At 43.2% G+C, this 144,179-nt stretch overlaps 1 protein-coding gene across 2 annotated transcripts; it reads left to right on the top strand.

Moving 5' to 3' along the window:
- Positions 1-49,165: 49,165 nt before the first annotated feature.
- On the top strand, positions 49,166-98,996 carry LOC126108623 (ankyrin repeat domain-containing protein 65-like). Of its 2 annotated transcripts, none has more exons than XM_049913935.1 (4): positions 49,166-49,273; positions 82,778-82,937; positions 93,146-93,292; positions 98,561-98,996. In XM_049913935.1, the coding sequence occupies exons 2-4, from the start codon at positions 82,843-82,845 to the stop codon at positions 98,946-98,948; spliced, it is 630 nt and encodes a 209-aa protein (XP_049769892.1). In that variant the 5' UTR covers positions 49,166-49,273; positions 82,778-82,842; the 3' UTR covers positions 98,949-98,996. The 2 variants fall into 2 exon arrangements, with proteins under 2 accessions (XP_049769892.1, XP_049769893.1); XM_049913936.1 differs by having other exon boundaries at positions 49,170-49,273; positions 82,762-82,937.
- The last annotated feature ends 45,183 nt before the right edge of the window (positions 98,997-144,179 follow it).

The following is a 144,179-nucleotide window of genomic DNA, read 5'->3' on the forward strand; positions in this document are numbered from 1 at the left end:
AATGCTGCATAAAGCTTCACTCAGAACTGCAGAAGTCTTATCTGTTACACCCCTTTTTTGCCTAATACTAGTGTCGATCGTCAATGAAAGCTGATGGTATTCACATTTGCTACGTAAGTTAAAATCTGAAATGCGATGATTTTTCTATTATATAGTTATTGAGAAGCCACATCAGCCACTGTAATTTACAAGTTAGATAAGTAATTAAAGATAATTGAGGGTCACTGTAGACCTTTTTGATAGTTTTCTCTTTTGTGAATCTTAATTTAAACCTAGATTATAGATGTGATATGGCATAGGTCATCCTTCGATCCATTGTAGAACTTGGAAACCCACTCAGGGAATATTCGTTCACATTTTTGTTGAACACAGTTGGTTTTTATCATCCTGTATTAAAATATTTCCTTTTATCAATAGTGTAATTTGTAAACAATGTTTTGTGAGTAGAATAAAATTTCCAGACAGCCTGCACCGCAAAAGACACGTTTCGAAATTTTTGATGAACAAACGGCACCGCAAACACATGTGGAACCACAAATGTATGTTTCATGACAGTCTGGATCGTGCAGTGAAGCGGCAAGGTTAGCCATAAAAGATACCGAACCAATACCTGACAATGGAAAGCCAGGTCGCGAAGAGTACAGTGCAATGCATTCAGCTACACGTTCACAACCGATGGAAGAAAATTATTGCGTACCACTCCAACGATACTACGTAAGGGTACGCGAAAGTTACAGTGGACAATATCCAATGGATCTACCACAACCGGAAAGAACGACTGGAGAAATGATCAGAAACAAAAGTGGCGAAGAATCGCGAATTTCATATGGAACATTGACGAAATACGACAACGATCATTTCCTCACAGTCAGAAAATTTCAACACTTTCGAGAAGGAAACTCATTACATCCACGAACTTTTATTGATCAGTTCCGAGTAGGATTACCAGAACACTGGACGCTAGCACACAAATTAGACTTTATATGTGCACACATGTCAGGAACAGTCGCAGAAACCATGCAGAATATTGCAGCGACATGCCGATCGTACGAAGATTTCAGAGAGAAGTTTCTCTCACGATATTGGTCCAGCGAAGCACAGAACAGAGTGAAGTACGAATTATTACAGAACCCATATTTTGAAAATTCAGGAGAGAAGAGTCCCGTGAAATTTTTCGAAGTAATGGCAAAAAAAATCAATGCTTAGGTGTACCATACAGTGACGGAGAGTTGATTAAATTATGCGCGATCAAGTTACCATTGAAATACCAGCAATCATCAGCAGGTCGCGGAGGCAATGACGTCGAAGCATTTAAATGTATTCTAAGGGAACTAGAGTTCATATTTTCGGAAGATGACGCAAGAAAAAGACGAAGCGCACGTGAAAACGAAAGCAGAAAGCAGTGGAATCCACAAGACACAGTACGAAGAAACAATAATTACGAATCACGTGATAACTTCGCACCAAGAAACGACAACAGATTTCAACAAAGAAACGGTTATGGATTTAGAAGAGAATATGGCAATAACTATAATTCACCCAGGAACAGCAACAACTATTACAGAGGGAATAACAACAACCGGAACGGGTATTGGAGAACCAATGGACCGACAAATTATCAACAAAGAAACCAATATCAACTATCTGAACAAGAAAAGAGAATACAGATAGAAGAGGTGGAGGTAAGACCACCAAACCCCGATAAACGTTCGAATTGACAGCTAAACGCCCATGCCAAAGAGAATGACGCACCGACCCAGGACAATTGCAGCACCTTGAACAGAGAAGTAAATACGTTATCACGAGAAGAGAAGAAGGAAGAAACAAATCCGCAGGGACCAGATGAAAACGAAGACAGGAAAATAACAATATCGTGTTGGGACGAAATTAATTGGGAGAATACTGACGAGGAAGATGAATTACCAGAGGCATGCACAACGAATGTAGGAGGAAAGGACGAAGTAATGAGTATTGCAGAGCTATTTGAGATGGAAACCAGGGAAAGCGAATTCAATGAGGATAATGCGCAGTCGACAGAAGTTGAAAATAAGTTATTAGTGGGCACACAACCCAACGTATATAATGAAGGAAGTTATGAAGCGATAATTAGAGCATTTAGATGCGATTATGTGGAAGTAGTGACGAAGAAGGAGAAGATAGACGAGGATGAGGGAAAAGTAGAGGATGTTGAAGAAAGCGTAAATGAAGGAAGAAATAGAGAAGAGGAAATAAAAGAGAGAGAAGTAGCAGTCGAAGCTTATCCTACAGAAAGTTCGAATTCACAGGGGAAAGTCCTGAAAAGACTCATGTATGAGTCAGTGGAGGATTCGTTGATGCAAGAAGAAGAAGAACAGAACCAACCCTTTCAAATTCAACCAATTGTGAAGGCCATGGTAAAGGATATCCCAGTCAATATTGTAATTGATAGCGGAAGTGAACTGACCGCGATCTCAGAAAATTTATTCATGCAGTGTAATGCCAATGAGGAATTGCAAGTTCTGAAAACATGTAAGATTAAAGTATGAGGTCCTATTAGAAACAATGCTGCGGAAGTTACGAGACTAACAAGGTTAACCCTTTCGTGTCAAGGTCAAAAGATCGAAGCCAACTTCGTGATTATACCTAAACTAACTGTAGATTTGATTATAGATGCAGATTTTTTAAGTGAGAGACGAGCGATAATATACACTCCTGGAAATGGAAAAAAGAACACATTGACACCGGTGTGTCAGACCCACCATACTTGCTCCGGACACTGCGAGAGGGCTGTACAAGCAATGATCACACGCACGGCACAGCGGACACACCAGGAACCGCGGTGTTGGCCGTCGAATGGCGCTAGCTGAGCAGCATTTGTGCACCGCCGCCGTCAGTGTCAGCCAGTTTGCCGTGGCATACGGAGCTCCATCGCAGTCTTTAACACTGGTAGCATGCCCCGACAGCGTGGACGTGAACCGTATGTGCAGTTGACGGACTTTGAGCGAGGGTGTATAGTGGGCATGCGGGAGGCCGGGTGGACGTACCGCCGAATTGCTCAACACGTGGGGCGTGAGGTCTCCACAGTACATCGATGTTGTCGCCAGTGGTCGGCGGAAGGTGCACGTGCCCGTCGACCTGGGACCGGACCGCAGCGACGCACGGATGCACGCCAAGAACGTAGGATCCTACGCAGTGCCGTAGGGGACTGCACCGCCACTTCCCAGCAAATTAGGGACACTGTTGCTCCTGGGGTATCGGCGAGGACCATTCGCAACCGTCTCCATGAAGCTGGGCTACGGTCCCGCACACCGTTAGGCCGTCTTCCGCTCACGCCCCAACATCGTGCAGCCCGCCTCCAGTGGTGTCGCGACAGGCGTGAATGGAGGGACGAATGGAGACGTGTCGTCTTCAGCGATGAGAGTCGCTTCTGCCTTGGTGCCAATGATGGTCGTATGCGTGTTTGGCGCCGTGCAGGTGAGCGCCACAATCAGGACTGCATACGACCGAGGCACACAGGGCCAACACCCGACATCATGGTGTGGGGAGCGATCTCCTACACTGGCCGTACACCACTGGTGATCGTCGAGGGGACACTGAATAGTGCACGGTACATCCAGACCGTCATCGAACCCATCGTTCTACCATTCCTAGACCGGCAAGGGAACTTGCTGTTCCAACAGGACAATGCACGTCCGCATGTATCCCGTGCCACCCAACGTGCTCTAGAAGGTGTAAGTCAACTACCCTGGCCAGCAAGATCTCCGGATCTGTCCCCCATTGAGCATGTTTGGGACTGGATGAAGCGTCGTCTCACGCGGTCTGCACATCCAGCACGAACGCTGGTCCAACTGAGGCGCCAGGTGGAAATGGCATGGCAAGCCGTTCCACAGGACTACATCCAGCATCTCTACGATCGTCTCCATGTGAGAATAGCAGCCTGCATTGCTGCGAAAGGTGGATATACACTGTACTAGTGCCGACATTGTGCATGCTCTGTTGCCTGTGTCTATGTGCCTGTGGTTCTGTCAGTGTGATCATGTGATGTATCTGACCCCAGGAATGTGTCAATAAAGTTTCCCCTTCTTGGGACAATGAATTCACGGTGTTCTTATTTCAATTTCCAGGAGTGTATATGGGAAAAGGTAGCGTAACATTCGGGAATGTCACACTTCTCTTTGAGCAAAAGCTAAAATTAGAAGAAATAGCAGTCATAAACAAACAATTAAGAATGATGCGAGATAAAGAGGATGAAGAATTAGAATGGTATGCACAAAAGGGGGAATCGCCTCAACTCATGTTAGAAGTCCATAAAGAAATCGACGAAATATTGCAAGAAGTTCAAGGTATTTCGGGACACAGTAAAAGAGAATTAGAGGGTATTTTACGAGATAAAGCAGAGGTATTTTTACCTAAGACTGGCAGTATTAAACACTTTCAGTACAAGTCTGAAGTAAAACAGCACAAACCATTTAGAGTGCCACCCTATACAATCCCATTAAGCTACAGGAATGAAGTATTCCAGGAGATATCTAAAATGTTAGATTATGATATTATTGAACCAGCTGCCTCCACATATAACAGCCCACTCCATATTGTACAAAAACGAGATGGGAGCATCAGGTTAGTGCTTGATTCCAGACAGATCAACGCAATCATTATCACTGAGACAGATCGCCCAGAAAAATTAGAGGAACTGATACAAAACTTCTGGCAAATAGAATTGGCCCCAGAATGTAGAAAATGTACAGCATTTATCGTATTCGGTAGATGTTACCAATTTAAACGATTGTTGATGATGTAATTATAGCAGAACCCTCTTGGGAACATCACAACGACACATTAAATCAGTTTTTACAGATCATGAAAGAGCATGGGGTCACAGTAAATATAACAAAATCCTAATTCGGAAGGCGAGAGGTCAAATTTCTAGGACACCTAATTTCAGAGAAAGGGGTAACGCCCAACCCAGAAAAACTAACAGCAATCAAAGAATTCTGTACTCCATATGATAAGAAAACTCTCAGAGGATTTCTAGGTCTCACTGGATTCTATAAAAAATTTATTTGGATCGACTCTCTCGCAACACCACGCCTATGTGCATCGACTGGAAAAAACACGCCATGGGTATGGGATCAACAGGCCAATGAAGAATTTTTAAAAGTGAAAAACGCACTAACAGCAGCACCTATTTTAGCACATCCTGATCTAACACAAATTTTTGTATGGCCACTGATGGCGCGAAAACAGGAGGACACGAGGCAACCCGGACAGCCGGCAGCGCGGGCGCCGAGTCGCTGGCAGCTGGTCGCGCCGCCTGCGCAGCCCCAGCAGCCTGACAGCCCGGGGAGTGGTCGGGCGGGCTGCTGGCGGCGGCGGCGGCGAGTGCGGAGGGCCTGAGCTGTCGTTCAGCACTGTGTCGAGCAGAGCGTCGCGTCGCACAGTCTGCGAATCCCCAGATGCCAGAGTTGCAGGAGCGACGCGTCTGCATTACATTTTGCGTGAAGCTCAAGAACACCTTTACGGAGACACGCCGAATGATGCAGGAAGCCTACGGTGATGAGTGCTTGAAGCCGTACTCGGTGTTACAGAGGGTTCACAAGGTTTAAAAATGGCCGGGCGGAAGATGACGATAGTTCAGGATGCCCTTCGACGACGCTCGTGTCAGGAACGCCAGCGAAATTGCACGTGCCAGTCGAAGACCGACTGTCCCAGGGAGACTGCAAAAGAATGTAACATTTCAGTCGGATCACGTCACGAAATCCTGACACGGCATCTCGGAATGCATCGTGTCACCGCCAAGTTCGTCCCACTGCTGGTGAGTGAAGACCGGAAAGACCTCTGCCTCACAATCTGCAAAGAGCTTTCGCATCGCGCAGATGAGAACTAGATACTGCTTAAGAGACTCATAAATGCTGATAAGACGTGGGTCTACAGTTATGATGTTGAGACCAAGGGTCAGTCTTGAGAGTGGGTCGGGGAAGGTTCTCCAAGACCAAAAAAGGGCTCGTCAGGTCAGATTAAATGTCAAAGCCGTGCTGAAAGGTTTCTTTGACTTTGAAGGTTTAGTTCATGAAGAATTCGTGCGACAAGAACAAACTGTTGATCGGTGCTACTATCGGGCCGCGTTGCGGCGCCTGTGAGGAAATGCAACATGGAAACGGCCCGAAATGTGGCGAGACAGTTCGTGGCTCTTGCGTCACTACAACGCACCCGTACGTGCATCCCTGTCGGTGCGTGACTGTCGCACGGAAAACGAAATCACTGCGCTGCCGCAACTTCCGCACTCTCCATACGAGGCCCATAGGGACGTTTTTTTATTCCCAGAGTTGAAAACCGCGTTCACAGGATGACGACTGGCAGCGATAGACGAGATAAAAGAAATTTGGCACAGGCGGCTCTTAGCGCGACCCAGCAAGAGGCGTACCGTGTCTGCTCCCGGAAGTGGAAACGGCGTTGGGGGACGGTGTATCAGTTGTGGAGGAGAGTATTTGGAAGGATACCACGCACAATAATTAAAAGAAAAGTTCCGGAATTTGTTGAACAGACCTCGTATGGAGAATTAAAGCTCATTTTACTCCCTGTTTTGAACATCGTTTCGATTTAGTTCTGCAGGACAGCTGTTATTGTATAATAGGAGTAGCGATTTTTTTTGAACAGTTCAGGGTATTCCCACTTTCATCCAACCGTCTTCCAGACGCACCGCAAATCCTGACAGTATTGTTAGTAAACGTATTTCTTCTAACAGTGAAACGAGATGGAACTCTAACGCCAAAATAATGTCCGGCAATCACTAAAATCGTCCCAGGCTCATTTAGCTTTTACATGAAATAATTCGGAGTCCAGACTCTAGCGCGAGGGCTACAAGAGAGGTCTATGGTTTCGGAAATAGCCTCCTAGACTTAAACTTGCAAGATCCCCTCGCTTCTAAACTGATACTGTTATTACTCAGCCGCGAGTCCGTAGAGGGTGGTATGTGTGACGTACAGTGTGACTGGTCAGCATTTCCACCCGGAATCTGCGAGTGTTAGTCGCACCTTCCTTGATCCGCCTCGGTGGGTCCTGTCGTCGGATTTCCTCCTACCTGTGCGCAGTGCAGCTCTCGTAAATGTCGTCCCGTGCAGATTCTTCATTGGCGAATTGGATGTCTCTGTCGGTCGAAGCTAATTACCTGAAATTGCTGTCGATCAACTTTGGGGCATCTACTTACTCGAAATTAACATTCAGAATACCGTAATATCACTTTTATTCCTATTATATCAATAATGAAACACTCGTGACACAAATTACTCGTAACCGAGAGCACGGCTACCATCGAACAAGACAGGCAGAGCTCTTAACGCCGACTGCCGACTGCCGACTTTACTAGTGTCGTCACAGTTCGTGGATTTCCGATCGAGTTCGTACCTACTAAGATATGCATTTGTTAATGAACGGATGTGAATTATAACGAGGCAAAATTATGATAAATAGTGTTAAACATCCAGAGGCTTCTCCTAGGATTCATGTTGTCATAAATGACTTTAATTATTAAGTATAAGTAGACAAAACCGGTGACTTTGGCGCCAAGATGGCGGTACTTCCCGTCACGTGTATTTCCCAGGCTGACGCCTGTCGCTACGGTCCAGCGCCGAGCTCCACCCCACTACGCTTCGTCACCTAGCCAGCCAGCGGCTTCGGACTACAGCACTTCCTAACTATCGTCAATACATCAATAAGAGACAAAAATGTATTAAAACTTGTAAAAATGTCTTCCTCACCTAAGAGGCACCTTGCAAACTTTATTTTTCTCCCTCTTTTTCAAAGAATGTTTCTGAAGACTGACTGCTTTCCAACATTCTTCAGAAAAAACCAATAATACAGAGTTTTGCAACAATACTTAGATACATGAAAAACTTAAGAAATGAAGAATTGATGAACTTCCATCAATTTTTTTAAATTTCACTAAATGGTCTACTAATTCGTAACCTGAAGCTTCCGTTAATAGAGCTGAAATGATGGACGAATACATTGCCAATCCATTGATTTGAAAATAAAAAGAGGTGTACTTCGAGGTATTGGACAATAACGTAACACAGCCAGATACAAGGTTTTTGGATCGTGATAAACTTCTCTTCCTTAATTTAAGGAATGGTGATCAATTCGCCAAATATGCTCGGCATTTCCGTGTAGACGGTGTGGATTCACTGTAGTGAGTTCTTCAATCACTCGGTCTTATATGTACAACTGGAGACTGTATTTTCTTCTCAGCATAAAGAAACGTGGCGAGACGTTATCAAAAGAATGTCTGAGAATGAAACGGACCAAATTCATTCAGAAGCTTTCAAACTATTTTGTCTGAATACCACCATTCCTGCTACACATGTTTCAGTTGAAAGGAGTTTTTTTCTTCTCTTACACTCATAAAAAAGTATTTGAGAAACAGTATGGTCTAGTATCGCTTACCAGTTCTTGCTTGTATCTCAGTTGAGAAACCACCACTGCGAATACTTGAAGTTCGAGACACAGTATAGAAACACAGTATGACTATGTCAACGAAAGATCTAGGGCTTCTATGCAGTCACTTGTTGAGCGGTCTGGTATGGCTTTTGACAACAAAAGGAAAGCCAAAGTTGTAAGTATCACGTTCAAGAAATCGTTCAAGCAGGAGAATCGTACAAACATACCGTCGTTTGATCATCCAACATACTCCCATAAGGACGACATAGTAGTAAACATCCCTGAAAGAGTTAAAAGCAAATAAGGCAGCAGGTGCGAATTGAATCCCAATTCGGTTTGACAAAGAGCAGTCTACAGCATTGGATCCTTGCCTAGCTTGCAGTTATCGCCAATCTCTCGGCCAGCGCGAAGCCCCAAGCGACTGGGAAAAAGCGCAGGTTACTGCTGTATGTAAGAAAGGTAAAAGAAACGATCCGCAAAATTACAGACCTATATCCCTAACATCGGTTTGCTACATAATCAATTCTCAGTTCGAATATAACAAATTTTCTTGCGACTGAGTAGCTTATGTTCACGAATCAGCACAGTTTTGGGTAGCATCGGTCGTGTGAAACTCAGCTTGCCCTTTTCTCACACGATATACTGCGAACTGCGGATGACCAGCACTGGGCAGATCCCATGTTTCTAGATTTCCGGAATGCATTTGGCACAGTGGCCTATTGCACGGTTAAGGAAGGAATAGGCACGTAGAATAGGTTCGTAGATATGAGAGGCGCTTGAGCGCTTCTCAAATGACACAGTCCACTGCGTCGTCCTCGACGGCGAGTGTCCGTCAGTGGCGAGGCTGTCGTCAGGAGTGCCCCAGGGGAGTGTGAGGGGAGCGCTGTCGTTCCCTGGATACGTGAATGACTTGGCGGACGGGGTGGGCAGCAGTCCGCGGTCGTTTGCTGATGATGCTGTGGTGTCCGGTAAGGTGTCGAAGTTGAGTTACTGTAGGAAGGTAGAAGACGACTTGGACAAAATTTCCAGTTGGTGTGATCAGTGGCAGCTAGCCCTAAATGTGAGTTAATGCGGATGAGTAGGAAGAAGAAAACCCGTAATGTTCGGATACAGCATTACTAGTGTCCTGCTTGGCACAGTCAAGTCGTTTAAATATCTGGGCGTAGCGTTGCAAAGCCGTGTGAGGTAGAACGAGCATGTCAGAACTGTGGTAGGGAAGGCGAATGGTCGGCTTCGGTTTATTGGCGGAATTTTAGGAAAGAGTGGTTCACCTGTGAAGGAGACCGCTTGTAGAACACTGGTATGACCTATTCTCGAGTACTGCTCGAGTGTTTGGGATCGATACCAGGTCGGACTGAAGGAAGACATGGAAGCAATTCAGAGGTGGGCTGCTATATTTGTTACTGCTAGGTTCGCACAACACGCAAGTATTGCGGACATGCTTCGGGAACCAATATGGGAATCACTGGAGGTAAGTCAATTTTATTTTCGAGAAACACTATTAAGAAATCTTACAAATTCGGCATTTGCAGCTGACTGCAGAACGATCCAACACACATTGCATTCAAGTACGACGAAGATACGAGAAATTAGGGCTCATACGGAGGGGTGCAGACAGTCAATTTCCCTCGCCCTGTTTGGGAAAGGATGACTATTAGTGGTACAGGGCACCCTCCGCCACGCGCCGTAAGGTGGATTGCTGAGTACCGTACTTTACGGACTACAAGACGCACTTTTTTCTTCGAAAAGCTGCTTTCAAAATTCGGATGTGTCTCATACTGGAAATAAAAATAAAAATGTCCAGTGTTTCATGTAAAATTCCCGCCAGTCTTAAAATGGTCGTACAAAACTATCTCTACCTGGTAACATTCGATTCAGCTGGCAGCAACAGTGCACCGATGCGACGGACGCGAGTTGCGGGGGTTCACAAGCCTGCTCACACTGCCTCCCTCCCGCCCCGAAATCACAAACCCAGAACACACTGTCTGGCCTGGGATGTGTCAAAGCAGTCTACGGTGCCAATCAACTTGAATTGAAAGTGATTTGTGCTATCGGTAAAGTACAACATTATTCGTAATAGCTAGTTTCGTAATGGAAAAAATAAAAGGTATTTATATGGTGAGAGCTATCAATAGCATATCGAGAAGAACATGGAAACAGAAAAGCTGAGCGGCACTTGGGCCGTCCAGCAACAGAAAAAGCCATTCACGATGGGCGGGCTAGTAAAAAAGAGTTGAAATAAATGAAGAAGACTAAATGTGCAAAAGAGGACTGAGTGCAAATTGCCAAAACTAGAAAATGACGTATTGAAATGGATTCAAGAACACAGCCAAAATGGTATGGGCATGGATGTGTGTGATGTCCTTAGGTTAGTTAGGTTTAAGTAGTTCTAAGTTCTGGGGGACTGATGACCTCAGATGTTGTCCCATAGTGCTCAGAGCCTTTTGAACCATTTGAACCATGAAAGGTCCTAACATCGTGACTATAAAAACAAGTGGGCAAAAAAAAATGTGCTACACTGGTGTCCTTTCATGTTGAGCTGACAGTACTAACCTTAATCCAATCATCATTTTCGAGCGCAAAACAATGCCAAACTGTTGTTAAATACAGCCAGGTGTTGTTGTTCAAGTACATGACAAGGGTTGGATGGGCGAGAGTGGTATGAAGTTATGGATTAACAGAGTGTGGGAGACTAGGAAAAATGATTTTTTGAAGAAGTGTTCTTTTCTTGTGCTAGGTTAGTTTACTAGTCATTTGAAAGATTCTGTGGCAGGGTTCAGATGGTTCAAATGGCTCTAAGCACTATGGGACTTAACATCTGAGCTCATCAGTCCTCTAGAATGACAAATTCATTTAAACTATATATGAGAGAGGAGTGGAACGAATGGATATTGGATGAAATCCAACATGAATTCACAGCCAAGGGAGATTTAAAGCGACCTACAATCAAACAAGTGTGCCAGTGGATAAAACAGGCATGGTCTAGAGTGAGAGAAGACATTATTGTTAAATCTTCCAAGAAGTGCGACATAAGAAACAGTCTCTGGCAGTGAAGACCGTCTTATATATGAAGAGGAGAATGATAACGATGAAGAGGAAGAAGAAGAAAGATCAGATGACGATATTCCGGTATTTTAAAAGTCGATTCGGTTTTATACACTAAGAATTTTTCTCAGCACTGCTTTGTAATACAATAATAAAAATGGTAAAAAAATTATTCATTTAAGAAATTGATTAAAAATTAAGGTACATCTTATAGTCCGTTATACAGTTTGAGTCACCTAACATTACCGCTGGATATATTTCGTAAACCACATCAAATACTGACGGATCGATTCCACAGACCGTACGTGAGGAGAGGGGATAGTGTAATTGGTTAATACAAACCATAAAAAATGCACGCAAGTATGTTTTTTAACACAAACCTACTTTTTTTTAATGGAACCCCGTTAGTTTTGTTAGCACATCTGAACATATAAACAAATACGTAATCAGTGCCGTTTGTTGCATTGTAAAATGTTAATTACATTGGCTCATCACAACCAAGTCTTCAGGACAACATGGACAGACAGTCCAATAAAACACTCTTACAAGTATTTTTCAGTAACTGCATAACAAAATAACTGGCAAATAAGACAGCTAAAACAAGAGGAGAACAGAATTTTCATTATTAACTTTCAGTGTAATACACATTTCTTTTCCATCAGTTTTAAATTCACAAATCGACAATATTTAACTGAGAGACCAGTAATTTCTATTCTGGAAATTGAACATTACTGATGTTAATACACACAACATTCCATACTGACATAGAGCCTTGGCAATGCTGCAGGTTAGTCTGTCAGCACAACAAAAATTTCAGAGCAGGATGGACAGACAGACCAATAAAATAAACTGACAAGTTTTCATCAATAACTACGGGGCAGCCTATTTTCTTGTATGATTCGCTAAAAGATGAGCAGAATGTAATGTTCCATATCTACTCACAGTGTATTCCACATTTTTATCATTCCTTTAAAAAAAATATATTTCCCACTTGCAATGTTTAGGGAAACATTCCAAGTGGGAAAAATATATCTAAAAACAAAGATGATGTGACTTACCAAACGAAAGTGCTGGCAGGTCGATAGACACACAAACAAACACAAACATACACACAAAATTCAAGCTTTCGCAACAAACGGTTGCTTCATCAGGAAAGAGGGAAGGAGAGGGAAAGACGAAAGAATGTGGGTTTTAAGGGAGAGGGTAAGGAGTCATTCCAATCCCGGGAGCGGAAAGACGTACCGTAGGGGGGAAAAAGAACAGGTATACACTCGCACACACACACATATCCATAAATTCTCGTCTGCAGAAGGAAAAAAGGCAGACATTGCTTTGATACCGGCGGCATCAGTAATTCGGTGAGTAAATTCGATAAGAGCCAATCATGATGTCCGATTCATTCACATCCTTAGTGCTGGGATATAGGGGCCTCTACATAGCAGAGAGGACGTTTGTGTGTGTTGAAAGCAGGAAGGGTAACATGCGATAGAGGGTGTGCCTCGTTAGGTCCACAACGGAGACTGCATTCATCGTTATTCTGCGCTGTTTTCGTAAACAGGTTCTGTTAGGGCAAGAATTTTCTTGCATACAAGCTGAGACATCAAGAAAAACGAGAATTAAGAATTTCTGGGACATTATACAATTTCCGTGAGGTCGGCTCAGTTCTTATTTCCACATAGTCGTGTGACATGAGTATAAGGTTGAGAATGTTGTTAGATGCACTTGTGACGATCCCCCCGCCTGTGCTTAGACAGTGATCTATTTCCAAACAAGGAGAACGCTCTTACTATTAAGGGTGTTTTCAGAAGCATGTCACGTTTTGGCGTCTGTGCTTTGAAAATAGGTCTTCGCTCCCGTACGATCACAGCATAACACTTTTATAGACCAAGATAGGTTTAATAACATAAATTCTTGTCCTGTTGAGAATGGACTTTCCGATCATGATGCTCAGCTAGTTACAGTATATGACATAGCTCCATTCAGTAATTCAAAACTACCCTCCAAAGTTGTGCATTCAATTAGTGACTCAACAATTAGAAATTTCAGAGAAAATCTTCAGCAGTTAGACTGGGATGTGGTGTACAAATGCTAATTTAAAATATAACTTATTTCATGATACACTTGTAAGAGAATTTGACAACTGTTTCCCCAAGAAAGTAGTTAAATCTAATTATAAGAAAACATGCAAAAAGCTTTGGCTTACAAAAGGAATAAAAATATCTTGTAACCACAAAAGGGAACTGTATCTAACAACAAGAAAGAGTAATGACCCAGAAACAGCCAAATATTATAAAAACTATGGTGCTACATTAAGAAAGGTCATTAAAAACTTCAGAAGCATGTGCATCATGTCTGAGATCAAAACCTCTGAAAAAAAATCAAAACAATTTGGAATATTATTACAAGGAAGACAGGGCAACCAACAGTGCTGGATGTCGGCATCACCATCAAAGTGAATGGAAACTTGATAAACAACAAGCCGGAAGTCGAAAACATTTTGAATAATCATTTTTTAAATGTTGTAGAGATAATAGGATCTAAATGTTCATTAGAAGAAGCAAGGCAGTTAATGGAAAAGTCCTTACCCACACCATCTGATACAATTGAAATTCCATCCACCTCCCCTTCTGAAATTAGGAAGATAATAAAAGCTCACATGGAATTTATCGCATTTCCAGCGGGATAATAAAAGCTGGTCCCCAAGAAATAAGTGGGATTCTTAGCCACATATGTAATAGCTCTCTGAACAGGGTATTTTCCCAGATAGACTGAAGTATGCCATTATTAAACCACTGCATAAAGAAGGGGATACGTCTGATGTCAACAACTACTGCCCAATCTCTCTTCTGACTGCCTTATACAAAATTCTTGAGAAAGTAATGTATTGTAGAGTAACTTCACACCTTTGTAAAAATAAAGTTTTAACAAAATGTCAGTTTAGTTTCCAGAAGGGTTTTTCAACGGAAAATGCTATATATACTTTCACTAATGAAATATTAAGTGCTCTGAGTAACCAGAAGTCACCCGTTGGGATTTTTTGTGATCTATCAAAGGCTTTTGATTGTGTAAATCACAGAATACTTCAAGCTAAGCTTATGTAGTGTGGTATGAATGGGACAGTACTCAAATGGTTTAAATCATACCTAAATGGAAGAGTGCAGAAAGTTGAAATAAGCAGTTCACATAATATGCAAAAAACTGATGATTTCTCAAACTGGAGAACAATCAAGAATGGGGTGCCGCAAGGTTCGGTCTTGCGTCCTCTGCTGTTCTTAATATATATTAATGACTTGCCATTCTATATTCACGAAGATGCAAAGCTGGTACTTATGCTGATGATTCAGTTATAGCTATCACACTCAACAGACAAGAATTAACTGGTGAAATTGTAAACGATGTTTTTCAAAAGATCATTAAGTGGTTCTCTGCAAATGGGCTCTCATTAAACTTTGACAAAACATAGAATATACAGTTCCACACAGTAAATGGAATGACACCATTGATAAACATAGACTTTGATCAGAAATTGGTAGCTAAGGTAGAATATTCAAAATTTCTAGGTGTATGTATTGATGAGGTGTTGAACTGGAAAAAACACACTGAGGATCTGCTAAAACGTTTGAGTTCACCTACTTATGCTATTAGGGTCATTGCAAATTTTGGCGATATATATCTGAGTAAATTAGCTTACCACGACTATTTTCATTCTCTGCTTTCGTATTGCATCATATTCTGGGGTAACTCATCATTGAGTAAAAGTGTGTTCATTGCACAAAAGCGTGTAATCAGAATAATTGCTGGAGCTCATCCAAGATCATCCTGCAGACACCTATTCAAAGAGCTAGAGATCTTCACTGTAGCCTCACAATATATATATTCACTTATGAAATTCGTTATTAACAATCCAAACGAATTCAAAAGTAATAGCAGTGTACATGGCTACAACACTAGGAGAAACCATGATCTTCACTACTCAAAGTTAAATCTATCTTTGGCTCAGAAGGGAGTAAATTATGGTGCCACAAAAGTCTTTGGTCACTTACCTAACAGCATCAAAAGTCTGACAGATAGCCATATCACATTTAAAAGGAAATTAAAAGAATTTCTTAATGGCAACTCCTTCTACTCATTAGATGAAATTTTGGATATAGTAAGTGGATAATTTTCCCAACCCCGACAAAAAAAGAAATTAAAAATATTGAGTGTCATGCAATATTTTGTGTGATGTAATATCTTGTATAGACACCTTTATTAACCTGACAAGTTCCACATCATTATGAAGTATCGTATTCATGATATATGGAACAAGTACTAATCAAATCTAGTCTAATCTAATCTTATCTAAGAAAGCGGTTAAACAGATGAGAGGGATGATAGTACCCTCTGGTGCCGATACTGTGTACTAGCTCAGTTGGGCTCTGGACCTCGTGGCGAACATACTGGACGACGGTAGAGCCTCAAATTGTTGAGATACAGACTGGTGCATGATTTCGACAGTTGCTGATTAGCAATCATGTTTGCAGAGTCTTTTAGTGATTCACGTGTCTGTAGGCTGTGTGACGTGACCCCAAGCATGTCAGAGCGTGTGTTTTGTATCAGTGTAATAAATATACTCCATTCCTCAATAAATTATTCCAAAATAAATAAGGCACACTCCTTCCTCCCTCCACCATCCCAGTGCAAGCTGAGGCCTTCTTCCACGAATCCCTAGGAGAAGGTGGCGGTCGGATGACTTACGTTAGTCCAAGTGTCCTTTCTTTTGCGCAATTTTCTTAGGGTAGCAGAGGTAGCCCAATTGACCTATCTTCCCGCCAAAATTCAAACTTCCCACCAGCTCCTAGGATGAGGTGACAGGTTAGTGGAGGTAGCTCGAGTGACCTATCTTCCCGTGATTTTCTTAGCTTAGTAGATATAACCGTGGTGTGATGAATTATCCTGTTTTAATTTGAACTTTCCGCCATTTTGGTGAGGGAGGGAAGCGTGGCACTTTCCCGCCAAATTTCAAACCTCCCGCCAGGGGTGTGTGGCAAGGGGTGTGGCACTTGCGTCATCAGTGACGTCACGGACCTCATCTGGAGTCTGCATAGTTTAGGGCGACGTCCTCATATGGGGCGACCTACTTTGGGGCGACACCGGCCTTGGGGTGATGTCCGCCTTCGGGTGATGCCCGCCTTGTCACCCTACTGGCAGGATGTTAGAAAAGGAAGTATCAGAAAAATCTGAACCCGATCCAAGAATTTAAATTATTGTTTTGTTATGCGACTGCATTCTTGTGTTTAAAATGTTTATTTATCAAGAAATGATTCCTGGTTTGCCTACTCCTTATCCTTAGATAATACTGTGAATTGCCCCCCTCTCCCACCCAATTCCTCCAGTTTATATCGTGGTTACACCCTTCGATTTCACATTCATAGCGACAAACCGTGAGGTTATTCTCCAGAGCAGATTCTCAGAGCAAAAGAGTATTCACTGAGAAAGTTTGCAGTTTCATATGAATGAAAAATTGGAAGCGTATTCTCCGACGAGAGAGTTTCCTCCCCACTGCCTCCCCACCTCCCTGAGAAGGTTCTCTGTGTGTGTCGTCCGCCGTGTGCCGCACAGAACGCATGCGTAACGTCAGACTTCATCAGCTCGCTCAAACAGGCTAATCATTTAGTGTAAAAAGATGGAACTGGGATCAGTGTGTTCTGGAAGAGTTGCACTACGATCGATTTCACTTTTACGTGGGGCAACGAACTATTAAGACGATTAATGACAATTTAGAAAAATGCGTTTTCTGCGATCTTATCGAATTAACGATATGCGGGAACCTCTTCTGTTACTGAAGTTAGGTGAACACATTATGTGAATGAAATCTTAAAATTACAAGATTTTTCATCTACTCCAAACCGGAACTGTGGCAGAGCTTTCTAACACGAGATAATTTTGACGGAATACGACGCGGAACGATCTGCTTGTGTGTCAAGGATGCAAGCGATCGCTTGTGGGGTTCGTTACGAGAAACAGATCGCTTGGTTTGTAATCAACCAGCTGATACTTTTTCTGATTCGCCTACATTTCTAACGTAACAAGATATTAGATTTATGCTGTGAGAAGACATGATTATGAATATCCAGAAATGTCAGCGGCACAGTTGTTCTGTGTATACCACAGTCTTCTCGTACATCACTTTGAAAAAATGTTTTAATTTTCACTTCGTTTGGAAGGTCATCCCTCTCTTTTATCATGATTTTCTCGAAGGAAATGCGCCAGGCAAGTGATGTTTTTTATTGGGAAACCCGTATAAGCTTCAATAGTTTTTCTCTTCTGTATTTCTTCAGGTTACGTATACCTTCTTACCTTCCAGGCAATATAAACTCTGTCTTTACCGCCAAAATGTCGGTAAAAATTAACCTCTACAGAACTTACTCAGTTCGATGTATGATACAGAGATCACTTCAAAAAACAGAGAATGTTCTCGACTTGTGATAGGCTCCTCTATTTTACTGATATGAAATGCTCTTTGTTTTGAGCGACCTCCCCCACACCTTTACTCAAGCTGAGGACGTTCTCGGACGGTGTGTATCCTCCGACTCGCTTTATTTGTACGAACCTGGGAATGTTCTCCAAAATTTAGAATATAAAGTAGACTCTCCGTCGTATTCATACGACGGAAGGTCGCGATTTTGTAAGTTGCACCAAACCATGATGACACACACTCATTGAGGTAATTCGGCTCAGAAAGTTTTCCCAATGGTTGGCAGCCAATACTGGACTTGCAACAGTCTGTTTCAGAAATTGTTACGTTATTCACTCTGAAGCTGCAAATCGAAATGTATAATTCTATCCCAAATACAGCGACACTACTTGTGACCAAGACTTGGCACCAACACTTCCTTAGGGTCTTTTCAATTAAAGGTACCCAACACTGGATTGTCAATCAGCAAAAACGTCGTGTTACATAGTGCTTCTGTGTTTATTTCTGCTCCTTTTCTCTTTAACCTTCAATCCTTTCACTTTGGGTTGTCGAGATCAACTTCTCTTCCATTTCCCCCACCATCGGCGTCCCTGCAACAGTGCCACTCTCACTCCAGTCTCGCGACTGGAGAATTGAAGTTGACGTCTGAGCGAGATCTCTGCCACGACTGGAGTTTAGCTAGGAATACGACTGAGCAAGTTCTGCCAGCCCGAATTATGCACAACATTTCTCCTGTTTTTTAATTTACGATCTCCCAAGAGCATTTACAATTAATTTTCAAAGTTACTACGATCCCATATCGTGATTAAAGTACTTTAAAGAGAAAGCTTGTAATTCATTTGGAGTTGTGAATAATAACAAGTCCAACACCACATTGCATTCGAGCACTGCAGATGGGGGGCGCCACGAACTTGTAAGTCATTTTCAGCCAGGTATCGCGATACTTTTGACCACATAGTGTATGTGAAGGCATCGTCAAGATCCAAAATGGATGTTCCAGCACCCAGGAAGTGCAGAATTGTGTAAGTCTACGACAGACAGGTAGCAAATATGGTTTCCAGTCATTAAACAATCGAAGCACACAATGAACATCAGCACAGTAGTTACATGTGTAATGAATTTGATCTGAAAAGAAACTGGTTGACGTGGCCAAAGATGAATAACATGTCTATGTTGGACAATCCATGTTCACAGGAAGATCATAGATACATAAAATCAAACATCTTTGGAAGAACTATGTTATCTGTGAATAGGTTTATAATTAAATTCATCTCTGGAAGAACAGTGTTATCTGCGACCGCAAGGTGTAAACAGTATGTTTGCAGAACAAGAATATGATATCATCCGGAAAAGAATACTCACGTTGTATACAAGTTTAAATGAGAAACACGTCCATATGTCATACATACCATGCTATGGAGAACTGCGAAAGTTTGCTATTAAAATATTTTGCGTTGTAACCAATATGTTGCAGACCACTAGAGTGTCAGGCCTATGGCCTGAGTGCCAAAGTTGATAGCGAAATGAATCAACATATTAGTAGCTCAAATTCGTGCAGTCTCTACTAATTCAGCTCTAGGAAGATGAGAACCCAAGATTATGCGACAGTACTGCACTGGTGTTAAGGATGCGAATTACATTGGCACAAGGACGATAAAAACACCCCATTTAATGATACATTAACAGAAAAAAATGAATAAATTCTAGTGTCCGATTTCACTCTCGGCTTTGACCACAGAGTGAGGATTCAGATGCACAGAATTTATTTTCTATTGTCGACATACATTGCCACCGAGGACATGTGATCTCGGGGTGGCGTAGGTTTCTCCATAAAACGTTCTATAAATTTTGAATGCCGCCATATCGTTAGTACAGATAGGTTCCCTTCGTATGTGTTGTGTATTTGGGACAGGTGTTTGGTAGACACCTTACCAATTTGAATTTGATACCTAGAATAAACTATTCTCACAGCTCTGATGCGCAGAATGAGCGGGCATCACGTCACAGAAGCGTCACATCAGCGTGTATTCACACTGTCTCTCACGTCATGTAACGTCAGTTCAGTTAGTCCGTGTCAGAGTGTAGTGTTGAAACTGAGGAACTACGGTTATTAATGGCCAAACCAAACCTCATAACGTATGTTCTTGATCAGTTTTGTTTGTTGAAATACTGAGACGTGAAAAAATATTTCAAAACATCGACATTTCTGTGCTATGGAAAAGAGGGCGTCTGTTCTGTTATTGTCATACCTGAATAATTTTTCGCTTCCAGATATCCCACATTCCTTGCGTTAAAAGATCCAGTGGAAATAATTCTAAACCTTTACAATTTGCCACGAAAACAACATCCAATAATACAATAAAGATTAAGAAGATACAAAAGCACAAGATCAACTACTATAACACGAGCGAGCGCCGCAAAATAGGTTAACTTACGATGATAGCAGACGATGATACCGTCGACACTTCCTGCCGTGACGTGACGTGACGGTCTGTTGATGACTTGTCTGAATGCCGCCATTTCAAATGGATTGCAGAATGTTATGACTTGACATTACGGGACATCACGGCCAAGGTGAACTGGTCTTAAAAAGAGTCATCTTGAGATCATGTGACAATTTCAGCTTAATGTTGACAACATGCGCAGCACGAAATGCACACTCCAGAGATTTTTCTACTCTGTGGCTTTGACCGACGTCATATCTGAATCACAGACGCTGCTTAGAGGAGACATATGAAGGCAATGAGATTTATTCCTAAACCAAAGAATGTATTTCAGAAAAGAAAGATAATACACATACATACAATAACATCCCATTGCAGCTCACGCGATTAATTACATTGTCACAAGTTACATCGGAAAGAAATTGGGGTAAGAGAAAGTAACAACATAAAAAACATACACGCATTAAATAAATTATTATCACAGTTTACACGAGCAAGTGAAAGAACCATAGCTGGCCTTCAAATTCCACTACAATATCACTGGTAGTAAACTCGTAATCTACATCTACATGCCGGCCGTTGTGGCCGAGTGGTTCTAGGCGCTTCATTCCGGAGCCGCGCTGCTTCTACAGTCGCAGATTTGAATCCTGCCTCAGGCATGCATGTGTGTGATGTCCTTAGGTTAGTTACATTTAAATAGTTCTAAGTCTAGGGGAGTGATGACCTCAGATGTTAAGTCCCATAGTTCTTGGAGCACTCTACATCTACATGGGCACTTACAAATCACACTTACGTGCTTGGCGAAGGGTTCATCTACCCACCTTCACAATAATCCTCGATTATTACAATCACGAACAGGGCGCAAAAAAACGAACACCTATATTTTTCCGAGCGAGTTCTGATTTCCTTATTTTATGATGATGATCGTTTCTCCGTATGGAGGTCGGTGTCAAAAAAATATTTTCGCATTTGGAGGAAAAACTTGGTGATCGAAATTTCGTGAGAAGTTTCTAGAACAATGAAAAACGCCTTATTTTTAATTATGTCCGCCCGAAATACTGCATCACGTCTGTGTCACTCGCTCCCCTATTTCTTGATAGTACAAAATGTGCTGCTCTCCTTTGAACATTCTCGATGTAGTCCGTTAATTCTATCTGGTAGGGTCCAACCCCGCACAGCAGCGCTCCAAAAGCGGACAGACAAGCGTAGTGTAGGCAGTCTCTGTAGTCGATCTGTTGCATCTTCAGCCAGCAAAACGCAATCTTTGGTTCGCTTTCCCCCACAACATTTCCTGTGTGTTCTCTCCATTTTATGTTGTTATCTATATCTGGATCCCGCTCCAGCTACTGCCAGTTCTGGGTGCTGACGAGTCCTCTCCATTTGGCTCGGTCCTCCCACCACTTTTCTTCCTCCACATGCTGCCAGGTCACACCTCTCCTTTCCATAGATATTTTCACTCCCGTTTTCCACCGTGTTCTTGGGCGCCCTCTAGGTCTTTTTCCATCCATCTTTAGTTCTTCCATAATTTTGGGGAGTCTCTGCCCACACATCCTCTTAACATGCTCGTACCATCTTAATCTCTTTTTTTCAGATTCTTCTCTCATACATTCTTGTTGAAGGTCCTCTCTGATATCTACGTTCCTTACTCTGCCCATTCTTGTTTTTCCCATAACCACTCTGAGAAATTTCATTTCCCCTGCTTGCAGTCTGCTCCAGACCCTTCCTGTCATTGTCCATGTTACTCCTCCATAAGTAACAATAGGGAAGTAATAACTCTTATACATAAGGGGTTTTGCTTTTTCTGAAACTTCCTTATTCCAAATCAGGTGTTTTATTGTTTGGTAGAAATTGCCTCCCTTCTGTAACCTCCTATTAATTTCGTCGGTTATTCTTCCATCACTAGATATTTCACTCCCTAAATAAGTGAAACTGTCTACCATTTTGAGGGGTTCTTCAATCGAAGTAATACAGCCGTTGATCCCTCGGTCTCTTCCAAATACCATTACTTCACTCTTATCTTTATTTATTTTTAATCCATACCTTTTCATTATTTCCTTCCACACATCGAGTTGTAACTGTACATGTACCTCTTTATCACCCCATATTACCATATCATCTGCAAAAATAATCTTTTTGTCTTTTTCTTTTACTATATCTTTAACTGCCCTACTCATTTCCTCCATCACAACATTAAAAAGTGCAGGAGATGGAACACTTCCTTGCTTGAGTTCTTGTCTTATTTCGAAGTATTCAGAGTTCCCCAATGATGTTCTAATTCCACAATAGTGTCCTTTGTACATTGTCTTCATTACATTAATTTATCCATCTTCTATATCTATTTTCTTCATTTCTTCCCAGAGTCTTTCCCTGGTAAGTGAGTCATATGCCTTTTCTATGTCGATAAAAACCATTATCACCCTTTTGTTATATTCCCAACTTTTTTCCATCAGTTGACAGATAGAAAATATGAGGTCAGTCGTGCTTCTTCCGTTCCTAAACTCATGCTATTCTTCACTCAGCTCCTTTTCTATCTTTTCACATATTCGATTTAGTAAAATTCTTTCAAAAATCTTGGCTGTATGATTCATAGGGGTTATTCCTCCGTAGTTTTTAGAAAGCCTTTATTGCCATTTTTGAAGATGGGAACAATGTCTCCTCTTCTCAAATCGTCAGGTACTGTACTATTTCTCCATACATTTGATAGTACTCTACACAGCCACTGCATTCCCAACAGACCTGGTGCTCTTATCATGTCGTCAGGTTCTGCGGCTTTCCCCCCATTCATCTTCTTCACAGCTATTTCCATTTCTTCCTATATAATTTGTCCTAATTCTGCTTTCCAACTTCTCTCAATTTCTCTATTATTTGCTGTTACCTCGTGTACCTGCTCCTCAGCCCTTAACAGTTTCTTAAAATGTTCTTTCCAGAGGTCTTTTATATTCCCTGGATCTTCAACCACAGTAACTTCCTCTGTTTCCATCTTTACTGGTACTTCATAAGCCTTCCTTTATTTTTCATCATTTTATAGAACATTTTCTTATTGCTCTTCACATCTTCTTCAAAATTTTTTGTAAACTCTTCCCATACCTTTTTCTTTGCTGTTTCCACTATTTCTTTGCACTTCTTCTTTTCCTCTTCATGTCTCATATGGCCCTCGTCATTTTTAGTTTTCCACCACTTTCTCCAAGCTCCATTTTTTCTTCTAATTGCTTGGATTGTGGTATCATCCCACCAACTTGTCTGTCTTGCTTTTTCTTTTCCAAATGTTCTACCACATACTTTTTGTGCTGCTTCGACTAAACTATATTTGAATAAACTCTATTCTTTTTCTACATCACAGAAAACTTCTTTTGGAAATTTTTGTGTGATTAATTCTCTATAATTGTCAGCACGTTTACTCTCCTTCAGTTTCTAATTCCATATCCTCATCACTTTCTACTGTTTTCTATTTTTCACACATTGATCCATTTTCCATTGTCCCACCAGTAATCTATGGTCTCCATCTGCACTCACACTAGAAATTATCTTCACATTTGTTACTCTCTCTCCCCATTCCCTGTCTGCTAGGATATAATAAATTACACTCTTGGTTCTTCTATCCGAACTATATCTGGTGATAACATGACTTTCTCTCTTCATAAACCAGCTGTTTGCTAGTTTCATTCCATTCCTGTGGCACAAATCCAGGAGTCTTTCCCCTTCTTCATTTCTGCCCCCATATCCAAAACATCCCAACACTTGCTCAAAACTCTTTCTGTCTTTGCCTACCTGTGCATTAAAATCTCCCATCACTATATTCACACTGTCTATATGGTTCTCTAACTCATTTTCAAATACCTAGGTATTTAGTTCAATTTACGAACTTTAGATTTGAATGATTTATCGTCTAAATAAAGTTTGACAGAGTCCTTTTCGCACTCATGTGGATGAACTCACATTTTTCATCATTTAGGGTCAACTACCAACTTTTGCACCATATAGAGCAACTGCCAACTTTCGCACCATATAGATATCTATTCTAAATCGTTGTGTAATTTTTTTGATCTTCTGATGACTTTACTAGATGATAAATGACAGCATCATCTGCAACCATCCTAAGAGGGCTGCTCAGATTGTCTACTAACTCGTTTATATAGATAAGGAACAGCATAACCATGGGAAACACTGGAAATGACTGCTGTTTCACTCGATAACTTTCCATTAATTAGTATGAACTGTGAACACTGTGACAGAAATCTTTGCAATAGCGCCGCAACTATTGAGAAATAGTCTACTGCTAAGAAACACAACGTCTCTCTCTCGACCTTGTGTTTCTCGTGGAATATAATGTATCCATACAACTTACAAGAATGCAGCTGACATCTTTCCCAATCTCGTCTATTTCCAAACGTAAACTCCCAATCTCTTTGAAGGTACAAATGCCGGAATATTGGTGGCTGTCTAGTACATCACCCAACTCTATTACCGTTTGTTGATTGAACCAGTCCCCTACATTATCAGCTTACTGGAAACTATTTGCTGGCAGCATGTATGGTCCTATCTTAGATTGGTGTAAACTGCACCATACTCAATTTACTGACATATAAGCTGTGCAGCTAGAATGTATTTTCAGTTGCGATCTCAGACTGAATTTACTTCTGTGTCTCTAGCACACATACACTTTTTGTGTTCAATTACAACATCACATTGGTAGCAGTACTTACATCACATCATGCTCACATCATCTGCAGTCATCTTACTAGTTTGTTTAAATAAAGGGAATTGAAGAAAAACCTAATACGCTTCCTTTCCCGCAAACCTGCCATGCTAGTTGTACAAAACAAGCTACCATCAAAATTTTTCAAATGGCGCTGAGCACTATGGGACTTAACATCTGTGGTCATCAGTCCCCTAGAACTTAGACCTACTTAAACCTAACTAACCTAAGGACATCACACACATCCATGCCTGGGGCAGGATTCGAACCTGCGACCATAGCAGTCGCGCCGATCCGGACTAAGCGCCTAGATCCGCTCGGCCACAACGGCTGGCGACTACGATCTCTCAGAGGATTATACACAACTGTGCACAAGGGTAAGTCAATTATTATCCACAATTTAGTCATAGTTTTGTTTATTTTGGTACTACTGTCGTTTTACATTGATGAAGCATGAGTTGTTTATTTATAGTTATATCTTTACAATTATCAACCTGCTAGGTTAGTTTCGTTAATGCTGCTGCGCTGTTAATCATGGCTGCTCCCTTTCTATTTGCACCAAAGAAGAGTAGTATTGGGACAAAGGGAATACAGCGCCACTCTGCATTGTTGCCATATATATGCAAGATGGCGGCGATGACGTCATCCAAGATAGCAGCGTATAGACTTGGCAACAGCGCATGAAGTCATCCAAGATGTCGGCAATGATGTTATCCAAAATGACGGATTTTTGTGGGAAGTTGGAATTTTGGCGGGAAAGTGAAACGCCTTCCTCCCTGAGAAAAATGTCGGGAAGTTCAAATTCCAACAGGATAATGCATCACACGGCGGTTATCTCCACTAAGCTAAGAAAATCGCGGGAAGACAGCTAACTTGTGCTACCGCCACTAACCAAAGTCATCCGACCGCCACTTCTTCCTATGTACTGGCGCCAAGTTTGAATTTTGGCTGTAAAGAAAGGTCACTTGGGGTTTCTCTACCAACCTAACAAAATTGCAGGAAACAAAGCTCACCTCCACTAACCTAAGTCACCTGACCACCACCTCTTCCTAGGGATTGGTGGGAAATGGACTAAGCCTGCACTGGGATGCTGGAGAGATGAAGGAGTGTACTTTATTTATTTTCGAACAATTTATTTAGGGATGGAGTATATTTGTCAAAGCTATACAGAACACATGCTCTGACATACCACACAGCATACATACTTGCAAACTACTCCTAAATAACTCATGTATAATGATCTACACTTGCACTTGCTAATTGCAAACTGTCAAAATAACGCATTGCACAGCCCACAGACATGCAAACCACTCGTAAATAATGCAGTACATTTACGTCCTGAGAGCCAAACAACTCGTAAATTGTCAAAATAATAATCCATCTAAAATGCTCTGCAAACATGCTTGCTAATCGTCAAGTATCGAAATCATGCACCAGTCTTTATTTAAACATTCACCGACAGCACCACCATCCAGTGTGTTCACCAGGAGGTCCGCACTCCGGCTGACCTAGTACACACTACCACCACCGGAGGGTGCTGTCCGAGATGACAGCCATTGCATCAGCTGATGATGCAAGTACAGTTATCCAATATGGCTTCAAACAGTGTGTTCACCACTAGGTCAGGACCTAGTACTCAGTACCACCACCAGAGAGCGCTGTCATCCTTTTCATGACATAACCCAAGATGGTGGGGGTAAATTGGGGGAAAATGACTCTGCCTGTGCGGGACATGAGTTTTTATTTTGCAAGTTGTGTCTCCGCTATGAGATCTAGACTCCAAGTGAACTGTACACATGAGTGTCACGAGAGGGTGCTGTCATCCCTCCTGTGACGTAATCCGAGATGGTGGTCTGTAGGGGGAATATGGCGCGAAAATGACTCAGCTTGCGCTGGGGAGAGTAAGGAAGGAGTGCACTCTATTTATTTTGGAATATTTTATTTAGGGATGGAGTATATTTATCACACTGACACAAAACACACGCTCTGGCATGCCTTGGGTCACGCCACACAGCCCACTGATCTGTAAACTACTCCTAAACAACGCTCTCCAGACACACAAACAACTCCTAATTTACCAAAATAATTTCAGTACAGACATGCAGACTCCTCCTAAGTAATGCAGCACAGTGATGTGTGGACATGCTCAGTACTCGTAAACTGTCCAAATAATGAACAGGGCAGCTCACAGGCTGGCTCGCAAAGTAATGCAACAGACACACAATCAACGAGCAGACACTGCCCAGTAGAGTGCACAGGAGGTTAGCGGCAATCCCCGCTAGGTGATGCGGCCGTCAGCTGTCAAACTGCACACAGGTGCCCTCAGGCAAGAGGTGGCGACATCCCTTTCATACTTGACACCAGAGAAATTCCTATCCAAGTACGTGTTCACCTTGACACAGGGGCTGACATGACTGGGTGAGAGCGCAGCCGCAATCCGGTGCCGGACACAGGTGAAAGCTGCCTCTATTTCCGAGTATACAGTCACTGTTATACCGACCTAACAGAACTCCAAGGTGCAGCCCCCATACGCGAGACATCTGTGGACGGCACTTGTCTTTACTGCTGATGACAGAACAGCACAGGCTGCTTCCTCCTAATGGAACACATTAGCTGTGTTCAGCTGTGCATACCCGCCCCAGCATGTCTGACACCTCGCCGTGAAACGTTCGCATGGCGACTCGCCATCTAAAACGTTCTCAGTGTCATTCTTACATCACATGGCTTTGTAAAAAATAATAGCCAAGCCAACCTCTCGGGAATTGGAAACGAGAGAAAATTTCTCACTGATGACCTAGGATAGAGAGAATACTAACTGCTGAGACGCTTTCATTTTCCACAGCAGTTGCTAATGAGAACTGCACAGCGTACTCGTTTGAAATTAAAACTGCATCATATTCATCTAATTTTGGTTTGTTAAAGAAAACTGCTAAAAACAAGTGAGGAGAGTTGTTCTCTGAGGAAAGCCGCAGGTCTGCGGCTCTACGTCTGCATTTAAAGTGTATACGGCAAGGCACCTGACGGTGTGTGGCGGAGGGTAGTTTGTGAACCGGTGTCGCTTCCCCCTTTTCCTGTTCCAGTCATGTATGGTTCGCGGGAAGAGAGACTCCCGGTAGGCCTCTACAATCTTATCCCTGTGGTCTTTTCGCGAGATATACCCAGATGTGGACTCTGACCACAATCTATTGGTTATGAACTGTAAATTAAAACTGAAGAAACTGCAAAAAGGTGTGAATTTAAGGAGATGGGACCTAGATAAACTGAAAAAGCCAGAGGTTGTACAGAGTTTCTGTGAGAGAACAATTGACAGTAATGGGGGAGAGAAATACATTACAAGAAGAATGGGTAGCTTTGAGGAATGAAATAGTGAAGGCAGCACAGAATCAAGTAGGTAAAAAGACGAGGGCTAGTAGAAATCCTTGGGTAACAGAAGAAATATTGAATTTAATTGATGAAAGGAGAAAATATAAAAATGCAGTGAGTGAAGCAGGCAAAAAGGAATACAAACGTCTCAAAAATGAGATCGACAGGAAGTGCAAAATGCCTAGAGGACAAATGTAAGGATGTAGAGGCTTAGCTCAGTAGGGGTAAGATAGATACTGCCTACAGGAAAATTAAAGAGACCTCTGGAGCAAAGAGAACCACTTGCATGAATATCAAGAGCTCAGATGGAAACCCATTTCTAAGCAAAGAAGGGAAAGCAGAAAGGTGGAAGTATATAGAGGGTCTATACAGGGGCGATGTTCTTGAGGACAATATTATGGAAATGGAAGAGGATGTAGATGAAGATGAAATGGGAGATAGCATACGGCGTGAAGAGTTCGACAGAGCACTGAAAGACCTAAGACGAAACAAGGCCCCAGGAGTAGACAACATTCCATTAGAACTACTGATGGCCTTGGGAGAGCCAGTCATGACAAAACTCTACCATCTGGTGAGCAAGATGTATGAGACAGGCGAAATTCCCTCAGACTGCGTTAGAAAAAAGTGAAATCATCAACACAGAAAACAATGCTGTACTGCTTCATTTTGTTGTGTGAATGTTGAGGACTCTAATGGCTCGACACATTTACATAATAAAACCGTCATTTTCTTTGTTGCTTAGATACCTTTGGCTCCATGCTGCTATCCACCACCAGATTGATGGTGCCTGACTAAATAAATAGTTGGAATTTCGTTAGTTTTGCTATAATTTTTAACTTCTACGTTTTTATTCACACAATTGTGATTGACATTTTACTGGACACATCGTTTCTGGAATAATTACAGGGCTTGAATTCTCTCCAGTGTCCAGAGTCGCCCTCTCCAGAGCAGGCGAGCCTCCAGCAGAGCTCCGTGGCCACTGGGGCGACACCCGCTGCCACCTGCCGCGGTACCCCCTTTGCCGCTGAGCGCTCAGCCCTGCCAGAGGGAATCCAGGCCTGGCCGCAAAGCTACTCCATCGGGAACAGCTCTCAAGTCTAACTCTGAAACGTGTTCATAAGCCTGCGACTTATCCAGTATTCGCTTTGACTTATTGTCTCGAGAACAGATCGTTCATAAGCTTCAGGAGTTAGATCTCAACTGCAGCTTTCGATGTTAATATCGAAGGACTGGCCTGGACGAAACAGTCGGTCCCTAGACATGCCGTCGTCTGTCGCAGAGCAACAGCAGACCAATAACAAAGCTACGATCATTCTTGAAAATGTCCTCCCCACATGGGGACGAAGTGAAATCCCTTCGACCACGGCATAATAGCCCGGAATATTTCATTAATTATGACAATTACGGGCGTGCAAGTTTACATTTTACAATCAGATTAAAATGTTGGCCTGAATCTTGTTAATCTTTATCTTTAGACTTACAAACGATCACTTTACCAGAACTGTTATTGTAGTTATAGAGCAAAGGAACATAAAACGTAAGACATCTGTCTTTGTGTTACAACAGTTTGAAAACTCACAAGATAACAGCTGTATGAAATCATTTGCTGATTAGAAACCTCTGAAATTACATGATATTTTCACAGATACATTGCGACAGTCACTGTGCATTACAGTGGACATGAACTCTGATGGTAATTACATTTGTTGGCCTATCTGTGCGAATGGAACGTTCGTCTGCTCTGCAACATATTACTATTAAGGTAAGGATGAAACTGTCAAAAACGAAATTTCATTTACCGTGCTTCGAGCGACGTGCAGTACAAGAGGCTGTCTTATTAGTTTTCATAAAAATGTTTCTGCAGCGAGTATGCAAGCGTATCCATAAAAGTCAAGAACGAAATATGAGGAACTGAAGTTAACGACTGATAAATGAGGACAAAGGCTCCAAGTACAACTACGCTTCATTAAGACTGGGAAGGGATGATTATACGCATACCAGAGGAAGCACGTGGTGAGGGCCGTCGGTACAGAGTCGGGCTGAGCACAGCACTGCAGCACGGGGGCGCCTCAGCGAACACTCTGCCCGCTCTCCATCATGTGCGGCTGGAAAGGGGAAAACTTGTGACAAGTGTTACGGTGCCAAGCACTCTCTGCCATGCTCGTCGCAGTGGTTTGTACGTCGATTCAGATGTAGATATGACGGTGAAGACTCGGTGTTAACCAATCTCTCAAGTGTGTCTACGTTGTGACGCCACAGTTGTCTATAGTGGTGTGAGGCGTTCAGCGATCGGCAGAACAGCCTACACAGGGCTTCTGTGGAGTACACGTCTTCCGTCTGCGTATCGTTCCAGATGCTGGTTAGACGGGCAGGAGTTGTCGGCGCCACGTATGTCGTCCCTGCTGGACGACCCAAGTAAACTCATTTGAAAATACGAAGTAATACTATGAGACTCGAATACGTGTAACGCTACTAAAGCATAGGGAACAGTAAAATCTCGGAATCGTCACATATTTCTAACATGTTCAGTAATTTTCTACGTGACTAAACTAATTACAACAATTCACACTACTGTCTTAGACAAAATCATTTGCAGTAGTGTTATCAACGGAATACCGAGGCATACGTAATAAAACGGAATTACGTTTTCTGTGACCAGATTCCGCAACAATATAGTTCCAGCCCGGCTGCGGCTATTGTCTTAGCGCCGACTGAGTACAGAGAAATTCGCCGGAATTCATTACGTCTCCGTGTGTGGGAAAAGCGTCGCAGACATCGACACCTTCCCTGGCAGTAATGCGGTCACGGAGAAAAAGGCGGTGCAGTTTTTCGCCCTGGTATCGGTTTGTTACTCGAGCTCAACTCGGCAACGACACGGACAGCGTCTGACGCAACAATGTCGCCGCCAGCAGCTCCGTTCCCAGCTGTAACGGAATTCTCGGCCCACAGCTGTTTTCGCGGCAGCTTACAAACTCCGCGTCATTTTAATTGTTCGTTCGTCTGATATCGACGAATTACAGACGAGTGAAAGATTTTTTCCTTTCTATTGTCAAATCGCAAGACTGTTCTCTCTGGATAAAGGGAGAGAAGACAACGCCATTTCAGTCTATTCCCGAAACACTGAAACATAGAAACAGAATATTTAAACGAGTTTGTCAAATTGCTTCATCGCTTTGTTTGTAAGGGCGACGTGGCTTGAAATGAAGCAGTACACACAGCGGGAGCTGAATGACGTCGTTAAATATGGTTATATCAGGCGGTTCTTTTTCTTTCTCGTCTCAATATGTAGTTACAAGAGTAACGTAACCTGTGTGGCGTCGTGATGTACGTGCGCGAGCGGTTACGCATAATCTGTCGGAACAAGCAGGTGCTACCAGTTTCTTATGACCAGAAGACAACGTAGCTTCATATGTCACCAGTCTTAACTAAACTAAAACCTGCTAAATATTGCCTCAAGACGCATATGTGGATAACTTCGGCAAAACTTTCCTAGCAGCTGGAAGTTTCGATACTTACATCGAAGCACCGGTCCGAATGAAACAAGAAAGTAGTATGCGTCATTCACAGAACTGCTGTGAATACCAGAGACGCTTTGGTACATAAAGTCAGTATACTAAACAGAAATTAAAGATTTCAGTGGTACACAGTAGTTATAGCATAGCAATTCTGTTCGCACTAATCGCGCCAGTTCCTAGTAGTTTTCTGCTGTGGACTAGTCAAGCACTTGTGAGTGCGGTCACCACATTTGATACGAGCGGCTACTAATTATACATTTCTCCTCTGCCCTCATCAAGGCTACTACGGTACTGTTTAAGTACGTGGCCGGAATGTGTAACATGTCGCAGCAGGTAAAAGTGACTGGACTGAAAATAGCTTGGCAACAGAGATTGCGGCATTCGATTGTCGAGGCTTGTCACCCGGCGTATTCCAAACGAGGGATTACATGAACACCATTTACGCGTTTTGAAAATGTGTTAAAGCTGTAGCAAAATAAAAAAGTACGACCTTAAAATGCTTAAACTTGATAAACGTTGCGAATTGTTGTAGTGATAAGAGTTTAAGGACAAGTTCTGTCGATTGTAAGGGCTTCGTACGTGTGGCGTTGCGAAGTAGGTCGTATTGAACACGACGCCTGTGTCGATGTCATGACGTCACGGGTGTGTACCATGGAACGAGGGCTGCCGCGGTGTGTACGGAATGTACGTAAATTTTCTCAAGCAGGTGTCTACACCTGCATATCGCGCGTCTCCAGGGCTGGCTTGGCGGCGCTGAGTCGGCACTGTATATGAGTGTGGACGAGTGTGCCAGCGCTGCCAACACAGACGTTCAGCTGAGCGGCGACGTGCTTGACACTGACCTTTCGTTTACCTCGAATGAGAGTCCGCACGTTCTGATGTTGCAGGAACCACAGCTGCGCGTGGCCGCCCGGCCGCCACACGGGACGTCGGACGGGTTTGCGCAACTTCGCTGTGAAGACGACGGACGCCTCGCGCGCCGACTCCCCGTGCTTTTGTTCACTGCCAGGTCTCCGTCAGTGGCGGATCTGGGCTGGGAACGCGCCTCCGTTACAGACGCCATTTTGAAGTCTGCGTATCGTACCACCACCTGTCGCAACTCCATGAAACTGTGACGGCTGAAGCTGGAGTATTCCACGATTCTCCACAACATATTCTGCATTTTTTTCAAGCGAAACTGGCGGAGAAAAACAAATGTGCTGCATTACTTACTTAACGCCTCTGGTTAATCCTAAATTACAAATACTGTAATTACTCCGAAAGTACTAACTAGATTTTGAAGAGCGAAATGCTGTAGACTTGGTCTCTTTCAGATCTACGATACTAACAGCAGAAACTACAACAGTCCTATTGCAAAAAGCTAAATTGATGCCGATATCCCTGCGATTAATATAACTGTGAAAAGAGACTATACGTCGTTCACTGAAGCCTTTCTCACAGTGTTTAATTTGGAGGCAAATCGTATTACAGTATCTTAAACGAGTCCAGAAATGTGACTTGTGGTGCTCAGCTGTACCACTGTGTGTCTTGGGATGAATGACCAGTGTGCTACAGGTGGCTTCACACGCTTTATGGCCGACTGTCGACAGCTCCACATGTGAGCGATCCTTCGGTGATTGAAGGCAAAGTGACTCTGGCGCCGGAAGGCTACGGCCTCTGTCATTTAACCACTAACACGTATTATGCACTTTGCTTTCAAATCCTCACGATACAAAAGACAACCAAAAAACCCAAGATCTGCGGAGTACATGACATTCCCTCAGAGTCACTAAGATGCTTGGCTACGCCAGCCAGGATGAAACATTCCTCCCCTGGTGTGCAAGACATACCAGGCAAGCAACCTATCCTCAGACTTCAAGAAGAGTGTAACGATTCCTGTCCCAAGGGAGGCAGGTGGTTACAGATGCGGAGACAGCGGAACTTCACTTACCCGGCCCTCCTTAATTGAGATATGTCGCTCATCTGAATAACTATATATCATTGGATACTGCAGAGGGAACAATCGATGGTGACAAACATTAAATTTAAATACAGCCACTGGCATACAGAGATCCAAGCGCAGTGGCAGTTAACAAGTCAACATCGAGTTGTGTAGTTTCCTCTATTGGCGCATCTGTTGCTAGTGTAGAGGGACATCAAAGAGAAGGGACGTGCTTATGTCCACGGTCAGCAAGATAGTTGTCTTGCAGAGGATGGATAAAGTAGAACTGTTGAACAAAATTGTTGTTTAATTTGTTGTTGGAGCTTCAACGATGTCAGATAGGAAGAGGAAACGGAAAGAAATTGAACACCTTTGTTTCGAAATGGTGAGTCCTTATGGTGATATTACTTCCTTTTGTTCGTCTTCGGCCAATGTAAAAAATTCAGCAGGGACACTTGTGTGGTCCTGATTAGCACAAACACGAATATGTCTAAAATTAAATCCACCAGTTATTTCACTGTATAAAAGCCATTGTACTTCTTCCGTATCTTGGCAAAATTTAAGTGAGAATAACTTACAATTTGTGTGTTGCCATGAAAATAAAGTTAACGTGTTTTAATGTCATTTAACCAGTGTCTTCTAACTGTTTTTTTTTTCATTTCCTGGTTACCCCTGTCCCACCTACATACACACCTGCGCCCACACGACTGCTCTGCAGTTCACACTTGAGTGCCTGGCAGAGGACTCGCCGGACCGCCTATCTGCACTCTGTCTGCACCGTGCCCTTCTCGAACACCACGTGGATGAAACGACCACTTAAATGTGGTGTGTTGTCTCTTAGTTTACCACGGTGATCGTTTCTCCCTGTGTAGGTGGCCGTCAACAAAATATTCTCGCCTATCATATCCGTGTCACTCTGGTCCTATATCGCGATAACACGAAATGAGCTGCCCCTCTCTCAAACTTTTCTGTGTCTTCCGTCAGTCCTATCTGGTAAGGGTCCTACACTGCACAGCAACACTCCAGGAGAGAACGGACGAGTTTCGTGCAGGCATTCTCTTCACAAGACCTGCTGCATCTTGTAAGTGTTCTGCCAATAAACGCCGACTTTAGTTAGCCTTCCCCGCAACATTATCTATGTGACGGTTCTAGTTTAAGTTGTTCGTAATTGTAATCTCTAGGTATTTAGCAGAATTGACGTCCTCCAGATTTGTGAGAGTTATCGTCTTACAGTACTCGTGTGGATCGTGTCAACTGCCGCTTCTCGCATCAGACAGATATTTTGTACTTTGCAGCCTCGTGTGGCGAGAGTTTCAAATTGAAACCTTTTCTTTATCGTAACTTCACACAAACGCATTTTTTCCGATAGCGTGAGAGGTGTTGAATTCTTGGGCAGCATTTATACACTTGCTTTGGTGCTGCACACGGCTCGTGCGCTGTGCGTTGGACACCCCTGATGTAAATTAACGACAACAGTGGGCGCTGTAACACATTCTTGGGTAACGCCAGGTAGGACACCTGTTTTAGTCGATGACGTCTCGTCATTCACTGCGAAATGTTCCCCCTGCGGGTCCGGGGTAAGAATAGGCCCGAGGTATTCCTGCCTGTCGTACGAGGCGACTAAAAGGAGTTTCAACCGTTTCGGCCTTCCATGTGATGGTCCCCCTTGGGGTTTGACCTCCATTTTTCTAAATTTCTACAGAAGTACGAGCCTTTTGGGGAAGGACACCTTACGTGGTGTACCACTGGTCCTAAGTGCACTCAGACCTTGGCACTCAGCATTGCACCGGCGTTGTAACCATACCCCCTATTACTCAAATTGGGCCTAAACGCCTTTTGGGTTGTCCAAGTTACGCCCATAGTGCGTCTCCATCTGCACCAGCGATCATGATGGACTTTCCATGGCACCAGAAATCCAGCACGGTAGCCAGCCCGTTGTGGTGGGGTCGTCATGTACCCTCTAGGTTGTAGCCCCCTGACAACACAGGGATCGTACTGCCGATACCTGAGCTGCACCCTCCCCACGTCGGCCAAGGAGTAGGTGCCCGTCTCCTTGGGGCATCAGGACTCCCGGCAATGGTCATCCTGCCAGGTGGCCCTTGCTGTGGCTGGGTGGCGCCCGTGGGGAGAGCCCCTGGTCGGAGTGGGTGGTATCGGGGCGGACGTTTCGCAGATGAAACGTCACCACGTATCGGGTCGCTCTGCGGCCGAGTCTTTCAAAAGAAAAGGTACCGTTTCTAGTTCTGGTTCTCCTGCCCCTTCCCCCTTGGCCACTCCATGGGAGGAGGGACAGGCCCGCCGGCTTGGAGCGAAGTACTTCCCCTGCTATTTGGTCTGTTCTCGAACCGATGGGGGGACATTCGCCACCTCCAAGCCCATGTTCTTTGTTCAGTACATTGAGGACATCTTTGGGGAAATCGAGGCTCTCAGCAAGATGCGTTCAGGGTCAGTACTTATCAAGACCACGTCCGCCACACAGTCGGCGGCGCTCCAGGCGTGCGACCGCCTAGGGGACATCCCAGTCTCCATTGTCCCACATCTGGCACTCAGTAGGACGCAGGGGGTTATTTTTCATCGTGACCTCCTGCTACAATCTGATGAGGAGCTCAGGGCCAACCTGGAGCGCCGAGGCGTGCATTTCGTCCAGCGAGTCCAGCGCGGCCCCAAAGACCGTCGCATCGACACTGGGGCCTTTATCCTCGCCTTCGAGGGGGACGTTCTCCCGGAGAAGGTAAAGGTCATGTGCTACCGGTGTGACGTGCGACCCTACGTTCCGCCTCCTATGCGCTGTTTTAGGTGTTTGCGCTTTGGGCACATGTCGTCACGGTGTGAGGCTGAGCCCCTCTGTGGCGATTGTGGCCGTCCTCTTCGTGAGGAACATACATGCACCCCACCACCTCGGTGCGTTAATTGTCCTGGCGTCCACTCGCCTAGATCCTCAGACTGCCCCGCATATCAGAAGGAGAAGAAGATACAAGAAATCAAAACTTTGGATCGGCTGTCTTATTCTGAGGCCAGGAAGAAGTACGACCGCCTCCATCCCGTGCCATTGACCACTTCGTTTGCCTCAGTTGTGTCCACTCCTTCCGCGGTATCCTCACCCCTCTCCTGTCCCCCCTCCGCCTCCTCTGCCCATCAGGGGGCTCTGCCTCCACCTCCCAAATCCCTCCCTTCCAAATCCTCCTCCCCCGTGGCCCCCACCCCCCCTGCCCCAGGGGCCACCCTTCCTCCTCCTTCTCCCCACACGCCACCTGAGAAGCGATCCTCTTCTCAGGCGTCCATCGGGGAAACGTTCCGGACCCCGGCTTCCGAGGTCCGGCGTTCCAAAACGGACCCCGCACGTGAGGACCTTCTTCGGGTCCAGCCCACCATCCCTGTGCCTCCTCAGCCTTCCAAGAAGGCCTCCAAGAAGAAGTCTCTATCCCCCTCTCCACCCCGGCGCGTTTCGACTGACACTCCATCCGTGAGTCGCCGCTCCCGGCCGTCCTCAGTTTCGCCGGGACGCTCTGCTGCCAGGCGCTCAGCTGGCCTTTCGTCGGCAAATGATGCTGCCCCTCCTACACAACCAGGGACAGCGGCCGCAGCTGGCGACCAGTCGATGGAACAGGATCCGCCTCCCGTCTGTTGTAGCGTTGTTCCCTCGCAACCTGGCCCTCCGCGGCCGTCGAGGTGACCGGCTCTTCCTCAGTCTCGTTCCCCCAACTTTTTGACTCGCGATGGCGTTGTTTCATTGGAACATAAGAGGTATTCGATCTCATCGGGAGGAATTACAACTGCTCCTCCGCCTGCACTGTCCGCTCGTCCTTGGACTCCAGGAAACCAAGTTGCGCCCGACTGACCATATTGCCTTTACCCAGTATACCTCGGAGCGGTATGACCTCACCCCTGTGGACGGTGTCCCAGCTCATGGTGGGGTCATGTTGCTCATTCGGGACGACGTCTATTACCATCCCATCCCATTGACCACCCCACTCCAAGCAATAGCTGTCCGCATTACTCTTTCTGCTTTTACTTTTTCAGTTTGTACCATCTACACTCCACCGTCGTCTGCTGTTAGTCGGGCTGACATGATGCACCTGATCGTTCAGCTTCCCCCGCCGTTTTTATTGTTTGGCGACTTCAATGCCCATCATCCCCTTTGGGGTTCTCCTGCCTCCTGTCCAAGAGGCTCACTCTTGGCAGATGTCTTCAACCATCTCAATCTTGTCTGCCTCAATACCGGCGCCCCGACTTTCCTCTCGGACTCCACTCATACCTACTCCCACTTGGACCTCTCGATCTGTTCTACCACTCTTGCCCGTCGGTTCGAGTGGTATGTCCTTTCTGACACCTATTCGAGCGACCACTTCCCCTGTGTCGTTCGTCTCCTGCACCACACCCCATCCCCACGTCCTTCGAGCTGGAACATACTGAAAGCTGACTGGGGACTTTACTCATCCCTGGCGACCTTTCTGGACCACGATTTTCCCAGTTGTGACAGTCAGGTCGAATACCTCACGGCTGTTATCATCCATGCTGCCGAACGTTCCATTCCTCGTACTACTTCTTCACGTCGCGTTTCCGTCCCCTGGTGGAACGAGGCTTGTAGGGACGCTATCCGTGCTCGACGACGTGCTTTACGCACCTTTCGCCGCCATCCTACGTTGGCGAATTGTATTGAATACAAACGACTCCGAGCGCAATGCCGTAGAGTCATCAAAGACAGCAAAAAAGCTTGTTGGGCCTCTTTCACCGGCTCCTTTAACAGTTTTACTTCCTCTTCCGTCGTTTGGGGTAGCCTGCGCCGGTTGTCGGGCATTAAGGCCCACTCCTCAGTACCTGGCCTGACCTCAGGTAATGCGGTCCTTGTTGATCCTGTGGCTGTCTCCAACGCCTTTGGCCGCTTTTTCGAGGAGGTTTCAAGCTCCGCCAATTACCATCCTGCCTTCCTTCCCAGGAAAGAGGCAGAAGAGGCTCGGCGACCTTCCTTCCACTCGCTGAATCTGGAAACCTATAATGCCCCCTTTACTATGCGGGAACTCGAACGTGCGCTTGCACTGTCCCGGTCCTCTGCTCCGGGGCCGGATGCCATTCACGTTCAGATGCTGGCACACCTTTCTCCGGCAGGCAAAAGCTTCCTTCTCCGTACCTACAATCGCGTCTGGACCGAAGGTCAAGTCCCCATGCGTTGGCGTGACGCCGTTGTTGTTCCTATACCCAAACCCGGGAAGGATAGACACCTTCCTTCTAGTTACCGCCCCATTTCTCTTACAAGCTGTGTCTGTAAGGTGATGGAGCGCATGGTTAATGCTCGGTTAGTCTGGATTCTCGAATCTCGACGGCTACTTACTAATGTCCAATGCGGCTTTCGTCGCCGCCGCTCCGCTGTTGACCACCTCGTGACCTTGTCGACATTCATCATGAACAACTTTTTGCGAAGGCGCCAAACGGTAGCCGTGTTCTTCGACTTGGAGAAGGCTTATGACACCTGTTGGAGAGGAGGTATCCTCCGCACTATGCACAGGTGGGGCCTACGCGGTCGCCTGCCCCTTTTTATTGATTCCTTTTTAACGGATCGAAAGTTTAGGGTACGTGTGGGCTCCGTATTGTCCGACGTCTTCCTCCAGGAGAACGGAGTGCCTCAGGGCTCCGTCTTGAGCGTAGCCCTTTTTGCCATCGCGATCAATCCAATTATGGATTGCATTCCACCTAATGTCTCAGGCTCTCTCTTTGTCGATGACTTCGCGATCTACTGCAGTGCCCAGAGAACATGCCTCCTGGAGCGCTGCCTTCAGCGTTGTCTAGACAGCCTTTACTCATGGAGCATGGCAAATGGCTTCCGGTTCTCTGAAGAAAAGACGGTTTGTATCAACTTTTGGCGGTATAAAGCGTTCCTTCCGCCATCCTTACATCTCGGTCCCGTTGTTCTCCCATTCGTGGACACAACTAAGTTTCTAGGGCTCACGTTGGACAGGAAACTGTGTTGGTCTCCACATGTCTCTTATTTGGCGGCCCGTTGTACACGTTCCCTTAATGTCCTCAGAGTTCTTAGCGGTTCGTCTTGGGGAGCGGATCGCACTGTCCTGCTTCGCTTGTATCGGTCCATAGTCCGATCGAAGCTGGATTATGGGAGCTTCGTCTACTCGTCCGCTCGGCCGTCCCTCTTACGCCGGCTCAACTCCATCCACCATCGGGGGATACGTCTTGCGACCGGAGCCTTCTACACTAGTCCTGTCGAGAGTCTTTATGCTGAAGCTGCCGAGTTACCGTTGACCTACCGGCGCGACATACTGCTGTGTCGGTATGCCTGCCGGCTGTCGTCTATGCCCGACCACCCCTCTTACAAGTCCTTCTTCGCCGATTCTCTCGACCGTCAGTACGGGTTGTATGTGTCTGCCCTGCTGCCCCCCGGAGTCCGCTTCTGTCGCCTGCTTCGACAATTGGATTTTGCCCTCCCTACCACCTTCAGAGAGGGTGAGAGCCCGACACCACCTTGGCTCCAGGCTCCGGTTCATATTTATCTCGACCTCAGCTCACTCCCGAAGGAGGGTACTCCGGCTGCAGTGTATTGCTCACGGTTTGCCGAACTTCGTGCTCGACTTGCCGGTCACACCTTTATTTACACCGATGGCTCCAAAACTGACGATGGTGTCGGCTGTGCCTTTGTCGTCGGGGCCGCCACATTTAAATACCGGCTCCTCGACCAATGTTCCAGCTTTACGGCCGAGCTTTTTGCTCTCCATCAGGCCGTTCAGTATGCCCGCCGCCACCACCATTCATCATATGTACTCTGCTCTGACTCACTCAGTGCTCTTCGGAGCCTTGGAGCTCCCTATCCGGTCCATCCCTTGCTTCAACGGATACAGCAGTCCCTCCATTCTTTCGCTGATAACGGTGGTTCTGTCAGCTTTCTGTGGGTTCCCGGACATGTAGGAGTGCCTGGGAATGAGGCTGCAGATGCTGCAGCCAAGGCTGCAGTCCTCCTGCCTCGGCCAGCCTCCCATTGTGTCCCGTCATCCGACGTTCGTGGGGATGTATGTAAGAGGCTTGTGTCGTTGTGGTGGGGTGCTTGGTCATCCCTCCAAGGAAACAAGCTCCGGGCAGTAAAACCGCTACCAACTGCTTGGACAACATCCTCCCGACCATCTCGGCGCGAGGAGGTCCTTCTGACCAGGTTGCGGATTGGGCATTGCCGGTTTAGCCACCGCTACCTGCTCTCCGGTGACCCAGCCCCGCAGTGCCCGTGTGGACAGGCATTAATGGTGCGCCATGTTTTATTGTCATGTCCCCGTTTTAGTCAATTTCGTGTTGTCCTGTCCCTGCCATCTACTTTACCGGATGTTTTAGCTGATGACGCTCGAGCAGCTGCTCGTATTCTGCGTTTTATAACTTTAACTGGCTTGTCCAAAGACATTTAATCTTTTTACTTATTTTGCATCTTTGTCAGGTCCTTCTGGTGTCCCTCCACCTTGAGTTTTACCAGATTCCGTGTGCTCTAACAATAGTGACTGGGCGCTAATGACCTCAGCAGTTGAGCGCCCTTAAACCCAACCAAAAAAAAACAAAAAAACTGCGAACTGTGACCTTTCTGACAGGAAATCACGAATACAGTCGCTCAACTTGGACGGTACTCCGTAGGCGTGCAGTTTGATTACAAACGTAGTGTGTGTTCCAGAATCCTATAGCAAATCGACGTCACTGATGTGGGTCCGTAATTCAGCGGATTATTGCTGTTCCCCTTCTTGTGTACTGGTGCGACGTGTGCCACTTTCCAGTCTTCAGGTAAGGGTCTCTCGTCGAGCAAGCGGTTGTATACGATTGCTAAGTACGGGGCTGTTACGTCTGGAAACCAATTGGTGTACAATCTGGACCTGAGGACCTGCCCTCATTAAGTGATTGAAACGGCTTAACTACTCTGAGGATCTGGACCTCAAAGTTTCTCATGTCTGCAGCTGTCATTGACTCTAATTCTGGAATACTTACTTCATCATTCAAATAACTTCCGGGAATTCAGCCAAGTAACACTTTCAGCGACCGCCGATATTTCGGCGGGAGAACACCCCGCCATTTTCAAGGCAAACTGCAACGGACAGGCGGCGTACATGCAAATTTAATACCTCGGTTCTCGGACCGAAGCAGGAAAGATAACACACACACACACACACACACACACACACACACACTGAACACTAGTGCCATCAAAGATGACCAAAGTCAGAGCTATCGATAGTGAGACTATGAATTCGCAGGTGAGGCAGCATTGACTCTGTTCCTCTGTTTTTTGACAAGGGAGAGAGCCGGATTCCAAACAGAGTTTAAACAGAAACCTCCATCCCTGTTAACGAAGTTGCTCGCTAATTTACTCTCAACTGCCTCCCTAATGACACTGTCCCAACAGCTGGACGTGCATGCCAATATCTCGGTGTTATTATATAACACGGGGTGACCAGTATCCAAGCAATGTTCGGCAATAGCAGATCTATTTGGCTGCTGTAATCGTGTGTGCCGTTTATGCTCAATACATCTGTCCTCCACGGTCCTGATAGTTTGACCAATATATGCCATGCCGCAGCTACAAGGAATGCGATATACACCCGCCTTACACAGTCCAAGATCATCCTTAACGGAACTCAAAAGTGCTCTAATTTTAGATGGAGGTCGGAAAACATATTTCACATCGTATTTCCGTAAAATACAACCGATCTTACTGGACGTGTTTCCTACGTAAGGCAAGAAGGCAGTAGACTTGGGTGTTGACTCAGAATTATCATCAATCACCTGATGTACAGTTGCTCGATAGCGTAACGCACGTTCAATCTGTCTATCACTGTAACCATTTTGACGAAATGTAACTTCAAGATGGGACAGCTCAGCTGGCAAAGTCTCAGCGTCAGAAACGACATGTGCCCTGTGTACCAAGGTACGAAGTACCCCTTCACGCTGAGCCGAATGGTGACAACTATTAGCTTGTAAGTACAAGTCGGTGTGAGTACGTTTCCTGTAGACTGCATGTCCCAATGATCCATCATCCTTCCTCCTAACCAACACGTCGAGAAAGGGAAGGCAACCATCCTCTTCCACCTCCATCGTAAAACGAATGTTCGGGTGGATCGAGTTCAGATGTTCTAGAAAGACATTCAAATTCTCCCTACCGTGAGGCCAAACAACGAAGGTATCGTCAACGTATCTAAAGAAACAGGCGGGTTTTAAAGGCGCCGACTCCAATGCACGTTCCTCGAAGTCTTCCATAAACAAATTTGCGATCACAGGAGACAACGGACTACCCATCGCAACTCCATCTGTCTGCTCGTAATACTGGTCATTAAATAAAAAGTAAGTGGATGTCAACACATGCCTGAAGAGAGTAGTTAATTCAGCACCAAACCTGGCTTCAATTAACCGCAACGAATCAGACAGAGGAACACGAGTGAAGAGAGAGACCACATCGAAACTCACTAAAATATCAGAGTCATTCAGCCTCAGTCCCTCCAAACGACGTAAAAAATCAGCTGAGTTCCTGATATGATGTTCACACCGTCCTACTTGTGGACTCAACAGAGAAGCAAGATGCTTGGATATACGATATGTCGGGGCGCCGATGTCACTCACTATAGGACGGAAAGGAACCCCTTCCTTATGAACCAGATAGTAAACGTTGCATCTTTTGTACATAATCATGTTTATTTAAAACAATTTGTAATAAATTTGTTCGACAAAGCTGCACATACACTGATTCCACCAATATTATACTCCAGAATATCGAAACAAATACAAATTATATTTATTTTTGTAAAAAGATCGTTATTGTGGAAAGCTGGAAACTATTTTCTAATAACAGTCGCCCAGTTTGAAAAACTCGCGCCAAAGCGCCGACCGAGGTGATTCTGTGACGTAACCTACAATTTACTCGTGAAGCAATAATTTGTATAACTGCAGCTTGCTGCTCTTAAAGGAAGAGAACGTAAACACATATTTGAAGCATGAGAAACATGTATCTCGTTTGCTCTCTGTTCCTGTCATGATGGACACTCTCTTTGACACGTAACAATTTTATATGCAGCGTAATGATTCACAGATTCTTACACTTCTATCGATGTTCTAATAGACGAATATTTCTTTCAGAGTAATTGTTTTTGCTTCAAGAGCGAATCTGTTGTAAGATTCTTGCCGTTTTTGGCAGAGATGTAGCAACAATTGTGGAATTGATGTGATCCGTGTTGCAAAAGTTTCATTGTTTTTGATGTCTTATTACCACATTTGTGTGTTTTTCATTTCATCAACAGTTGTGTTGGCTTATTTGGTACCTTACGTAACGCAGATACTGCATTCCATAGAAGTTTCCCATGTCTCGCGTTCATTGATCCGACTGGAGGTGTTGTGAACAAAACTTCACGTCGTCGAATAAAGATACGACGTCTTTCTGCTGAAGGTCAAGTCTTCCGCTGTTTACTAGCCTTTTTGATTCCCTTGTAAGAAAACGACATCCTTCATTAAATATATGTTACTTTCAAGAGAATCGTAAGTAAAACGTCCCGAAATGTACCACTTCATACCTCCCACGGTCCTAAGGAAATTAAAAAAAAAAAAAAAATGAGGTGTAATGTTTTAGTTACTGCAGATTTTTTCAGCCTTACAGACGTTCCCTGTTGAAAAACTGTGTTACAAATGAATATAAATGATACTATTCGCATTCCTCGTATATCGCATTCAGAACTGTAGCTTAGTGTCCGCTTGGAGCGCTGCTGTCAGGGGTGTATAGAGAGCGGGAAGGAGTGTCGGCAGTGTGTGTGTCGGACTGCGGCAACATTCACCACGAGGGGGGAGAGGCGGGGGCCGCCCCCTGCATGCGAAGGAGGCGCTTCTGTCTCCAGCTCTGCCTCCCTCCCTCCCTCCCCACACTTTCCCCGTCTCTGTCCATCTGGCTGTCCATCTGTCTAGGTATCTGGAGGACGCAGCATTGTATCTCGGAAGGAGACTTATCAACAGGTGTGGGAGTAGCTTGAGACACGCCTCAGGGATGTGTGTTGCATGCACTGCTGTCCACGTCGTATGCTAATGACCTTGGAGGTAATGTTAACAGTCAGGCTACAGTTCGTGCAGATGATACATTCTCTATAACGAAGGAGTGTCTGAAAGAAGCTGTACAATTTTTTTATTCATATCTTCACATGATTTCAAAGTAAAGCAGGATTTGACAAATTGCTTTAAGTGGGCAGAAATGGAAAATCGTGTGAAAGTGGTTCGACGAACACTCTGCCATCCACTTCAGTCTGTTTTGCAGAGAAGTTACGTACAAAATTGTGCTCTTAAAAACTCACAAAAACGTCGTATTCTAAGTTTGTTGTAATATTAATGAGTCACTTTTGGAATCAGTCAACTCATACAAAGACACAGGTGTGGCACACTGTGTTGATATAAAATGGAAGTATCACATAGTCTCAGTTGTAGGTAAACTAGATGGCAGAGTGGGCGAGACACTGGATGAATGCGGTGAGTCTACAAGGGAGACAGCTTACTAAACACTCGTGTGGTCCATCCTAGACTATCGCACGAGTGTGTGGGACCCATTACAAAAAGAAATAACAGAGAATATTGAACGCGTACAGAGAAGGGTAGTGCTAATAGGCAAAGTAGTGTTTGCGTGAAAGCCTGCTTACAGGAAATTCCAGGGCCAGCAGTGGGTGAGCAGGGCTCAGCCGGCGTGGGGGCGTGTGCCCGAGTTCTGCGAGGGGCTCTCCCACACCCTCCCCCCCAAAACTCCCAGTCCCTCCACCAACACAGCTCACATATCTCCGTGACGTTCAAAAGAATTCTAACTTCCGTCGTTAACGCAGTACCAGTGCATCAGCAGACTGTTACCGCAGGGGACCTACTGTCATTGTAGGAAAATAGTTAATTGGAGAAGAAATCTTAATAGTTATGGTTATTACAAAAATGTTAATAATAAGACTACTACGGGAATCCTTCCAATTCAATGAAATTGAAAACCAGGTAAGGTTCACAAATTTTGTTTCATCACTCGACTCTGCTCCTTGTCTCACAAGAATTCGAGTGAGTTGTAGGTTATAAACACAAAGGGTATACACAAAACATCTTTTCCTCGCTATTTGAAGAGCAAATTCATGAATAGTATCTTCAGAACTCAATTCTGGAACCACGCCGTGTTCTATTGACAAGATGGCCGACATGCTGCTTCGGAAATAATTCTTGACGAGCTCTGAACGTGGAAAGCTTGTTTCAGCGGAGGTGACAGCTCCTGACACGGCTGGCAAAATACTGTGGGCTATGAAAATGCCGGGAAACGGGTTTGCAGCGTCATTCGAGTATTTCAGTATTAACGTAGGAGTTTTCACGTCATCGGGCGCCATTTCTCTGAGCACATTAATTTCTGTCAAGAGAGCAGAAGCAACAATGTCTTTCGAACATTCACAATTTATGTTTACACTTAGCTCTTTCTCAAGGTTTGTAGACAGGATTTTCAATTCTTCGTCCTGTATGTATTTTAAACTGTCTAGAGAAAACAAAAAGTCGAGTACTCCGGAATACTTAGCCATTTGGCGAAACCTCTCTTCCAAACTTTTTAACACTGTGTCAACGACAGGTTAGAGAAAGTCGATTATATATCTCTCCTCTGAAGGTTGAGCTCTGCGAACCATGTCGTCACCTTCATAATCAAATTGCTTCGCCTTCTTGCCAGTTCTCCTTTCTCCAAATTTTGGTCAAGTCTGCGAAGTTTCAGTTATCTCTTTCGCTGTTAGCTGCACATTAACGAAAACTCCTTCGCGGAAATTCCCAATAAACGTAAGTAGACTTTCGAGAGATTTAGTTGCTACTTTCACGTCAACGTTTGCTGCTCGAACTGCCTTACTTGCTGCGCTAATGGCAAAGAGAAGACCATACAATACGACAACGCCTACAATAAACTCGAAGCTTTTCAAATCGTTCACAGCAAGCGAGTGAGCTCCGCTCTTTGTTTTTGTTTCAACAGCGCTGTCGCTCACCTCAGGCAGGGCGCCTGTGACTTCTCTCGTCTGGCACTTTAACAGCTTTGTCACTCTACACCAGGTGCGGGCAAACGCTGCACGCGGCTCATGAGCGCACAGCGCTGCACGTGTGCTGCTCGCGTGCAGGCGTCGACAGGGGCAGTGGCGGCAGCCGGCAGGTTGCGGCAGTGTAGTACCAGGCTAAGCTGCGGACGTTGAAGCGAAGCGACCACTACCTAGTGAACGTTGTATTCAATAACCGGAAAATCCAGAGTGAATCAAGGAAACGGAGAATTGGAGATTTGCTATCTTTTAAAAAGGAATGGGAGGATCATTTTTTTTTTTTCTCTGTGCAAAAACGTGAAAATTGGAAATGTATAATATGTGACAGTATTCTGGCTGGTCAGCGGAAGTTTAATATTGAACGCCATTATAATAAATTTCAGTATGTTGCCGTTCTTGGTGCAATAAATGAGGAATTTCTCAAGCGATTTGGGGATATATCTTACTTATCCCAAGGTTTTGAATAGTTCTCGAGACAATCTGCTGTTTCTGTAGATGATATTCATCCCAGTTTGCAAATGGAATTAATAGATCTACAGCGTAATTCTCGTCTGAGAGACAAGTTCCTTTTGGCAAGACGTGTAATAGATTTTTATCACGACTTTCCACAGCAAGAGTTTCCTCGTCTCCATCGTGAAGCCATGAAGATAATGTCAATGTTTCGCTCGACATACGTTTGCGAGAGATTTTTTTCTGTTATGAAAGTCTCGGTTAAGAGCAAACATCAGTAATGAAAATTTAAGTAACTGTTTGCGTTTGTCTGTATGTAGAAATTTTCTTGCACTCCACCTGTGATAATTAAATAAAACGTATCGTAGGTAATAGGTACTCTTTCAAACCACGATTACTTTCAAGCACTCCTACTAACCTTATTCCTTCATTCAATAAAGCAGGCCAGGAAACAAGACGCATTACAGAGGAAGAAGCGGAGAGACGGTATGGTGGGGAGGGGAGAGAAGCGGGTGGCCAGCTTGCCCCTGTGTGCGCGCAGAACACCTGTAACTGCACACGTGCATGTGCACCACACACGTGCAGAATTCCTGCCCGCCCCTCCTCTACACCCTACTTTGAATATGAAAGATTCATTGCTGTTCAAGTTGGCGTCCTGCGCAATAAGATTTCCCATCTCTGAGTGGATGCACTGAAAATAACGTATATTCTTTAAATTACACCAGAAAATGTGACTGCATTTGCAGTAGATTTCGCCACATCTGATAACACAAGACTGTGGCTGTCACATGGCATATAAAATGCTCTTGGTTTGCACCTTAATATTCTGGCTTGAACACCAGTTCGATAACCTTTTATAATCGATAACGTTGGCTTCTGCAATCATGAATATCGAGTCCTAGTTTATTTAATTTCGACAAAACGGTTTCAGTCAAACTTTCTCCTGTTGTTGAAGAGACGCTCAGGAAGTCGAGGAAGTGTTCTTCTACAGTCGCTGCGTCTTCTGATAAACTTACAGACCTAACAGTCAGTGTCATCTGTTCCTTGTGACATGCATCAGGAGTACAATCAAGCACGTCAGAAACATATTTCCTTTCGTTTACAGAATTAACAATGGTGTTTTTTACTTTGTTGGCATCCAAATTTAGGAGTTCGTTTTGAATGGTTTTTTTTTCCAAGACTATGGTCATGATTTTGTTGGGCCTTTACCACCTATAATGTTCATGCAAAACGGGGTCAAATTCTGCTGTCAATTCGATCAAACCAAGAAAACTACCATTATTTTCTTGGTGGGGCACGTCGCTGCTTCCCTTTAAGGCCATAATACGTTGAACTAGGTACATGATGGTGAGTACAATTCATATTAGAACCTGACGCTAATGTATTTTCTGTGACGCTTGATTGTTAGCGACAACAGTGAGTAGAAAGGGCGTGGAGAGGGGCTGAGAAGCAATGAACCGAATATACGCATGGGCAATAGCCATGTGTTAATAAACAGTACTGTAGCGCGTCGGTATCACAAAAACCTTGGTTCCCTCGACTCTGGTGCGGGCATAATTTTCTGAGAAGTACTCAAGTGGCCACAGCAGTGTCACAGTGAGCGTATAATTGGATTACATTACATTAAAAGTAGTTTCAGAAACATGTTACTTTATTTTTTTCAGCTTGTCCGCAATAACAAAATTAGGACGACAGTCTTCGTATTACATTCGCATGTTCTGCGCGGGTCCCTGGAAGCGCTGCCCCCTGTGTGAGGCCCCGTAGCTGACTGCAGTTGGTACCTGCCGGCCTCGCAGCCGTTGGCAGCACTGACTGCGTGCCACAGCCCAGGCCACTGTCGCATTTGTAGCGAGTCGTGTCCAGTGTGACGTTCTGCGTTGGGGTTTCGTGCTGCTGTTTCTGCGCCGAGAATTTCTTCTGCTACACCCACACCCTTAATAAGGTAAGGACGACTGTTTTCATGCGTTGACGCAGTGTTGAATTATTTTCTTTGTTTACAAAGTCACGGTGGCTGTAAGGTTTCATTTAGGTTCACTGTGGAGACTATCGCTTATAAAGCAAACCGCGTTCGGTTATTACGCTCTAAAAATACTAACGAATTTCGTATTACAAATCCTGGTATTTTAAAGTCCTACCGACATTCCTATTAATTCTGCTGGTTTACAGACTTCAGGCATGAGTGAAAAGCATAGGCTTGGACGAGATTTCTTCTCTTATTCGCGCAATTTTGTTGAATTTGGTTTTGTTGAAATATAGTATTGTATTCGTACACATTTGATGCATAAAAGGCCTATTCTGCTTGTTAGGAATAACAGAACGGAATGGTGGAACATTGCTTCTGCAAGTACATACTGTTCAATGACAGAACTTGGACCACTCATGTACTAAGCAATTACTTTCCGCCAGGATACTGCGTAGACCTGGGACAGTCTGCTCCTATTGTTTTGTGGCTCGAAATCAAATCAAGCGAGACGCGTTTTGACAGTTCCGTACTGGTGCATTAAATCAGGTATATTCGAAGCAGTCAGCCGAATTTAGTACAACTAATCTGCTAGCTTCTTCCTCCCAGTCCCATATTAGCAAACATCAGCACGTTACGTCACGCAAATGTGTTGTAGTACAGAACGCTTTTCCATTTAATTTCGATATTTGTCACTTTTCTAGGGTAATGTTTTTGGTGAAAGTCTGTTTGTTGTGTAGTCAGTAAGATAGATAAGGTTATCCTCCATTTCGTCTGTACTGTGTATGTGTACGTGCAGAAATTAATGAATTCTTAAATTGACCCAAAATTGACCTTCTTGCTACAAATGTTGTCAAAACGCCCGTAGTTTTCACTTCCGTTAATAGTGTATCTCCAGACACTGACTGGCTACAAATACCAAAAAAGGAGCCGCTTTTCTAATGAGGGAGTATCTGAATGAAGAGTGCCCCACGTAAAGGACCAGTATTGAAACACTTTTACAGTAAAACCAGCCATTCTCAGAATCTTTTCTCATAAGTCTTTGTCGTTGCTCAGAACGATATCAAAATACAGTGTATCAGTTACAAATCGTAGTGCAGAACTCAGATCGAACAGTCCACAGGTGTACTTCCGGTTCATAGTTGTCCATTGGACACTACGAACAGGCAGTTCACCTGTGGACTGTTTCATCAACAAATACGTTGGGAGAAACTGAAGATTCACACACACAGTCTTGTTAAACCAAACGGGAGCTGTTGAGAATACTTCATTAGGATAGATAATTATTCAACTGTTGCGGTTTTAAGAAGAACGCATTGTTGCAGCTGTAGTTACCTACAGTATAAAGCGTTTTGCTGTTACGTAGAGAAAGCTATACATAGTTTATATCACAGCAAGCAGATATCTTGACATTAATACGTTAAGAGTAATTTCATTGTCTTTTGTGGAAGTAAATGAAAAATAGCAATGCAGATGGTTGTAGACAAACTTCCAGGAAGAGGGGCTGATACGATAGCTTCTTCCCCACCTCTGTAAAATACTGGCTGTGCAGACAAACTGGTCTGTATACATACACACATACATTAATCCTTATTCCATAGGTCATGAATACGACATTTCGTAATGACATAGAATGTCACTTTAAGTTTACTTTACACAAAATAATTATTTTTTATAGTTAGTACTTCATATCTAAAAATTCATCTATTGAGTAGGAGTTGTGATTCAGAAATGTTGTTAATCCGTCTTTACATGATGGTTGGTTATCAGTCAGACTTTTAATGCTATTTGGCAGATAACCAAAGAGTTTTGTGGTAGCATAATTCACCTCTTTCTGTGCCAAAGTGAGATTTGATCCAGACTAGTGAAGATCATTTTTTCTAGTGTTGTAGCTATGCAGTTCACTGTTATTTTTTAATTGACATGGGTAATTAAGGACAAATTTCGTAAGTAAATATATGTACTGTGAATATCCCGAGTTCCTTAAATAAATGTCCGCAAGGTGATCTTTGGTGGGCTCCATCCGTTATTCTAATTACACGCTTTTGTGCAATGAATACTTTCTCTCTTAACGACGAATTCTCCAAAATGAGATGCCACATGGAAGCAGTGAATGAAAAGAGGCATAGTAGGCTAGTTTACCAATATGTTAATCACCAAAATTTTAAATAACCATAATAGCACAAGCAACTGAACCTAACCATTTCAGCAGATTATGTATGTGTTCCTTCCAATTCAATTTCTCGTCAATGCAGACAACCAGAAATTGAGTATTGTGCCTTAGCAACAGACTTTTGCTCATAATCTATATTTATCAGTGGTGTTATGCCATTTACTGTACAGAATTGTATAAACTGTTTGTTCTCAAAATTTAGTGAGACCATTTGCAGGGAACCACTTAATAATTTTCTGAAAGACATTAGCCTATTTACAATTTCTGCAGCTGATTCTTGCTTGTCAGGTGTGATTACTTGTATCATTAGCAAAAAGAACTAGCTTTGCATCTTCATGAATATAGTGGCAAGTCATTAATATATATTAAGAACAATAAGGGACCTAAGACTGATATCTGTGGGACGCCATTCTTGACGCCTCCCCAGTTAATGGACTCTGCTGATTGTTGCAGACTATCTGTAGTTTTAATATGAATCTTCTGCATTCTTCCAGTTAAATATGAGTTAAACCATTTGTGCAGTGTCCCACTCATACCACAATACTTCAGCTTACCTAGAAGAATTTCATGATTGACACAATCAAAAGCCTTCGAGAGGTGACAAAATATCCCAATGGGTGATGTTTGGTTATTTAATGCATTTAATATTTGATGAGTGAAAGCATAAATAGGCACATTGCATTTTATCTTGAAAAGCCTTTCTGAAAACCAAATTGACATTTTGTTAGTACTTCATTTTTACAAATACGTGATGCTACTCATAAATTCATTACTTTTCAAGAATTTTGATTAAAGCTGTCAGAAGTGAAATTGGGTGGTAGTTGTTAGCATCAGACCTATCTCCTTTTTTATGCAGTGGTTTAGCAATAGCGGATTTATCCATCTGGAAAAATTCCCTGTTGCATTGAGCTACTACGTATGTGGCTGAGAATCCTATTTATTTGTTGTGAACAAGCTTTAAGTTCTCTGTAGCAAAGCCAGAGGTCTAGGTTGGTTTGGAAAAAGATGGTATGGTTGAGAGAGGGATAAGAGAATGAACGTGAACGCGAAATAATACCGGCCTTGACCTTCTGTACGGATGCACACATATTCCCTGAACTCTTACGGGACTCGGTAAGAAATCGACGAGTAATGAGTGTGTTGGGGTAGGACACTACGAATGTAGTGTGTGGTCATACAAGGTGAGACTGTGGGTCTCGCGGGAGGCGTGCGCGAGATAGGCCCTGCAGTCGCTCTATCCTCTGTGCCCTCGGTGGCTCAGATGGATGGTGTGTCTGTCGTGTAAGAAGGAGATCCCGTGTTCGAGTCCCAGTCGGGGCACACATTTTCACTTGTCCCCGTGATGTATATCAACGCCTGTCATTAGCTGAAGGTATTAATCAATCTGATTTCGAAATAAAGGGTGGGGCTACGGGGTTATTATGTAGCATATACTTCATCGTAAGAAGAAACCAGGTGTAAACAAAGACAAGCGCGATGATTGGTCAGCAGCCGTAGCTCTCTTACACTGGTGGTGTTCCGCTCTTGGAAGTAGGTCCAACTTAAGTGTTCGATAGCTTATTACTATGTCAGTGCGGAAGAACCATTCAGACATTCTGACGTATTAACAGCCATCAACGTCTGCCTTAATCGTACTTTACCTACGTAACTTTTATCTTAAAAATTGTGTACAGTCAGTGTCCCTGTAACCAGTACTTGTGCTCTGATTGTCTCGCTGTTCATGCGTACCGCGAAAATGGATGACACTTCGTGCTCTGTAGTGAAACGCAATTTCCAGAACTCCGTTAATTTCGAGAAACAAGTTGTTAATGTTCTTCACAAGATTACAGACAAAATCGTCTTTTGACTTTTCTCGAGTAGGTCTATGTATTAGAAATAAGGGAGGTGTTGATTATATCCATGGCGTGATCAATAGGGTCGTAGACTGACCACAGCGTGTGCCGGCGGGCGGTGGTTCGACATTCGATGTGGTGCATAATTTTGTTTTTGTTTGGTTTGAACGCCTAAATCATTTAAATATGAGATTAATCAAATATATGGTAATTAACTCATAAGTCACAATCATTTTTAAGGAAAATGCACATCTTCTAATTTATAATTACAAATCACACGCAAAATTCTGGTTTTCATTGCAAGTACACATTCCCAATTGCCGATATTTTATAAAAGATATTATATATGAAAGATATTTTATAAAAGATCCTTTATAAAAGGTTGTTGAAGTTAAAACATTACAGTTTAATTTTTTGGAGAAAAATTAAAAGGTGAAGTACTCTGTTTGAATATGCTCACATGAGCGAGAGTAATAAATGTCGCAGAAACGTGGGAGATAATTTTCACGGCTTCGAGCACGCTCTACAAATGGAGCATTTTCAGAGTTGTGATCTTAAACACTGCAGTCTGAACCCGACAGAACTGATATGGAGCAAAGTTAAGCGATTTGTTCCAAGAACTAAAGACATCAACATACCAAACGTACTGCCACTAACGCACGAACGTTTGTGACACGTCTCTGCCACAAACGATGGCGAACTGCAGAACAGCACGTCACGAAAGAGGAGGAGGAGGAAATGTGGACATTTTTCTGGCTTGGGGTTCTGTCTCTGATAGACTCGTTGTCAACGTAGCTGTACTAAAGTGTTCAGTGGTGTCCGATGTGGTAGGAGTTCAGAGATTACCAGACAACTGACTCCGATACCTTCAGTGGCTTAGTATTTTACTACATTGCGCTTTTACGGCACACACAGCTCATGTAGAAAAATTACCCTCGTTAGTCACGAATTTTCATCACTCATGCTTTTAATTAAAATACTATGTTCGCTAATATCGATGACATGTTACATTTTCCGTCCGGTCACCTGAGGAGAAAATCACCCGAGTTTTACCATATATTATTTCCTTCTGTTTAAAAATTGACATCCAAAGCTGTGTTGTCCTCTGCTCGTCTCTTTCTACACCTGAACTGCCACTGCTCACTTCAGTGCACGTTAGCTGGACCACTTGCCCGGCCAGCACTGTCAAAGCTAAACGCGCCGCTAAAGCTGTTGCCCCGTATTACAGCACAAGTCGATAGGCACTGCATAAAAGGAACCCTCATCATCGTACTTGATTGCACTTGTGACCGCTTGGCATCTGCTCCACCTGAAACTAAATCCAAAGAGGTTCCAGCAAACGCGGAAGAGTACATAGTGTAATGTTTACATGAAGTTTATTGTGATGAACGGCCGGCCGCTGGTGGCCGAGCGCTTCTAGGCGCTACAGCCTGCGTATCAGGTCTGCGTTGTCATTGTCAATAATTTACAAATCTACATATTAAGTGTCAAACTCGCAAATGCGAATAAATATTCACACGTTGATCATCTGGCAAAGCTAATTACCATTCAAAATAAAAAGCATAGAACTGACTGACGCATTTGCAACAGAATAAAAAGGTGGCGTAGTCTCAGTATACATAAAATGTAGCCATATGTGAAGTGTACAAAATACAATTTATGGGCTAGTTTTTCTAGGCCACTGCTTTTCCAGACAAAAATCTCCCATTAAAGTACCTCTTCAACCACTTATATTACGCTTTTCTTGGTGTTTTCGAGAGATGCTAACTGTGTTGTTTCGAAACGGCTTTACTTACTGGACACAAGGTGAGTGAGCTGATGGTTTACCTCAGTTGTTAGAATGGCTGGCCCCCCCTTTTGTTTCTGACTACGGACCAACTCCTCACATCAGTTTTCAGATGTTTTAAAAATAAGTTTATTTTCTTGAGAAACTTGAATGAGCAGGATATTGGAATCGTCTCTCGTTTATTGACGATTACAATGCTTAATACTTGGGCAGATCTGCCGATACCAAATATCGTTCTCCTTACTGTTTATCAAAATATGTCTCCGACCTTCCACGCCTTCTTTCTTCTGTCGTGTAAATTTTGCCAACTCCAAGGAAACAAGACGACCGGCAAGTCAGGGATTTTTGTCTCCTTATCTATGAGTTTCAAACAGCTGTTTCTCTTTCTTTTTCTCCTACAGAAATTAGTATTGCATATTTCTTTATACTTACCGCGTGTACAAATTATTTCCTATTTTTACTTATTTACATAAAAATATGCAAATAATCATTACCACCTAGATGGACCTAAAACATGAAAATTATATCTATGGACGGTTAGTCTCTAATTTGGCTAAAAGAGAATTACTACCATCTTTGTATCCTCTTTTATGTAGGTGCTTCAAAAACATATTCATTACATGATGAATGGTGCGGCTTTTATAAACTCACGCAAAGCTTTATTAACGTGACTTTTCTCGACCGAAATATTTCAGACAGGACTAAAGAAAACAACGATAGCGTCAACTCTTGACAGTTTTTGTGTGGTGATCCACAGTGCGCACCTTACTGTAGTTAGTTTCTTACTGTGCTTAGTTTGAAGCATCAGAAATTAAACTTGGTATTTGAACCTAAAGTAAGTGCAGCTTGCGGGGATGACGTCATATAGCGATATTTTGCGCGGTGATATTGTATGAATTCGTACATTTAACTAAGAGATTTCGAGATAATTTTTCTTCTTCTGCATCAACGAATCAGAGCGCAGACAACAGCCACTTACTGGGAACTGTTGAAAGTGACCAGCGCAAATATATAAGGGTTACTGCAGAAAACAGCCGCCATAAAATAAGTTCTGGCCGTCGTACTCGGCGCAGCACAAGGGAACAGAAAGGAAAAATTTAGGTTCCTGTTCCGCCCACGAATGGCGCGTGGGTAGGGTGATCCTCGGTAAGGCGTCTTTATTGGCCGCAGTTTCTCGATTTTTCTCGTCGTCGTGATTTCGCTGCAAGCCTGGAATCATGAAGCATGAAGCGGGCGTCCGTGCATTGCAGATAACTGCGAGTCGACAGTCCAGGGTCAGCGGGTGACGTCACGCGGCGAGGCTGGTGGAAACCGGCTGCAGTGAGAAGCACAGTGGTAGGATGGGGAGTGTGGGGGGGGGGGGGGGGGGCAGCAGCGAGACTGACGTCACGGCGCAGCGAAGACCGGCTTCGGTGAACAAAGTACCCACCACCACGTTCCGCAAAGTCGTCTCAGGTTTGGATCTTGCCCCATCACGATATTAATTTTGTGGTGCTTATGTTTACATTTGATTGATACACGAGAAGTGTGTTGAAAAAGAGCACTGTAACGTATTACGATTATGCACATGAGGGTATACAGGTACATTCATGACGGTGCATTTTGTGTGCTTCATATCGTTTGAAAGCGATGTTTCACGCTGATACGGAAAACACTGGAGCATAAAAAATGTGTACGCCACAGGAAGTTTTCAGGCAGAAGAACGTTTCCTTCAGTTTATATAAATCATACAGAAGTGTACATGTTGGCATAATTTGACAACAGTAATTCTATAAATTTTTCGTTCCGGTTTAGATATAGTAAAAGTTGTCTGTGGACTGGCGCGGACACACACACACACACACACACACACACACACACACACACACACACACATTAGAGTGGTCCTACAAGGCTGTAGTTTTTACCGACTGAGCTGCGGAGCCATGGAAACAGACTGAGGTGGCGGTGTTGGCCGGGAGATTTGCACGCGGGGTTGCTCGGCGGGTAGGAGAAAGCCGTCCCGTTTCACGCGACTTGGCCGATCTGCTCGGCGGTGGAGATGAGCTGAAGTTATGGGGGCGGCGCAAACACCCGGACCCCGAGAGAAGGAAATTAGTGACTCGGCCGGGAATCGAACCTGGGACGCTAAACACGGACTGCGGACTCTGCTGCACCGACCGTAAACACGACTCGGTCTGGGATACGCTGTGTAGGGCTCACCACCTCTCTTTCCTGCTAGGAGTAGTCAGTGTTTCGAAATTCTTCCGTTCATTACCGCCTTAACAACGTCGCGTTTTGTCTCTCTGGGCGGGGGGGGGGGGGGGGGGGGCGCCCAGGGGGGGGGGGGATGTGAAGATGTTCTACAAAACAAAAATCTACTCGCATTTTGACCTACAACATGCGAATTTCTTCTCAGATCGGTCTCTGATGAGAGCCGTGCTGTCCGTTTAACGGAAAGAACGTTTGTGTTTCGCGGCATGGAATATCCGCTGGCAAACTTCGGGGTCACGTTATTCTGTTTACACTTGTTAATAAATGAAATGGCCATGCTAGTACTCGCAATTGTGTAGGAAAATTATATTACAAATCGCCTACTTTCAAAAAGAAATTCATAGCTCAGATCTTCAATAACAGAATTGCGGAATTGTATACAAAGAAAGGTTGGTTAAACGGGAAAGCTTGTTAGTTGTATCTTGAAATACCGATGCACTATTCGAAGTCATAAAATTATCGAATAGATGATTTTTGGGCACTGGCCAATGATTCCATTGGTAAACAGAAAGAAGAAATCGCTGCAAGGCATGCAAAAAAACTGTCAAATTTGTCCAAGAGTGTTGCCAGAGGTAACCAACAAGGATGTTCCAATAATACAGGTTTCACACCCACGTTCTGTGAACGTGTTATTAATAAAACTTCTATAACCTTTCCAACAGCTAAGACCCAGTTACTGTCCAAAGTGCTGAAATTCAATATCGCACCTGCGATTAAAGAACCACACGTGGTAGACAATTTCATAGCTGGCCTTAAATTAGGTTTGGAGTGTACCAAAACGCCAAAGAATGTTCAAACGCGGTTAGGCTAAGAATTCTGTGAAATCTTAGAAAATGAATTGTCTGTCGCTCAATCGAAGCATTACGTTATAGACCCGTGAAAAGTATTAATCGTAAACTGGAGAATAATGGCGCCCTAATTACGAAAGCCGATAACGGGAACTCGTTAATTATAGCTTCCAAAGCGGAATACATAGAAAAAAACAGGCATTTTTCGATCAAAATGGCATTACTTCCATCGAATCAGATCCTACTCAAGCGTTACATAAAGAGATAAGAACAGGTTTGCAGAACACAAATAAATTAATATGAGTGTTTCAAAAGTAATGGCTCCTGAATATCAAACCGAAGCCGCCCACACTAACGAGTCAGTTCAAAGTTCACAAAAACTTCCATCCGATACGTCCTATCGTGGACAGTACAAATAGTACGTACCACAAGCTGGCTGTCTGTTTACATTACAAAATTAAGGACAACTTCGATTTCCGGAAAAATTACTTTCAGAAACTGTGTCGAATGGTAAATAAACTGAATAATGTAATCTGCCATGCCATATCCGAGCTTGTTCCCCTTTGAGGTTTCCAGCCTCCGTACCACCGTACCTGTAGATCGGACTTACACTTCCGTAAGAAATTGTCAGATATTGAAATTGATGTGCTCATGAATCTCCTGCGCATTGTTTCGAAATACAATTACTTTTCTTTTAATGACAAAATACACTCACAACCGTACGGGTTAGCATTGGCTAGTCCTCTAGCAGGGATTCATGGATACGATAGAATCTCAATTTTTTGTTAATAATATAGAGATGGCGGAGAAAATAAAGTGACATGCTGAGATACGTGGTTGATATTCTCTTGGTGATTGACTCGTCCCAAGAAGACATAGATCAGATACTTGTACTGTTTAACGATCTCCACGAGAAAATTATTTTTAGTCTTGAAAACGAGTAACCCAGTAGGATGTTGAACTACTTATATCTTCCGTTATCTATAGTAGATGATCACATTGAATACGACATCTTCATCTCCTGGAAGCATAGGTTGAAAAAATGTCATACCCGCCGATTCTGCACACCCGCTGGCGCATAAAATGCCACTTTTTCACTCTAGTGTACATAGAGCGATATCCATTCCCCTATCCGCAAAAGCCTTGGAACACGAACTGGCAACCCTTGAAACAACAGCCCGAAATAACGGTTACGAGCTTGAAATGAAGAGACGGCTCTCTGACAGGAAAGTAAATAATAATAAAAGTAAAAGTTCCACGTTAGGTTATCGTGCTGGAAGTTAGTGCATTCATAGGTAAAGTTTCATATTAAATAGGGCGTCTTCTAAAGAACCAGGGGTTCAAGACAATTTTGCCTACTAATAGCAGGCTGCAGAAGAACCTGATTCACACTTTAAAAAAGCCTAAATTGTCGTTATCTGGAGTTTCCAAGATTGCATGTGGCAATTGTCCGAAATTTTACATCGGCCAAACAGGAAGAGCCTTACTAACGAGATACAAGGAGCCTATCCCTACTAAAGTTGCGGATGGCAAGCGTGGTTCGACATTCGCTGAACACTTGGTGCAAACGGCTCACGCACTCAACCCTCCGAATAATACTCAGCTCTTGCATTGCGAAGTTCACGTACTACACGACAAAAAATAACCTTCTTAACGACCAGCTGCAGCTGCGAAGCAAAAACTTTTTTGAAGGTGTTCAACCGTTATTCCATCTGCCATAATCGTAGGGAGTAATCATTATACCCTTGCCAACATGTTTTAGCAGTCATGTTTTGCCGAATAGCTGGAATTATCCGGTATTTCAAACCCGTAGTTATTCCCATGCGGTCAAGTTCAATGTTCAGCTCACATATGCTAGGTTGGCTTAAAACAGTAAACGCATTGGTCCCTTCACTTTTGACGTCCAACAAATTATTACATGTGTTAAGACAGTCGCTATATCTGTGCTCCTTACAGGACAACGTCTACGTCAGTTTCGTTAGCTGCACCTGGTTATTCATAAAATTTTAAGTTTAGGAGTACTCGTTGGTACGAGTGTCAACACACAGTGTCGCGCATGCGCTCTCGAGGCTGTGGACAGTACCAGTACAACGTGCGTTGCTGCCGTACTGCGGTCGCGGAGTGGGGCCGTGGCTGTTTCCCGGATAAGTTATTACAATGTGGCGGCGTATTTCTCTATTATAGTTTTTAGTTTCTGACGTTGCCCAGTATGGACAAATCGTAGTTCCTTTTATTCTGAAGAAGGTTGGGTTGTCCCAACTGAAACCTAGGTAAATTTAGGTAAACATTGCAACTGAGGCTGTTGTTAATTTCAAATTAATATTTATATAGTTGCTGACAGGGCCGCGAAATGTTGAAAATGTTATAATAACCTCATCTCCTGTTCATTACTGCTCATACATAAGCAGCTATTTTCTGGAGTTGGGCTTTAAGAGCGTCGTTGGTGGCTGCTCCACGCGCCGTGCAGGGCGGCGTGAGGCGCACACAGATTGTCCCTGCAGCTGAGAGCAGCGCCGTGCCGTATTCGCGGTGCGCACTAAAGGCTGCCGACACAGGCTGCCGCATATCGGCGGCCATATTTGTCTGCACGGCATGCAGCCCGTCTTGTTCTCTGGAGAGCGTTAGCTTTTTTCACAAAAACGTGATACCTTGTTTTGGTACTTATATGCGGACATCAGTTTGAAGAGGTACGGACACAGACAAATTTCAAAATTACCGCTATCGGCTGTGTTTTACGTATAAGGACGACGTCGTTTTGAGATCTCGTGATACCAGAAGACAGGAATGTGCTGCAGGAAACTCTCGTGCCGACGTCACTCGCTATTGCAGTTCGCTGCTGAGCTCGGAATAGAAGTGAAAGAAAGCTACAGGTTCCCTTAGAAACGTCGTTTCGTGCAAGAAATACGACTACGTCTTTGCAAAACAAAACGGAAGCTAATCCTACCGCTGATGAAGAACAGAGCATACTTTTAAAGTGGGCCAAGCCATAGATCCAGTCTCGTATTTACGCCGTGACAACAGTATTGTGGGAAATCGTAACCGATTAGTCTCCGTCAATGCACGATAATTCGAATTGCATATTCCAGTGTACTTAACGAGATTCTAAATCGAAATACAGTGATACGTAGTTCTGAAATAAATTCAACTCCATGTTTGCAATGTACGTGTTAATCCCATCTCCAGATCACACTTCAGTGCCCTTGAGAGATGCAGACAATCTCTTCTCACGAGTACAGCTGTGGTAAACATTACCAAATGGTTTCGCGTTTTACGAACCCGAATTGACGTGAGCTGTGCAAGTTTGTGCGGCATTCGGGTTAGAGTTCAGATCCGGCCCAAATTTTCGTGTTTCGCAAACAGCGGCGGTCAGTCCGGATTCGCGAAATTCGAATACAGTACCCAATAAATGTAAAACTGTTTCCCATTTACACGAACCTACCGTTATATATAGGGATATGTTTGTCAAGCCCTAACAACTTGTGTATCGGGAAAAAAATCAGAATAACTGGCGATTTCGTAAGTTTTTCATTACTGTGTCAGATGTTACGCTTGCACATGTTCTGTATAAGGCTGGGGCCACACGAGCGGAGTAGCTGCGGAACGTCGGACGCGCGGTAAATGACCGCACCGCTATGGCGCATGGGGCAGACGCAGCAGTCCACACGGGGCGGAACGCCTGCGGAGTTCTGCCGCTTGCCAGCCGCATCGCCCGTAGCGAGGCGGAAAACCCGCTGCGGCACACGCGGCGCTATGGGCCATGAGAATCAATTGGGCATTTCACACGGGCGGTGCGACAGGTGTGCGGAGAAGGGCCAGCTGACAGCAGTCAGTGCTGAGAGCGGAGTAGAGTGGCCATTTGCGCAGGCGGTTCCGTGCTGCGTTCCGTGTGACTACAAAGTGATTGCCACGATGTGCCCACTAGACATTGAGAAAATAGATATGGAGATTCTGATCATGGAAATGGAAAAAAGGCCTTGTATTTGGGATGTAAGGACCGAGGAATACAGACATAAGAAGGATGCAGCATGGCATGAAATCTGCTGTGCATTATTCGATGATTTCGCAAATCATTCAAGCACAGAGAAAAAATCCGTTGGTAAGTTTTTCGTCCACTTTTAGAATAATGGATTTGGAATCCATTGGGAATATTCTTCCACTCCTCCTCTGTCGGCCGAGGCAGACACTTGTCACACAGGCAGCCCCAAATCGCACAGCACACTTTCCTCACTATGTCACTGGCTGTTGACTTGCCTATTCTGTATGTATAGTGCAGATCAACTAAGTGACAACCAGTAGCCAAATACCTAAAACCAAAGATATAAATGTATAAAAATTACGTTCAATATTTAGTCATTATTTAATGATGTTAAAGATTTTAAAGTTACGTTAAATTTCCGTTTCCTTTTTTCTCCTTTGTAGGCCAGAAGGCACAACAAAAGTGGCGTAACATTAGGGACTATAATCGGAAATATGTAAGGAAAGTGAAGAAATCTGGTTCAGAAGCGGTAAGAATATTAAAATACGTGTACGCTGACCAGTTCGGGGTTCTTGTCACCTTCATTTAAAGTTAATTTATGTTTCTTATCCTCAAAAGACAGATTTACATCTAACATTTCATTAATAAAGAAAAGAGAATTAAACTTGTTCGTTTATTGACCTAATAATTATCTTTTTTTTAAATTGAAATGAAAGTGTGAAAGTGTTGTTAAAACTAGTGATAGACATTACTGGGTTTCTTTAATTTTAGCTGAGATAATTTTTGGCTGAGACAGGATACTTACACATTAGAATTCAATTACCTTAAAGTTATAGCCAGCATTTCCATTGAAGGTATAGCGAGTCTCATGTTCGTGTCTTGCTTCTGCAAAGCGTTTCTAAGCGTGTGATGTAATTCATCGAAGCTTGAGAAAGACATTCGGAAATAGTTAAAAAATTTCATTTCATCCTCTCTTAGATCGTTAAATATAACGTGAAACGCTCCTTGCAACAACCGACTACTCACCACTGGATGCACCCAGTACTTTCGGTGTGTTTTTCTCTTTTTCAGTATTTTTAACCCTACTGCACAGTGTCGAGCATCCATCGCGACTACCAGATTAAAAAAAAAAAGAAGGAGAGAACAATTCAGTCTATTTGCTTGGCCTCCTCGCGGCTACGAGGCGAACTATCTTCATTCCAAGAACATTTCGCGCTGTACTAGAATGAAAAGTGTGTTTTTTTCTCGTCTCCATTGTCATTTAATCGAAAGGTAAACAGTTACCAGGTCGACTTTACTTACTTTCTTAAAAATTGTGTTGATAATAGTTATTTAATGTTTCGTGAATGAAACAGTGTAGACAAGAAAAAATGACACATAAAGCAAATCATAGACGACATGCGGAAAATAAACGCGGCACAACTCTGCATTGTGAGCGAGAATACCCTCGAGCGTGGCGCGCCGTAGGCAGCTGCGGCCAAGCGCCAATATATACCACTCGATTACTCGAGACTGGAAAGAGATATGGCTCTCCTTCCAATGTTAAAAACAATTTCGATATCTTAGCTACAATTCGTACGCAGCATTATACAACCTCAAATGCACCAAACGCAAAGTAGCCAGCGACGACATTTTTTACTGCAAACTTTTCAAAATACGCGCTGTATTTTACTTAATTATGATGTATCACGATAACCATGGGCAGCAGCAAAAAGAAAACCAGTTCGTTATCAAGCTGTGATATCAGGATATAACATGCGTAAAAATAAATTTTTTTCGTCGAATAGTTTCCTCACAATCGAATGAGAGAGATTGCGTAGCGCAGAACACAGACGAATTCCAAAACAGTGGTTTTTAATTTTTTACACGAAAAGTATAAGTTGTAATGAGAAACTAACTACATGGACGGATGTAGCTTTCCTTCGTTCACATGAAACAATTTTTTTCGAGACAAAATAGATGACTAGATATTTGGCTCTCCGCACGAACATTCCGCAGCTAGCCGCATGGGTACAGGACTCTGCGTCTAGTCGCAGGCCGTCGACCGTTGCGGAAACAATCCGCTCGTGTGGCCCCGGCCTAAAGGAGATAACTTAAAGTGAATCGTTACCACTGCCTGGTTGCTTATACTATTGTAAAACTTGCTGATACTTTAGTTTTCTGAAGCACGATGGATGAAGCTTGCGTATCTACACATGTTGAAATTTGTCATAAGGCGTGGGCGGATACCGCAGCTGGCAAGAGTGAAGCTTCGACGTTGGCAACCTCATGTGGGGCGTAAACGTCTCAACAGCCTGAATACGCGGGTGTGGTTGACGCTTTGCTGATAGGCGCGGAGGCAAATACTCTGCCTGCGAGGCTGAAACACTGAGGAGACACACAGCACTGCGAGAGAGAGAGAGAGAGAGAGAGAGCGGTCTGCCACCGGGGAGCGGCCGCCCGCCGCGGCCAGCCCTGGCTCCACAGAGGCCGGGACTTCCCCGGGCAGCTGGCGCAGTGCGGCCACACCCGCGGAAAAAAAGTACCTGTTGCTGTGGGGGAGGCGGCAGCGAGGCTGACGCGGCGACGGAGCGCAGAATGGCCTTCCTGCCCCAAGTACCCTCCGCCACACACCGTAAAGTGGCCGGATGTAGCTGTTCTTTTTATTTTTGGATCGCACTCCAGCTCAGGACTCATTTTGTACTGCTAGATGTAGAATGTCATATCAGAATTAAAGTTCATCGACGAAGCATGTTCGTCATAAACGATAGTGAAATATAGATACAGCTCTGTGATTGCTTAAAAGAGCTATGTTTGTTTCAATTAAATCTTAAGGTAGCTTTAGTAGCTTGCTAACTGTTGAATTTGCTTTAAAGTGACTTCACATTTTTTCAGTAATTACAAAAATGGTTCAAATGGCTCTGAGCGCTATGTGACTTAGCTTCTGAGGTCATCAGTCCCCTAGAACTTAGAACTACTTAAACCTAACTAACCTAAGGACATCACACACATCCATGCCTGGGGCAGGATTCGAACTTGCGCGGTTCCATACTGTAGCGCCTAGAACCCCTCGGTCACTCCGGCCGGCTTCAGTAATTACAGTTTTTACGTAATTACAGTAATTACGTAACCCAAAACCTGAAAGACGGTAGCCATTGTGCTGCACATTACTTTCTATCCATCTGGTCATTTTACACTTTGCCCGTAATTCCTTCACGTCTATCATATCGAAAATAAATGATGCACATTCATTGCCTTAAGATACTAACACCTGCTTAGCTACTCTTTCCATCGTAAATATTCTCCTAGACTTGATGAAGGATGTATTGGCTTCAGTAACCATCGCCCCTACGTTGAAATCGTGATCATTAATCCCTGTGTCTATAGTCTAATCAATTCCCATTCTGTGTGGGTTCTCGAATTAGCGGTTCGAGACAGTTGTCGGAAAATGCGCAGTAGCGTTCTCTCCTGTGTGATTCCAGTTGCTTTTCTATCACATGGTCGCATCTTTCGATATCCGCCATTCTGATATTTCTCCAATGGTTAAAGCGGAACTAGGACTAACACCGTCAGTGAAACAGTTTTCAGAGAAGACGTTGGGGCCTATCTCTGTAATCGCCGTTTTTATGCCATTATGCTAGAATGTAATAACTGAGATTCCAAACAAAGTAGGTGCTGACAGCTGTGAATATTACCAAAATAGTATCAGTTTAATAAGTCATGGTGGCAAAATGCTGATACGTAATATCTGCAGAAGCTTGGGAAAACTGGAAGTCGTTGACCTCGGAAAAGATGAGTTTGTGCTGCAGAAAATTGTAGGGACGTGACAGTAGTGACCCTATGACTCCTCTTATAAGATAAAATTAAGCAAAGACAAGCCTGTTTTTATAACGTTTTTAGACTTAAGAACACTTGGCAATGATGACCGGAATATTCTTTGAGATTGTGAAGGCAGCAGGAGTAAAGAACAGGGAACGAATTGTTCTACGCCACTTGACCAGAACCCAGACAGCAGTTACAAGACTTGGAAGGGAAGGACATGAAAGGGACGCAGTGTTTGAGAAGCGACTGAGACAAGATTATAGCTTATCCCCAATGTTATTCGGTCTTTGCACTGGACACTCAGTAAAAGAAACCAAAGAAAAATGTGGCTAAGGAATTAAAGTTCGTGGAGCAAAATGAATGTTTTGAGGACAAAACGGAATGGACAGTGTTGTGGAAGGAAGATATCACCAAGCGACGCAGTGTAGCCGAATTAAATTAGGCAATGCTGTGGAAATTAATTAGGAAACGACATTAAAATTAGAAGGGTTTTGCTATTTATTCATAACTGATGAGGAACAAGGTAGAAAGGACATAAAATGCAACCTGGTGTGGCCAAGAAAAGTATCTCTGAAGAAGAGAGAGGTTTCAAATTCCAATATAAATTCAAGTTTTTGCAGGTCTTTTCTTGAAGGTATTTGTCCGGCACGTAGCTTTGTCTGGAAGTGAAATGTGCACGATAACGCTTTAGACAGTAGGGAATAGTAGGTTTCGGTTTGCAAGTGCTGCAGAGGAATTCTAAAGAGTTGATGGGCAGATGACGTAGCTAGTAAAATACTAAAGAGAATTTGCGAGAAAAGAAATTCGTGGCACGACCTTACTAGAAGAATGCATCGGTTGATACAGCACATTGAGACAGGGGGATCGCCAATTTAGTAATGGAGGGAAGTATACAAGGGGAGGGGGGCAGCTGGACAGATGGTTTCGACCTATTTGTTGACTTAAAACGATCGACAGAATTATACTTGTAAATGCGTTGATTGCTGCACATAAGGCTCACCGTACGCTAATTTAATTCTGCTGTGGGGCTTTGGCCGCGGGTAGTTTTGCAGTTGAGTTGTGTTGCTTTCTAACGCTGATGTGGAACCACGGCCGGTCTTCGCCCTCCCCCACTACTCTGAACGAGACACACACACACACACACACACACACACACACACACACACACACACACACACATGTCTGAAGCGTGTCGCACAGGACTCCAGAACTTTTTCCACTGGTGTTCAACACATCCACCGGTGGTGATATTTTCATGCTGACCCCTCAGATAACCTGCTTTCCTTTGTATGCGCATTTACAGCCGCACTCAGTGACGCTGTAAGGTATAGTTACCAGTTTGATGGCTCGCTTCAGAAATTGTTGTGGAACAAAACAGTGCAGTGGTACTTTAACGGTGATTAATCCGTCACTTATTCAGTATTCTATTTTGGCAAAGTAAATGTTGAGTATCAAGGCACGTCCCTTGGACCTCATACAACCGCTCTCTCGACGAAAGATCCGTAGCTAAAGGCTGGAAAGTCGCACACGTCACACCAGTATTCAAGAAACGAAATGGAAGTAATGCCATGAACTACAGACCCATATCACTGGAATTGATTTGCAGTAGAATTTTGGAAATTACACCTCGTTCGGCCATGAGTTACCTCAAGGAAAATATATATTGACACACACATATAACACGGATTGAGAAAAATTTTCTCGTAAAGCACAAGTAGCTCTTTATTCACACGAAGTAATGAGCATTGTTGAAAGAGGATCTCAAATTGATCCCATATTTATAAATTTCGAGAAGGCTCTTGACGGTGGCCAAGCGACTGGTAATCAAACTGCACACCCAGGGAGTACCTTCTCAGTAGCGCGACTGGATTCGTGGTTTCCTCTCAGAAAGGTCGCAGTTCGCAGTAATTGAAGGAAAGTCGTGGAGTAAAACAGAAGAGACATCTTTCGTGCTCCGAGCAAGTGTTCAATGCCATCTGCTGTTACTGATCTACGTAAATGCTTTAGGAGACAATGCGAGTAACCATTTTAGATTGTATACAAATGATGCTGTCATTTACCGTCTGGTAAGATCAGCAGAACATTTAAACCAAATGCAGAATGATTTGGAGACGATAACTTGTTGGTGAAAAGTGGCAACTGCTCCTAGGTAATGAAAAGTGTGAGGCCAAATAGAGAACCGACTGTAATTACCATTACGAACAACTTAAATTGGAAAGAACACAAAGAAAATGTCCTGGGGAAGCTGAACCGAAAACTATTTTATTCGCAAAACAGAGGTGCAACAGGTCTACTAAAGGGACTGCCTGAGCTACGCTTGTCCCCTGCCTCGCTGGGAGTGTTTGCTGTGCGGTAATGGACGCTGACCAGGTGCGACTGAGTGAGGACATCGAAAGTGTCCAAAGAAGGGCAGCTCGTTTTGTTTTATTGCCAAAGGTGGGAGAAAGTGTCACGGATATGATACGCGAGTTGGGATGGCAATAAGTAAAAGGAGATTCCGTTGCGGCGAGATCATTCCACGAAATTTCAGCCACGAGCTTTGTCCTGCGAATGCGAGAATATTTAGCTGACGACCACCTGCATAGAGTGAAATGGTCACCGTAATAAAGCAAAAGACACTAAAGTTATCGTGGAACATTGTGAAGTGTCCATTCTTCTCCCGCGCTGTTGGGAAGTGGAACGGGAAAGAATTAGTGGGAGTGTAATTGGATGAACCCTCTGCCAGGCTCTTAAGAGCGAATTTCATGATACTCATGTAGATGGAGAAAATGTGGTGTGGCTTGAAGTAGATGAATACTTCATCTGGATAACTTAGTTTTGTATTGGATGATGAAATACACGTTTTCGTTACGAAATATCTTTCTTGGTGCCACAGCGCACACAAACTGATTTCGCCATAAGACGAGAAGCGCATATAGATGCCACAGTAGGTGATGTAACGTGCTTTTAAGCGCAGTTGTACCTCTATTATATCGCAGACTCGTACCGATAATATAATTTTTCGTTACCACTCACGAAGGAAACCGTCTCTCGTATATTTACGCTTAAAATTCTGAATACGTACGCAAATCTAGTGATAGCAAATATTGTTGTACTTACAGTTTATCAAAAAATGGCTTCGATCTTCACGTCGTCTTTCTTTTGTCGTGTAAATTTTGCGAACTGCAAGCCGACAAGTTAACTGGCAAGTCAGCCGCATAATTTGTCTCCTTTTTTAACAGCTTCAAAAAGCTATTTCTCTATCTTTTCCTATTATGAAAATTGGTATTGAATATTTCTTTAAATCTATCGCTTGTACAAGTGATTTCCTCTTTTTACTTCTTTGCGTAAAAATATCGATCATTACCGCCTAGGTAGACGTGAAACATGCCAATTGTATCTGTGGACGGTTACACTCTAATGAGGCCAAGAGAGAATTACTATAATCTTTGTAATCTCATTTGTGTAGTTGTGTTTAAAAACATTTCTTTAAATTTTTTTTCTGTGTGGCTCAAGATTAATAATGGAGGAATCCTGTTTACTTAAATGAGAATGAGTCAGCTTACTTATTAATCACATCCTTATTTGATGTTTATTATAGCCACAGCAGTTTGTCGTCGCCTATTAACGAGTATCAGGAAAGCTGAATACTCAGACCAACAGCGATGGTGAATAATCACGAAAAGTGCGAGGAGACAACCCCAGGCGCGCCCTGTGCGGCCGTGGCCCAGCAGGTCGGGCAGGGCCTGCTGCACGGCGCGTTCTCTCACAGCACGGCACGGCACGGCGAGGCGCGGAGCAGCTGAGGAGCTGCTGCTGGGAGAGAAGCCGCGACCCCCTGCGTCGGCGCAGTGCAGTCAGGACTAGAGATGGGGGATCCGCTCTTGAACTAATTCATAGAGTTCAATCTTTCAAAGGAGTGAACAATCAGTGATTCAGAAAAAAAGAACGGTAGCTCCAAACGTTTCCCACGGCAGAGAGAGAGAGAGAGAGAGAGAGAGAGAGAGAGAGAGACGGAGCATATCAGCAGCGCCTCTGCTGGTCACAGCACAGTGCACGCCACACAACACAGCCAGCGCCGGCCTCTGCCCTGCTTCTACCTTGGCTGCCTGCATTGCGCAGTGCCCCATTGGATTTTGTGTTTCACATATGCGGTGGCGTCTCTGTGCGTCGTCTGCCGCGCAGTGTCTGGTGCAGCGTAACTTCGCATCGCACTCTGTCGGCGATCGTTTCAGTCGCACGTCCTGCCCTCTGGGCAGTTGATGCGAGCAACAGGACAGAGAGCCACCTAGCGGATAACATAGGAACTACTTGCAAAAACCCGCTCGCAAGGGAACGAACTATTTGTCTCGGAGCGGGTGAGTTCACCGCTACCCCCTCCCTCGGAACTCGCCCGCTCAACGCTCGCCCCACCGTCTCGACTCTAGCCAGAGCGTCGAGCAAAGCGACTCAGGTGTCACTGTGGTCTCTGCGGTCTCAGCTCACGCAGTAATAGAGCTCGCGGCTCGACCTGCTCGACTCAGCGCCTCTGCATCGGAGTTCGTCCCCACTGGATATTGTTCTTCGTAGTAATGCCGCTATGTATATTACATTATTATGTTATGTATACATCAATTGTTTTTATTTTATTTTTATTTGTTTAAACTGATTAGATTAGGTTCCTGATGACTCCTCTTACTATAGGATTTTTATTATAGACACTCGAATTTACGCTTTAATTACGAGCGAACCGATAAACGTATCGCAAAATGTGATACACCAATATTTTCCTTGTTTTATTCTGCGTAAGGCTATATGCAGCACTTTCGTTTTACAGTCAAATTTATATTTTTTTTTCTTATTCTGGTACGGATTTTGCGATTTTAGGCGTCTTCGAAAGGAAACGTTCACTTTAAAAATATATGGCTTGCGATGTATTTGTATGAGGTTAATGAAATTTTAATACGTTATTGCCAAATATATTGTTAATGTAAATCTCAAGTTACAACATTTTCCGATCACCCAAAAAACCACGATAGTGCAAAATAAATCAATAATCAAAAACTTTGTCATATCGTGGAAATTTCAATAAACAATACAAAATTCTTACTCATTATCTGTGTTACTTCAAAATAGGATCAAATAAGATCAAAATACAGGTACAGTACTGGAATAAATCAAGTTTAAAGGGCAATGTGCCTTCCATTTATTTTATATTGTAAATGAGTGGTGAGTCATGAAAAAGAGCTAATTCATTTCAGGGAGTGAACAGTTCTGATCCAATCTCTGAAAAGAACAGTTTTGCCCATCTCTAGTCAGGACTCGGCAGCCGACACGGCGCTCACGTACTGTCCCAAAACGTGTGCAGTCGTCACCCAGGAGGTCTCGAAAGAAGTATAAGTGTGGGGCAGTGTCTGTTCTCACAGTATGAGAGATGCAATAGTCAGCCTTGACGTGACGAATGGCGCTGTTTTCGTAAGTACATGCAAAACTTTACGATCGTATCCCATCTACAAGTAATTCCTGTATTGTCCGGAAATGAGGTGGACGGTGCAAAGCACAGTACGCGTTAAACTGCAAAGCAGGATCTCCGGTATAAAAACAGGCGCTTACGATCTCAGTCGTGTCGTTACTGAACAGGGCTGAGTGGAGGTAGGCGCAAGCAGAGGATGGAGTTGTTTATGCGGAACGCGGCGTTCTGTCGCAGGAATTGCGTGTGCTCGCTACGTGGAACAAAATAAGACTACACGAAGCGCGAAGGTCACGGCTTGCAGTGTTAGTTGCTGGCGGTAGGGCGAGGGGGAGGGGGTCACGTGACGTCAGAACGGCTGCCCCGCCCCGCCACTCGCTTTCCTACGGCACGGCGAGGGGGGGGGGGGGGACCAGCAGGTGCGAGGGAGCCTCCCTCTGTCCTGGAGACGGGAGGCTGGACTGGACTGGACTGGACTGGAGTGGGACACGAGAGCACGTTTTCGTAAGGCGCTTCGCAAAAATCGAAAAGTTTGCAGTGAAAAATAGGGCTTACTATAATTTTATGTTTGGTGCGTATGAAGTGTTTCTCTGTATGAAATTTAGATGGAAGTGAAACATGGACGATAACTAGTTTGGACAAGAAGAGAATAGCTTTCGAAATGTGGTGCCACAGAAGAATGCTGAAGATTAGATGGGCAGATCATATAACTAAAGAGGAGGTATTGAATAGGATTGGGGAGAAGTTTGTGACACAACTTGACTAGAAGAAGGGATCGGTTGGTGGGACATGTTCTGAGGCATCAAGGGATCACAAACTTAGTATCGGAGGGCAGCGTGGAGGGTAAAAATCGTAGAGGGAGACCAAGCGATGAATACACTAAGCAGATTCAGAAGGATGTATGTTGCAGTAGGTACTGGGAGATGAAGAAGCTTGCACAGGATAGAGTAGCATGGAGAGCTGCATCAAACCAGCATGGAGAGCTGCTGAAGGCAACAACAACAATGAAATTTAGTTAACAATTTGAATCTTTGTTTAGACTTGTTAGGCGGTCTCGATCTCGAGAAAATGGATCCTGCGTAGCGCGTTCGTTCCCTATCTCGCGTCCACGGGAATGAAATATTTAGAACGTGCGTCATATCTCACAAACCGCTACAGACATGGAAACGAAGTATTGCCGAATGATGGCACACAAGGAGGAGATTACTTTACCTTTACCGGTTCATAAACACATCGAACTTTCTTATCTGTGGCGATTTATCTGAAGTTGTGCTTTCTATTTTAGTTTATAGATTCCAACGACTGTAAATCTGTAAGAGTTATCGCAGCTAGCGAAACAAGACTTTCCTAGTATGAAAATAAACAGGAAATTTCTTCTCTTATGCTAAAGTGCGCATCATTTACGATGGCGGCCGAGTTTAGGTTCGTTCTGCACATCTGACATCACAAAAGTCAGCCAATGAACAGAGAACGACGCTGCCAGAGTTCGACTGCAGTGCAGAGCATGGACGAGTGTCTTCAGTTTTAAAAATGTTCAGTCAATAAATAAAGTAATTGCTCAAAAGCAATGTCTTGATAGCAGACTTTCTATAAAAGAAAGTTTGGAAAAAGCATTCTTTATACCAATTGCTTCATATTCTATTAATTAATTACACCAAACAAGCAATAAGCCTCCTAATTCAGGCGTTAGCAAGGAAATTCTCACTAACCGATTTTTCGCAATAAAGAACAGCGCTTATTGTTTATTTCCTATTGTTCAAAATGGTTCAAATGGCTGAGCACTATGGGTCTTAACTTCTGAGGTCAGTCCCTTAGAACTTAGAACTACTTAAACCTAACTAACGTAAGGACATTACACAAATCCATGCCTGAGGCAGGATTCGAACCTGTGACCGTAGTGGTCACGCGGTTCCAGGCTGTAGCGCCTATAACCGCTCGGCCACCACGGCCGGCTATTTCCTATTGTACTTCGACGAAACGTGAATAATTCATAGTCATACCAACAGTGTTTGTCGGTATTTTGCGTTATTCTTTAAAGTCCTCCAGGAATTATGTTGAATGACGAGCTGCGTTAGTGTAATGGTGAAGGTGCTTGGCTGCTAAGCGAAAGGTTCTGAGTTCAAACCTTGTGCGGTGTTTAATGTTTTATTTATTTAAAAAGAATATCAAAGTGTCTTCATGAATTTCATTCGTTTGTATGTAATTATCTGAAATTTTTAGTAGCAACTAAAATCGACCATATGGAAAGTATACGCTGTGGACTTTAACCTCTGCAAACTCTTCAAAATTTCGTGCAATGGTTTACTACACTTAATGCTGCACAATAACTGCGTTGAACATCGAAACAAAATTGTCATTTACGGGGGGAATGTATCAGTGAAGATGATGTGTTAAAATCAAATTTTTGGGCCAGATAGATTATGTGAAATCGAATAAGTGTGTCAAAGCAGTCGGAACAACACGTCTGCAGAGGCGAGCAGTGCAGTGATGACAAAATCGCGCACAGCACGGAATGAGGGGAGCACGTCTCTGTAGCAGCGAAAGGGTTAATGCGGCCGTGGTGGCTTTGCTTCATGAACTGCGCGCTCCCCCCTAAACGTAAGTTTGCGAACTATACTATACTATGGCGCGGCTTCTCTTGGTGCGTGCAACTGGCAACGCAGCAATCTCCTTCGTCTGGGCGGGCGTGCGCGAGCCGCCAAGATAAAAGAATTCAACTATACCACAAATCGACACAATGAGGTTCTTGGTAAGCTATTGAGCTCTCTGGTCGCCAATTACTTGCTTAATGAGACACAGTTTCAGAATTGTCGCAGTAGCTGTTCCAAAAATGAATGTTAAAATTATAGTGTGTTTCGGCAAGAAGTACAGTTAAACCGGTCAACAAGTGGAATATGGGAGTTACTCACAAATAGTGATGCTTATTCGAATTAGAAAAGGTTGACAATTCACACAAAAATAAACCGTCAGTGCTGTTGGAATTTTGATTGAAACCCATAACCCAGCGTATTTTTAACACTGAGCGACTGGAATGGAAACTTAACAAAGGATTTTATTCCTTTTCTTCATCTGAGGAGTACTAAAATAATGACGAGCGTAGCCGTCGGGCAATACGAGACGCACATGCCATATACTGGTTACTGACTTACGGCTTGCAAACGGACAAAATGCGATTCGCGAATAAAACGGTTGTTGCTGAGAAAAGTAAACAGTTGATAAGCGACACAACACATTGCTCAGTGAGCTGAGAATAATGCGCGCGACAGGAATACGGCAGCTGGCCGTGTGTGCCTTGAGAGAGGAAGAGATCACGTCGTTCGAAAGACATCGCCATGTAATTAGATCTGCCTTCATTGGCAATACAGTTCAACAAGTTAAATACATCAAATCACCACAGACTTTGACGATACTCGTACTTTCGAAATAATACCGACCACTACTTGATTTGTGTAGACTGTTGTATAATTAGTTTATTAATGCTGAGAGAGAGTGTGTGTGTGTGTGTGTGTGTGTGTGTGTGTGTGTGTGTGTGTGTGTGAGAGAGAGAGAGAGAGAGAGAGAGCAGAAGCATAAATGGTCATGAGTAAGCTATCGTTAAAAGAAATATGTCGTATGAAGTGAGTAAGCTTTATTTTGCAGTTGTTGCCGGTAGTAATACCTTGAATTCAGTATAAAGAGCGGCAAAGTAGAGACTAGTATTACAATTAAATAGCCGCCCAGAACAAGGCTGTAACAGACAAAACTAATTTCCTTTTTAAGGAAGAAGGAAACATTCTGTTGCACAAAGGTTTATACTGCGAAAGACAAAGTTACAATGAAACAAGTGTACTGACCTCGTTATTTGATTAACAAGCACTTGTAATGGTCACATGTAGAGTGATTGAAAAATAATCTTGCTCTACATACCTAATCTGGTGATTTTGCCACTATTAACCCCCTTCTTTGATACTTCTGTACACTACTGGCCATTAAAATTGCTACACCACGAAGATGACGTGCTACAGACGCGAAATTTAAGACAGGAAGAAGATGCTGTAATATGCAAATGATAAGCTTTCCACAGCATTCACACAAGGTTGGCGCCGGTGGCGACACCTGTAACGTGCTGACATGAGGAAAGTTTCCAACCGATTTCTCATCCACAAACAGCAGTTGACCGGCGTTGCCTGGTGAAACGTTGTTGTGATGCCTCATGTAAGGAGGAGAAATGCGTACCATCACGTTTCCGACTTTGATAAAGGTCGGATTGTAGCCTATCGCGATTGCGGTTTATCGTATCGCGACATTGTTGCTCGCGTTGGTAGAGATCCAATGACTGTTAGCAGAAAATGGAATCGGTGGGTTCAGGAGGGTAATACAGAACGCCGTGCTGGCTCCCAACGGCCTCGCATCACTAGCAGTCGAGATGACAGGCATCTTATCCGCACGGCTGTAACGGATCGTGCAGCCACGTCTCGATCCCTCAGTCAACAGATGGGGACGTTTGCAAGACAACGACCATCTGCACGAACAGTTCGACGACGTTTGCAGCAGCACGGATTATCAGCTCGGAGACCGTGGCTGCGGTTACCTTTGACGCTGCATCCACAGACAGGAGCGCCTGCGATGGTGTACTCAACGACGAACCTGGGTGCACGAATGGCAAAACGTCATTTTTCGGATGAATCCAGGTTCTGTTTCGGCATCACGATGGTCGCATCCATGTTTGGCGACATCGCGGTGAACGCACATTGGAAGCGTGTATTGGTCATCGCCGTACTGTCGTATCACCCGGCGTGATGGTATGGGGTGCCATTTGTTACACGTCTCGGTCACCTCTTGTTCGCATTGACGGCACTTTGAACAGTGGACGTTACATTTCAGATGTTATGACCCGTGGCTCTACCCTTCATTCGATTCCCGCAAAACCCTACATTTCAGCAGGATACTGCACGACCCCATGTTGCAGGTCCTGTACGGCCCTTTCTGGATACAGAAAATGTTCACTGCTGCCCTGGCAAGCACATTCTCCAGATCTGTCACCAATTGAAAACGTCTGGTCATTGGTGGCCGAGCAACTGGCCTGTTACAATACGCCAGTCATTACTCCTGATGAACTGGGGTATCGTGTTGAAGCTGCATGGGCAGCTGTACCTGTACACACCATCCAAGCTCTGTTTGACTCAATGCCCAAGCGTATCAAGGTCCATATTAGGGCCACAGGCGGTTGTTCTGGGTACTGATTCCTCAGGAAAACATAAGCACATGTCAGTTCTAGTATAATATATTTGTCCAATCAATACCCGTTTATCATCTGCATTTCTTCCTTGTGTAGCAATTTTAATGGCCAGTAGTGTATTGTTTTCCAGCAGCCGTGAGTCGTTTACGCTTCACGTAACGCCACCCACTCACACGTTGTTTACACTGTGTGCCTCTGTCCGTGTGTTCCTGACAGTGATCTCTGTAATTCCTCCATGTTGAACTTTCTGCTGTCAGGTCGTGCCAGCCGTAGGTGCTCGTATTTCGTTTCTTGTCAAACTGCAACATGGCTGCTAGGAAATGTCACTAGAACACGAAAAGAAAATACTTCCGGAGTCCGCTCCCACATCAGGCTATTACATCACATGTTATCATCAAGTTCAAAACAAGAAATGGGTCTGCAACTCTTTATCACGTACGGACCGATAGAAATATGTTTGCCAAACTACAACATGGCGGACGATGCAAAGCACGTGAATCGGCAGACACGCTACAGTTCCATACTCAAGAGACCAGACCTCTACAGTCATGTTGTATAGAGGTGACCGGTTTTTGAGCACTGGTTGTAATAAGTGTACCGGTACTTGTTGTGTCCGCCATCTTGCGTATGGATACACCCTCGTTCTGTGCAACGCAAACTTGGCAATCTGACGCCAACAAAAGAATTGGTAGACAGTTCCAGTATCCCTACCTTGCGACAGTTACTGTTAACAACCTTTTTCCATGTAAAGCCCAACTTCTGTAAAAATGAGGGTTGCAACCTTGTTCTGGGCGACTATTCTGTGTGCTCAGTTTAATCTCAGAACGAACTAGTTTTCTCGTTGTTTTGGTGATACCACAAGGCAGCGACATGCAGCTTTGACCTTTATACAGGTCATGTAGGTAGGATAGATTCAGCTTGCTATTAAGTGGCAGAACAGAAACGAGAGAGAATTACGGGTTCCCTCAGAAATGCTCTTTTAGGAAACAGATGTTATTGTACGTTAAGAAGCGAACTATGACAGTGTTGACGATGAAATAGGTAACATAGTTTGGAGTACGTGCTGACCGAGTGAAACACCCTCGAATTTCTGGTCCTGCCCTAGAATGCCGCCGATGTAATACTGCAATAACTACCAACGGAGAGGGGACCCTGTCGGTTTCGGATAGTATCACAGTGGGCATTAGTGCCAACTAAAATACTGATCTCGTCAAGATTTCTCCTGATATTATCTTTTCACTCCTGTTACGCTAGCGAATGGCGCGTGGCTAGGGTGATCCTCGGTAAGGCGTCTGTATTGGCCGCAGTTTCTCGATTTTTCTCGTCGTCGTGATTTCGCTGCAAGCCTGGAAGCTCCGAGGAGACGCGCTGGCGCTGCGGAACAGCGGTTTGTGGGCAGGAAGCGGGCGTCCGCGCAGTGCAGATAACTGCGAGTCGCCAGTCCAGGGTCAGCGGGTGACGTCACGCGGCGAGGCTGGTGGAAACCGGCTGCTGCGAGCACAGTGACCGGCTGCTGCGAGCACAGTGAAATGCTAGAAACGTAGGTTTGCCTTTCCTTAATCTTTGTTCTAAGATAAGTCATAGGGTCAGAATTGCCTCATGTGTTACAGCGTTTCTACGGAATCCAAACTGATCTTCCCTGAGGTCGGCTTCTACCAATGTTTCCATTCGTCTGTAAAGAAGTCGCGTTAGTATTTTGCAGCTGTGGCTTATTAAACTGATAGTTCGGTAATTTTTGCATATGTCAACTCCTGCTTTCTTTGGAATTGGAATTATATTCTTTTTGAAGTCTGAGGGAATTTCGCCTGTTTCATACATCTTGCTCACCAGATGGTAGAGTTTTGTCAGGAATGGCTCTCCCAAGGCCGTCAGTAGTTCTAATGGAATGTTGTCTACTCCCAGGGCCTTGTTTTACAGTGCTCTGTCAAACTTCACGCAGTATCATATCCCCCATTTCATCTTCATCTACATCCTCTTCCATTTCCATAATATTTTCCTTCAGAACATCGCCCCTGTATTTCACCCTCTATATACTCCTTCCACCTTTCTGCTTTCCGTTCTTTGCTTAGAACTGGTTTTCCATCTGAGCTCTTGATATTCATACAAGTGGTTCTTTTCTCCAAAGATCTCCTTAATTTTCGTGTAGGCAGTATCTTACCACTAGTGAGGTAAGCCTCTACATCCTTACATTTGTCCTCTAGCCATGCCTGCTTAGCCATTTTGCGCTTCCTGTCCATCTCATTTTTGAGACGTTTGTATTCCTTTTTGCCTGCTTCATTTGCTGCATTTTTATATTTTCTCCTTTCATCAATCAAATTCAGTATCTCTTCTGTTACCCACGGATTTCTACTAGACCTCGTCTTTTTACCTACTTGATCCTCTGCTGCCTTCACTACTTCATCCCTCAGAGCTACCCATTCTTCTTCTACTGTTTTTATTTCCCCCATTCCTGTCAATTGTTCCCTTATGCTCTCCCTGAAACTCTGTACAACCTCTGGTTCTTTCAATTTATCCAGGTCCCATCTCCTTAAATTCCCACCTTTTTGCAGTTTCTTCAGTTTTAATCTACATGTCATAACCAATAAATTGTGGTCAGAGTCCACATCTGCCACTGGAAATGTCTTACAATTTAAAACCTGCTTCCTAAATCTCTGTCTTACCATTATATAATCTATCTGATACCTTTTAGTATCTCCAGGGTTCTTCCATGTATACAACCTTCTATCATGATTCTTAAACCAAGTGTTAGCTATGATTAAGTTGTGCTCTGTGCAAAATTCTACCAGGCGGCTCCCTCTTTCATTTCTTAGCCCCAATCCATATTCACCTACTATGTTTGCTTCTCTCCCTTTTCCTACTCTCGAATTCCAGTCACCCATGACTATTAAATTTTCGTCTCCCTTCACTACCTGAATAATTTCTTTTATCTCATCATACAATTCATCAATTTCGTCATGTGCAGAGCTAGTTGAGATATAAACTTGTACTACTGTAGTAGGCATGGGCTTCATGTCTATCTTGGCCACAATAATGCGTTCACTATGCTGTTTGTAGTATCTTACAAACACTCCTTTTTTTTATTCATTATTAAACCTACTCCTGCATTACCCCTATTTGATTTTGTATTTATAACCCTGTATACACCTGACCAGAAGTCTTGTTCCTCCTGCCACCGAACTTCACGGATTCCCACTATATCTATCTTTAACCTATCCATTTCCCTTTTTAAATTTTCTAACCTACGTGCCCGATTAAGGGATCTGAAATTCCACGCTCAGATCCGTCAAACACCAGTTTCCTTTCTCCTGATAATGACGTCCTCTTGAGTAGTCCCCGCCCGGAGATCCGAATGGGGGACTATTCTACCTCCGGAATATTTTACCCAAGAGGACGCCATCATTTACCCATACATTATAGCTGCATGCCCTCGGAACAAATTACAGCTGTTGTTTCCCTTGATTTCAGCCGTTCACAGTACCACAACAGCAAGGCCGTTTTGGTTAGCGTCAGAAGGCCAGATCAGTCAATCATCCAGACTGTTGCCCCTGCAGCTACCAAAGGCTGCTGCCCCTCTTCAGGAACCACACGTTTGTCTGGCCTCTCAACAGATACCCCTGCGTTGTGGTTTCACCTACGGTACGGCTATCTGTATCGCTGAGGCACGCAAGCCTACCCACCAACGGCAAGCCATGTTTCATGGGGGGGGGGGGGGGCGACGACTCGGGATAGAGACGAGATATAGCTAGGTGTTTTAGATACAAGTTATGTGTCAAAGGGGGCCACGCATTGCTACTAATAATGGCCGTAACTTTGAACGTCATTTGGTGGTTAATGTGATTTTTTTAAAATGAGATCCTAATACTGGAGTTAAGATTGGAAACATTTTACATGGAAAATGATAAATTATTGGTCATGGCAGGGTTCAATGCAGGTCGAACAAGCAAATACGTCTTCAGATCTAGCATGGATTAACTCTGAGTATAGGAGGGATACAACAGAATACAATGTTTGATACAAATCAGAAGAAGTATCCTGAGGGAAGACAGGCGTTCTATCTAACATTCAATTATACTGCATCTTCCGCATTGTGAATTAATCCATACTAGAACGAAAAACATGATTATTTCATCTTCATTGAACCTAGTCACGACCTTGAATTATGTGCCATTTTATTCCTGGAATTTGCTGCTCCTTTAAATTTTGAATGAAAAACTTGGTTTCCCATTCTAAACATCACTTTGACCTCCAAATCACCTTGAAAATCACGTTCAAGGTTGTGTCAATTAGTAGCAATGGTAGACCCGTTTTGGCACCTACAACTTTCATCTAAAACACCTTGCTATATCTCATCTCTATCCCGATCCATTACCCATTATAAATTAAACATGGATCTGCACAAGGTGAGCACGGAAAGATGTTTTATCGATGATTCAGCAGAAGTGGTGCTCCTCTTCGCGAGTATCGAAGCATTAACGGAATACGGAGAGGTCTTCTTTCCGCACCGTTAATGACCAAAGTGGTTCGAGTAATGGCGACTTGGGAACTGCTCCTGAGAAAGGCCGACAGCCGATTGCGCCCCAGACTGTTGAAGAAGTTGCTGCTGCCGTGGCTGGGAATGCTGGCCGCGATGTGCGACTCGCACGCAGTGCGCGAGCTGTGTCGCGGCAGCCGGGCATCCCACGGCCCGCCGTTCGCGAAGCGCCGTGAACAGCCGTGGAATGGTACCTCTAGGGCGGTTCCAGGCTGTCGTGGATGCAGATGGTCTTCACACTGGCGGAAGTTCGTAACGAGGAATGTAAACACTGAACGCAATTACCCTCTCATGTGGAAATTAAAATGCGATTTTTAATGGTTGTTTTACTGTTACTCTACCCCATGTCCTCACAACCTCACAAATGTTTCAACATTGTTTCATTGCCATACCATGACTCACTTTTCATGGGAGCCCTCTCGTGCAGTGAGTGTAACTAAAAAAAACCCGACACACACACACACACACACACACACACACAAAGTTTGGCATCAGCCTCGTTCCCAGAACTCCTAAAGATAGATGATAACTGTCGATATTCTATCACAGACACAGTCCCTTTGACTGTTCAGAGATCACCAAACCCACCCAAAAATGTTAACCATGTATGGGCAGCGCCTATTAGACAGCCAATCAGTTCCAGCCATTCCACCTGGATGGAGGTACACGGCTCGTGTTGTATGTAGTTTCCCTTTGTGCTGGGAAGGGCTCTCAACAAGGGAAGTGTCCAGGCGTCTCGGAGTGAACCAAAGCGACGTTGTTCGGACATGGAGGGGGAGGGAGAGAGAGAGAGAGAGAAGAGAGAGAGAGAGAGAGAGACAGACAGGAACTGTCTATGACGTGCCTCGCTCAGGCCGCAGTGGATGACCGCTGCCTACGGATTATGCGTCGGAATAACTCTGACAGCAACGCCACCATGTTGAATAATGCTTTTCGTGCAGCCACAGGACGTCGTGTTAAGACTCAAACTGTGCGCAATAGGCTGCATGATGCGCAACTTCACTCCCGACGTCCATGCCGAGGTCCATCTTGGCAATCACGAGACCGTGCAGCGTGGAACATATGGGCCCGACAACATGCCGAATGGACCACTCAGGATTGGCATCACGTTCTCTTCACCGATGAGTGTCGCATATGCCTTCAATCAGACAATTTGCCCGAGACATGTTTGGAGACAACCCGGTGAGTCTGAACGCCTTAGGCACACTGTCCAGCGAGTGCAGCAAGGTGGAGGTTTGCTGCTGTTATGGGGTGGCATTATGTGATGGGCCGACCTACGTATGCCGCTGGTGGTCACGGAAGGCGCCGTAACGGCTGTACGATACGTGAATGCCATCCTCCGACCGATAGTGCAACCATATCGGTAGCATATTGGCGAGGCATTCGTCTTGATGGACGACAATCTGCAATCTGCATTCACGACAATTCGCGCCCCCATCGTGCAGATATTGCGAATGACTTCCATCAGGGCCGGCAGTGGTGGCCGAGCGGTTCTAGGCACTACAGTCTGGAACCGAAAGACCGCTGCTGTCGCAGGTTCGAATCCTGCATCGGGCATGGATGTCTGTGATGTCCTTAGGTTAGTTAGGTTTAAGTAGTTCTAAGTTCTAGGGGACTGATGACCTCAGAAGTTAAGTCCCATAGTGCTCAGAGCCATTTGAACCATTTTTTTGACTTCTATCAGGATAACGCCATTGCAGTGAGGTGCTCGTGCCCGGACGCCACCAGGGCTGCCGTCGCCTTCATAAAGGACCACCTGCAGGTGATGACCACACGGGGCTGGGCGGACGCTGTGCTCGAGTACCCGCAAGAGGTGATTGAAGTCAGCAGTAAGCTCGGTGAGCCACCAGCAGAAGCCAGGTAAGTACGATTCCCTTTTTGGCAGTGCTAGTGTGAATTTGACGTCGCCCTAGCTTTGTTCGCCATGGGTTTGTTCGCCATGGGTTTGTTCGCCATGGGTTTGTTCGCCCTTGGTTTGTTCGCCCTTGGTTTGTTCGCCCTTGTTTTGTTCGCCCTTGGTTTGTTCGGCCGTCGTTTGTTCGGCCGTCGTTTGTTCGCCCTTGGTTTGTTCGCCCTTGGTTTGTTCGGCCGTCGTTTGTTCGGCCGTCGTTTGTTCGGCCGTCGTTTGTTCGGCCGTCGTTTGTTCGGCCGTCGTTTGTTCGCTGCCTACATAGCATAACACCTTAAGGTCATCTACTTACTGATCGTCGGTCACGATACTAAGTCTCTCGCTGTTTTCACTTCTTCTGCTTCTTATCAATTTCGCCTTTCTCTGATTTACTCCGATTCCATATTCTGTACTCATTACTGTTCATTCCATCCAGCAAACCCTGTAACTCTTCTTCACTGTCACTGAGGGAGTCAGTCATCAGCAAATCTTATATCATTTCACCCTGAATTTAAATTCCACTCTTCAATCTTTCCATTATTTCCATCATCGCTTCTTCGATGTATAGATTGAACATAGGGGCGAAGGATTACATTCCTGTCTGACACCCTTTTTAATCCGAGTACTTCATTCTTGGTCTTCCACTCTTATTTTACCTTCTTGCCTCTTGTACATATTGCAAATTACTCGACTTCTCCTATAGCTCACATGTATTTTTGTCTGAATTTCTAACATCTTGCACCACTTGATATTGCCGAACGCTTTCTCCAGGACCACAAATCCTATGAATGTCACGGAACTTCAATTTTCTTTTCCATTCTCCTGTGTATTGTCCTCCTTGGCAACTGGGATGCTTGAGCTGTTAAGCTGATTGTGCGATAATTCTCACACTTCTCTGCTCTTGCAGGTTTCCAAATCGTGCAGATATTTCTCTCAAAGTCAGATTGTATATTCCCAGACTTATACATTCTACACACCAGTAAGAATAGACCTTTTGCACCTCCCCCAATGATTTTAGAACTTCTGATTGAATGTTGTCTATACCTTATGCCTTCCCCCCCTGCGGGTTCGGGGGTAAGAATAGGCCCGCGGTATTCCTGCCTGTCGAAAGAGGCGACTAAAAGGAGTCTCAAACGTTTTGGCCTTATGTGATGGTCCCCTGTCGGGTTTGACCTCCATATCACAAAATTTTTCCGAAGAGCGAGCCGATTGGGGAAGGGCACCTTACTTGGTGCATGCTGTCCATCTTGCGTTGAGAACTTTCGCCAGCTTCTTCGTCGTTGCGTTGCAGTCCTGCCTGCTCTACATCTCATGGGCATGGATACGCTCCTGCGTGCACTTTCTGCCAAGCGATGTGCAGGGCCACTTTCTGCACTGATGGCGACCATGGACCACATGTCACTTAACATCCAGCACGGTAGCCAGTCTGTTGCGGTGGGGCCGCCATGTACCCTGTTGGTTGTAGCCCCCTGACAACACAGGGATCGCTCTACTGATGCCTGCGCTGTTAACTCCCCTCGTATGCCAAGGAGTAGATGCCCATCTCCCTGGGGCATTGGGACTCCCGGCAATGGCCATCCTGCCAGGTGGCCTTTGCTGTGGCTGGATGGCGCCCTTGGGGAGGGCCCGTGGTCGGAGTAGGTGGCATCAGGGTGGATGACACGCAATGAAGCGTGGCACATCTTCTCTTGCTGGTGGCCAGCCACCAGCAGTCTCTAAGCGTTCGAGGGCCCATTTTAAAGGTAACGTTTATGACCCCAAATCGTTCCCCTCCCTCGCCATACCATGGGAGAAACGAAAGGCTATGAATGAGAGCGACAGGTATTCGCCCCGGTATCTCGTCTGTACCAGAGCTGACGGGGAATTGTTTGTGTCTGTGAAGTCTCAGTTCTTTGTCGAACATTTAGAGGACAAGTTCGGGGAGGTGGAGGGCTTGTCCAAGATGCGGTCAGGGTCAGTCTTAATAAAAACGGCATCCTCTGCCCAGTCACGAGCCTTGCTCGCTTGTACGAAGTTGGGGGATGTTTCTGTTACTATCACCCCCCATAAAAGCTTAAATATGGTCCAGGGAATTATTTTTCACCGCGATCTCCGTTTACAGTCTGATGACGAGCTGTGCGCCAACTTAGAGCGACGAGGTGTACATTTCGTCCGGCGTGTTCATCGGGGTCCGAGGGACAATCAGGTAGCTACCGGTGCCTTCATCTTGGCCTTCGAAGGTGATATCTTACCAGAGAAGGTCAAGGTGATGGTCTACCGGTGTGACGTCAAACCCTATATCCCTCCCCCGATGCGGTGCTTTAAGTGCTGGAAGTTTGGTCACATGTCCTCTCGCTGTACTTCTAGCCTCACATGTCGAGATTGTGGACGCCCATCTCATCCCGATACTCCATGTACTCCACCTCCCGTCTGTGTCAACTGTGGAGAGCCTCATTCCCCTTGCTCGCCGGACTGCAGTATCTTACAGAAAGAACGCAAAATCATGGAATATAAGACCCTGGACCGACTGACTTACACTGAAACTAAGCGGAAATTTGAATGGCTACATCCCGTGTGCATGATGTCATCTTATGCCTCCTCCAGCTCCTTCAGCTGCAAGATATACAGTCAGCTCTCAGTCAGAGGACCTCACCTGCCCCCTTGACAATGGGGGCCCCTTCTCTCGCTGTTGCTCCCACACCATCTAGCTCGGGAGCAGCACCCACTAAACCATCGGGGACTTCTAAGCCGGAGAAGCGTAAGTCTTCTTCGGCTTCTCTCGCTCGGAAGGGATCCCTTGGGTCACTCCCTTCCCAGGTTCCTACCAGCGGCACAGCAGACACCAGCCAGTGGCTGAAGAAGCCGCAAGTCTCTGGTCGACGGGCTTCGCGATCCTCTTTGGTCCCAGAGACTGACTCCAATAAGCCCTCTCACCAACGGCAACCAAAGGAACAGCGAGAGAAAACGACTTTGAAGACCCGTAAGTCCAAGACACCTGTGGTGGCAAATACTCCACCGCTGCCTAAAAGCTCTGCATCTGAGGACGAGGTGGAGATCCTTGCATCCGCTGAGGACCTCGATCTCGCTGATCCCTCAGATGCAATGGATAGCACTTGCACAGGTGCTCCATCGGATGCGGCAGGTGACCCAGCGGCGTAATCTGCCTTCCCAGTCCCGTCACGCCTTTCTCCGCAATGGACAATACCATCCTCCAGTGGAACTGCAGCGGTTTCTTCCACCATCTAGCTGAGCTCCGCCAACTTATCAGCCTTCACCCTTTCTTCTGCATTGCTCTTCAGGAGACTTGGTTTCCAGCAATGCGAACCCCCACCCTCCGTGGCTATCGGGGTTATTATAAGAACCGGGCAGCATATGAAAGGGTGTATGTTGGCGTCTGCCTCTATGTCCTTCACACTCTGCACAGCGAGTCTGTCCCTCTCCAAACACCTTTAGCGGCTTTCGCTGTTCGGGTGTGGACGCCACAGGCTGTTAACCGTCTGCAGTCTTTACCTTCCACCGGATGGTGATGTCTTGCAGCATGTCCTGTCTGCGCTGATAGCCCAATTGCCGCCACCTTTCTTGCTATTGGGCGACTTCAACGCCCATAACCCTCTGTGGGGTGGGTCAGTGGCAACAGGTCGAGGCGCCACTGTTGAGCATTTATTGTCGCAGCTCGATCTCTCGATTTTAAATGATGGTGCCTTCACACACTTCAGTGAGGCGCATGGCACATACTCCGCCACTGACCTTTCAAACTGTATCCCTAGCCTCTTACCGTCTGTCCAATGGAGTGTGCGTGACGACCTGTGTGGTAGTGACCACTTTCCGATCTTTCTGTCACTACCACAGCGTCACTCTTCTGGGCGCCCTAGCAGATGGGCTATGAATAAGGCTGACTGGGACTTGTTACTTGTTCTCCTCCACTGCCGCTATTGAGCCTCTCTCTAATGATGACATTGATGCGGTGGTTCAATCGGTCACCACCGGCATCGTTACTTCCGCCGAGTCTGCCATTCCCCATTCCTCTGGGTCCCCTCGGCGGCGGACTGTGCCTTGGTGGTCGCCTGAGATCGCTGCAGCGACTAAAGATCGCTGGCGGGCGCTACAGCGTCACAAGCGACATCCCTGCATTGAACACCTCATCATCTTCAAACGGCTGCGTGCGCGGGCCCGCCGCCTTATCCGCCAAAGCAAGCAGGAGTGCTGGGAGCGGTATGTGTCCACCATTGGCCTCCATGTCTCTCCGTCGCAGGTCTGGGCCAAGATCCGACGCCTCTATGGCTATCGGACCCCTGTCAGCGTCCCTGCGCTCTCACTGAATGGAGCAGTTTGTACAGACTCCGGCGAAATTGCCAACAGCTTGGCAGAGCATTTTGCTCTGAATTCCGCTTCTGCCAATTACCCCTTGGCCTTCCGCTCCATTAAAGAGCGGATGGAACGTCGGAGCCTTTCGTTTCGCACCCTCCGCCCAGAATCTTACAATGCTCCATTCAGTGAGTGGGAATTTCGCAGTGCTCTAGCCGCTTGCCCTGATACCACTCCTGAGCCAGATGGCATCCACTGTCAGATGCTGAAACACCTTTCAGTGGACTGCCAGCGGCGCCTCCTCGCTCTTTACAACCGTCTTTGGGTCGAGGGGGAGTTTCCGTCGCAATGGCGGGAAGGCATTGTCATCCCCGTTTTGAAACCTGGAAAGAACCCTCTGGAGGTGGACAGCTACCGTCCCATTAGCCTCACCAACGTTCTTTGCAAGTTGCTTGAACGGATGGTGAGCCGCAGCTTGAATTGTGTACTGGAGTCTCAGGGCCTTCTGGCTCCGTCTCGGGGTGGGTTTCGTAAAGGCCGCTCCACCACCGACAATCTGGTGAGCCTGGAGTCGGCCATCCGTACTGCCTTTGCCCGCCGTCAGCACCTGGTCGCTGTCTTTTTCGACATGCGGAAGGCGTACGATACGACATGGCGTCATCACATCCTTTCTACGCTTCATGGGTGGGGTCTTCGGGGTCCTCTGCCGATTTTTATCCGCGATTTTCTGTCGTATCGTACCTTCCGCGTGCAAGTCGCGGCCTCGTATAGTTCCTCCCACGTCCAGGAGAACGGTGTGCCACAGGGTTCTGTTGTAAGTGTCTGCCTGTTTCTAATAGCCATTAACGGGCTCGCTGCGGCCGTGGGAAATTCTGTCTCCGCTTCCCTGTATGCTGACGACTTCTGCCTTTACTACAGCTCTACTGGCATTGCAGCTGTTGAACGTCAGCTACAGGGCGCTATCCGCAAGGCGCAGTCTTGGGCTGTAGCGCATGGTTTTCAGTTTTCGGCTGCCAAGACCCGCGTTATGCATTTCTGCCGGCGCCGAACAGTCCATCCTGATCCACGGCTTTATCTTGCCGACGAACTCCTTGCTTTGGTGGAGACCCACAGGTTTTTGGGTGTAGGTCTTGATGCCCGGCTGACTTGGCTGCCTCAGATTTGGCAGCTTAAACAGGCGTGTTGGTGGCATCTAAATGCTCTGAGATGCTTCAGTCACACCCGCTGGGGCGCCGACCGATCTATCCTGATACGGCTCTACCAGGCGTTAATTCAGTCTCGTCTGGATTATGGGAGCCTGGCTTATGGCTCAGCATCCCCATCTGCGCTGTGGGTACTGGACCCAATCCTACACAGCGGCATACGGCTTGCCACTGGTGCTTTCTGTACCAGCCCTGTGGACAGCATACTAGTGGAGGCAGGTGTCCCTCCCCTGCGGTTACGGCGCCAATGTTTGCTGGCCGCTTATGCTGCCCATGTTGTAAGCTTGCCCGGGCATCCAAACTATCGTCTCCTGTTCCCGCGATTGGTCGTCCATCTGCCAGAACGTCGGCCCCGGTCTGGTTGTACAATCGCCGTCCGCGTCAAAGAGCTTCTCTCCGGGCTTCGGGTTTTCACTGTTCCACCTCCTTTCCGGGCCACTTTGCATACACCCCCATGGTGTGTTCCTCGCCCTTGCCTTCGGCTCGACTTGGTACAGGGCCCGAAGGACTCAGTCCCTCCAGAGGCCTTCCGCCGCCGCTTTTATTCCATCCTGGCCATGTATCAGGGCTCTAGCATTGTTTACACTGACGGTTCGATGGTTGTTGGTCGTGTCGGGTATGCGCTCACTCTAGGGGACCATTCCGAAAAACGTTCCTTGCCGGATGGCTGCAGCGTTTACACTGCTGAGCTGGTCGCCATCTTTCGTGCCCTAGAGTATATCTGCTCCTGCTCAGGTGAGTCCTTCGTTATCTGTAGCGATTCCCTGAGCGTTTACGAGCTCTCGACCAGTGTTTCCCTCGTTCTCGTCTGGTGATGGCTATCGAAGGGTCCCTGCATACTCTTGCCCGTTGCGGCCGCTCTGTGGTCTTTGTGTGGACCCCCGGTCATGTCAGTATCCCAGGCAATGAACATGTTGACCGCCTGGCGAAAGAGACCACAAGTAAACCATCTCTGGATGTTGGCCTCCCAGAGACTGAATTGCGGGCAGTCCTCCGCCAAAAAGTTTTTGCGCTTTGGGATGCTGAATGGCGCGATCGGATCACGCCTAATAAACTCCGTGCCATTAAGGAGACGATGACTGTGTGGCGGTCATCCATGCGAGCCAACCACAGGGACTCCGTCGTCCTTTGTCGGCTCCGCATTGGCCACTCCCGGCTGACACACAGTTATTTACTCCTCTATGTCGCTGCGGGGCGGCTTTGACAGTGGCCCACATTTTGTTGGCCTGCCCCCTTTTAGCTGTGGTCAGGCAGACATTTGCGCTGCCTGATACGCTCACTGCCTTTTTATCTGATGACCCTGTTATGGCTGGCTTAGTTTTACGTTTTATTCGGGCAGGGGGTTTTTATCGTTTACTCTGAGTGTTTGTTTTGTTCTTTTGTGTTGATTCTGGCCATTGGCCTACGATTTTCCGCTGAGTTTTTATTGTGTTCTAGGTGGTTGGCTTTTCCTTTTTATCTCTATGGTCGGCCAATCACCGTCACACTATGTGTGATTTTAATTTGTTTTGTCTGATCTCTGTAGGAGTATTTCTTGTCCTGTGTCGTCTGACGTCTTTCCTGCTGTTCGTTTTTATTCTCTTTGGGTGGTTTTAATTATTTTGGAAAAAGGGACCGATGACCGTCGCAGTCTGGTCCCTTTAATACCCCAAACCAAACCAAAACCTTATGCCTTCTTTGATTTTAAATTTTCCAAACCGCTTTTAAAATCTGATTCTAATCACCAATATTTTCCATACCGACTCCTGCTTGTTCTTCTGTCACGCCATCGGACAAGTTGTTCCAATCAGAGAGGCCTTCAGTGTACTCTTTACAACTATCCGATCTCGCCTCTGTATTTAACACTGGAATTCCCATTGTGCTCTTAATGTTACCACGCTTGCTTCTAATTCCGTGGAAGATTGCTTTGACTTTTCTATATGCTGCATCAGTCGTCCCAAGAATCATTTCTTCTTTGATTTCTTCACATTTTTCGTGCAGCCATTTCGCCTTAGCTTCTCTGCATTTCCTATTCATTTCATTCCTAAGTGACATATTTCTCTATTACTGAATTTTCCTGAATATTTTTGAACTTTTTTCTTTGATTGATCAACTGAAAGATTTCTTATATTTTCCGTGGTTTCTTCGCAGTTAGCTTCTCTGTACCTACCTTTTTTCTTTCCAACTTCTGTTACTGTTGTTGTTAAAGATATCCATTCCTCTTCAACTGAACTACCTATTGAGCTGCTTATTATTGCAGTATCTGTAGCCTCAGAGAACATAAATCTCATCTCTTCTTTCCTTAGTACTACTGTATTCCACTTCTTTGTACATCGATTTCTCCTGACGAGTCTCATAAAATTCAGCCTACTCTTAATCACTCCTAAATTGTTATGACTCTATATCTAATCCTGGGTATGCTTTACAGCCCAGTATCTGATTTCAAAATGTTTGCCTGATATAATAATATGGTGTGACTTCAAACCTCCCATATTTCGATTCTTTTCCAAGTATACCCCCTCGTCTAGTGATTTTTGAACAGACTATACCAGCTATTAAGAGGATACATTTACTGTAGAACTTAACTAGCCTTTCTTCTCTCCTATTCCTATTACCAAGTACATATTCTCGTTTAACCCTTTCTTCTACTCCCTCCCCTACGATTACGTTTCAGTCCCTCCATGACTGTTACATAGTACTGAATTACCTGTTCAATATCCTCACTTTTTCTCTCTCTTCACCTTCAACTTGTGACGTCATCATGTATACCTGAACTATGCATGTTGTTGGTATGCTTTTGATTCTCACGAGAATATATCTATACTCACTTTCTGCCCTGCCTTTCTACTGATACTGAATCCTACTGCTGTTGCTACTACCCTATTCTCATCTGACCAGGAATCCGTTTCTTATTTTCTGGCTTCCCAACTACATTCGAACTCCTCACTCTCCAGCTCCCTAATCATAGAATGTTATCCTTTCGTTGGTTACTCAACCTTTTTCTCGTGGTCACCTCTCTCTTGGGCCACCTCGCCTGGAGGTTTGAATGGGGGACTAGTCTTTTGCTAATGGAGAGACCGTTATGGCTCTTATTGAATTACATGCCACATGCCATGTGGATGCACGTTATGTATCTTTAAGCAGTGATTTACATTGCCTTCTTTATCCTAATGTTGTTGATCATTGCCAATTCTTCCTCATTTAGGAGCAGTTTCAGACCTCAAGGGAAAGAGAGTGCCCTGAACCTCTGTCGGCCCCTCCGCCCTCTTTGGAAAGGCTGTTGGCTGAAAGAGGGTGACACCTTATGCTGGAAGTCTTCAGACACCAATGCTGATTATTCTTATTCAAATTCAAGTGATGGTGAGGTTCAAACCTGGGACTGAGGACTTTCCTGTTTACTAAAAAAGACGCTACCCCTAAGTGACTGGCCCCAAAGAGCAGGGTATGACTCCCTGAGATATCCAGTAAAGCAGGAGCTATGAACACTGGGGCTACTCATGCACACTGGGGGCAAACAAAAGGAGAATGCTCCAGGCAGCACAATAACATTGTCACACTCAATGCTGTGTCTTACAATCACATTTCCTTCTCGTCTCTGTTTAGCTATCGCCCTGAATATTTCCCGTGCATTCCCTTTTACAAAACAGACAGGAAATCTCTGCCCCCCTGTCTTTTTTGAAGTTCCCTGTGGCGTTACCAGAGGTCGTGCAGGGAATCCCATCGAGTTTCCTGCTACTGGGATACAGCAGATTATATTCGCTGTCCACCTACAGGTGTACGACATATCTCCCACGATGTCAGTATTGATGTGACGTTTTCATCCATCTATCATTTGTTGCCTCTGTCTCTCGGATACATATGCTCCATACAAGTCTCTATTGTTTCCTTTCCAATTAAAAAAAATCCATATTCAATAGGCTACAGGTTACTTCACAAATTGTAAACGTTGTCCATCAGATAAAATTGCATACACTGCGTAATCCATTTTTTTCTTTTAATGGTGGCCTCTACTGCAAACTGCTCAACACGAAAACTGTTGTTTAAGAAACACATCACCACTGCTGTCTTTTCAATGAATCAAATTGTGGAGACATTACATGCATATATACAGTTCTATTTGCTTTACTCAAATGCAGATTTTGAATATACTCTTGATAACTTTTATAGCATAGCTCTTGTAATTCTTGTCCATCTTCTTCATTCCCTCGGGATTCACATCAAACAGCACCCGCATATCCATGACCATATAGTTTAAACAGTAAATTGATACCCCAACTTATCAGTCTCTCTCTCTCTCTCTCTCTCTCTCTCTCTCTCTCTCTCTCCCCCTCCAGTGATATCATTCAGCATCCATATATCAGTTTTCAGATTACCTCACAACCAAAAGTAGCAGCCAGTTGACTTTAACTGCTTCTAAATTCTGTCTGATAGTTGTTCTGTTAGGGCAGCAAAATTGTTGGCCCTTATGTTTGGGATTTGGTTTGTGCTTCATTGTGAACAATTTGTTGTTTTGCATCTTAAGCTACGCTAATGGGGAATCTAGCAGAAGTAGTACAGAAAAAGACCAGTTAATTGGTGGCACGGTCACATTAAGTGACAGGCTGGTGTTGTTGGCACTGAGTGTTCTGTTGCCTCGGTGGACAGAACCTCAGCTGTACCGCCTGCAGTGAGCCCCTGTGTGAACACGCCCACCCACACAGTGTTCCTCTGTGCAGCTCGCCGACCGCCACAGGGGGCGGATCCCCCACCAACTCTGACCGTCAACCCCACAGCGGCCACAGCCGGACTCCTGCTGCAGCTGCGCCTCCCACGTCTGCCCGACACACCCCTCCACCTGATGACGCAGCCGTCTCGCGCTTCCGGTGAGTTGTGTTGCCACACATGCCCAGTTTTTACCCTCACAGTACTGCTTATTTTGGCATTAACCAGCCGATATAGTAAATAAAATAAAATACAGATTCCTTCAGTTTTTGGATAGAGGTTACAGTTGCTATTAAACATTACTCCTTTCTCACTTTTTTGGCTATGATATTTTCAAGATTGAGCACATATGCAGAAGATTTCTCGTTCTCTGTATTTGCAGTGAGAATTCCGTTCAGTTCAGAGTCACTCAACTGTAGTTACATAGGAAGTGTCCCATACAAATCATACCCATTTCCAAAGATTCTTTATATATTTATGTGTTGAATCTAGATTTTGTTTTGAGTGATGATTGTGTGTCTTACAAATTGATTCTGAATTAAATGGGTATGGAAATGGGATTTTTCACACAATTCAACTCAACAAAACCTATCTGAATGGTTGTAGATATAAGTTATTGAAGACACTCAGGAAGAAATGGCGAAAGAAAGGTAAACAGAAATACAAGTAATAATGACGAAAAGTTAATATTTAGTACTGGACTGAGGATACAGCTTGTTTTGGGTATGTCTTAAAATGTAATTCGAATATTCCTTAAATGGTTCTCTGGTCAGTTACATCTGTAGTGACTATTGAAAATCTGTGCCGCACAGGAACAGGAACCCAGATTTGCTGCTTATTGCAGGCAGTCTCCTTGAGCAGTCGGCTGCCTGAGCACACCTCCACTTCCGACTCAGTGTCTCATCGACACTTGCACTAGAGTTTATCCCGGGGGACTTGTGGGAAGAGCAGCAAAAGGGAAATCGAATCGGTGGATGCTATCCTACTGCAGAGTATGTACATGAGAATCTCTGGCGGTAGTGTTTGGAAACCATGGGTAAAAAACGTCATCCACAATGGAAATTCCAGTTATGCCAGCAAACGCACTCAGTTGGTCTAATGGTTGAGGTACCTGTTCTGGAGAAGTGGGAAATCCAGTGGGTGTCGCTGAGTGGAGATGCGTACAGCACTGTATGGATCGTCAGTTGTAAACAAATTCCTGCAACTGATGGATGATGGAGGTCACCAGGTGTGATGAGTAGTGGTTTTGGTTCACTGAGGAGAAGTTTTGCATAATTCCATGGCATAGTTAACTTTTATTTTTAGAAATGAGCAACTGATGTGGGCAAAGATAGTTGGTCCTACTGAAAATATATATTTATATACGAGTATAACCAACAGCAGAGTTTCCACAATGATGATGGTGCCACTAAACCGGAGTTACTAAATACAGTTGTCCTTAATTCCTTCATGAAAAAAGACGAAGTAACTATTCAAGAATTCGAAACCAGAACAGGGGTTAGCATGAGTGACGTAAAACTATACACCTTAGGTGTTGTGAAACAACTCAAATCACTTAAGCCAAGTATTCTCGTCCAGATGGAACACGAATCAGGTTCCTTTCAGAGTATGCAGACACTATAGTGCGTTTCTTAGCAATCATATACAACCATTGACTTGACGAATGGTCTGTTCCTAAAGACTGGAAAGTAACACAGGTCACAGTAATACTCAGTAATACTCAAGAAAGGAAATAGGAGTAACCTATTGAATTACAGACACATATTACTGACCTCAATTTGCAGTAGGATTTTGGAGAATATACCATACTCGAACATTATGACTCACCTTGAAGAAAATGACTTATTGATACATAACCAACAAGGATTCGGAAAATATCGTTCTTGTGCAACACATCTAGTTATTTATTCCCATTAAGTAATGAGTGCTGTCGACAAGGGATCTAAGATCGATTCCATATTCCTAGATTTCCAGAAGGGTTTTGATATCATTCCTAACAAGAGACTGTTACATGGTCTATACAGCCCGGAAGATCCGGGAAAGACACAGGAATTTTTTCATTCACAAGAAAACCGGTAAAAACGGGAGTTTTCTAGAGTCCCGGGAGTTTTTCATTGATTTAGTTTTCAGTTAATTTTTTGTCATTTTGTCTGGTAATAACCAATACTCTAACAAAGGACATTACTGTATCCCGCTACTGCTGACTGCAGCAAGAAAATATGAACGAGGGAATGAAATTTAAATTCCAAAGGAAATGCTTCATATACAAACAAAAAACACACAGTGCTCATACAAGCGTCTGCCAACAGCAAAATGTGTGAAAGGCTGTAGGAAGACAATGCAGTGAGTGCTTCGTAACAACAAATTACGACCGATGAGCGTGACGTCACAACTGTTTACATTAGATTCATTTAAGCAGTTACGAGCGGAATCACGCGCACGCGCAGTTGAGTCGCGTTGCGTCTGAGTAGTACCTTCTCCCGCTTCTGGAAACAGGAATGTCGCTGTCGGTTCTGTACGCAGCAAACCGGAGTATCTGAACCAGGCGGCAATTTCGGTGGCGAGGGGGGGAAAATTCGTATTGTTGAGGAAAAATAACATTGTTTCACAAAGCACCTAGCATCTAGAGCACATTGGTCTATTGGTTGATTTCTGAATGAATCATAAGTTGATTTTTCAATGCGTGCATAGTGTACATGATGTACCTGCCAGGGGAATCCTCATCGCATCTGGAAATAAACTTTCCTGCAGACAAAAGGGGACGGGGCTACACGAGCTGAGCGGAATAAAGCCGCACGGGTGAATTTCTTTATGATGCGGGAAGTGGCAATTGGCACCAAACAAAGAAAATTGGGAGGTCATCTACATCTACATCTACATCCATACTCCGCAAGTCACCTGACGGTGTGTGGCGGAGGGTACCTTCAGTACCTCTATCGGTTCTCCCTTCTATTCCAGTCTCGTATTGTTCGTGGAAAGAAGGATTGTCGGTATGCCTCTGTGTGGGCTCTAATCTCTCTGATTTTATCCTCATGGTCTCTTCACGAGATATATGTAAGAGGGAGCAATATACTGCTTGACTCTTCGGTGAAGGTATGTTCTCGAAACTTTGGCAAAAGCCCGTACCGAGCTACTGAGCGTCTCTCCTGCAGAGTCTTCCACTGGAGGTTATCTATCATCTCCGTAACGCTTTCGCGAATACTAAATGATCCTGTAACGAAGCGCGCTGCTCTCCGTTGGATCTTCTCTATGTCTTGTATCAACCCTATCTGGTATGGATCCCACACTGCTGAGCAGTATTCAAGCAGTGGGCGAACAAGCGTACTGTAACCTACTTCCTTTATTTTCGGATTGCATTTCCTTAGGATTCTTCCAATGAATCTCAGTCTGGCATCTCCTTTACCGACGATCAACATTATATGATCATTCCATATTAAATCACTCCTAATGCGTACTCCCACATAATTTATGGTATTAACTGCTTCCAGTTGCTGACCTGCTATTTTGTAGCTAAATGATAAAGGATCTATCTTTCTGTGTATTCGCAACACATTACACTTGTCTATATTGAGATTCAATTGCGATTCCCTGCAACATGCGTCAATTCGCTGCAGATCGTCCTGCATTTCAGTACAATTTTCCATTGTTACAACCTCTCGATACACCACAGCATCGTCAGCAAAAAGCCTCAGTGAACTTCGGATGTCATCCACCAGGTCATTTATGTATACTGTGAATAGCAACGGTCCTATGACACTCCCCTGCGGCACACCTGAAATCACTCTTACTTCGGAAGACTTCTCTCGATTGAGAATAACATGCTGCGTCCTGTTATCTAGGAACTCCTCAATCCAATCACACAATTGGTCTGATAGTCCATATGCTCTTACTTTGTTCATTAAACGACTGTGGAGAACTGTATCGAACGCCTTGCGGAAGTCAAGAAACACGGCGTCTACTGTGAACCCGTGTCTATGGCTCTCTGAGTCTCGTGGACGAATAGCGCGAGCTGGGTTTCACATGACCGTCTTTTTCGAAACCCATGCTGATTCCTACAGAGTAGATTTCTAGTCTCCAGAAAAGTCATTATACTCGAACACAATACGTGTTCCAAAATTCTACAACTGATCGACGTTAGAGATATAGGTCTATAGTTCTGCACATCTGTTCGACGTCCCTTCTTGAAAACGGGGATGACCTGTGCGCTTTTCCAATCCTTTGGAACGCTACGCTCTTCTAGAGACCTACGGTACACCGCTGCAAGAAGGGGGGCAAGTTCCTTCCCGTACTCTGTGTAAAATTGAACTGGTATCCCATCAGGTCCAGAGGCATTTCCTCTTTTGAGCGATTTTAATTGTTTCTCTATCCCTCTGTCGTCTATTTTGGTATCTACCATTTTGTCATCTGTGTGACAATCTAGAGAAGGAACTACAGTGCAATGTTCCTCTGTGAAACAACTTTGGAAAAAGACATTTACTGTTTCGGCCTTTAGTCTGTCATCCTCTGTTTCAGTACCATTTTGGTCACAGAGTGTCTGGACATTTTGTTTTGATCCACCTACCGCTTTGACATAAGACCAAAATTTTTTAGGATTTTCTGCCAAGTCAGTACATAGAACTTTACTTTCGAATTCATTGAACGCCTCTCGCATAGCCCTCCTCACACTACATTTCGCTTCGCGTAATTTTTGTTTGTCTGCAAGACTTTGGGTATGTTTATGTTTGCTGTGAAGTTCCCTTTGCTTCCGCAGCAGTTTTCTAACTCGGTTGTTGTACCACGGTGGCTCTTTTCCATCTCTTACGATCTTGCTTGGCACATACTCATCTAACGCATAATGTACGACGGTTTTGAACTTTGTCCACTGATCCTCAACACTATCTGTACTTGAGACAAAACTTTTGTGTTGAGCCAACAGGTACTCTGAAATCTGCTTTTTGTCACTTTTTCTAACCAGAAAAATCTTCCTACCCTTTTTAATTTCAGTACCCTTTCGTATTTCAGTACTTACAGATGCGTTTAGTTTCTAGTGTTTTCTTCGTAAGTGAAAGAAGGAATTGGTACCCAGAGAAGGTAGTTTTAGGGGTGTGTTTGAATGTAGATGAAGGGTTGGGTAGCAACTGCATGCCGAGGTGAAAGGAGGCGGATCTGTGGAGTGAATTATGAGGAAAACCAAATGAAATTGTTAGGAGATGGACTGCACCTATTTTTAATGGGAGATGGCTGAAGTTTTTGATTATGGGCTAGTTCTGTGGATCTGTCTGTAATACGCTGGTTAACCCGTGTCGCAGAAGCGAGATTTCTAGATTTGTGACTTGTCGCTCGGAAGAAGTGTATTCTGAATTGTTCGCAGTTTTGTGGCCATTACAGTTTCTTTCATTTGGCGTGTGTGTCTCGATAGTAGAGAGTAAGTGTGTCAATGTTTTGTGCAGGAGCCTTTCTGATGCAGAGCAAGGCAGGAGGCTGATAAAGGCGGCTGAGGAGGGGGCGGTGGAGGAGGTGCGGCTGTTGCTGGCGGCTGGGGCGGACGTGGGGGTGAGGGACTGGGCCGGGGAGACCGCCCTGCACTGGGCTGCAGTGAGAGGCCACGCGGCTGTGGTGCGGCTGTTGATCTCTGCGGCGTCCGACCCCAACGCCAGGGATCAGTGGTGGCGGACGCCGCTGCACTGGGCGGCACGGAATGGCCACGCAGAAGCGGCGGCTGCGTTGCTGCAGGCTGGAGCCGACAGGGGGAAGACGGATGAACATGGGGACACCCCCCTGGACTACGCCAGGCAGTACGACCAACACCATCTCGTCGAGATGCTAACACAGCGTTAATACGTGCCACTAGAGAAAATGACATGTACTTCATTCTACATAACATTAAAATAAAAAATTGAAAAACGAACGCTTTCTCTATTCATTTCTACCTTTTGCAGTCCGCACAATTACCCCAGTAACACTACAACTACTGCAACAACAGGAGATATATGTAAACCGACGTGACAAACCTTCCTTTTCAGAATTCACTCTGTAAAACATTTCACAAGCAATTTCTGCAAAAGCTCAGCAACAATTGACAAATACTCCATCATCCATAAACTTCACTTCTCTCTCCCTCTCTGTCTTGCGTTTCTCGTCCCACATACAATATTCAAACAGCTTACAAGCATACAGCCGACGTCTCTCACAACCGCCTGTATTTCGAAACGTAAACACCCAATCTCTTCCAAGAGACAAATCCCAGAAAAGCGGTTGTTGTGTAACACGTCGCCCAGCCGCAATAACGTCACTTCTTCCCCACCAGTCCGCTACATTACCTAATTACTGCAAACTATTTGCTAGCAGTGTCTATGTTGCTACATTACATCACTGCGAACTGCACCATACTCAAATTACTGCCATATAAGCTGTTCAGTTAGAATGTATTTTCACTTCAGATTTCACACTGAATTCACTTCTGTGCGTGCACTGCACAAGTACTTAGTACTTTTTGTGTTTAATTGCAATGTCACATTTGTAGCAGTACTCACACTACTTCATGCTGACACCATCTGCAGCCGTCTTGCCAGCTCACCTTCAAATAAAGAGAATTGAAGAACCACCTGAAATCATTTCTCTCCCACACACCTCGCTTGCTGCTCTTACAGAACAAACTACCATATCTCAGGGAATTATACTCAATCGCGTGAGACATGTAGACAGTAGTGCAAATATACATTACTTTCAAAAGCCGTCTGTGCGTACACACGCGTGATGCCACGCACAGCAGCAGCACGTGACCCAGCCGCGGTTTTCCGCTCCACTTCCACACGTTTACTGATAGTGTCAGATACAAACTGTTATGTCAACTCGTGCACAGACTTACATTTGGCGATCGATTTACTGAGCACTGCAAGTACTACAATATATACCAACTGTTGAAAAACAGGTGCTGTGGCAACTCGTAGGTCTGTCAGGCAGGGCTGTCTGCCTTCAGTGCTCGTGTATGTCTCAGCCTCGTTCGTCTTCTTCATATTGGTTGAAAAAAAATAAATGGAATTTCAATAGAAACAAGAAAAGTAACATGCACAGCATACCCTGATGATGTGGGCCTCTTTCTAAAAGACGAATCTGACTTTCATCCAGTACAAACTTTACTCTCCATTTCGACAGGCAACAGGCACAACAATAAACTGGAGCAACAAGTTTCCACTGCCCACTGTGTCCTGTACTCCGTTGCACCAGTCGTCTTGGAGCTGCGCCGCCAACACATTCAAAGTGCTGCGTGTGCAGATGTCATATGCGATAGCACTAAACTGGCTTTAAATACTGATTACTGTCACGGCTGTAACGAACAGCAAGCTGAACCTAATTCAGAAATCAGAGCCACTTGACGTATTTCTGCTATCAAGGGCCTGATGTGTCGCCACACGCTGAATGTGTCGAAACAAATGGGCAGGGCGATTAGCCAGGCTGTAGTCTGAGTTCTGTGGTGGCTGAATTTCGATTCTGTTCGCCGGGTTCCTTCATTCGACTCACAGCCCCAAGAACTGTGCAAGAGCCACACCAGTTTCTTACAATGCCATAACATGCACAAAATAGACCACGATTTTTAGTATTAGAATACTACCAAGTAGTGATGTACGTATATGAAACAAAAGCTTACTTGCTAATGTTTCTTAGGATACTAAACACGATACTATTCAGACTGACTTTTTGAATTAAATATATACACGTGAATCTATCGCACAATCTATTGCAATAGGGGAGTCAAAATTATTTTAGAATAAATAAAGTAATCAACTCAGAAAACAGGCGTTACAGTCTGGAACCGCGCGACCGCTACAGTCGCAGGTTCGAATCCTGCCTCAGGCATGGATGTGTGTGATGTCGTTAGGTTAGTTAGGTTTAAGTAGTTGTAAGTTCTAGGGGACTGATGACCTCGGAAGTAAAGTCCCATAGTGCTCGGAGCTATTTGAACCTCTTTTTTCTTTTTTTTTTTTTGACATGTATTACACAAACTGTAGTGGCTAATAGCTTCCTCATGGAGTTTGTAAAACGTTCACTAAAAGTTTGTGCAAGAGTTGTGCCACATGTCTTCATGGCTGACACAATCGTAAGCCTTAAGGAAGAACTGGTGACGTCACACATGTTCCTTACTGCATGAGCTGCCACACCCCTGTGCGCACAAACGACTTTGCAAATGTTGGTTTGTGCATCTCCGCAATTCCGATAAAGACTAATGCATTTATGGTTTTTAGTTCTGACACGAAGCGTTTCATAAAGAGTTTTAGTGTGCATTTAGTTGAGAGCTTCGCTCAATATCTCCCACCGTGTGAACACAAGTTTTGTTTGGTAGGAGTGTAATGATCTCTTCAAGAAACATGACAGGAATATGGAACGCAGCGGTAACTTCATTCACAATCTCTGTTAAAGTGGGTCCAGTTATGTCCAGTCATGTGTGAAAAAATCCGATGAGCATGCCATCGAGACCTGTTGACTGACTTTTGGCACACCGAAAATTAGTCTCAGGTCCTCACTGTCAACTGTGTTTGTGCTCCGAGGTCAGTGAGGTTTGGACCTGCAGTAACAGGGAAGACATCACAGACGGCCTGTGTGTGAGAAGATGAGCGAAATATGACTGCACGTGTTTAGTTATGACCGTTTCATTTGTTAAGGGATCGCCCACCTCATGTTGACTATAAGCAAGGGACAGCTACTGGTACCTGTGCTTCTCGTGTTGAAAGTGGTACAATGCGAGTTTTTCATCTGCAAAATTCCCTACTGGCCTTTCCCAAATAACTGGACCTCTCACTTAATGTCCTTTCGTGAACATTAATTCTGGTTTGACCTGTTTTAGCTGAAAGTGTGAGTTCTCACTATGACCAGAAGAAGGACTGAACACGTCACTGAAACACTGAGTGTGAAATTCGAGTTCCCAGAGAGCCACCTCGGGACAGTAGCTGATGGGGCCCTGTCTTCCGCATGCCGGGCCCTGTGTGACTCGCCCACCCGTCAACAACTCGAGTGAAATGTTGCCGTTTGTGCTCACACATTTCCCAGGCCTCATTGATCTGGGAACGGGGGTGCTGAACACGGGGATAACATGCACTGAATTTTCAGAAGAGATGGATGCCTGTCTGTGGTGATATTCGGTAATTTGTTGTCCACTGGAAGCCGCGAGCCGCTCGGAGTGGCCTCGCCGTTAGAGGAGCCATGTCACAGGCTGCGCCGCCCCTCCCGCCCCAGGTTCGAGTCCTCCCTCGGGCGTGGCTGTGAGTGTTGTTCTCAGCATGAGTTAGTTTAAGTAGTGTGTGAGTCTAGGGACCGGTGACCTCAGCAGTTTGGTCCCTTAGGAATTTGGACATTCGAACATTGGAAGCCGCAGTGCTCGGTAAAATAAACAGGCGAATATTTGTTTTGTAAATAAAAAATAGCATTCCCTTGCTCCCAGACGCGTTTCGCCCTTTTTTTAGTTTAAGGCATCATCAGGATCAATAATGATGCCGTTATGCTACACTTCTGATTTGATATGTATCATTCTTAAACAACAAAATTAAAAGTAAAATAAAAGCAGAAAGCACATAACCAATCATAACATCACAACAGAACCAAACAGAATCACTACACTCAGTACCATAACAACTACACAGAATACTCGGGAAAGTATACAAAAAAACACAGGTTGGCGCACAGTGATATACAAACACAAGCTCACACATAAAACCACCAACATTTTGAAAAGTCAGAAAATTAACATCGCAAACATAACAGATAATTCTGCCAAAAAATACACCTCGAACCTGATAAAAAGCAGACATATATATACCAGAACGCAGGTGTATCAATTACAGTGTAACACTTTTGCTGCAGATACATAGGATAAACAGGCACAACAGCTGATGTCAGGTACAAAGAAGGCATGAGAGCTGCGAAGCATGGGACAAATCACTCCACATTTCCAGAATACCTGAGAGAACACAATCTCAAACCAGCCACTACAGAAGAAGACATGAAAATGATTACAATCAACAATAAAAGCAGACATCCTAACCCTCCAAGAAAATTACCATGCACAGAAAATCAAAGCAGAAAAGAAAGCCCTGTTGATTGTTCAAGTACATGTGCCAAACAACTCATTGTTTACGTTAACAGATAAAATAATAGTGTAAAACTGCAATAGAGGACTGTAATAGCAAATAATAATAACAATACAATACATTGACCCAAAACTCAGCTCAACTGAACACAAAAATTTTAAACTATTCTTTGACAGGTATTACATTCATATTCAAAATTCTACAGAAGAAAATCATCGCATGTATACTCTCTCTCTCTCTCTCTCTCTGTCTCTCTCTCTGTCACACACAGACACGCACACAGATAGACAATAGTTTTCGGTATATGCACTTCGTTAGGTTGGCCACATGCATGTTAAAAAACCAAACTCCGAGATACACAATGAACTCAAAGCAGTTACGCCTTGAAGTCACAGTTTGCCATCAGATATCTATATTACTGACAGAAGACTGACACTACATCACAACAACAACGGCGAACAAAATGAAAAGTTTGCAGAAAAATGTTCGAAACATAAAAACGTGCCCATGTTTCGTGAATAGAGCGGCAGTTCGGCCTCCAGCATGTGACCACATGAGAGGAGACGCAGATGCCAACCGAAAACACGCAGAACTGCAATTATAAAAAACCAGAAGTAAAGCTGTTTTATAATCTACAAATAGAACAGAGCAAAACAAACATGTATGATAACTGCATCATTATATATCCTAATGATGGCGCCTTACAAAGGAAAAAGGCGAAACGCGTCTGGGAGAATAAAAGGCAGTGCCGCAAGAGAAGTCTGTTTTACTTACAAATGAAATACACTCCTGGAAATGGAAATAAGAACACCGTGAATTCATTGTCCCAGGAAGGGGAAACTTTACTGACACATTCCTGGGGTCAGATACATCACATGATCACACTGACAGAACCACAGGCACATAGACACAGGCAACAGAGCATGCACAATGTCGGCACTAGTACAGTGTATATCCACCTTTCGCAGCAATGCAGGCTGCTATTCTCCCATGGAGACGATCGTAGAGATGCTGGATGTAGTCCTGTGGAACGGCTTGCCATGCCATTTCCACCTGGCGCCTCAGTTGGACCAGCGTTCGTGCTGGACGTGCAGACCGCGTGAGACGACGCTTCATCCAGTCCCAAACATGCTCAATGGGGGACAGATCCGGAGATCTTGCTGGCCAGGGTAGTTGACTTACACCTTCTAGAGCACGTTGAGTGGCATGGGATACATGCGGACGTGCATTGTCCTGTTGGAACAGCAAGTTCCCTTTCCGGTCTAGGAATGGTAGAACGATGGGTTCGATGACGGTTTGGATGTACCGTGCACTATTCAGTGTCCCCTCGACGATCACCAGTGGTGTACGGCCTGTGTAGGAGATCGCTCCCCACACCATGATGCCGGGTGTTGGCCCTGTGTGCCTCGGTCGTATGCAGTCCTGATTGTGGCGCTCACCTGCACGGCGCCAAACACGCATACGACCATCATTGGCACCAAGGCAGAAGCGACTCTCATCGCTGAAGACGACACGTCTCCATTCGTCCCTCCATTCACGCCTGTCGCGACACCACTGGAGGCGGGCTGCACGATGTTGGGGCGTGAGCGGAAGACGGCCTAACGGTGTGCGGGACCGTAGCCCAGCTTCATGGAGACGGTTGCGAATGGTCCTCGCCGATACCTCAGGAGCAACAGTGTCCCTAATTTGCTGGGAAGTGGCGGTGCGGTCCCCTACGGCACTGCGTAGGATCCTACGGTCTTGGCGTGCATCCGTGCGTCGCTGCGGTCCGGTCCCAGGTCGACGGGCACGTGCACCTTCCGCCGACCACTGGCGACAACATCGATGTACTGTGGAGACCTCACGCCCCACGTGTTGAGCAATTCGGCGGTACGTCCACCCGGCCTCCCGCATGCCCACTATACGCCCTCGCTCAAAGTCCGTCAACTGCACATACGGTTCACGTCCATGCTGTCGCGGCATGCTACCAGTGTTAAAGACTGCGATGGAGCTCCGTATGCCACGGCAAACTGGCTGACACTGACGGCGGCGGTGCACAAATGCTGCGCAGCTAGCGCCATTCGACGGCCAACACCGCGGTTCCTGGTGTGTCCGCTGTGCCGTGCGTGTGATCATTGCTTGTACAGCCCTCTCGCAGTGTCCGGAGCAAGTATGGTGGGTCTGACACACCGGTGTCAGTGTGTTCTTTTTTCCATTTCCAGGAGTGTATATCTGCGCTTGCTGTGAAGGATGGCCTTGCAAACAAACTCGTAGAACAGGCAATATTTCGACATGAATTATATAACCGTTCAGACAAATCGTAAATGCAATTTATGCTGCCCCTCAACTTAAACTGGAACAATCACACAGATAATGTTGAGGGGGAAAGCAAACCAAAGACTGCGTTGTATAGGCACAACGCGAGCAAGATGCAACAAGTGTCCACCAGACAGCCCACGCTGCGCCCGTCTGCACTCTGCCCGAGTGTCACTGTCCGGTGTGTTATCCTCACCAGATGGCACTGACGCAGGACTCTGGGAAGTTCCAAAGAGGGTCGGGAAACAGGGCAGAGGGCGCCACAGGGGTGGTCCTGAGCCTCCAGCGCTTCCCCGCTGTTGACAAGGCGCCGGCAGCTGCTGCCCGTTGCCTGTGGGCAGCGTGTCTCACCGGCGATGGAGACGTCCCCTGCCGTGGTGTGGCCGCTGGCGGGTTGCACAACACTGCTACGCAAACTTTTATTTGCAAATCTGGAAAAGTTACACTGCTGCAAAATTGTGGTATCTCAGGCAATAGCTGCCCATTCGTACAGTTGTGTTAATTAGAAAGTCTTTTGCTCAGGTTTCGCTTTCGCACTTTTCCTCGCATTGAATATATATATATATATATATATATATATATATATATATATATATATATATATATATATATATATATATATGTGTGTGTGTGTGTGTGTGTGTGTGTGTGTGTGTGTGTGTGTGTGTGTGTGTGTGTGTTTTACTTAAAATTCATAACGTTATTACAGTTCTCAAGTATAATTTGCTAAAGAACACATTTTAGCTGGAATATTTTTTTGATGATTTTGTGGACAGACGACGCCCACTTCCATCTGACAAATTATGTCAATACGCAAAACTGTCGAATATGGGCAACGGAAAATTCACACGCAAACCAACCAGTACCCCTTCATCCTGGAAAGGTCATTGTGTGGTGCGAGTTTACGTGATCGTTTATCATATGCTTTTGAAGAGACGGATGCTTCCGTTCCTGTTGTACCATCACTGGAAAGCGCTATGAGTGTCTTTTGCGCAACCACATCATTCCAGCTCTCTAACAGCGTGGATGTGTGGGTGGGATCGTTTTTATGCAAGGTGTCGCACCTCCGCACACTGCAAATCCAGTTAAGCAGCTGCTGAAGCGCCATTTCGGAAATGCTAGAACTACCAGCCGCCATTTCCCACTGTCTGGCCGTCCAGATCACCTGATCTTGATCCGTGTGACTTCTGGCTGTGGGGCTGTCTGAAAGATGTTGCGTTCACTGTTGAGACTGCTAACTTAGCTGCACTGAAGGCACGCATTGCGCAACACATTCTGAACGTGACCCCGGAACCCATTACGATCAGTTGTGGAACGTGCTGTTTCTCGACTTCAACTTGTTGCACAAAACGGTGGACAGCATATTGAACATGTTGTGCGCCAGTCACACGGAAATTAATAAACGGATTTGATATTGATTGATGCTTTTTATGCGGTTTTTGGCCTCAGGTAACTATTTATTTTTCTTCTGAAATACGATTTCCCCCTTCTCCGATAATATTCCGCTGCAATTTGGCGTCATTCTGCCCAGCGGTGTTATTTCTACAGTAGTTTGAAAGTTTAACTTTAATTATAATCACACAGTATATCAGGTACGTTCTGACAACATGAATTTCATTTTCTTTCATGAAATCAACCCTTTGTACACCGTAGTTAAAATTTTTCTACAGGTTTTTCTTCATTGACATGTAGATGTACATGACAATAACATTTTTTCCCTCTTACAGTACCATAAGTACAAGCCATTTCACATGTTTATTTTCACCGTGTAATGGCTTTTATGTAAATAGATATAACGATTGTTACAGAGCATATACCACATGATGTTCTAAGATAATTAACCCAGATCTATGCAGTCCATCGGTTTACAAGCAAATACAACGTAAAAGAAGACAGCAATCATTTTTTCGTCAAAGACAAAGGCATCACAGAAGATAAAAGCAACATGAGAAACAATAACATCGAATTTTGAGCGTCATAATGCATTTTCTCTTACAGCTAACGTACAGAAGTAAGCAATAACGGATTCCAGATAATACTGATAAAATAGTTGGACATTATATATTTCCACAGGTATAACACGTACTGTCAACAATCGCAGGAGATATTTAATTGCATCGTCTTGCACTGAGATACTGTAACACCGTGGTAGAATCAGGGTTTCTTCATTGACTGTAAGGATTTTGCTGTAGGTGTCGTATGTCAAGTGAAGACTTAAGGATTAATTATGGGTGAAGTATGTGTCACAATGATTTATGGATTTTTATAATGAGGATATGGTGAGATAATAGAAAGGGAGGATAGCAAACTTGTTATGATTATTATGCAGACGTTTATGATTTATGATATGAAGTGTGGCATTTTGATCTTAGAGATTGTAAGGGAATACGTGATGACTTTACCCTTGGTGCGTGCTTTGTTGATTGTGTTTTGGTGTGTACCTCTGATAAGTAATATTTCTAATGGCTTCTGATAAGGTGTTGCCAAACGATAACACAAGGCTATGAAGTTACAGGAATATAAAACTTTCTTTCAAATATATGAATTTTTTTGTTTGCGATCAACAATGTGAATGATTGGAGACTGTTATTGCCATGTACTTGCTTTGATGAATTTGTCACTTTGCTTGTGCTAATGAGTCTTTTCTCATTCACAGGATAATACCGTTTCTCATAACTTTTCGGCTGTAGTTAACCGATTTCATCGGAAAGACAAAATTTCTTAATTATTTTTCATTCTGTACATTCACTTTACTTGTTCATAGTTACTAACTACTCGTCTTGATAATACTTAAATTTTGCATTTGGGGTAATTATAAGTAACTGGCACGTGCGTAGGTTAAGATTCTGTGAACACATTTTTATTTTATTTTCCTTGGTGACTGACAGACAACAGATAAATGTAATAATTCCTATTTTTCCCTACAGCAATAAAATGTTGATCAAACTCGCTCCCTGTCATTCCCTTTAGCCTGTATTCTTATGCGCATTTACTGGAGTATATAAAAACATACACTCTACAGAAATCACTATTGTACTCTTGCATAACAACACCAGTGGTCGACTCGTGGTCATGTAAAAAGTAAGAAGATTGATAACAGTGTTTGCCTGTTGATACTTTGACAACGAGTTGTACATGTAGTGATTACTATATTTTAATGTTGTAAGTAGGCTGTTTAGATTTTTATATTGGTAATGCTACGTAGCGCTTTGTATGAAAATCACTGGCTGTGCTGTGTGCAGTATGTGGCTAGTTTGCATTGTTGTCTGCCATTGTAGAGGGGCAGCTGGATGTTACCAGCGCGTAGTGTTGGGCAGTTGGAGGTGAGCCGCCAGCAGTGGTGGATGTGGGGAGAGAGATGGCGGAGTTTTGTAATTAGTCATGAACTGCTATATATATTATGACTATTAAGGTAAATACATTGTTTGTTCTCTATTAATATATTTCATTTGCTAACTATCCCTATCAGTAGTGAGTGCCTTCCGTAGTTTGAATATTTTATTTAGCTGGCAGTAGTGGCGCTCGCTGTATTGCAGTAGTTCGAGTAATGGAGATTTTTGTGAGGTAAGTGATTTCTGAAAGGTATAGTTTAATGTTACTCAGGACCATTCTTTTGCTGGGATCTTTGATAGTCAGATTGCGTTGCGCTAAAAACATTGTGTGTCAGTTTAAGCACAGTCTTGTATAAATTTGTTCTAAGGGGACGTTTCATATGTCGACCCTTAGCCAAGGATATCTCACTGGAATCTTCTGATTTTTTCTTGTAGTTTGTGTATTTAGTGTAGCTTTTGTTTATTGCTAGCTCATAATTATAGAGAGAATCTCCTTTGTAGTTGCAGTCTTTCATTGTTGTACAGTAAAACAGTTGTGACATGCATGTAGATTTGCACCAAGTATTTAAGTAGGCATTATTTCCATTTCTATGTTAATGTGTTATCTTATTTTACTCTTCAAATTGTGCTTTTCTGTGTTATCGTGTGAAATATTGTGACAATAATGGTGTGTGGAAAACGTAAAACTAGACTCCAAAGTAAACTGAGAAATAATAGTGACGACGAGCGTAGCTTATCAGCGCCGCCGAGTAATGAATTTACTAATATTCAAAGTAGTAATTTGGTAACTGTGCATAGGGAAATGGAGCGGGCGTCAAATAATGGTGTAGACAGTGAAACAGGTAGTGAACAGGGAAGCATTAACGATCGATCGGTCGGCAACAGCTCGCCTCAGGAATTGGGAATGACAGAGCACAATATTGCAAATACTGTAGACTCAGGTTTTGGGTTCTCACCATTTTTTCAAATGAGTCAAGACACATTTTCCGCTTGTCAAAATGTGAATGTTGCCGGTGCAAATTCACTGCCGAAAAGCACTGAGGAACATGATTCAGACACCAATGCATTGTTATTACAATTAATACAACAAATGGGACAAACACAGCAAAAGCTTCAAAAGTTAGACACAATGGAACAAAATCAGAGACAAACACAGCAAAAGCTTCAAAAGTTAAACACAATGGAACAAAATCTTCAATAGTTAGACACAATGGAACAAAATCTTCAAAAGTTAGACACCACACTTGCACAAACACGTGAAGATTTAACCACTGAGTTACATAACATCGAATCGAAATGTCAAAAGGTCTGTAATGACGTAAAAACACAAATTTGTGAGCATTTCCAACCTATTTTTTCGCGTCATGAAAATGTATTACAGAATCACGAAGCAGCCATAAAAGGACTGCAAACTATTGTTCATGAAAATCATGAGACCTTGCAAGCTAAAACTGACTCAGTTGCATCTACCGATTCGGTTACGCAACTTGCAAAAACTCAGGAAAACTTAAAGGACACAGTAGATACCCTGAAAATTGGTTCAGAAAGACGCATGGAGGAAATAAGTACACTATCGGAGAAAGTAGTTGAACTTTCGGATCAGGTCACTAACTTATCTACAAAGGTAGATGATGATCTGAATGACACAAGACCCGTAGCCTTCACTGACACGGAAGAGTATGAACAAATAAGAAAATTCAAACAAAATCAAAATCCAATCAATACACAGTACAAAAGAGAAATCCGGGAAGTACAAGATCAGCTGACACAGGTAATACAAGAATTACGTATTTCAGAGGACACTCACGCTCCAATACGGGAAAAGGGACATAGAAATATGGAACAGCAACAAAATAATAACACAGGGCATTTTGGAAGTTATGAAAGGAATTGGCAAGGTACACCGAATTTTGAGATGGAACCGCCGACACGGCGTAACAATGACCGATATGCTACTCGCCGACACGATGATTTTGACTATAAGCTGTTCATTACTACACGTAAATTCAAAACGTTTAAGAATTCTGCCAACGACATTCATCCACAAGCATGGCTCCATCAATTCTTTCATTGTTTTCCTCCTAACTGGTCATTGGAGCACAGATTAGAATTTATGTGTGGCTACTTAGAGAATGAACCAGCTGTAAGAATGCGATCGGTCATTCACAATTGTCACAGTGAAGGAGAATTTTATCGTGCCTTCCTTTCAGCGTATTGGTCTCAAGCTACACAAGACCGAGTAAAACATAGCATCATGATGATGAAACACTTTGAACAATCTGAATTTTCCAGTCTTGTCAAATATTTTGAAGACATGTTGCACAAGAATCAGTACCTGTCAAACCCATACAGCCCCTCAGAACTCATCCGCATTTGCTTAATCAAATTACCTGAACATTTACGGCCTATTATTTTAGCAGGACGTTGCAAAGACGACATTGAAGCTTTTCAGGGACTGTTACAAGAACTAGAAATTGACACTGACAGTCGCGGGATGCGAAAACAGGAAAACAATGACTACAGGTCACATCCGTCACAATTCCGTGACGACAGAAACAATAATTGGACACAACAAGGCTATTCTCACAACACAAATCGTGACCAAAACAGACACCACCCATATGACAACCGTTGGCAGAGTAGTAATAATTACAGGGAAAGATCACCTCTCCGCAGTAATGACTATCACAGAGACAATCAGAGAAACAGACAATATAGGAACCAAAATAATTATTATCAAGGGAGACAGAATAACTTTAGACGCAACGGTCCAGCGCGCAGTTACGACTCAGGGAGAAATTCTCCACCACTTAACCGACAAGAAAGAATCTACAGGAACTACCGACAAAACGACAGACCTGAATTCCATCAGAACTGGCGAGCTTTAAACAGGGCAGAGCCCTCTCGTCACGGTGAATTTGTGGAAGTTAGGTCTCCAAATCCTAATAACGATGCACGCCAACAAAGAAACAGACAATGACTCGCACCGCAGGCAGCCACTTGCGCCCGCTGGCTCAGGGAAAAATAACATTGACGCTAACCTTGAGCAAAATTCCCGTATTCTTTATGGACGAATACCGCATGATAATTGCATTCAAGTTGAAACTCTGCGTACTGAGAAGAGCAAAAGGTTTACACCACATTTCACATGTAAAACCGTTTATTGAAAGATAATCTGCTTTTTAACTTCGTCTTTGCCAAAAAACGTTTCGCTTCACATTTTTAGTATGCATTGTCACACTTAGAAACTGTTATCATGCAACTATGTTTGAAGTTAACTATCCAGTCTAGAACCTAGGGTTCATATTTAGACAGTAATTATCATTGCATTGTGATAGTGAACAGAGTGTTATTATGTGTGTACATTCTTGCTTGTTAGTTGCACGATTACATAACGACTAAAAGGCTCACATACTTAGAATATTTACCAGTACTGCTAATGAGATTTTAATGCAACATTTTGGTTCACTTGAAAATACATTCCGGATTTAAAGTACTTTCTGTGAGATACCAGATAACACAGTGGTTAGTTTATGTGACACCTACACGATTATATCACGACGTTACTAATGTGTGACACAATTTACATTGTTGCTTTTGCGGTGTATCTGTTTTATACCTGCACAGTTTTTCTGAATTCTTCTGGAAAGCAAAACATGTTTTTGTAGTAACTTTTGTGGTATAGCTACAAGGAGACAGCCTTTTCTGTAGCACAACAATACGTTACAGCACAGTACTTTCTTCATCACGGCAATAAGCGTAATAAGTAAGATATATATACGCAAAGCATTTCACTTTTGTTCATCATGAGGTAAGTACATTGACTTCTGCAGAACTTAGCTTTTGGAGGACGATAACTACGACACTTCCACAGAGATTATCTTACAGCAAGACGCACATTTAGTGCTACAGGACACGCATTTGAGTGATTAATTTTTTTCTTAAGTCATTTATTTTTAAAGATATTTGAAGTACAATGATACAAAGGTGTTCTGTAATACATTTCATTCCATTCCTGTTATCTGTAACACCTGAGGTTATAATTACATTAATCCTCAGGGGGGTACATGCTTACTTTGTGTACCATGTGTTTGGCAAGCACAAGGAGCCCTAGCTAATATGGTATTTGCTTACACAACTTTACACATCGGTACCATATTTCTCTAAAACACAAATTACACAGCTATCTGATCATTTAACTGAGAGAGACAAACTTTTTTATTACGTCAGTGACAGATGTTTGCGTGATTACACCGTTGGATAACTTCACACTTAAGAAATTGTATTTTGTCTGTACTTTGTGAACTGTTCATATTTTTTCGGAACCATTGTGATACTATGAGAGCTTTGAATGATGTATTTGGTATGAGATCATGATTTTTAAAGTACGTTTGAGGCAGATGACACTATTGAAATGAGCAGAGAATATTTTTTATGGTTTGAAATTACTGCAGAAAGCTACGACTTTTTTGAGATTTGACTGAGGTGTTATGATGTTATTTTTACGACGACGATGTGTATTATGCTGTTGAGGTATGTTTATGTCAATAAGATGATGCTACCATATATGAGGAATGTGATTACGTGTTTATATGCATATGAATAATGAATAGAAGTTAGGGACTCTTGACTTGTGAAAAAGCATGTTGGAAACCAAGAATTGTACTTTAAGAGTTATGAAATGTGTGTGTAGATGCGTGAATGTATCACAATGCCGGCGAAAATTTTTGGACACTGTTATATTCATAAGATTTTGTTTCTACACATTTGCAACGTAAGTTCTCGACCTGTGAAATTTTTATATGAGACTGTCACTGTAGCGGAAACTGCTGTCGTAAATATTTCCGTAAGAAAGTTAAGTGACCACCTGCACGTAACGTGTCATGGGCACGCAGCTGTGTCAGACGCCGGGAGAACAAGTCATTAGTGAGTGCCTCGTCAGAAGCACAGGTAGAAAAAAAGAAAGGGGAGGCCATTGTCCTCGCTATTGACATTTCCTTGTTGAAAGCATACTGTGGAGCTTGTAATTTATGATATTTACTAAAATGCCTAATGAAATGATTAGAAACATTTTACATCTATTGTCTTTGTAGTTAAGAGATTGCTCATTTTGTTTAATATCTGGTTTCCAGCTGTGTTGCAGCATTAGTTTTATAAAATAAAATTCATTTGCTAATGTGAACACTTTCTGTCAACAGATCTATTAAATAATAATTTTGTAATCCACATTCTTTAAAAAAAAAAGGAGCACTTGGAAAGGAAAGAACAATAAGAAGGGACTAGTAACAGTAACTGGACACATAATTTTCTTTTCAAGTACATGGTAATATTTTTTTACAATAAGTTGTTGTGGTGCACCACTTTAATTACATAGACATTAAGATGACCACTTTAATTACATAGACATTAAGATGACCACTTTAATTACATAGACATTAAGATGACCACTTTAATTACATAGACATTAAGATGTGAATATACATTTCCCTTGTCTGCATTATTGTCTTTACTGTAATATTTTTTCTGCTTGAGCTTTGTCATGTTTAGATATAAGTTATTGCATTTGCTGCTGCTGTTTGCCAGTCATAATGTTACTGAATTTCACTTTGTATTACGCTGTTACGCTAGTTTTACTACTAATTAATTTTCCTTGTTTCCTGCACAGTGCCTTATATTAGTTGTAGTACGGCAATTGCTTTGTCTATTTAAAATTTTTGTCATTGATGTTTGTGTTAATTGTTTTGTGTTGCTGCATTGCCTCGTCCCTTAGTTTAGCATCTGAGCTCAGTAGATTTAAGTTAGCTTAAGAAGGGTAGACTATATAAGAAACTGACTATGGACAGTAGGGAAAGAATGCATTGCGAAGTTATATGAAAAAGATTTGGGCCAAAATGAGTATTGTACAATGAGAAATAATTATTTTGAAAGAAATATGAATAGAATACAGGAAGGAGGTATAGATAGGACTTTTTGGGAATAATGATGAATGAAGGGAGATCTCCAAGAAGCAAAGAAAGTTTTGTTTGCAAAATACTGCAGTCAAACAAACCCTGTCCTTTCCTTTTGTGTTATCCCACTATGTGTTTGTGTACCCTTGTGTATTTGTTTTCTTCCTGTCTCTGTGTAGTTTCATAGAATTTTTTCTTCTAATACTAAGCTACATTCACTATGATGAGGAATACTGTTATCCTCAAATATAATTGGCATTAATAATATGTTATTTACCTTATAAATATGCTTAGACATTATTTATTCTGTTTTGTTTTAATGCTCATGTGTGAAGTTGATGTTTCGGAAATTATTCTGATCTTTTATGTATGTACTCATGTCATAATTCCTGTAACACTGATGTATATGTTTATTTCTATTCTTTTGTAAAGCCCCTATTACTATAAACGTTATCTGTATTGTTATGTTCTTTAATGATGTATTTTGTACCTTTGTTATTGTATTTTTATGTTATAAAACTGTAATTGACACCAGTTCATCTAATTAAGTAACTTGTACGTTACATTTCACTGCTCACGTTTCTGTTGGTCACAGTAATGGACAATATGTGAGAAGTTGGGGCTCTTAGTGTTTACATGTGTGTTGATATTTCAGCAAGGGACTGGATAACAGCATTGCTGGTTCTAAGGACAATTCCAAAAACTTTGTGAGTGCACAAGTGGTGGTTATGGACTTGCTCTATTATCCAGGACTCTTCAATGGTGATTGTGCACCTGCACAGTCGCAACGGATGGCTGCTGGCCGTCTCTACATGGACTACAGTGGGTCTACACCTTTGCTGACTCACCAATACCATTATTTCTACAAGGACTGCAGTGGGTCTGCACCTCTGGTGGCCCACCAATACCACAATCTCTACCAGGACTACAGTGGGTCTACTCTGTGATGACCTACCTACTAATATTCATCAACTTCGACTGACTCTGCTGTGGGTTTGCTCCATTGTGGCCCATTACCTGTCAGCATGTCAAGAGTCAGCACTATCTTTCCGTTGGAAGGACAACACTACATCTTCAAGACTGCATGGAAATCCACTACTTCTGTGTGCAATTTCTTTTACTAATGAGACTTTGTGAAAAAAAAACTGTAATTACTATTATGATGAATGATCAGGACTGTCTTTATGGACTGTGAGAAAATTTTAGCTTTTGACCAACATTGTATCAATAAGTGTGTGCATTGGATATCTTTGTTAGTGTAATTATGAAAAATTTTATCAAATCATTATTGGCCACTGGCCAAAAAAATTTGTAAAATTTTTTGTGGGGAGCATGGGGGCTATGTAAGTAGGCTGTTTAGATTTTTATATTGGTAATGCTATGTAGCGCTCTGTATGAAAATCACTGGCTGTGCTGTGTGCAGTATGTGGCTAGTTTGCATTGTTGTCTGCCATTGTAGAGGGGCAGCTGGATGTTACCAGCGCGTAGTGTTGGGCAGTTGGAGGTGAGCCGCCAGCAGTGGTGGATGTGGGGAGAGAGATGGCGGAGTTTTGTAATTAGTCATGAACTGCTATATATATTATGACTATTAAGGTAAATACATTGTTTGTTCTCTATTAATATCTTTCATTTGCTAACTATCCCTATCAGTAGTTAGTGCCTTCCTTAGTTTGAATCTTTTATTTAGCTGGCAGTAGTGGTGCTCGCTGTGTTGCAGTAGTTCGAGTAATGAAGATTTTTGTGAGGTAAGTGATTTCTGAAAGGTATAGTTTAATGTTACTCAGGGCCATTCTTTTGCAGGGATCTTTGATAGTCAGATTGCGTTGCGCTAAAAACATTGTGTGTCAGTTTAAGCACAGTCTTGTATAAATTGTTCTAAGGGGACGTTTCAATGTTTCTTTTCTCTCACAGTGTAAAACAGATTTCGATTATGATGATTCTGTTTGAGATGTCACTATCGACATATCTGTAATTTCGATATTCGTAATAAATGTTCGTTATTTTTTGTCATTTAATCTGAGAACTCACCATATGTAGTTTTAGATAAATCTATATGCTTTATTTTCTTTCACTGTATTGTAACAGAATATAAGCACTTTGTGAAAACAGCACATTTATGGACTTGAGTAGAGTTATTCTATGCACTGTGAGAAAGTTCGAAATATTATAAATCTTTTCTTTACCACGGCATGCCAAATCGATTATCGTGATTTTAGATGATTTTATAGACATTTTATTAAAATGAGATGTAAAAACCTTTTGTGAGCGGTGTGGCTCTGAGTTGTCACTGGATTTATTATAGACACGTACTGCGCCAACTAAGTGTGCTCTCAGCCGCCTCCCAAACAATCACGATACGACGCTTTCACATGATGGGATATTACAGCGTCATAAGTGCTGGAAGACAATTCAACATGTGTCACTCTGTTTACTGTGCACACTCGTGTCAACAGCTTCGTGTATGAAAACCACGAAAAGTTATTGCTTCGATACATATTTGCTACGACTAAAAGACAATGTAATCAAATGAGATACACGAGATTTTGTGCAAAATAACAAGGAAAAATGCCATGAATGTCATTTTTTCCAACAATTAATGACTTTGCTGCTACTGCACACTAATGTAGTGGAAAATTTTTTTACCCTGTGCACACTTCTTTCAAACGGAATGTAACGTATTGTAAGTAAACCTGAACACCAATATAAACAACATTTATAACTTTGTTTGGAGTGTACCTGAGCACGAAATGTACAAAGATTTTTGCAAATTAATTTATAAGCGACTTAGCACCACTACTTTTTATCACTTGTTTACAGTGACTATGTGCACGTCACATGTATATTTTGTATATTCCATAATCTTTTTTATGTTTCTTTACAAAATACAATACTACTTCGTGGCTTACTACTATTTTCGTATAATATGACACAGGCGAATGTTTCAGTACAATCTTTGCCATATATAAAAATCCTCGTGCAAAATTCTGGCCGGAGAGGCTGTGGAATAGTGAAAGAGATCTACTGGGAGTTTGTTACTTGCATTTCAGGAATTTATACATGCTAGGTATGTCTCAGACGCTAAACGACAATCTTGGATCTCTTACTATTGGCGCGCAGCCTGTGGTCAGAGGAGCCGAGTCGCTGGGAGATGTGTTTGTCCTGCCGTGGCTGGCTGGCAGCGAGGAGCGGGGGAGTTGTGACGTCAGAGGAGTAGCGAGGCGGGCGCCGAGCAGGGGACTCGTGGCAGAGAAGCCGTGGAGGTGGCTACGTCTGTGTTCAAGGGAAAAGGTCTGAGTTTAAATGTTGTGAAACAGAGGAGAAAGAATTGATCAGTGTTTAGAACGAAAAGAGATGTAATGAGATTAGAAAAGAGTATGAAGAGGAATGAAAGCAGCATTTCTTATTTAGTGACACCGCAGTCGCACGTATTTAGATTCACTGTTGAATGAGACACCCATATAAGAGAACTTTAGATTTTTCATCAAAGATGGTGTAATTTTCTCTGTGAGGTGTTTTTCATGTTTATTAATTATTTGTGTAACGTTCGTGAGAGTAAGAGTTTGGTACCGGTGTCGTCCTTCGTGAATGTTAATAAATGTTGTAACATGAACCGCATACAAGTAATAATTTATCACATAATTTTGAAAAAAGGTGGTTAAAGGGATATTTCACCTATGGGCATTGTCCACAACCTCGATCCAAGTGATTTTCGTTTAAGAAGTGCCTCAGACAGTGATGTGTATAACATAGCTTACTTGCTGTCTGGAGCATTGCACTGGGCTCTCAGCGACTGTAGTCAGAAATTTGCGACTGACGAGCACAGAGCAGCAAGCACCGCGTTTCCAAACAATTACATTAAGAGGTGAGGTATTTTCATATCAGGAACCGTTCGCTATGAAATTTATCAACGGACACTGGTCATTTCACGAACAACATTATTTGCAGACCATTAACGCATGGGGATCACCTTCTTTCATAAAAGAGATTAATAGTAACGTTCACATTTTTTTAGAACGTTTATACAACAGGGCCAGAATCATGTCGCGTTCTGGCAAACAGTTATACTACGTTTCTTTTGCAGTAGAACAGATCATCCGAAGTTAAACAACAGCAAACTAGTACCAAATCTCAAATCAAATGAAAGGAATCATTTTAATACTACATTTCATATAGCAATCTGCAAATAGTATTTGACATAGCAGAATGTAATATTAAAAATGTTATCCGGATGTAATTACTTAACAAGCGAAAGAAGGAACTACTCTTTTTCTACATTTGGAAGCCAGATATCGAGTAGGGCATCTTATAAATAAAATAATAAGAAAAACGCTGTCGATTGCACAGTAAGTAAATACCGGCAATCAGAAGAAGCTCGTTAACCTGCTGATAAAGAATAGGAGAACAACCCTACCACTACGTTTCATGTAGGAATCTGTTGATTGCATTAATGCAATTTTGTAAATGTTAACCAGACGTAATTACTTACCAAACGAATCAGGGAAGTACTCATTTCCCTACATCTCAAAGCTATCTTTTGAGTAGGGCATGTTCACTTTCCAAAATAAAACGCACTCGGTGGTACAGTTCTTTTCGAGAAACACTATTGGGAAAATTTAGAAAACAGGCAATTGATGCTGACAGCCGAACGATTCTACTGCCACCAACATACGTTGTGTGTAAGATCCACGAAGAGAAGATACGAGAAGTTAGGGCTCATACAAACGCATATGGAGAGTCGTTTTTGTCTCGCTCTGTTTGCGAGTGGAACAGAAAGGGAAACAAGTAGTGGTACAGAGTACCCTCGGCCACGCACCGAACCGTTGCTTGCGGATTCGCTGTGTACATGTAGATATAGATGTACTACATTTCATATAGTAATCTATAGATAGCACGTGAGGTAGCAGAATGTAATATTAATAATGTACACCAAATGTAATTACTTATCAAAGGAATGGAAGAAGTGCTAGTTTCCCTACAATTGAAAGCCAGCTTTCGAGTAGGACGTCATCCGTTTGCAAATAAAATTCAGTCGACGGCAGAGTTAATGGTGGTGGACAGGTGGTACTCGTTATGCTGCTGATGAAGAACAGGAGAATAAGCGTATTACTACATGACATGTATGAACCTGTAATGAGTGAGTGAGATGACGGAAATTAAATTTGTAAAAAGTTAATCAGATATAATTACTTACCAGGTAACAGAACGTGGTATTCTGTCATCCACCTTTCAAAGGGAACGTTGGTGTAGTTTATCTTTTCTTTGCAGAATTGTAGTAGCGAGGTCTCTAGAGTTGTGGTATACGTTGTGGATGTCCTGCAATGTAAGCCGGTGGGTGAACACACGCCATGGGTTCTTGAACTTCTGAGTGCAAACCTAAGTGAAGGAGACACGATGAGTGTGGAATTAATGGTAGAAGCACAGGCTGCTCCTGCAGGGGCACCGGAGGTGGAAATTAAATTTTGACTTTTGGTTTGTAAATAGAAATTCGCAAGAAAATGTTTGACATAAAGTGAGAGGAAGTGCTGATGACGTTCGGTCGTATTACCATACATCGAATCACTCCCGTCTCCATTAAGATTTCAATTTTCCCTGAAAGTATTCCGGCGTTTGCTATGAACAACGTACATCAGCTGAACATGGGCAATAGTAGCACAGCGCACTTCCATAAAAACGCAGAGTTGTTTTAAGAGTTTCACGGTTTTAATGTCACTGCCGTTGAACTGCACCTGCAGTACAATTGATGGAAGAGAAAATGTATCTCTGACTATAAATTAGGTGATTTGTAGATTGCTGCTCTGTTCAACTAGCGCAAGAATCTTTTCTCCGTCATTATAAAAGCACTAAATATTTTGAGTACTATTCCATGGCAACGGTGACTATGAAACGATCCTTCAATACCCTACGAACAGTAAAGACTTGGCTTAGAATCGAATCGCTACAGGGAAGGGAGACTAGTTGCGTTGAGCGAACACCAAAACTACGTGAAAGAATACGGCGAGGTGTTAAAAAAGAAAGTATCAGAAAAATCTGAGTCCGATCCAAGAATTTAAATTATTGTCTTGTTATGCGAGTGCATGTTTAAAGTATTTATTAAAAGCAGTTTGTCACCAGTTTTCTGTTTTATGTATCAAGAAATGGTGCTTTTTTGCCTACTCCCTATTCTTTGAGAATAGTATGACCTGAACCTACTTTATCGCTGACGACAGTTTTGATTTGTCGTGAGTAGTTCTTTCCCAGGGAAATTTTGAGAAAAATTAACTGACAACAATGTCATACACCATGAAATATGCTATAAAGACATATAAGCTGCAATGGCGTAATCCTGAGCCCTTGTTAGGAATGCCGAAACTGCCTTTGTCCCCCACCACTCACTCCAAAAATTAGGGGAGGGTAAAAGGTTGGCAACAGGAAGGAGCATCCCGCGACGCTATACCACTGACAGATTAACGTACTGACGCCGAGGTAAGGAAAAAAGAAAAAGAGCAGACAGTTTAAATCTCAACACCATTTTAGTTGATAGGTTGCAGTTTCCAGTCAGTAACATCCCAAAAGAACTGCAATACATTTCATCTCTTATTTTTCTGCGAGTATTAACGGACGTACGAAATTTTGTTAATCACTGCAGATAATTTTCGATAGCAGGTGTTCCAGACGTAGTGACGTTCGAATTACTGATTAAAATTGCTGTATATATCACTGGTGTGTTTTGTGACCAATTTCTAGCGACATTGCTAGCGATATATCGCTCGCGAGTGTGCTCGTAGGTGAACTCGTCGTCCGCGAACCTGTTACATTATGGGATACACAACTGTGCAAATGATGCTCACTGCTACAAGTTACGTATCACCGAAATGAAACACAGCATTAAACAATGACGAGCATAGCTTTTGGATGATATTTCCAACTTCTGACTGTATAAAACTTTCTTATTCTATATTAATATCATGATTTTGGCCTTAAGTCAACAATGTTCGACAATGTTAGGTACAATTAGTCTTTGTTAAGTGATCTATTGAAAGATCTATTGAAATGGATGCCCCAGCGTGCAGAAAGTGCAGAATCGTATAAATATATGGTAGACTGCTAGCAAATAAGTTTTCCAGTCATTAAACAATCGAGCCACAGAATGAACACCAGTACAGCAGTTACATATATAGTGAGTTTGATCTGAACATATACTACGGAAAATAATGGTTGACATGGCCAAATATAAATAGCATATGTTGTAAGTCCATGTTGGACAATCCATGTTCACAGGAATATTATATGTACATAAAATCATCTGTTATCTGTGACCACAAGGTGTAGACAGCATGTTCATAGCACAAAAATACGACAGCATGCAGAAAGAAATACCCACATCACATACTGGTTTGAATGATAAAAATGTCCATGTGCCATACATAACCATGGTACAGAAAATTGCGAAAGTTTGCCATTACAATATTTTGCGTTGTAAGCAATTTGTTGCAGACCACTATAGTGTCAGATCTATGGCCCGAATTGCAAAGCTGACAGCGAAATAAACCAACATATCAGCAGCTGGAATTCGAGCAGTCTCTACAAATTCAGTTCTAGGGAGATGATAAGCCAACATCGTGCGACAGTGCTGCACTGGTGTTAAGGATACGAATTACACTGGCACGAGGACGATAAAGAGGCCTCATTTAATGGTACACAAACAGAAAGAAACAATGAACAAATTCTAGTGTCGGATTTCACCGTCGGCCTTAATCACAGAGTGAGCATTCAGATGCACAGAACTGATTTTCTGTTGTCGACACACATTGCCACCGTGGGCACGTGATCTCGGGGCGGCGTACTGAGATGTGACAATGTTTCGAAACATCGACATTTCTGTGCTTTGGGAAAGTGGGCATTTGTTCCATTATCGTGAAACGTAAATAATTTTTCGCCTTCAGATATCTCACGTTGCTTGTGTAACAATATCCAATGCAACAAACATCCAAATCGTCATGGTACATCTACAATTTGCCACGAAAACAAAACACAATAACGAAATATAGATTAAGAAGTTAAAAAAGCACACAATCCACTACTATACCACGAGTGAGCGCGGCAACATAGGTTAACTTACGATGTTAGCAGACGGTGATACCGTCGATACTTCCTTCCCGAGAAACCTTGAGCTGCTGTGACGTGACGTGACGGTCTGTTGACGACTTGTCTGAATGCCGCCGTTTGAAGTACATTGTGCAATCTTTGGATTTGACGTGACGGAACCTGACACCCAAGGTGAACTGGTCTTAAAAAGAGTCATCCCGAGATCATGTAACAATTTCAGCTTAATGTTGACAACGTGCGCAGCACGCAATTCTCACTCCAGAAATATTTGTACTCTATGGTTTTGACCAACGTCATATCTGAGTCACAGATGCTACTTAGAGGCGACATCTGAAGGCAGTGGTGTTTATTCCTAAACCAAAGAATGTATCACAGAAAATAAAGATAATACACATACACACAATAACATCCCGTTGCAGCTCACGTGATTAATTACATAGCCAAAAGTTATATTGCAAAAAATTGGGGTAACATAAAAGAAAGTAACAACATAAAAAACATACATGCATTAAATGAATTATTACCACAGTTTATGGGAGCAAGTGAAAGAACCATAAACGGCCTTTCAAGTCCACTACAGTATCACTCGTAGTAAACCAGTAATCTACATCTACGTCTACATGGATGCTTTACAAATCACACTTATGTACTTGGCAAAGGGTTTATCGAACCACCTTCACAATAATCCTCTATTATTCCAAACACAGCGCGAAAAAAACCAACACCTATATCTTCCCCAGCGAGTTCTGATTTCCTTATTTTATTATGATGATCATTTCTCCCTATGGAGGTCGGCGTCAACAAAACATTTTTTCATTCGGAGGAGAAAGTTGGTGATCAAAATTTCGTGAGAAGTTTCTGCCGCAACGAAAAACGCCTTTGTTTTAATGATGTCCGCCCCAAATTCTGTATCACGTCACACTCTCTCCCCTATTTATCGATAATACAAAATGTACTGCTCTCCTTTGAACATTCTAGATGTACTCCGTTAATTCTATGTGGTAGGGATCCCACACCAGGCAGAAATACTCCAAAACAGGACGGACAAGCGTAGTGTAGGCAGTCTCTCTAGCAGATCGGTTGCATCTCCAGCCAATAAAACGCTGTCTTTGGTTCGCCTTCCCCACAACATTTCCTGTGTGTTCTTTCCATTTTATGTTGTTCGTAATTGTGATTACTAGGTATTTAGTTCAGTTTACTGCCTTTAGATTTGACTGATCTAACCAAAGTTTAACAGATTCCTTATAGCACTCATGTGGATGAACTCCCACTTTTCATTATTTAGGTTCAACTGCCAACTTTTACACCATACAGGTATCTTTTCTAAATAGTTTTGCAATTTGTTTTAATATTCTGATTACTTCACTAGAAGGTAAATGACAGCATCATCTGCAAACAACCTCAGGCGCTTCCTCAATTCTCTCCAAAATCGTTTATATAGATAAGGAACAGCATTACTTGAGAAACGCTGGAAATCACTTATGTTTCCTTCGATGATTTTCCGTCAATTACTACGAACTGTGAACAATGTGACAGGAATCTTTGTAATAGCTCTGCATCAACTGACAAATAGTCCATTGCTAAGAAACACAACTCCTCTCTCTGTCGAGCTTGTGTGTCTCATGGAATATAAAGTATTCATACAACTTACAAGAATGCAGCCGACATCTTTCACAATCTCGTGTATTTAAAAACTAAAAGCCCAATCTCTTTGAAGGCAAAACGCTGGAATATCGGTGGTTGTCTAGCGCATCACCCAACTCCATTAGCGTTTGTTGTTTGAACCAGTCCCCTACATTACCTGATTACTGGAACCTATTTGCTGGCAGCATGTATGGTCCTGCCTTAGATTAGTGTAAACTGCACCATACTCAAATTACTGCCATATAAGCTGTGCCGGGGCTAGCAGCGTGTTTAGCACTAAATTCAGCTAGAATTTGCACATGGAAATGATGCTCTAAGACCCCCTTTCCTAACTCCGACTTTTTCTGTCGCACATGGATTAAAAAAAAATGCAAACTGATTGTTATCGACCCTGCAAGTGGAGTAGAGAAGAATTTGGCACCTGCAATAATTTAATTTGATAAAAATTAATTTGACAGTGGATAGTATAACAAATGTCATGACAGATGAAAGGGTTGCTCTACCTAACTACAGAATGAAAGTTCTGTTGAAGATAATAATTGGATTTATTCTGACTAAATTCAAAATGAAAAACGTATGAAACATTTACAATACGCCGATTTGATAGACAGATAATTGCTGTGAAGGTGAAGTTGTCCATAAACATTTATGACCAAGTGGTATGTGGAGCCAATAACGTGCAACTCAAATCTTAAGAAAAACACCCAGTAAGCAGAACTTTAATTGCACTACAACAGTAGTAAGAACTCAGGCAATGAAAACCCAAGACAGAACCAAGATAGAAAGAACGGAAACAGGTGCGCTCTGCTGAGCTCTGATTATCACGTAGCAAAATTCCCTAATCTGCCGGTGCTGCAGAAATACATTACCAGGCTGTCTTCTTTACTGCAAGAACACGATCTGGCATGCCGGAGGCGATGGCTGGTTGCTTCGACGTCCCGTCATGGTGGTGATAATGTCGAGAGTGTAGCCCAATACTAATTCTCGTGGCCTGGTTGTTGCAGACTTAAGATTTCCTAGCAGTTTCAATGCACCTCTGAGGGAGACAAAGAAAGCTCGCCACACAATCACTGACGGCACAGCGATTGATTTTAACAAGCGAAGTCACACAGTAACTCCGATACAGTCAACTTTAGCCAAAACTGCTCAAGACCGACCACATAGGCCACTAACGCAGAATGCTCAATTGCCAACTGTACTCGGAAAGTCACTTTGAAGTCGAAACTTCAGCAACTTCATCAAACAGATACAATTAAATGAAAGTATATTAGACAGCCAACGGGAGGCAAGTTGTCCAGAGCAGCGAGAGCTCAGTCTTGTAACCTACTCAGACCAAAAGGCGAGGCTCTACCCACCAAGAGCACCAGTACAAACCGAGCACAGAACATTACCGCCCCCATCACAGTGGCCGTGGATAAACGTGCCAATCAACAACTCGAAAACCGGTGTAAAATTCCACTCTATTGCCGAAGCACTGCTATTCCACCAATGGAGAATCTTGGCGCCAATTTCTGCGTCGATTTTGCTACGTTACGGAGCTATCCCCCGATCAAGCCAATCTGAGTTATGATTTAGCAGAAAACGCGGGAATTTGCCCGCCAAGACTGCCTGGGAACACGAGTCATTCCCATGCCTCGCTCGTAGCCCTTCACTAAGTTTCTGTAATGTAACTGAATCTCTGACTCCAGCCACTCCTTCAGGCCCCTGTGGGCTTGTAGCCGCCGCTCTAGGTCAATGTCAGCGTCTGGACAGCATCCACTCGGCTCCCTCACACCTGTCGGCATAACCCTGTCAAGATCAGCAGAACCCACCTGTCACCGGACCACACGGGTGACGAGAGACGCTGCGTGGGAAATCCGCGTGGGAAGGAATAGCAACTTTTCACTGCATGCAATTAGTGAGGAAGATATTCATATCCTCTGCATTCTCAATACTAGCCTCGTAATGACCATACTCGGCTCTTCCCCAAATCGAATTACTCAGAGTAAGATATAGAGATGAGAGGGGGCAGGTCACTGCGTGCATCGTAAAGGCATGCCACTTCTCAACTCTTGAAGACACACGCCAACAGTCCCGTGAGAGCCTGTTTCCAGAATTTCACAGACGACCGTCAAGTGACAATTGCAGAGACACTATTCGGTCATTACACGCCGCTGCCGTAAGGGCCGTTGGTACAGAATCGGGCTGAGCACAGCGCTGCAGCACAGGGGCGTCTAAGCAAACACTCTGCCTACACTCCATCCAGCACACGCGACTGAAACGGGAGAAAATTCTGAGAGGTGTTACAGTGCAAAGGACCCTCCACCATGCACTTCTCAGTGGTTTCCAGGGTTTCTACATCAATACAGATGCAGATGTGCTGGTGAACACACGGTGCTAATATCTCAAGTTTGTCACTCTTCTGACGTCACAAATGTCTACAATGGCGGGAGGCACTCAGCGATCGGCAGAACAACCCGCATAGGGCTTTTGTAGACCAACTTTTTGTCGTCTGCACATCGTTTCAGTTACTGGCATCGTGTGTGATATAACTGCTGGACGACGCACGTAAGCAAATGTGAAAATACTAAGGAATACTACGACACGTGAATACGTGCAACACAACTAAAGCGTAGGGAACAGTTAATTTTCGCAAGCGTGACATAGCTCTGACATTTTCCATTTTCTACTTGTCTTAACTAATTGCAGCAATTAGTACTAGTGTTTAAGACAAACTCATTTACAGTACTGTTATCAGTGGAATACCGAGGCATACCTAACAAAAAGGCTTTACATTTTCTGTCATCTGAGATGCCACACACAACAGATTTCGCAACAATAGTTTCACACTAGGCATCAGCTACTGTCTTAGCATCTACTGAGTACATAGAAATTCGCCGAACGACGGCATTAATACAGTCCCAAAAAAAAAAAGCGGTGGAGTTTTTCGCCCTAATATGGATTTGTTACCCAAGTCTGACCCGGCAAGAGCACGGGCAGCGTCTGGCGCAAGAAATGTCGTCGTGAGCAACTCCGTTCCCAGTTGTAACGGAATTTTCGGCCCACAGCTGTTTTCGCTGCGGCTTATAAACACAGCCTCGTTTTAAGTGTTCGTTTATCTGAAGAACTGTCATTTCCATGTTCATTTGGCAAACGCTTCTTCTTTTCCATTGTCAGATCAGGAAATTGTTTTTTTCTGTGGCTACAGGGAGAGAAAACAATGCGCTTTCAGTCTGTTCGCGAAGCACTGAAATTTAAAAACAGAACATTTAAACGTGTTGGTCAAATCGCCTCATCGCCTCGTTAGTAAGGCCGATCTTATTTAATAGCGTCTCTGGTTTGGAAACGGAGATCAGCCATTGGCAAAGTTTGCTGCTCTTACTAACTAACTGGTAGAGGCGACATCTGAAGGCATTGGGGTTTATTCCTAAACCAAAGAATGTATCACAGGCAAGAAAGGTAATAGACATACACACAACAAAATTCCATTGCACCTCACGTGATTACTTACACAGCTACAAACTGTATCGCAAATAAATTGAGGTAACAAAAAGGAAAGTAACAATATTAAAAAGCATATATGCGTCAAATAAATTACCGTCACAGTTTACGCGAGCACGTCAAAGAACCATAGGCGGCATTTAAAGTCCACTACAATACCACTCGCAGTAAATTCGTATCTACATCTACATGGATACTTTGCAAATCACTCTTACCTGCGAGGCAAAGGCTTCATCGAACCACCTTCACAATAAACCTCTATTATCCCAATCTCAAACAGCTCGCAGAAAAAACAAACACCTATATCTTTCCGGGCGAGCCCTTATTTCCTTATCTTATTATGATGATAGTTCCTCATTACGGAGGTCGGAGTCAGCAAAATGTTTTCGCATGCGGAGGAGAAAGTTCGTGATCGAAATTTCGTGATGAAATTCTGCCGCAACGAAACACGTCTTTGTTTTAATGATGTCCGCCGCAAGTCCTGTATCACGTCAGTGACACTGTCTCCCCTACTTCTCGATAATACAAAATGTGCTGCTCTTCTTTGACTATTCTCGATGTAGCCCATTGATTCTGTCTGGTAATGATCCCACACTGCACAGCAATATTCTAGAAGATGACGGACAACCGTAGTCAAGGCAGTCTCTCTAGCAGATCTGTTGCATCTTCAGCCTATAAAACGCAGTCTTTGGTTCGCCCACAACCTTTTCTATGTGTTGTTTCCAATTTATATTGTCCGCAGTTGTAATTTCTGGTGTTTAGTTGAATTTACGGCCATTAGATCTGACTAATTTATCGTCTAACCGAAGTTTAACCGATTCCGTTTGGCACTCATCTGGATTTTCTGACACTTTTCATTATTTTGGACAAATTGCCAATTTTCGCACCATACAGATATCTTTTCTAACTAGTTTTGCAATTTGTTTTGATCTTCTGATGACTTTACTAGACGGTAAGTGACAGCATCATCTGCAAACAACTTCAGACGGTTCCTCAATTGTCTCCGAAATCGTTTATATAGATTAGGAACAGCATTACCTTGGGAAACGCTGAAACTTACTTCTGTTTCACTCGATATCTTCGCCAATTATTACGAATTGTGAAATCTGTGACAGGAAATTACGAATCCAGTCGCAGTCCAGCTTGTGACGACATTCCATAAGCACGCAGTATGACTACAGGTTGCTTGTGAGGTACAGTGTCAAATTGTAAGTAGGCTGTTTATGATTTCTTTATGTAAGTAGGCTGTTTAGGTTCTTATATTGGTAACGCCGCCGCCACGTAGCGCTCTCTGTACGAAAATCACTGGCTGTGCTGTGTGCAGTATGTGGCTAGTTTGCATTGTTGTCTGCCATTGTAGCGTTGGGCAGCGGCAGCTGGATGTGAACAGCGCGTAGCGTTGCACAGTTGGAGGTGAGCCGCCAGCAGTGGTGGATGTGGGGAGAGAGATGGCGGAGTTTTGATAATTTGTAATACTGGATGTCAATTATGAATATTAAGGTAAATACATTGTTTGTTCTCTATTAATATCTTTCATTTGCTAACTATCCCTATCAGTAGTTAGTGCCTTCAGTAGTTTGAATCTTTTATTTAGCTGGCAGTAGTGGCGCTCGCTGTATTGCAGTAGTTCGAGTAACGAAGATTTTTGTGAGGTAAGTGATTTCTGAAAGGTATAGTTTAATGTTACTCAGGGCCATTCTTTTGCAGGGAATTTTGATAGTCAGATTGCGTTGCGCTAAAATTATTGTGTGTCAGGTTAAGCACAGTCCTGTATAATTTGTTCTAAGGGGACGTTTCATATGTCGACCCTTAGCCTAGGATACCTCACTGGAATCTTCTGATTTTTTTTCTTTTAGTTTGTGTATTTAGTGTAGCTTTTGTTTATTGCTAGTGCATAATTATACAGAGAATTTCCTTGGTAGTTGTGGTTTTTCATTGTTGCACAGTAAAACAGTTGTGGCATGCATGTAGATTTGCACTAAGTATTTCGCAGCTGCAATTAACTAGATATTATTTCAGTGCTATGTTAATGTGTTCTCTTATTTTTGCTATTCAAATTGTGCTTTTCTGTGTTATCGTGTGAAATATTGTGACAATAATGGCGTGTGAAAAACGTAACACTCGGCTCCAAAGAAAACTGAGAAATAATAGTGGCGACGAGCGTAGCTTATCAGCACCACTGGGTAGTGAATTAACAGACATTCGAAGTAGTAATTTGGTAACTGTGCATAGGGAAATGGAGCGGGCGGCAAATAATGGTGTAGACAGTGAAACAGGTAGTGAACAGGGAAGCATTATCGATCGATCGGTCGGCAACAGCTCGCCTCAGGAATTCGAAATGACAGAACACAATACTGCAAATACTGTAGACTTCGGTTTTGGGTCCTCACCGTTTTCTCAAATGAGTCAAGACACATTTTCTGCTTGTCAAAATGTGAATGTTGCTGGTGCAAATGCACTGCCGAAAAGCGTAGAGGAACAGATTCCAGACACTAATGCATTGTTATTAGAATTAATGCAACAAATGGAACAAAATCAGAGACAAACACAGCAAAAGCTTCAAAAGTTAGACACAATGGAACAAAATCAGAGACAAACACAGCAAAAGCTTCAAAAGTTAGACACAATGGAACAATACCAGAGACAAACACAGCGACAGTTAGACACAGTGGAACAAAATCTTAAAAAGTTAGACACAATGGAACAAAATCTTCGAAAGTTAGACACCACACTTGAACAAACACGTGAAGATTTAACTACTAAGTTACATAACATCAAATCGAAATGTCAAAAAATCTGTAATGACGTAAAAACACAAATTTGTGAGCATTTCCAACCTATTTTTTCGCGTCATGAAAATGCATTACAGAATCTCGAAGCAGCCATAAAAGAACTGCAAACTATTCTTCATGAAAATCCTGAGACCTTGCAAGCTAAAATGGACTCAGTTGCATCTACCGATTCGGTTACGCAACTTGCAAAAACTCAGGAAAATTTAAAGGACACAGTAGATACCCTGAAAATTGGTTCAGAAAGACACATGGAGGAAATAAGTACATTATCAGAGAAAGTAGTTGAACTTTCGGATCAGCTAAATAATTTATCTACGAAGGTAGATGATAATATGAATGACGCAAAACCGGTAGTCTTTAATGACACAGAAGAGAGTGAACAAATTAGGAAACTGAAACAAAATCTGAATCAAATTAATACACAGTACAAAAGAGAAATCCGGGAAGTACAAGATCAGTTGACGCAGGTAATACAAGAATTACATATTTCAGAGGACACTCGCGCTCCAACACGGGAAGAGGAACTTAGAAATACGGAAAAGCCACAAACTAATAACACAGGGCATTTCGGTAATTATGAAAGGAATTGGCAAGGTACACCGAATTTTGAGATGGAACCGCCAACACGACGTAACAATGACCGATATGCTCCTCGACGACACGATGATTTTGACTATAAGCTGTTCATTACTACACGTAAATTCAAAACGTTTAAGAATTCTGCCAACGACATTCATCCACAAGCGTGGCTCCATCAATTCTCTCATTGTTTCCCTCCCAACTGGTCATTGGAGCACAGGTTAGAATTTATGTGTGGCTACTTAGAGAATGAACCAGCTGTAAGGATGCGATTGGTCATTCACGATTGCCACAGTGAAGGAGAATTTTACCATGCCTCTCAGCATATTGGTCTCAAGCCACACAAGACCGAGTAAAACATGGCATCATAATGATGAAACATTTCGAACAATCTGAATTTTCCAGTCTTGTCAAATATTTTGAAGACATGTTGCATAAGAATCAGTATCTTTCAAACCCATACAGCCCCTCAGAACTCATCCGCACTTGCTTAATCAAACTACCTGAACATTTACGGCATATTATTTTGGCAGGACGTTGCAAAGACGACATTGAAGCTTTTCAGGGACTCTTACAAGAATTTGAAATTGACACAGACAGTCGCGGGATGCGAAAACAGGAAAACAATCACTACAGATCACATCTGTCACAATTCCGCGATGACAGAAATAATACACGACAAGGCTCTTCTTATAACGTAAATCATGACCAAAACAGACACCACCCGTATGACAACCGTTGACAGAGTAGTAATAATTACAGGGAAAGATCACCTCTCCGCGGTAATGACTATCACAGAGACAATCAGAGAAACAGACAATATGGGAACCAAAACAATTATTTTCAAGGGAGACAGAATAACTTTAGACGCAACGGTCCAGCACGCAGTTACGACTCAGGGAAAAATTCTCCACCACGTGACAGACAAGAAACAAACTATGTAAACTACCGACAAAACGACAGACCTGAATTGTATCAGAACTGGCGGGGTTTAAACAGGGCTGGGCCCTCTGGGCAACATGAATTTGTAGAAGTTAGGTCTCCAAATCCCAATAATGACGCGCGCCAACAAAGAGACAATAGGCAATTACTCACATCGCTGGCATCCACAAAACGTACTTATGAAACTGAAGACACAACTGCCGTAGCTAGTAATTACGTAAAAATGGAAGACATTAGGGACATCTTACTCCAGGAACACGACGTAAAACATAACAACATTGCATATCCTGTGATTCACATTACAGTAAATGACGTAAAATTTACGGCAGTACTTGACTCTGGCAGTCCCATTTCAGTAATTAGTGAAACAGCTTTTAGCAAGTGCAACAAATCGAACGATTGTCCCACACTTCCGTTACGTAAGATTAAATTGCAAGGTGCAATCTTTGGAAAAAGTGTAGATGTACGCCAACAAACCAATTTAGAATTCTTTTGCCAAAGCCACAGCTTTTCTATGAACTTTCTTATTGTTCCATTATTGTCGACGGAAATTATACTGGGAGTAGACTTTTTGAATGAATACAAAGCAATTTTAAGCTTTCACGATGCTGAAATAAGTTTAGAGAACGAAGTTAAGTCAATAGCTTTGAAATTTGAAGACTGGCTCTCAAACCATGATGAGGAAATTAATCGGCTTTACGTTCTGTTAGACAACAGTTCGGAATTTTCTACAGAACTAGACACTAACAATCACTCTGCAAGTACTGACAGGGATGGTATCGACGGCATATTTGAAACTAATGAGTTAATTCAGAATAAAATTCAAACAATTGAGAATTGTAATGACACTGATAGGCAGGACCTTTTTGAGATTTTACAGGCACATTCCACAGTTTTTACTCACAAAACAGGAACAATCAAGGGATTTCAATACCAATTTCGTGTTCGTGAGCATACTAAATTTTGTGTTAGACCATACGTAATTCCAGCACATTATAGGGACCGTGTTAGAACAGAAATACAATCTATGCTTGAAGAGGGCATTATTGAGCCTGCAGTAAGCTCATACAACAGTCCGTTACATGTTGTTGAGAAGAAAAATGAATTCGATCAGGCTTCTCTTAGATTCGAGACAAATCAATACTATCATTATTCCTGAAACAGACAGGCCGCAGACGATGGAAGAACTTCTTCAAAATTTTAATGGTGTAAAAGTGTTGTCTTCCATTGATCTCAGATCCAGCTTTTATCAGATCGAACTTCATCCAGAATGTAGAAAATACACAGCTTTCCTTTGCTTCGGCGTTTGTTATCAGTTTCGGAAACTTCCTTTTGGTTTGAACATTTCTTCGGCAGCATTCATTCGCGGGTTAAATTCCATATTACCTGAGTTCTTAAAACGTCACATCACCTTATATGTGGACGATATTCTAATAGTAGAAGCTTCATGGGAACAACATAACCGCATCCTCAACAGTTTGTTACGTATTTTTGCAGAATCTGGAATTACAGTTAACTTGGAAAAGTCTGAATTCGGTAGGTCAAAGGTGAAGTTTTTGGGACATATTAATTCTTCTGAAGACATTCAGCCGGATCCTGAAAAGTTAGAAGCAATCAGAGCCATTCCAGTTCCATCCACAAAAAGACAAGTCCGCAGTTTTCTAGGTCTCGTAAATTTTTACCGTCGTTTTCTGAATATGTAAATTCTAGTTACACCAAAACTTTGTTCTCTCACTGGAAAAAATACTATTTGGAACTGGGACGAACAAGCACAGTTGGAATTCAATTCTTTGAAAGAAGCGTTACTTCACGCGCCAATACTAGCTCATCCAGATCTGTCACAAGATTTCTGCCTTAGCACGGATTCTTCTAAAGTCGGTCTTGGTGCTCATTTATTTCAAGAAGCCATAGAAAATGACATTACTGTTCAGAAAACCATTGCTTTTGCTAGCCGAGTGCTAACAAAATCTGAAAAAACTTGTTCCGTTACTGAATTAGAAGCTTTAGCTATCGGTTGGGGATTTAACAAATTCCGTTTCTTTCTTTCTGGTAAGCACGTAAAAGTATACAGTGATCATCGTGCATTACAATTTCTTATGTCTTCAAAATTAAATCATGACAGGTTAAAACGGTGGGCATTGTTTCTGCAAGAATTCCGCTTCACAATAGTCTACATTCCCGGCAAGGAGAACATTGTTGCGGACGCACTGTCACGCGCACCGGCTGGGCTTGAGAAAAGTAACACAGAAGGCAACCTCGAGAAAAATTTCAGTATTCTTTACATTCAGAAAGTCGCCTTTGAAAACTTCATCACCACATCTTTAAAGGACATTGCTCATGAACAAGATAAAGATCCGATTTGGAAAGATATCAAAAGTAAATGGCATGAAAAGACACATACTCAGATTCAGCATTATTATCTGGTTAGAAACAACATACTCTTCAAACGCTGCACTGTTGATGACAAGCTATGGGTACTTTGCATTCCTGACGATTTTGTTAATAAGCTCATTTGGTACATTCATTTCAGCTATGCACATTTTGGCCTACGAAAATGTTATCATATTCTTCGAACGACTTGTTATTTTAACAATATGGAAAAGCGAATTCGAAGAGTCTTGTCTATTTGTAAACTTTGTCAAAAGGCGAAACCGTCTACTATCTCACATCGTGCTCCGTTGTTTCCAATTATTCCTTCTAAATTAAAAGAATTTGCTGCTGTTGATCTCTTGGGACACCTTGTCAGAACATCGAATGGATTTTCATATGTTCTAGTCGCTGTTGAACTTACTTAAAAATTTGTTTCTTTCACTCCGTTACGTAAAGCCACTGGACGGTCTGTATCTAACGCCTTTGTTAAAAATTTCTTACGTGAAGTTGGCCACGTTGCTAAAGTCATTTCAGATAACGGACCACAATTCAGATCTGTTTGGTCACGCATGCTTCGGAATCATAAAATCAAACCTGTTTTTATTTCATTGTATTCACCACATTGTAACCCGTCTGAAAGGATTATGAAAGAAATCAATAAGCTTTGCAGACTTTATTGCCACAGAAAGCATCAGAATTGGGACAGATATTTACACTTATTTCAAAATGTGCTGAATGAAATGCCTCATGATTCCACTGCTTTACCACCTACTCTTGTACTGAAGAATGAAGAACCACCGAACAGAATGAGAGAGCTTGTACCTTTCCCGAATACACGTAAACTTCGACACAAAGACATAATTGATTTGGCTCTTAAAAATATAAAATCTGCAGCAGACAAAAGGAGAAAACTACACGGTAAAGCAAATGCAAAGAAATTATATATTGGTCAGAAAGTTCTCATTAAAGCTCATTCATTGTCACATAAGAAGAAACACTTGAGTCACAAATTCTTTCTAGTTTACAATGGACCTTACAGAATCCGACGTATACCACATGATAATTGCGTTGAAGTTGAAACTCTGCGTACTAGGAAGAGTAAAGGTTTACACCACATTTCACATGTAAAACCGTTTATTGAAAGATAATCTGCTTTTTAACTTTGTCTTTGCCATAAAACGTTTCACTTCACGTTACTAGTATGCTTTAGAAACTGTTACCATGCAACAATGTTTAAAGTTAAATATCCAGTCAAGAACCAAGAGAACGTATTCAAACAGAAATTACGAATGCATTGTTATTGTGAACAGACGACACAGTGTTATTGTGTGTGTGCATTCTTGCTTGTTAGTTGCACGATTATGTAACGACTATAAGGCTCACATACTTGGAACATATACCGGCACTGCTAATGAAATTTTCATGCAACATTTTGGTTTGCTTGAGAGTGGATTCTGGATTTAAGGTACTTTCAATGAGATACCAGATGAGATAGTGGTTAATTTATGTGACAGCTACACGATTTTATCACGACGCTACTAATGAGTGACAATTTACAATATTGCTCTTGCGGTGTATCTGTTTTATATCTGCACAGTTTTTCTGTATTATTCTGGAAAGTAAAACATGTTTTAGTAGTAACTTTTGTGATATAGCTACAATGAGACAGCCTCTTTCGTAGCACAACAATACGTTACAGCACAGTACGTTCTTCATCACAACAATAAGCGTAATAACTAAGATATCTATACGCAAAGTATTTCACTTTTGTTTATCATGAGGTAAGTACATTGACTTCTGCAGCACTTAGCTTTCGGAGGACGATAACTACGACACTTCCACAGAGATTATCTTAGAACAAAACTCACAGTTTAGCGCTACAGTACACGTATTTGAGTGATTAATTTTATACTTAAAACATTTATTTTTAAAGATATTTGAAGCACAATGACACAAAGGTTTTCCGTTATACATTTCATTCCATTGCTGTAATCTGTAACACCTGAGGGTATAATTACATTAATCCTCAGGGGGGTACATGCTTACTTTGTGTACCATGTGTTTGGCTACACAAGGAGCCCTAGCTAATATGGTATTTGCTTATACAACTTTACACATCGGTACCATATTTCTCTAACACAAATTGCACAGCTATCTGATCATTTAACTGAGAGAGACAAACTTTTTTATTATGTCAGTGACAGATGTTTACGTGATTACACCGTTGGATAACTTCACACTTACGAAATTGTATTTTGTCTGTACTGTGTGAATTGTTCATATTTTTTCAGAACCATTGTGATACTATGAGAGCTGTGAATGATGTATTTGGTAAGGGAGCATGATTTTAAAGTACGTTTGAGGCAGATGACACTATTGAAATGAGCAGAGAACTTTTTTTAGGTTTTGAAATTATTGGAGGAAGCTACGACGATTTTGAGATTTGACTGAGGTGTTATGATGTTATTTTTATGACGACGATGTGTATTATGCTGTTGAGGTATGTTTATGTCAATAAGATGATGCTACCGTATATGAGGAATGTGATTACGTGTTTATATGTATATGAATAATGAATAGAAGTTAGCGACGCTTGACTTGTGAAAAAGGATGTTGGAAACCAAGAATCGTACTTTCAGAGTTATGAAATGTATGTAAATGCGTGAATGTATCACAATGCCGGCGAAAATTTTTGGACACTGTTATATTCTTTAGGATTTTGTTTCTACACACATGTGACGTAAATTTTCGACCTGTGAAATTTTCATATGAGACTGTCACTGTAGCGGAAACTGGTGTCGTAAATATTTCTGTAAGAAAGTTATGTGACCACCTGCACATAATGCGTCGTGGGCACCCAACTGTGTCAGACGCCTGGAGAAAAAGCCATTAGTGTGTCCCTTTTCAGAGGCACAGGTAGAAAAGAAAAAAAAGGGAGGCCATAATTCTCGCTATTGACATTGCTTTGTAGAAAGCACCGCAAATACGACACGCTCATTACTTGGAAAGATACTTACATCTGCACACCTGATTATGACAAGCGTCTTTCTCGAAAATTGAGAGAATTTTTACTGCCTTATGAAATGCCCTATGGCTAATGAATGATGGCTCGTGCCGTCCTTTGTACACATTTGCTCATTTTCCTTAATATCTAGTTTCTAGCTGCACTGCAGCATTGGTTAAAATAAAATTTTATGAATGTACTAATGTAGATATTTTATGCCTACAGATCCAGTAAACAATAACTTAAAAAAAAACGAAGGAGCACAAAAAGATATTTCCCTTCACAGGACTTGCATACATAATTTTCTTTTCAACTACTTGGTAATATTTTTCGTAGAATAAGTTGTGGTGCACCACTTTAATTACATAGACATTAAGATGACCACTTTAATTACATAGACATTAAGATGACCACTTTAATTACATAGACATTAAGATGTGAATAGACATTTCCCTTATCTGCATTGTTGTTTTTACTGTAATATTTTTTCTGCTTGAGCTATGTCATGTTTAGGTATAAGTTACTGCTGTTTGCCAGGCATAGTGTTACTGAATTTGACTTTGTGTTACTCTTCTAAGCTAGTTTTTCTTGTTTCCTGCACAGTGCCTTGTATTAGTTGTAATTTATGCTGCTTGCTTTGCCATTTCTATTTTTTGTCATTGATATTTCTATTAATTGTTTTATGTGATGCTGCATTGCCTCGTCCCTTTGTATATATATATCTGAGCTCAGTAGATTTAAGTTACCTTAAGGGGGGTAGACTATATAAGAAACTAACTATGATGAATTTATCAGAAATACATTGAGAAGCTATATGAAAATGGTTTGGGCAAAAAAAAGGATACTGTACAGTGGAGAAAAACTATTTTTGACAGAGGATGTGAACAGAATACAGAAAGCAGGCTTAGATAGGACTTTTGGGAAGAATGATGAACGAAGGGAGATCTCCATGCAAAATACTGCAGTAAAACAAACCCTGTCCTTTCCTTTTGTGTCATCCCTCTATATGTTTGTGTACCCTTGTGTATTTGTGTTTTTCCTGTCTTTATGTGTTTAGCTGATGAGAGCTATGTTGTAGACATTTTCTAATACTCTGTTATTTACTTTGTAAAGATGTTTAGACATTATTTATACTGTTTGGTTGCTCACATGTGAAGGTGATGTTTCAAACATTCTTCTGATCTTTATGTATGTACTTATGTCATAATTCCTGTAACACTGATGTATATGTATATTTCGATTCTTTTGTAAAGCCTGTATTACTACAAATGTTATCTGTATTATTATGTTTTAATGGTGTATTTTGTATCTTTGTAATTATATTCTTATGTTATAATATTGTAATTGACACCAGTTCATCTAATTAAGTAACTTGTACGTTAGATTTCACTGCACACGTTTCTGTTGGTCATAGTATATGGACAATATGTGAGAAGTAGGGACTGTTAGTGTTTGCACATGTGTTGATAATTCAGCAAGGGACTGGATAACAGCATTGCTAGTTCTAAGGACAATTCCAAACACTTTGTGAGTGCACAAATGGGGGTTATGGACTTGCTATATTCTCCGCAAGAATCTTCGATGGTGATTGTGCAACTGCACAGTCACAACAGATGGCTCCTGGTCATCTCTACCAGGACTACAGTGGGCCTGTCCACAATCTCTACAAGGACTACAGTGGGTCTGCACCTCTGGTGGCCCACCAATACTCTCTACCAGGACTGCAGTGGGTCTGCTCTGTGATGACCTACCTACCAATCTTCTTCAAAACTTCGAATGACTCTGCTGTGGGTTTGCTCCATTGTGGCCCATTACCTGTCAGCATTTCAAGAGTCAGCACTGTCTTTCCGTTGGAAGGACACCACTACTTCTTCAAGACTGCATGGAAATTCACTACTTCTGTGTGCAATTTTTTTTACTAATGAGAAACTGTAATTACTATTATGATGAATGATCAGGACTATCTTTATGGACTGTGAGAAAATTTTAGCTTTTGACCAACATTGTATCAATAAGTGTGTGCATTTTATATCTTTGTTACTGTAATTGTGAACAATTTTTTTCAAATCTGTATTGGCCAGTGCCCAACACCATTTGTAAAAATTTTTTGTGGGGAGCATGGGGGCTATGTAAGTAGGCTGTTTATGTTTTCTTTATGTAAGTAGGCTGTTTAGGTTCTTATATTGGTAACGCCGCCGCCACGTAGCGCTCTCTGTACGAAAATCACTGGCTGTGCTGTGTGCAGTATGTGGCTAGTTTGCATTGTTGTCTGCCATTGTAGCGTTGGGCAGCGGCAGTTGGATGTGAACAGCGCATAGCGTTGGACAGTTGGAGGTGAGCCGCCAGCAGTGGTGGATGTGGGGAGAGAGATGGCGGAGTTTTGATAATTTGTAATACTGGATGTCAATCGCTGTATTGCAGTAGTTCGAGTAGTTTGAGTAACGAAGATTTTTGTGAGGTAAGTGATTTCTGAAAGGTATAGTTTAATGTTACTCAGGGCCATTCTTTTGCAGGGAATTTTGATAGATTGCGTTGCGCTAAAATTATTGTGTGTCAGGTTAAGCACAGTCTTGTATAATTTGTTCTAAGGGGACGTTTCAAAATGCCTTCTGGAAATCTAGAAAGACGAAATCACCTGGAAATCCCTTGTCCAAATGGTTCAAATGGCTCTGAGCACTATGGGACTTAACGTCTAAGGTCATCAGTCCCCTAGAACTGTGAACTACATAAAACTAACTAACCTAAGGACATCACACACATCCATGCCCGTGGCAGGATTCGAACCTGCTACCATAGAGATCGCGCGGTTCCAGACTGCAGCGCCTAGAACCGCTCGGCCACTCCGACCGGCACAACTGCTATATCAATGGTTCCTGGATCGACGTTCTTCTTGCGTTCGACCTGCACCCTTTGAGACTGAAGCGCTTTCTGCGTTTCTCTGAGAATTAATGTTACCTATATAGGCCTGCGTAACCACACCCTCAAAAATCGTGCCGTTTGTGGAAAAATACAGCCAAATATTCGTGAGAATCAAGATTATAAATATGACTGCTAACCGTTCCATTTGCAGCAATTTAAGATGTTCTCTTAGATTCCTGCCCGACCTCACCATCGGAAATCATGTCTTATTCGGAAGGAAGTAGCCAAATATTTCACGAGAACCAAGGTTACAAACACGATTGCTGCTTGATTTACTAGCAGCAGTTTAAGCTGTGCGGTTTTGCTGCCCAACCACACCCTCGGTAATCGCGACATATTTACAATAAACGGCACAGTTCACGTCCGGCACTGAGACAACCACTGATAACATTTAATGCGGAGACACTTTCATCGTTCGCATCGTAGACCGACGATGTCGCGACGTCGCTAACGGGTGGAACAGTACACTGAAATTAAAGCAAAATAGTACTTAATGCCTGAAATTCATATCTAGGCTGGTGGAAAATCTTGTAAAAATAAATTATGCCTTACGATAGGTCCATGGAGGACGCGTGTTTCAAGAAACCATGGCGGTGTGCTAACGTTGTCGAACATTATCCAAAAGATCGAATGAAGAAAGCACTTGGCATGGTAGCTTTGTAGGAATATTTATAATCTGCAGACGCCCGATCTTCCTGTAATTAAAAGATACATAAAATTAATCTTTCTCCTACAGAGACTGCCTTACATAGATTCGTACGAATAATCCTCTCGACTGATTTGTAAAATTATATTATTCTTAATATAAGTGCTGTGTCTAAGATCTCCATATTTATTAGACATGCAGGAGTATAGAATTAATGTTACGCATGCGCAGGAAGGTGCAGTCATTTCGGTGGCCGTGCTTTGGCAGCGACCACACTCTGGTCGGCGTCTCGGCACGGACCGCTGCCGCTGCTCCGCGCTGTTGCCGCATTTCTCTGTCTCTGCAGACTCCGCTGGCAACGGGGACAGCAACAGCCGCCTTGCTCGCCTTTCGGCTCAAACCGTTGCTGGGATACGGCCTGGGCCGATGACAAGAGCCGTGAATTGTTGACAACTGCGTCACGTCTTCATTTGTCTTGTTTACTGTAATGGGGTACAGTTGACTGAAGAATCATTTTTGAAAGAGTCTTAGTCCAAATTTTGACAAAATGAGTTAAGCACGTCACAGATTCTATATACACAGATAGATATTTTTGTATGAAAATGGCTTTATTGCCGATACCTCAAATGTGTTAGTGTGACTCAGTTACAATGTCATAATTTAGGAAAGGGCTTTACTCCTGGAATAGTGCCCTTTCAATGGTGACTGTATTAGCATGCCATCTACCGAATACTTAAAGCACTTTATCTTACCTTTCTCTTTCTGTAGTTGAACCGTTGCTATTTCTGAAGAAGTGTTGTGAAATGCAAAATGACTCCAAGTATTGTGTTGGGACGTAGTGGGAGTACCAAGAAAAGAAATAAAGAAACAAAAACGTATTGTTCGAAAACATGAGCAGAACGCTATAAGAACAGCCACAGTAATTTGTCATGAGTACAGTAACCCTTTCAGCCATGTTCCTTTATACATTTTGAACACAGTAGTTACATTCAGATGTGGCTTCTAAACGCACAGATTCAGGTCCGATTCCAAAGTTGAGGAATTTTTGAAGGCTGTCGCCCTGTTTTCTGTATCTTTTTGTTTTACGTGTTCTGTGCTGTACTCTACGTTAATTCATCATTACTTGGACACGAATTAGGGTTGCACAGTCTCCTCAGACATGTAGATAGCGGTTGCACAGAATGTATTGTTACAGTAGAGCAATGCATGGCCGATGCGAGTCGACTACTTAAGTCGCATACGTGACGGCGCAGCAATAAATGCGCCGTGAGTGGCAGCGTTAGGCAAGGTGAGACGCGTACAGCGCGTGTCACGTGACACAACACCACAGCGCCACACGCACGAGTCGCGCGGGTGCAGCGCGTATTGCGACGCGTACACCACACCCCGCACGCGCCGGCTGGCGACGCTCTGCGCTGACAGAACCGAGGCGAGCGCAACCTGTTACCTTCCTCAAACGACTTTACAGAAACTATTGACTGAAAATGTTTGATTTTTGCCTTACTTGTATCGTTATATGTCAGCTTCGTGGCGAAGTGCCCATCACCACGCTAATGGTCATTCTTATTGTGATGTACACATTTTGGTAAGGCACTACGCAAAACTCAAAAAGTTTCCAACTAAAATTAGGGGTCGCTATGATTTTGCGTTTGGTGAGTATTACACCATTTGTTGCTGCGTATGAAATTTAGCTAACATGCTGAATTTTTGTTTAGACTTGGGAGGAGATCTCTGTCTGCCTCCGATCTCGAGAAAATGGAACCTACGTAGCGCGCTCACTTCCGATCTCACGCCCGCCAGTATGAAATAATCGCAACATCTCTCGTATCTCCTAAACAGCTCGAGACATCAAAACGAAAGTTTGGCGAATGATAGCACACAAGGAGGAGAGTGTTTTGCCAACTCTTCAGCACACGGAACTTTCTCATCTATGGCGATATATCAGTACTTATACTTCCCTTTCTATTTATTTCACTCCAGCGACTGTAATTTTTTGAGAGTTATTGACAGCTAGCGAAACAAGAGCTTCCTAGTATGAAAATAAACATGAAATTTCTTCTTGTATGTTACTGCAAACGGACACTATGAGGTTTTTTGTAAGCTATTGTTGCTCTGTGATTGCCAATTACTTGTTTAATGAGGCACTCCGTTTCGGAATTCTGTCTCAGTAGCTGCTGTGACATGAGTTTGGCAAATTACATTGTGACAAAGGAAGTACAATTAAACCAGTCACCAAGAGAAATGTGGCCTTTACTCAGAAACGGTGATGCTTCTTCGAATGAGAAAAGGTTAACAATTAACACAAAAATAGATTGCCAATTCTGTTGGAATTTTGGTGGAATCCCCGTAACCCATCCTATTTTTAACACTGAGCCACTGGAATGGAAACTTACCAAAGGATTTTATTCCTTCTCTTGATCTGAGCAGTATTAAAATAATGACTAGCGTTCCTTCAGGCGGAATGATAGGCAGATGTCAGATACTGGTTACTCACCTACGGCTTGGCAAACTGACAATGCGTGATCGCGAATAAAATAGTCGTTATTGAGAAAAATAAACAATTGATCTGTCGCACAACGCAATGGTCAGTGTATTGACAGCAGCGAAGGATAATGCGCGTAACAGGAATGCACAAGCTAGCCATGAGTGCCTTGTCTGTTGAAAAACATTGTCATAAAAGTAGATCTGCATTTGTCAGTAGTACATTTCAACAAATTAAATATATCTAATCATAACACTCTTTTAGGATATTCCTACTTTCGTAATAATACGGACCATTTTCTTCATTTGTGTAGCCTGTTGTTGTGTAATTAGTTTATTAATGCTGATAATGTCCATGCAACAATTGAAATGCTTTTTCTCATCACGGCGAACCAATTAAAACATTGTTATTTGTGACTGCTTTTCGACTGTTTCTAGCTTGCAGTGGAAATATGTTGTTCACATGCATG

Source organism: Schistocerca cancellata, chromosome 11 (genome assembly GCF_023864275.1).
Source record: "Schistocerca cancellata isolate TAMUIC-IGC-003103 chromosome 11, iqSchCanc2.1, whole genome shotgun sequence".
NCBI lineage: Eukaryota > Metazoa > Arthropoda > Insecta > Orthoptera > Acrididae > Schistocerca > Schistocerca cancellata.

Excerpts from the sequence above, each read along its gene's own strand:
- LOC126108623 (XM_049913935.1), top strand. The coding sequence starts at position 82,843 with ATGACCACACGGGGCTGGGCGGACGCTGTGCTCGAGTACCCGCAAGAG. Across the intron at positions 82,938-93,145 it reads GAGCCACCAGCAGAAGCCAG|CTCGCCGACCGCCACAGGGG; the intron begins GTAAGTACGATT and ends TCCTCTGTGCAG. Across the intron at positions 93,293-98,560 it reads GCAGCCGTCTCGCGCTTCCG|GAGCCTTTCTGATGCAGAGC; the intron begins GTGAGTTGTGTT and ends TGTTTTGTGCAG.